Source organism: Triturus cristatus, chromosome 2_1 (assembly GCF_964204655.1).
Source record: "Triturus cristatus chromosome 2_1, aTriCri1.1, whole genome shotgun sequence".
In the NCBI taxonomy this organism is placed as follows: domain Eukaryota; kingdom Metazoa; phylum Chordata; class Amphibia; order Caudata; family Salamandridae; genus Triturus; species Triturus cristatus.
The window spans coordinates 947,402,670-947,546,848 of NC_140581.1; positions in this window are offsets into that span (position 1 = coordinate 947,402,670).

Genomic DNA, 144,179 nt, shown 5'->3' on the forward strand with positions numbered 1-144,179 from the left:
ACTGTGTTTAAAGAGGGAATGGTATATGTTGCATTATCTTGAGTTAGAACGTTGTCTTGTTTGTATTTAATTGATTTTGATGAGAACAAGGTTAGTACTGATGTTAATTGTGTAAGAGAATATAATCGTTTGAGAAGGCTTTATGCTTCCCATTTAGATGAATATCCTATTTATGAGAAAAGTGTTGTGTGTTCAAAATGCAAATATGTTGAAGAGTTAACTATGGTGGAAAAGCAGAAAGAAAATCAACAGAAAAGAAAAGATGTAAAGAAGCAGAAAATACAAACAAGTGATGATGTTGTTGGATACCAATTAGAAAATGCTTCTGGTGTCAACTGCTATGGTAATGTCATTCTAAATGTTATATTTTATCTTGAAGATGTTTGTGGTGAAATTATGGAAAGTCAGGAAAAAACTTTATGTTTCTGCACTCTACACTTTATTTCAAGAATTGAGAACTGATAGAAGTAAGATTCATTCTGTTTCTGGTTTTCGCCAACTGTTGAATACATGTACTGGATCTTTAACGTTCAGTGCTAATATACAGCAAGATGCACAAGAATTTCTGATGGTTATGCTTGGAGTACTAGAAGATGAAGGAATTCAGATTGAGAGTTTATTTGGACTCAGTTACAAATGGGAACATAAATGTGAAGAGTGTTTATTATCTTCAAGGACTATTGTTGACAGAGAACGATTTTTATATTTAACAATACCTGACTGCAAATCTATACCATTTTCCAAATTAGTAAAAGAAGCTGATCATGAGATGATGTGTTCTCGTTGTAAATCAAGAATGCTATCTGCATTATGCCTACAAAGATATGGAAAATATTTGATTATAATGCTGCAACGCTGTCGACCAAATGGAAGAAAAGTGGAAACCAAAATTAAAACTTTTGTTGCTAATCAAGTATCTATTTCTGGAAGAACTTTTGCAACAGTTCCTATTGTTTTCTGGAAGTACTACTACAAGTGGACTTTATACAGTTTATTTAAAGTGTAATAATGGTTGGAGTCACTGTAATGATACACACTTGGAAATGAAACCGAGATTGCCTTATGAATTATCCAACTCATACTTAATTTTTCTGAAACAAAGATTTTAGGTGCACTATTCGGCTTTAATGGGAAGGTATATAGGTCTTTAAGGAATTCATACTGGATGCTTTCAAAGCAAAATTTTTGATACATTATCTGGCGTATTGGGAAAATGTGCAGAGAAACTACGTAAGATCTTTAAGGAATTCATACTGAATGCTTTCAAAGTGAAATTTCTGATACATTATCTGGTGTATTGGGAAAATTGTGCAGATAAACTACATAAGATCTTTAAGGAATTCATACTGGATGCTTTTAAAGCGAAATTTTGATACATTATGTGGTGTATTGGAAACATTTTGCAGAGAAACTATGTAAGCTCTTTAAGGAATTCATACTGGATGCTTTCAATGCGCAAATTTTGATATATTATCTGGCGTATTGCGAAAATGTGCAGAGAAACTATGCAAGATCTTGAAGGAATTGATACTGGGTGCTTTCAAAGCGAAATTTGTGATACATTATCTGGCGTATTGGGTAAATTTGCAGACAATCTATGAAGTAAAGGTAATATTTGAACATTTGAAGTACTATTGGATGTGTTATTTGTGTTGATTTTGTATTATATTTGAGAGAATTCGTTTTTTTTTTCTTTTAACAATGTAGTTCATTGTTTCTTTTTTCCCTGCTGTTTATGATGAAACTATACTGGCATCACTGTGAATAGTGAAGTTAAGTAGTAGCTGATGACAGCAAAAAAGGGAGAAAAATTGTTATCTGAATGTTAAATTGTTTTATATTATTTAAAAACTCATTGTAATTTGTGAAATGTATTACGTTATATAGTACTTTTGCAATTTATTTTATGTAGTTGGAAAGTTAGAAAAAATAGTAGTAATGACATTCGTTATAGTTAGGAATTAGCATTTAAAAAGCCTTAGAAATTCACTGAAAAAACCATAGGTTTTACAGACGTTATAGTTAGGAATTAGCATTTAAAACACCTTAGAAATTCACCCAAAAAAACATAGGTTTCAGGGACGTTATAGTTAGTTGGACATTTGACTCATTTAAAACAAGGGTATGCTCTGATGTTTACAGTCCGGCAGAGCAGGCCGGATTAGAAACGCCTGGCTGTTAGTGCTGTCACAGACGCCCTGAGCTGCCCCGTTGTAAGTGCGATAGAGCCACCCACCGGGACACAGCGGGGTAGAGCCCGCGCAGCTCAGAGAGCTGATTTATCTCTGTGCCAAACAGGAGCTAGGATTCAACTGAGGCATGTCTGCTGGACGCTACGCTGCTGTGGGGCTCCAGGATCACCGGAACAAAACGGGACTGCGAGGACCGGCGAGCATTGCGCTCCGCTAACCAGGCTCACCTGCTCCTCTTCCCGTTGACCACCTTGCTCACGTCACGCCACGCCTCGCGGCCCCCGCTGCGCGGGAGCCGCTCGAAGGCTCCATCACCACTTAAAGACTCGGATTGTGCTACGGAGGTTGGGTTTCCTTTTTCCTCCCTGTCCAAGGACGCTACGCTGCTGTGGGGCTCCAGGATCACCGGAACAAAACGGGACTGCGAGGACCGGCGAGCATTGCGCTCCGCTAACCAGGCTCACCTGCTCCTCTTCCCGAAGACCCGCCCTCCTTACTATTTAACTATGTCCACGTGAATCCGCAGCGCGGATCGCAGCGCGGGCGAAGCCCGGGCCAAGGGCGGGCCCGTTGTAGCCCGTGAGAGACCGGACCGGGCTACCCCTCTTTCACCTACGGCTCTAGCGCGTATGTGTTCTTCACTTGTCATTTCCATTGCATGTGGCTGTATTGTCCGTATTGTCTTGTGGAGGCCACACCGCTGCTATACTAGATTAATCGTGCACTGTGTTGTACTCTAATTGAGCATGGCAGCTAAAGAGGGTAGGAACCATGCGACTAAAGGAAATCTCACTGGTACACTAGATCAATTCATAGTTAGAGCCAACTCGGTGATTGACCAGGGTATTGTCCTCATGGAGCGCAGAGTGTCGCAGGATCTGGCCCAAGCAAGAAGATCTTCTTTGGGCCTCCTCGCATCTGCACGCACCCCAAATGGCACTGTTAGTAATGCCCTCCCTCTCACCCAATTTATTGATGAGACTTCTAGCAGTGAAGCTTATAGTGACAACGACCCTGTGGTCAACCTTAGAACTATATCCCCTCCAGTGACTAGGTCGGGACCGATTCTACGGGGAAAAAGGGCCACTAAGGTAGGGTTGTCCGCAAATTCCAAGCCAAAAGCCACCAGGCAAGTTCGCTCTAAGCCAGGGGGAGCTAAATCTGCACATCATGGTGTAGCTTTAGTGGCAGACTTGGTGGCTAGAGATGGTCAGGGTAGCTGCACCCTCCCTCCAGTTTCGTCTTCCTCTAAGCCTTCTGGGGATCACCCTGTCCAGGCCTCAGCCCTGTCTGAATTGATGACACAGTCAGAAGGGGACGCAATAGTTCCGCAACAATTAGATCTAATGCTGCGCGCGCTACTGGCACCCCTGGAATCCAGGTTGGAGGGAATAGTCACCCTTCTGACTAAGCTTGAACAAGGAATTAAGGATCACACTGAGGGTGCTAACAACAATAAAGTATTCCCCGCATGCTTTTGCAATTGCCACTGTACCACTATAGCCGGGGCCCTACCAGTCCCGTCGGCCCATTGCATAGCTCCACGGCTACCACCTGTCCCGAAAGCTATATCACTGACAACTCCAGCTACACCAAACACTCCATCACTAGAACATCATGAAGCTAGGCCTTTTACGGACCATCACACAGATAGTAACATCTTGGGAGAGGCCCCCTTGGGTAATAATAGCGATAACATGAGGACAGTGAGAAAGCGAACCCAGGATAAGGCTACTAGGATGATTTCTAGAATAGACTTGCCCCCGGAAGCTAGTCCATACTTGGTAGTCCTAACAGGGGTTCCTGAAATTAATGATCATAACACTGAGGAGTTCCTGAACCTAAAAAACAAGGTAATCCACTGGCTCTCAAACCATAGGCCCCTGCCACCGCAGGTTAGTTGTGAGATTATTATGGTTAGAAGGGTGGGGTGGGTAGGGCACACTCCTAAAAACTTAACTGGCGATTGTGTCATAGTTAACTTTCGGGATGCCAGGACAGCAGATTATATCTGCAACTGGAAAAAACCCCGCTTAGACACGAACATTGGGGTGCGCCCCCTCTCTTACTTCTACCCAAATGATCATCTGAGGATAGAAGAGAGCGGCTGGACATACATTCCGCATAGACAAAGGGGAGGTGCTGGGAAATCAAGGCATCTGCCCTCCGACGCAGAATGGGCTTACCCTATTTGTACAAATAGGTTTAGCTGCCTCGACCAGGTCGATTGACTGGCCAAGTCAACTCAGGTAGCTCAGGGTTCTACGGGGGACAGTATTCTAGGTTTAGAGCCCCTTGGGCTGCATGAGGAAGGGAATTTGACTCCTGACACTATGGGCTGCACCACTAGCATAGGGGAGACCAGATACAGTAGCATCAATGGCAATCCCCAAGCGCACCCCCTGCAGTTTTTTGCTTCCCTTCCAATGTCAGCCCCCTCCCATAGCGCTAGTTCCATCTTTGGAGGGAGAATTGATCCCCAGCAGAGAAGTAGCATCTCGTCTGTACCAGATCCCCCATCCCAGCACATACTTCGCCCCCAATGTATGAATTTACTATCATGGAATGTGGCAGGCCTAACAAATAAGCTAGCATGTCCCGAATGGGGCTCTTTTGTGGACACTGCTGACGTGATTCTATTGCAGGAGACCTGGGCCAGGGAGGTGGTTCATAGAGCCGGGTTCGCTTCCTTTAACATCGCAGCTCGGTGGGGAGGCAAGGGCCGCCCTTCTGGTGGCCTGACAACATGGATAGGTGTACACCTGGGCTGTAGTGTGGATTTGGTCCAGACCAATTCGGACGACATTCTTTGTGTCCAACTGTCCTGGCCCAACTCATATAAATTGGCAGTTGTGAATGTATATTCACGCCCTACTGCTATGGCTAAAGAATCAAACACCGTAGGGGAACTATCATCTTTCCTGGAATCCTTGGACCATGATATTAACTGTGTGATTGCAGGAGATTTTAATTGCCACTTTGAGCCCCTTCCAGGGCTGGGTGAGGGGGCATTGCAGGAAGAAGATGAGTTTTGGGGTATCCCACAGTGCAGGTCCACCTATGCAAAGGCATGGACCCCATTGGCCATCCAGGTCATGACTCTAACCTTGCAGTTTTCAGTTAGGGCGGTTAATGGCCGAATGCCTTCGGACATTCCATCCAAATGCACTTACAACAAAAAAGACCACGAATCTCATCTGGACTACTTTTTGGTCCAGACTAGGTTATGGTCTAAAATTATGGATTTGGAGGTCGTGAATAGATCGGATAGCGATCATAACGCCCTACTGCTGAGAATGGAAATGCCATACTCTGCTAAAGCCCATTTGGAACCAACTGTTGAACTAGGACTGGTTCTCACCAACAACAGGAGGAGGGTTAAGTGGGAAACCCTATGCGAAAGGCGGGATGCATTGCCAAGCTTATATTCATCTATTGTCCCCTTGCTTAAGCTGGCAAGTGACATCTGGGACAAAGGGCAGTCCGAGGATAACTCTGCACGCTTCCTCAATGTTCACAGGGAATTAGTTGATACCCTTGCAGGCTTTTTAAACCCTATAGTTCCTGCTAGGCAACCAAGGACTAACCCGCCATCCTGGTATAATGCCGAATGCAGGAGAGCTAAAACAGCTTTGATTAATGCCATCAAAACCGGCAGTGACAAGCTTACAATCTGCTCACTTAGGGATGCCCACAAACAAGTTTTAAAACAGGCTAAAATAGATTGGGATTGGGAGAGTTGGGAAAGTCTATCATCGGCCCTCGCAAATAAGGAATTGAGTAGATTCTGGGCCATTGTGAATTCTGGGTGTGCGGAACCCCGTAATGCCATTGAAGCTAATCTTGACCCGGGGGTGTGGGAATCCCATTTTAAATCTCTTTACGCTGCCACTTCTGATCTAGATCTCTTGCCCTTCCGGCTCTCGTCTGTGGGGGATGCCGAAGCCCTGGAATTCACCGTAGATGATGTTATGACTGCCATAGGGAAACTGGCAATGGGTAAAGCACCGGGCATAGATAAGATACCCGGCGATTTGCTCAAAGATCAGCCTAAGATATGGGCACCGTACCTTTGTGCACTCTTCAACTCAATTTTGCACGGTACGGAGGTCCCGGACTCTTGGTTGGGAGCGGAAATCGTACCGATATATAAGAAGGGTTCTCCCCTGCTCCCCGCTAATTATAGGCCTATCAGCCTCATTGACGTCCCCCAAAAAATAATGGCAAGACTTATTTTAGATCGCTTGCAGGACTGGATCAATGAGAATGATATCCTTTCTCCCTATCAGGCTGGTTTCAGAAGTAAAACATCTACCATGGACCAGATCTTCCGCCTAGTAATGCTATACTGGAAGACTGTGTCGTTGGAGGGTGGCAGTCTCCACATGGTTTTTGTTGATTTACGCTCTGCGTTTGACACTGTTCCTAGGGGCAAACTTTGGGCTGTTTTACGTGATCTGGGTGTACCCATCTCCCTACTGGGTATATTGGTGAGGCTACACACTGAGAATTTTGCCCAGGTCAGGTGTGCAAGAGGAGGTGTATTGTCTGACAGGTTTGCTGTAAACAAGGGAGTTAGGCAAGGGTGTGTCCTGGCCCCTACTCTGTTCTGTATTTTTGTGAACGGATTGATTGCCAGCCTGGATGCAGTCCCTAACAACGATGCACCCAGGTTGGCAGGCAGGAAAGTAGCAGCCATAATGTTTGCGGATGACACCCTGCTCCTTTCCAAGACACCAATGGGCATCCAGCGTATATTGGAGGGATTTAGCAACTTCTGTAGGGAGCACGGACTACAGATCAATGTAGATAAGACCAAATACATGATTTTTAATCCCCCAATACACACTAGGCCACCACCTACCCTTGATTCAGTTGCACTCGAGAGAGTTCACACCTTCCAATACCTTGGTGTTACCCTAGGTGAAAAACTTTCCTGGGGCCCACATCTTGCAAAATCCCAACTTAAACTGACCCAAATAGCTGGGGGAATTCTAAAGATGACAAATGCCTCTACTTTTAAACCCATCAGCCCTAGTCTCGAAATCTATAAGGTGAGGGCCAGAGCGGCTGCACTATACGGAGGGGAACTATGGGGGCACGCTACTAGACCAGGACTAACTAAGGTTGAGAACAACTTCCTGAGACAACTGCTCGCGCTCCCCCAAAGTACACCCCTACTACCGCTGAGGCTTGACTTAGGTTTACTCCCCATCCAGGAGGAACTAGCCATCAAACCTCTCAGGTTTTGGAGGAGGATCTGGCTGACACCCGAGCTGGAGCAGTACAAAACAGAGCTCCAAGAAATACTGAGATTAGGCAGGGCAGCACATATCCCCTGGCTCTCATACATCAAAGATGAATTTACGAATCTGGGTCTTGCAGATATGTGGGTGAATCCAGCAATAGCTTGCAGAGAGATGCCTGGGAAAACATTCACCGAGTTATACCGATCTCGATGCTCTAATGCGTGGCTCCATGATTCAAAGAATGGTACCATGGTGAAAGCATTTATAGAGATCAAATCAGTCTATTCATTTGAAGATTTTATGGATGTAATTTTCCCTGTTATGGCTAGGAAGCTATACATACAATGGAGGTTTGGTGCACTCCCCTTAGCGTGTTTAACAAGCAAATGGTACCCGACTAGGTCCTCACACTGTATTGGTTGTGACATGATTAAAGAGGATGAAAGCCACATCCTTTTCTTCTGTCCACTCTATAGCAGAGCAAGGCAGAATTGGATTGTACCTATCTGTAGGAACCTTGGTTTTAGGAAATGCTCGGACGCACTAAGGGTTTTTAAGACTGAAACTGCAGGTCACATTGTATTTGCCTTAGCCAAATATTTGCATGCTTTCTGGATTAAAAGGAGTTTTATATTATCTAATACTGCCTAGTAGCCGGGCATGTTCTCTACTTGTGCAACGTCAGTTACAGATCCAATGTGTGCCCCAAAAAGCAACATTAACATTGACACTGTTTTTCATCCCTGATTTGCATTTGCCTATGTCATTTTTAGATGCTCTTTTACCAGTGTAATTTTAATGTGCATAATATGTTGTGTACTCTTTTATGGCTGAAATATTGCCGAAATAAAGATTTAAAGAAGAAGAACAAGAGAAATTCGCCTGTTATAGTTAGTTGAGCTAACTATAACTCGCGCGCTCGCAATTCACTGCTGATGATGTCACATATTACATCACTCATGACATCGTCAGTGACATCACTCATGACATCACTCATGACATCTCAAATGACATCACTGATGACATCACTCATGACATCATCCGCGTGACAATCTGATGCACATACTGATGCTCTAATATAAACTTTGATACAACCATTGTAAAATGCTGACTACTATTTTTGAAACCATACACAGAAGAATGCCATATACTACATAGCACTCACTATTTCCTAGGTCTACACACACATCCAGCCACTTAAACATGTAGTTACTCATCAATAGAGGACTATAATATGCACTCATACATCTATACATGCAGTCACATGCTGCCACTCATCCATAGAGTTACTCACACGCCTAGTTAGTAATGCAAAGAATGAATGACATACCCATTTAATCATGTATACAGTTATACACACCAACTTCGTTATTTTTAGACATACCACATCACTTATTTATACAGATACTAACACATATGTACTGTCTTATACAATCACTGATAGAAGCAGACACTTATTTATACACCCACTCTTGAAATAACTTAGTCTCACGTATACTCATTTATATACTCCAACACTCATATATAGTGACTTAAAACTAACCCTGGGCGTAGTTCGCGAATTAGCACTACGCAAATCTACGTAAAGTGCACTTCGCACTACGTGAGCTACGCGTAGCACTTCGCAAACTTCGTAGTACCCTGTTCGCACTGTGCAAGATACCGTTTTCAATGATTGCACAGTGTGGACAAGCATCCGACACTGTGCAATCATTGAAAACGGCATCTTGCACAGTGCGAGCTGTAGTTTTCTGCAGCTCGAGTAGATTTTTACTCGAGCGGCAGCTTTCTCAACGCGGACTGGTAGTTTCTCATCATAAGCGGTCGCGAGCATACGCGACCACTCACAATGAGAAACCTGACCTCCTCGTGTTGAGAATCTCGCCAGGATGTTTATTTTCCACGCTCGCGATGAGCAACTTGATGTTGCTGATCGCGAACAATGAAAAAGTCTCGCCGGGATATCATTTTGCTTGCTCGCGGTCGCCAACTTGATGTTGAGGACCGCGAGCAAGCTAAAAAGGAACGCTGCACTATGCAACGCTACGCTATGCATGTTTGCACTGTGCTATGTGCAATTCGCGTAGTGCGAAGTAGCGCAGACTTCGCAAACTACGCGAGCGTAGCGTAGTGCTTTGCCCAGGCTTACTTAAAACATTTGTAGTTAGTCATAGATATACCACTGAGACATTTATTCACTCACCAACACACCCATAGACACACTAACTCACCCATACAGCCCTTCCCAGATGCTCTTTTTAATCCATACAACCACTGAATCACCCACTCAGACATCTATGCACAGAGACATATACCCACCCAGACACTCAGGGACCCATACAGATACTCAGACAACAAATCAATAACGTATATTGACACTCATGTAGGTATTCAGCAACCCATGCAGTTGCCTACACATCAATGGAGAGACTAATACAGACTTTTACACAGTTTAGTCACTAACCCATGCATTCAGTAAGACACATTCAATTACTCACTTATACAGTCAGTCAAACACATACGAAATAATTCCTTTAGGCACTTGTAAATGCATTCATTCTTCATTACACCTTGGCATATATATATAAACCATATTTACATTTGAATTTACACTGAATGATGTCATGAGTGATGTCATGAGTGATGTCATTTGAGATGTCACTGACCATGTCATGAGGGATGTAATAAGTGACGTCATCAGCAGTGCATTGCGGGTGCGCGAGTTATAGTTAGCTGAACTAACTATAACGGGGGAATTTTACTGGTTTTGTACGTGTGAAATGTCCAACTAACTATATCGCCCCTGAAACCTATGGTATTTTCAGTGAATTTCTAGGGTTTTTTAAATGCTAATTTCTAACTATAACGTGCCTGAAACCTATGGTTTTTTCAGTGAATTTCAAAGGTTTTTTTAAATGCTAATTTCTAACTATAACGTGCCTGAAACCAATGTTTTTTTCAGTGAATTTCAAAGGGTTTTTTAAAGGCTAGTTCCTAACTATACCTACAGAGGTAGGACATGTGATGAAAGAAGAAACAACGTACAGAAAGAAAAAAAAGAATTGCAGAAAGAAGCAACATAAGTCCACAAAGACGAAGAAAAGTGCAGGAAGAAGAAGAGATGTACAGAAAGAACCAACAGAGGAGCAGAAAGTCCTCCTGTGCCCACAACTTTTCCAGACAGGTACTGGTGGTAGCTGAATCTGACTAACCAGGCCTAGAGCTAGTGCCATGCTAAAAGACACTTAGAATACAGTGAAAACACTTACATGCACTAGGGAACACTATGCGTTGGGGTACCCCTGTGATTACCATGACCATCTTGTAAGACCCTAGTATATAATGGGGCAGGGGAATTAAAATTACCTCTTAAAACGCACCGCAGGGCGCATTTGCACACTTGTGAAGGGAGGAGGGGTGCCTGAGGTGACATGTGTGCAAACACGCCCTGTGGCCATTTTAATTTGGGGGATAAAGTCCCCATGACTCCGGAGAGTCCCTTGGGTCCAACTAGCCCACCAGGTATCTCCAGTAAGCACCACAGAGCTGTGTTGCAGAGAGTTGTGAAAAGGGGCACGGCCTGGACCACCTCTCTGCAACGCAGCGCAGTGGTGCTTACTGGAAGCACCTGGTGGGCTAGTTGGCGCCAGGGGCCCTCAGGATTGAAGGGGAATTATTTCCCCAACTTAAAACGTGCCACAGGGCATGTTTGCACACGTTACCTCAGGCCCCGTCCCCTCCCTTCCCCACTGTGTAAATGCGCCCTGTGGCCGTTTTAAGTTGGGATATTAAGTCCCCTTGAATCCTGAGGGTCCCTAGCCCACTACATTCCTCCAGTAAGCACCACAGAGCTGCGTTGCAGAGAGGTGTAAAAAGGGGCATGGCCTGGACCACCTCTCTGCAACACAGCGCAGTGGCGCTTGCTGGAAGCACCTGATGGACTAGTTGGCCCCCAGGGGCTCTCAGGATTGAAGGGGAATTATTTCCCCAACTCAAAACGCTCCACAGGGCGTGTTTGCACATGTCACCTCAGGCCCCGTCCCCTCCCTTCCCCACTGTGTAAACGCGCCCTGTGTCCGTTTTAAGTTGGGAGATTAAGTCCCCTTGAATCCTGAGGGTCCCTAGGGTCCAACTAGCCCACTACGTACCTCCAGTAAGCGCCACAGAGCTGCGTTGCAGAGGGGTGTAAAAAGCGGCACAGCCTGGACCACCTCTCTGCAACGCAGCGCAGTGGCGCTTACTGGAAGCACCTGGTGGGCTAGTTGACCCCCAGGGGCCCTCAGGATTGAAGGGGAATTATTTTCCCAACATAAAACACGCCACAGGGCGTGGTTGCACACGTCACCTCAGGCCCCGTCCCCTCCCTTCCCCACTGTGTAAACGCGCCCTGTGGCCGTTTTAAGTTGGGAGATTAAGTCCCCATGAATCCTGAGGGTCCCTAGGGTCTAACGAGCCCACTATGTACCTCCAGTAAACGCCACAGATCTGCATTACAGAGAGGTGTAAAAAGGGGCACGGCCTGGACCACCTCCTGGACCACCTCTCTGCAACGCAGCGCAGTGGCCCTTACTGGAAGCACCTGGTGGGCTAGTTGGCCCCCAGGGTTCTCAGGATTGAAGGGGAATTATTTCCCCAACTTAAAACGCGCCACAGGGCGTATTTGCACACGTCACCTCAGGCCCCGTCCCCTCCCTTCCCTACTGTGTAAACGCGCCCTGTTGCCGTTTTAAGTTGGGAGATTAAGTCCCCTTGAATCCTGAGGGTCCCTAGGGTCCAACTAGCCCACTAGGTACCTCCAGTAAGCACCACAGAGGTGCGTTGCAGAGAGGGGGGCCTATTTGACATTTACCTTGGCAAGCGAGAGGTTCGAGAGGCTTGTGAGGGTCCTGTCCTGCAGCGCCCGGTGTGGCCGTGTTTTGTGGTCCATTTCGCCGACGTGACTGTATCGGACTACATTACCCAGAGTCCTAAGCGGGGCACTTCCGCCAGACATCGCGCCCGGAGGCGCAGAAATACCGAGAGGCTCCCTCTGTGGAGCGGGGGCTTATTTGACATTTACCTTGGCAAGCGAGAGGTTCGAGAGGCTTGTGAGGGTCCTGTCCTGCAGCGCCCGGTGTGGCCGTGTTTTGTGGTCCATTTCGCCGACGTGACTGTACCGGACTACATTACCCAGAGTCCTAAGCGGGGCACTTCCGCCCGACATCGCGCCCGGAGGCGCAGAAATACCGAGAGGCTCCCCCCGTGTCGCGGGACACGCGCGGGCGGCGCCGGGCTGAGCCCGGGCAGAGGGCGGGCCGTCTGTGGCCGTCCGGGGCCAGAGGAGGCCAGGCCGGGACACCCCCCGTGGATCTTCACGTGTGGTCGACGGAAAAGCCAGGTGACACTGTCTAACATTGTCGCGCAACGGACTTTATTGTAATATATGCGCGCTAGCGGAGTGAGGGGGCATCATATTTGTACATCATGAGCAGACGCAAGGGAGCGGTAGGGACATTGGACGCTTTTATGATCAGGGCTGAGAGTTTATTGACTCATGAGATTGAGCTAACTGAGCGGCGTCTATCCCTAGACCTTATGACGGCCCAGCGACGCTCATCTCTTGAAGCCGTGACACAGGGCGACATTACACGCCACCGCCTTTCTGTGTCACTAACCCTGCCACCAATGCCTGCGACCCCTACCCACCAACTGTCTCCATTAGTCGCCTCAGCTACACCCTCTGAGTTTCGTCCTAGTGGCCAAAAAACCCGCACCAGATCTAACACTTCTAATTTAATTGGAGTGACTAAATCTAGTGGTCCACCGGCCAAACGGAAAAGGGGCGCTAATAACAAATCTAATACCCTCTGTCGCCCCGTCAATTGTAATAAAACGGCATTACAAACAATTGTTGTATCTAATATTGAGTCGGTGGGCACCCAAACTGACGAGCCCACTCCTACCTCTCATAGTAAGGATGATATTATGTCAGCCCTGGAGTTGGGTTTAAAAGCCATTGTTAGCCACTCTAAGGCTTTATTTGATGCACACTTTGCCCCTTTAAACGAGAGACTCTTACGCATGGAACAATTGTTAACCCGGGAGCCAGCCCCTGTTTCACCGGCTGCCGATTGCACTTCCCTACCTACCTCGATGCGCTTACCGGGGGGCCCCGACAACCTAGGTACTGGGACAGCCAATGTTAACAACAGTACTCAGCACTTGCACTCACACAACAGCTCATTACAACATCTCCCGGCGATTGTTCTGCCTTTTCCACCGGACATTGATGCCAGACCACGGCCCATCGCACCAGCTTTATTGAAGACTTTGCCCAGTACCGTGACCTTGAACCTCCCCCCCGCATCATACCCTTATGTTATAATTTTAGCCGGAGTCCCCTGTTTGCCTGACACAAAGAAGGAATCATGGGTGGACCTTCGTAACAAATGTGTGGACTGGTTAAGGAAACATAAGGGCTTTGAACCGGCCAGATTGCATGAAATTATAATGATGCGGAGAGTGGGATGGGTGGGCAATTCGGCCAAAAATATCAATGGGGATTGCATTGTCATAAATTTTTCAAGACCCCATATTGTTCAGTCTTTAATGCGCTCCCCTGAGTTATTGCCAGGGCTTACGACGAATATATGTATGTTTTCCCTTGGCCATTTCTATAAACCCATCTCCAATAATCGTGTGACTATGCCTATGGCCCTCCCTCTGGCTAATCGCTTCTTGGCTCTGTCCGACTTAGATGTCTCTGATTGACAACCAAGACCGAGTAATGAATCTTCTCCCCTGTCGCTGATTGAGGACCCTATTCTGCTGTTAGTATCTGCACCTGTCCCCTCTGATGATTTTGTTAAATCATCAGAGTGTACAGTACTAAGGACTGTTACCTCAAATTCCTTAAATATTATAAGTTGGAATATAGCAGGCCTCCAGCAAAGGCTCCTCGACCCTGGGTGGGTCAACTTTATCCAGAGCCAGGATATAATTATGTTACAGGAGACGTGGGCTACTGTTAACTTACATGTTAATGGGTTTCAGTGTTACAATATTCTTGCCACTAAACCTAGAATGGGCCGCCCTTCGGGAGGTTTATCCATTTGGATCAACATCTCTGTTGGAGGTTCTTCCAGGGCCTTGCAGACGAATAATCAGAATTTCCAGGCCATTTTATTCAAACAGAAAACTAGTCTTTTTCTGGTTAATTTTTATAACAATGATTTTAGTTTATCATCTAATTTACATTTTAAGAACCTTTTTAATTTTATTACCACTTTGGAGTCTAGGGCTGATTTTAACGATACTTCTGGCCTTGTACTGGGTGGTGATTTTAACGCTAAACTAATTGATTATTGCCCAACTATTAAGGACTGTAACTTGGGCTTGGGGTGCCAAAGGGGTGCGGAATTAACTACCTTTTTGAGCACATATAACTTGGAGAATGTTATGGACCGTTTTCCCACTGTCCCACTAGTGCCCACATTTAGAGGTAGAGACTGTTCCTCAACAATTGATTACATTTTTACTTCCCCTGGGCTGGCAGATTGTATTAGTAAGGCTATGGTTATCCCAATGACCCAAGGGGATCATAATCCTATTAAGATCAGCCTGAAGATTATCCATCGACCAGTCTACAATAAGGAATGTGGCGCTAGGGACCTCTCCACTGGTTCAAACAAATTTAGATTAAAATGGAGGGGCATTAATGTCATGACAACTGTCCAGACTTTGGTCAAAGATAACCTCCCTCTTTTCCTCTCATGTTTGTCTGATTTAAGTCCTAACCCTGGGGCAGTTGACGATTTTGTTAAGATCTGCTTAGCTCTTCGAGCACAGCTTACGATCCTGCTGTGCGCCACTACAGACGACCAGGGATGGTTTGATCACAAGTGTTCTCTGGCCAATCGTGACTTGCGACTAGTCTTATCTGCTAGCCCGAGGAACCTGTTTGATGTAAAAAACGCGCGGACTCGATACAAACTGGCCATAAGTAAAAGGAAGGAGGAGATCCTCGTGGAGCGTTGGGAGGTGCTAGTGCAAACAGCCGCCCGGGGAAGGGGGGGATATTTTTTGGGGCGCGGTTAAAGACTGCGTTGCTCGGGCCAGCTTGCGACTCCAATGGATTGCACTATCCCTGGAGCCGCATGGGTGGACCATTTCTCTAAGATCTACGCGGCCCCTCCCTCAGGGGCGGCCACCCCAATATTTAATAGCCCCCCACGGGTTGATATATTATTACCTGAGGTGGAAGAGGCCATCGCACAGAGCGCGGGGAATAAAGCCCCTGGCCCAGATGGCCTCCCAATTGATATTATTAAGGCTCACCCTGATTTATGGGCCCCACTTTTGCTGAATGTTTTTAAGAACTTAATTTTTACTTCTCCACCACCATCAACCTGGTCATCTAGTATAATAGTGCCTATCTTTAAGAAGGGCGACCGTTCCCAACCGGCATGTTACAGGCCTATCTCCCTTATTGATAACACTTTAAAGATTTTAGGGAGAGTATTGTACAATAAAATCTTATTATGGGCCAAGGATAACCAAATTTTAGAGAGCTGCCAGTTGGGTTTCCGCAACAAAGTCGGAACCGCGGAGCAGTGCCTTAATTTGAACCTTATTTTGGGCAAATACACCGTAGCACGTAATTGCCCAATTTACTTGGCCTTTATGGACCTATCCACTGCTTTTGACCTTGTTAATAGGTCATTACTATGGAAGGCTTTATTGGATTACGGTCTGGACGAATCCTTGGTACATTTCCTGGCCTATTTGCACAGAGACTTGAAGGCCTGTGTCAGGATTGGTATTGGGGGTGAGGTCTCTGAGCTAGTTAGAGTTAATAGAGGGGTTAGACAGGGCTGCGTCCTTGCTCCCCTCCTATTTATAATATATATCAACGGCCTTCATAAACACCTGGTTTCTCTAACCGTCGATGTCCCGACCATAAAAGGCAATCATCTCCCCGCTCTGCTTTATGCAGATGATGCGGTCCTTATGGGGTGCACCCCAAACGCTTTACGTATTTTAGTGAATGGCTTTGTTGCACATATGGATTCCCTAGACTTGAAGACTAATTTTAAAAAGTCTTTTGTAATGTCTTGTGGCCCGAAGAGGCCTCATATCGACAGTATAGTTGTGGGGGCTGAAAGATTGGGCTCTACTAGCAGTTTCCCGTATTTGGGTGTGGTCTTTGCTGCGAACAACTCCTGGAGTGGGCATATAGCCCACGCCAGGAGTAAGTTCTCAAAGACCATTAACTCCATTTTGAGCCTCCCCGCCCAAAATTAACCGGGGCATTGCCTGCTATCCTAAAAATATACAAAACTCAATGCGTCCCGGATTCTACTTATGGTGCTGAGGTTTGGGGAACTGCTAGTTGTTCTGACTTAACTGCCGAGGAACATAGATTTTGTAGGAAACTTCTCTGTGTTCCCATCACTTCCCCACATTTTATATGTCATAGGGAATTGGGGTTGCATTTTATAGGGGATTTTATTCGTGCACGTCCAGCCCTTTTTTGGCTGGCGATTTGGAAAAACCCTGCCGCCATTCTGACTAGGGATATCATCGAGGATTGTCTACGCTGCGACAGGGGCTCGGCCATTCCCTGGTTATCAGGGGTGTCTAGCGTATTCCGCAGCGTGAACCTTGAAAATACCATCCTAAAACCAACTACCACTGTGCTCCCCACTAAACGTGAACTTAAAAAAGTACTCTATATGTCATTTGACGCTGAAAGGGTAGTAAGGGAGTCTTTGAAACCTAGTGTCCGTGGATACCTGGCCCGTAATCTCACAATCTATCCGACACCCAGTTATTTAACCCTCCCGTTGAGCCATTGGGAGCGTGGCCTTATATTTCGCCTTAGGGCAGGCACTATTAAATATGCACTTAGTTTTCCTTTATGGAATTTTAACGACCAAGGTGTTGAGCCATGCCCTTGTGACTCTCAGAGTAGGCAAACAATTCTACATTTTTTATTTTTTTGTAAATTTTACATGAAGTACATTAAATGGTTTTTATCCCCGTATTTTAAAAAACTAAAACCTCTTAGCCTGGAACTTGCATTTTCAATGATTTTGTCCCTGGATGACAATGAACTTGTCTTTCGCGTGAGCTCTTTTCTAAAAACTGTGATTCGTGCCCGGTTAACAATGTCCTAAAGTAATATGGTTTACTCCTCATGTGCAAAACAGCATTTTTATTGTTTAATTGTATGATTTTATAAATGTTTTGTTTTTCTTCTGTACTTTTATGGATTGTAATGATCCGAATAAAGTTTTCATTGATTGATTGATTGAGAGGTGTAATAAGGGGCTTGGCCTCTGAACACCTCTGCAACTCAGCTCCCTGGTGCATACTGGAGGTACCTGGTAGGCTAGTTGGCCTCCAGGGACCCTCAGTATTCAAGGGGAATTAATTCCCCAACTTATAACTCGCCAGGGGGGGCGTTTGCACAGTGGTGAAGGAAGGAGGCGGGCCTGAGGTGACATGTGTGCAAACACACCCTGTGGCGCGTTTTAAGTTGGTGAATTAATTCCTCTTCAATTCTGAGGGTCCCTGGGGGCCAACTAGCCCACCAGGTACCTCCAGCAAGTGCCAGGGAGCTGTGTTGCAGAGAGGTGTTCAGAGGCCACGCCCCTTTTTACACCACTCTGCAACGCAGCTCTGTGGTGCTTACTGGAAGTAACTTGGTCCAGTCAGTTTGCTGCTGCTCACCCCTCATCGACAGCCTTCCAGCGCTTCCAGCTTTTTTAAACGGTGTCCTGGACCAAGTTAAACAACTGACTGGAGGCAGCGACAGTAAGTGCAAGGAACAGGCTCAACTAAAGCGTGCAGAACCAAGCTCTGCCAAAATAAACCCAAAAACTCTGGCACCAGTGGCCCACGGGGTGACAGGGAGTGAAAAGGTAATTCCCTGCTTAGCATCAAATCCGTTCTACAACGATCAAGCCCCAACGCTGCCGGACAAGATCTAATCACCTCTGCTGCAGATTCCTCAAACTGGGAGTGACCAATCCCTCCAGTTGTCCAAGCCCACACAGAGTCGGCCCCTACACCACTAACATTGGCCTTACAACAGCCTAAGTCCAATACTCAACCATTTTATCCCATTAGTAAGAGAGAAAGTAAAGGGCAACATAGACAGAGAAATAAGTTAATGACAAAAACTACAGCCGAGTCTTTTAAGCTGTACCCATTGTTTAAATTACCGGACAATAAACAAGTTTCAAGTTCTAGCTCACATAAATATGAACAACAAATTATCCCTGTGAACCCAACATTAAATGCTCAACAGTCCACTCATGTACACTATCAGGCTCATCATTCTTCCCCTCCTTGCTTAAGAAGACCCCTATCAAACCCCCACGATGAGGCAGTTATTGAAGAAACAAACAAGCTCTCATCTGGCATGGAAAAAGTAAACGGTCAACCACAAGTAGAGAAAAGAAATTTGCCAACTGAATTGACCACTCCAAGTCAATATTCCCTTCAGCCTCGACCTCAGACCGTTCAATCTATTGCTGGAGATAATCACCTAAAAGTAACCACCAAGCATGCACCAAAGTCACTTGGGGATCCCCGACTAGTCAATTAGACACTCGAAAAAACTGTGTGCACAACCTAGGAACAGCCTCTGGCTAACCATTGCAAAACCACAACCCACTTGATTGTGATCCTTGCCAACAGGGAGTTGCCAGTGACCCAATAACATCAAAATTCTCTTTGTACCTGAATACAAATCAAAAGGACATAATGATGTCCTTAACAGAGCTAACATCATTAAATTATTAAAAGGTGTACTGGGATTTGACACACTGGCATCTGAAGACATCGAGTATATCGAATTTCTCCCTCCTGGAGGGCTACAACCCTCAGAAGTAACATTGGTAACATTCAATTCCTTTATCTGGGCCCAAGCCCTCTTAGCTAGCAAAGACATCTTCCGGTCATGGGGAATAAAAATCTACCCACACCATAAACCAGACTATCCTACAGTGCTAGCCAGGTTACCAGTTACTCAGCCAAGTTCTTGCCGGACCCTGAACGGTGACATATTCACGCCATACTCAATCCTAACAAATGCTGTAGGTTACGCAGCCACAAAAGATAGTTTTACTGACCACATCCCCTAATCTCAACAAAGCTAAAGATTGGGGATGTTTGCCAGCAGTTCTGTCCCATAAAAGTTCAGCTTGACCAGTCTGGCAATGCTCACAAAAATCAAAACAAAAGGATGTTGTCAAACTCAGTGAACACTACCCTCAACCTGTAATCCTTACCAACTCGCAATATCAATGGCCTACAACACAAAATTTCCTCATTAGAGACTCAAAACGGTATCATTAGATATGACCTACTTGCCTTCCAGGAAACATGGGCTACTTAAAACTGCCCCCTAGTAGGATACATAGAATACTGGAAACCATCTCTAAGGCATTGCAATTACAGACGACCCATGTTGGACTTGTCCATTTATTATTTTTTGCAGCTTAAAAGGCCCAATTGAGTTACTAGACCTCGACGAGGACTGGCTGCTTGGAGTTAAAATCAATTCATGGAGACAACAGGGCCCTTTTCTGCTTCTCAATGTTTATATTAATCCGAGGGCACGAACACAAAGGTCCCATCTAAACCGCTTGATCACAGTTTTGTGTGACCAGCTGGGGACTTCCCTCACACAGACTGTTGGCTTACTGGGGACTTTAACACCAACCTTTTTCAGGGAAACCCGGCGGATTTGGGAAGTCTACAATTTTCTCCACCGGTATTGAAGGATCAGACTAAACCCACACCCCAAACAAATTGTGGCTGAGGGGAACACTGTGTGTTGCAACTTTACAGTGCCGGTTTTATCGTAATGAATGGCAGATTTTCACAGGACATTCCACCGAATTGGACATGGACAATTGGTCGAAAGCACTCCTACTTTGATTATACCATCTGCAATCTGGGCCTGTTTCCAAACTTAGAAAATTACAGCATCATAGCACGATCTGAGAGTGATCACCGCACACAAGTTGTTACTGTTACCCTAAACTCAGTCCATCATGATCCTGCTACAATTACCCACAGGGGAGTTCATTCTGGAAACCTAAAACGTTTAAGATGGAATGACGAGATCAGTGCAAACCTCATGAAGGAATGCCTGCTACTCATCGCAGGCTGTTTCTTGTTGAAAGCCTCTCCCATCGCTGATTGGACACATTTTTGTTTTCAACTTTTAAGTCAATTACCATCGTCACCGCATTTTTACACCGACCCTCGTAGTACTCAGACCCCCACTTCAAATCAAACCACGGCATTAAAGAAGAACAGAAACACAGCCCTAAGGGCAGCCAAGAAGCATTCTGATTCTGAGGAACTACTAAACAAGTAGAAAATTGCACAAAAAAATTAAAGATGGGCATACCAAAAAGGTAAATAACACCACATTGAACAATTTTGATGCTCGCTCCTCTGGGAAAGTAAAAACCTGAACTCAAGAAAATTCTGGGTACTAGTGAACAGGCAATCTAACGGAAACATAAGCCAGGGGAGTGCAAATATTGCAGAGACAGAATGGGTTACATTTCTGATGGGTCATTTCCGGGCAAATGGAGGAGTAGAACGTACAACAATCAATAATACCACATTGAACAAAGACACCCCTAAGGAGTACCAGGATTGCTCACAAGAGTGGTGGCAACATCCAAGCGAAAAAATCTCTATCAACCAAACAAAGCGAGCTAAAATGCTATCCAAAGCAAGATCAGATGGACTGCCAGGTCCAAGTGGCCTACCACAGGCCCTGTTCAAATCGAACATCTCTCTCTGGTCAAAGCAGCTAGCAACCATCTTCGATTAATCACTAAGGACCTCAATTATACCTGACTCTTGGCGGGGGCAATAATCCATCCAATCTACAAGTCTGGCTCTCACTCTTCACCAAACAACTACAGGCTGATAGCCCTACTGAACAATGAGGCGAAGCACTTCGGGAGCATTCTACTCGAAGAACTGAGCTCTTGGGCTGACCTGAAAGGACTGATCCCAAAAAATCAAACAGGCTTCATAGCAAACTCTGGCCCCATGTCTAACTTACTGGCCCTATCAATACTTATCGATGATGCAATAGCCTCATCCAAGGTGGTTTATTGATGTTTTGTTGATTTCAAAGCTGTCTTTCACCGGGTCCCAAGGGAAGTGCTTTCGGCCAAGCTAACGAAATGGGGAATCCCGGTCAAACTCTTGGAGGCAATAGTCCAATTACATACCAACACCTGGATACAAGTCAAGCTTGGTACCGGCTCACACTTGTCTCGAAAAATCACAACAACAAGGGGAATCAAACAGGGATGCGTGCTAGCTCCACTGCTCTTCAATCTCTTCATTGCCGACCTCTCTGCGGAGCCTGACGCAATAAACAGCCATCCCCCTCCAAGATTGGTGGTGTTCAGTAAAGCAATCTCCTGTATGCTGACGACCTTGTCCCTTAGCCTTACACGAGTTGGGCTGCAACGACTGGTAAACAAGTTATATAGGTATACCACCTTGAACAACCTGGAGGTATACTTAAAGAAAACTCAGGTGGTCATATTCGGCAGGAAGCTTCATAGAGGTGGTGGCTGGTCATATAACAACTTCGGACTCACGCTAGGAAAATCATATAAATACCTGGGGATCAACATCGACTCAAGGGGCACGTTTGTCAAGCATCGTAGCAACATCGCTATGAAAGCCACGGCCCTTCAAGGGAACCTTTCAAAACTTTTTAAAAAATTGACAGGTCCGAGCCTATCCCCAATGCTGAAATTCATGAAAGTTAAAATAGGCCCCGCGTTGTCGTACGGCTTCGAAATCTCCTTGGGCAAACTCAGTACTACATTAAACCAACCTGCGACCAAGATTTACAAATGGGTCCTTCAGTTGCCAAAATCTGCGTCTGCTGCACAGATTCGATTAGAACTAGGCCTTCTAAACTATGAAATGCTAAGCGCAGGTGCTTTTCTAAAAATATGCCACAAGCTAAGGGGGCTGGAGCTGGTTCTCTTGAGTCACTGTTATGGTTCGATATCAGCCCTAGCAATCTTGGCTGGTCATACATTCAGTTCTTCCATGAATGCGTACAGCAATTATCAGCAAGTGACCTCTGGAATCTCACCCCAAGCAACACAGCTTTTAAAACAAGTATTTAGAAGTGCATCCAAATGTGTTCCTATTTTTCTGATCCTCGCCAAACGCAAACACGCATGGGCAGTAATCAACTATTATCAGTTGGCTTCTCCTCTATTGTATCTGTCTTGCACATACCCCCTATATCTAAATGTATGGTTTATGGCACTTAGACAGGGGGAGTGGCCCTTCTTGAAACATTTACCCCTTTGGTGTCGCCCCGCAGATGACCTTCTGTGCAGGCGCTGTGGGGAATCGGTGGAGTCCTTGGAGCACGTCTATGCCTCTGTCCAGCATTGCTGTCCTTGCACAGATCAAAATTGAGGCCAGAGTGGAACAGATTGGGAGTCCGGTCTCGTAGCCAGGGTATCGTTGCGGCATTAAATCCGGAGAACACAGCTCTAAATATCAGCTTTACACTCTTTATCCATCTTGCGAATCACAAGCTTAATCAGTAAAACACAGGCCCCGTGTTAAAACCAGAGAACAAGCACAGGTGGCTACCTTAAAGATACATCTTTGAAGCTGCTCCCCAGTAAAACCAGTGTATTCAGCCCCAGCCTTACAACACGGAACCCGAACTTAATGACTTGCCACTGACTATTGATTGTTGTCACTTTGATCTGCACATTAACTTTTTGATGCCCTTTTATAAGTTGTTTTTTTACCTGCTGCTTTTAGAAGCAACCTCTATTTTTTATTAATTGTATTTATTGATATTATGCCGCTATGTTGTTTCACTTAAGTGAAGGTTACCCTGTTTTAGAAGAAATCTCACATTGACAATTTTATTGCCTTACCTTTATTTGAGAACGATGGGTGGAGCTCAGTGAAAAATATTTTCTAAATGTCTTTTAAGCTCGATTTTTATATGTGTATTGTAATGATTTAATTAATCAAACAGTAAAGTGTATTAAGGAGTGATTCAGCATGCGTACGGATTCAGCAATCCATTTAGGAAGGTGTGCGCCTGTTCCCAGCTCATGTAGGTATTGAATGATTGGGTCACAGGTTCTTGAGTTACGTCACCCCACAAAGTTTGCAGCACCTGTGTCAGTGTGGCAGATAAGAGGAATTGACCTTGTGGCAAGCCACAGTCCACGATCAGTGTGTGGAATGGCATTAGTTGCTGGTCCCTATAAAGGTCACCCAGGGTCAGCAGACCTGCTGCTTCGCAGGGGTCTAGTTCTGCTGTTGAGTGTATGCGGCGGTGAGCTGGTGTACCCAATATGGGCAGGGAAGGCGCTGATGGTGCAACTTCCTTCGTGATTTTTGGGGTCTGGCAAAAACATCTATAGGCAACCAAAGCCAGTCACTGTGTTGGGGCTGCGCCACTTCAACCAGGGTGGAACAAGGAGATAATTTTGGACTTTGCATATCCAGGCTGTAGCGTGGCAGTGTCTGCCAACTGCCGGCCACCAATCCAGCAAGCCATTCACTGTAGCTGTGATGCCAGATAATAGTGCTTCATGTTGGGGACTGCCAATCCGCTGCGGTCAACAGGTAGATAAAGTTTCGCTAATGCTACCCTATTGTGCGTCCCATGCCATATAAATTGCCTCAGGTCCTGTGCTAGTGTATGGAAAAAGGAGGGTCTGACGTAGACTGGCAAATTTGTAAAGTGATAAAGCAGCCGGGGTAGCGCCACCATTTTCAGAAGTGCTATACGGCCCATGGTGGCTAAAGAGAGAGTGCGGCAGAAGGACTTCTGAGACCTCACTGCTGTTGCGGCCCATATGAGGTTACCTTAAGTAGGTCCTGCCACTGGTAGAAGATACGGATCCCCAGATAATGGAAGGTTGAGTTCTACACCGGCGTGCTCCCCAGCACCAGCTCTGGGTCCGGGGTAGTTTCGGTGAAGGGATACAGGCACGAATTCTCCCAGTTTTGACATAGCCCTGACAATGAGGTGAACTCTGATAGCGCTCGGAGATAAATCAGGAGGTCGTCGCATACAGCCAAACTGTGTGCATATCATTGCCCAGAGGGATACCCCACTCTGCACCGGTCTGGCAAAGAGAAATGGCCAGAGGCTCAATGGCGAGCATGAATAGCAGCAGGGAGAGCGGGCATCCCTGCCTGCCTGGTGCCGCGCTCGCAATACATACGGGCTTGTTTTGATTTTGGCTGTGGGATGTGTGCATAGTAATTTGATTATAATCAACAAGGAGGGAGAAAGAAGGATTTGTGTTCCACTCAGCTTCTTTACTTGAACGTCAGAATATCAAATGGGGAATGGATCACTTGACCTGAGTAACCAGGGTTTTGCGATATTCGTATAGTTTACCGATATAAAACCCTCATTCACGTTCACAGGTTGGAAAAGCGGTATATCTTGATTCTCCGCTCTGTTAATGGTAGCGTGACAGCATCATCATAGGGTTATATTTATGCTTCCTCCACCAGGAGGTTGAACCACTGGTTTTTGCAGTAGTAATCAAGAGATAGGTGATTGTGTTGGAGTGAAGTGAAGTGTTATTAAAATCTCGTACAGCCAGAACATACTTTTTAATCAAACTGGATTTGAGATAATAAAAAATCTTGGTGTGCACAGGAAGACTAGTTATGGTCTAGTGCACTTTTAGGTGTCCATAAAAAGGTGCATAGCAATTTGACCAGTCCCAGGAAATTTTCCACCAGCCCATACCTGTCATGGGCTACGAATAAAAAGTCCCATTCCAGGGTGTCGAACGCTTTCTCCAGATCGAGTACTAGGCAACCCAAACGCGCCCACCTCTCACCAGAGTAGTGTGCCAGCCTGAAGAATCGGTGTATATTCAATGACGTGCAGCGAACAGGCACAAACTCGCTCTGATCCACGTGCACCAACTGCAGGACCAGGAGAGCTAGCCTGCACGCTAATATTTTGACCAACACCGTGTAGTCTGTATTCAGCAATTCCAGGGGCCGGCAGGAACCCAGCAACTCCGGGTCTCTGCCCGGTTTGGGAGCAAGACCAGCAGCGATTCACGGAGCGACTCCGGCATGATATATGACTCCTGCGCCCAATGGTACATGGTGAGCAGGCACAGGGCCAGGACTGATTGGAACGCTATGTAGTATTCGGTGAGGAAGCCGTCAGGGGTGAGGGCCTTACTAGTCGCCAGCACCTGTATAGCCGTCTGCTCCTCCTGTAGCATGATCAGCTCTTCTAGTTCTACGCGCTGCTCCACCGACACCGTGGGCAGCGGGGACAGATACGAGTCCAGCTCTGGGAGCGCCACCTGAAAGGCCGATTTGTATACTCTAGTATAGTGGGCTGGGAACTCCTTATGAATACTATGCTTGCCAGTTATTAAATGACCCAACACTGATCTCAGTGCAAGGGCCTGAGGGTGCCTCTGATCTGGCCTAATCAGCCTCGCCAGCAGCCTACCCGCTCGGTCTGCCGCTGCATGGCTACACGCTGCATATGCAGCATAATTTATGCATCGTAGCCATTCCATGACCTGTGTGTGTTCGTGCGTCTGCTTATCTAAGGCGCTCTGGGTGTTGGGCACTCTCGCTACGTCTGACTCCAGCTGGATAAGGGGAATTTTGAATAGGCTTGGCATCCTGGTCTAGTTGCCGACGTAAACACCAGCTTAGCCTCATACATTGTTCCCTTGACTACAACTTGCATGCTTCCCAAACCATACCTGGTCTTTATTGGCTTCATTGAAATATCCTCATAAGTGTTGACACTGTAATGTCCCCTATTGAAATTTGACCTCATATTTGCATTTCCCGATGCAAAAATATTCATCGAGAATAACTTCATTGCATTGAGAAATGAGGCAGAACTTCCCAAATGTGATTCAACTTTATTTCATTTTCAACACTCCAAATATAAAACGTTTTAGCCAGACCTGTGTTCAAAAAGAAAAACAAGTTGAAATTTGTCTCCAATGTATTGGGTAAAACTACCACAGAAGAATTATAACAAAGCTGTGTATTCCTATCTTTACTTAAAGTATTTAACAACAACTACATCAACTAATTTAATTTTAGATATTTCCCCATAGGAGTCACGCAGTTATCTTTAGCAATATAGCTAATGAAGGCAAGTTTTAAGTTCCAGTATATGGCAATGGCACGATTAGGGTAACATCTAATGATACAAGTTTCATGTTAGGGAAACAAAGGCAGAACAAAGTACAAAGGCAAAACAGATATTCAGCACTCGGTCTCAACTTGACACCTTTAAATCGTCAGTAGGGAAAAACTGACAGGTTTAGGTGTGCTTGTCATTTTTCAATGGATGGATAACCCCATGTTAATGATGTGGATGCTGCACAGTCAGGATGCTTATCATACGTTCACAGGTAAAACTTGCTATGAGCAAATTAAACATTTTAAAATGTCAGTCTAACCCATGACAATCAATTTGAAGAGTAGTTTGTGAAACTTCAGAGACCGAATGTAAAGTTTTCTCTTGCTGTTTTCCCCAAATCACTGATCATAACCAACAGTATCCCTGGTAGAAACACAGCAACACTTTCCAAAAAAGCTTTAAATATATATGGTGGATTCCCATTGACCTATAAGAATGACATTGGTTTCCAGAACCTAAGAAAATATAGATTGAGAATTAGATACCATCAACTATTTACACATAGATTCTGCAAACTCAAGTTCATATTTTACCTAAATATAATATGAATATAAATCCTACTGAGTAGTTGAAAACAAGTAGTTGGCCTCCTAATAGGGCTGGTGAGGAAACTACTCAAGGCAGGACAAAATGCATGTGTGTCATCTTTGAGTCAAAGACAGCAAACTGCTCCTTGGTTCAACCTTTCATTCTAACTTTACATATGGAAATTACTTAAAGGACTGCGGGGAACATGGTGGGCATGAAACATGCCACTTAGCACATTAATAACAGATATAACTTGACACCGCATGAATCATTTAAGTAACATATATATTGCCAAACTATGCATAGTGAATGGGAAGTCAGCGTGGCTCTAATTGAAAACATTTAACTGCCCACCAGATTCATCATTGATGCATGTGTAACTTGGCACTGTAATCCTCATTGAATGCCAACACAGCTTGGCAACAAATTACTAAGTGATTTCACATTCAATTAGCCAGCAGTTCATTCACTGACGGTGCCTGTAATTTGGCACTAGTCGCCTCTTCCTTGCATACATGCCACCACATGTCTAACTGAATTAATATGCGGTTGGGCACTTAAACTCTGATTGCAAATTTTCCTTTGCACAGTTATCTGTTCCTATTTAGCTGGGCTAACATTTGATATGGATCATATTGACATGACATATGAAGTGAATGCATGTTTTCTAAAGCAGAGATCCAGGGACTAAACTGGTTATGCTATACACTTTGGGCCCAATTAAATATGTCATAAATCTATGCCTGTAGAAGTACTCCTACGAGGGGGTGAAGATATATTACTTTTATAATTCACAGACATTCCCAATAGTATGCCTGGCAAAGCAGCATTAGTCGCAGGTTTCCAGATACACTACTGGCAAGGTCACGTAATTTGTGGAGGTTGCTGTTTCCCCAAGTGGAATTGTGCACATTTTACAGTTTTAGAATCATTAAAGGCAATTGTTCTGGTTAGTATTACCTTATAGAGAGCATAGGGTAATGGTGAGTTGCAATGGAAGACTGTTCAGTTATTTTACCGCTTATTTAATAAGGCACAGTGCACACAGGTAGGTAAATGTTATGCTAATAATATTGAGACCGGCAATAGACCAAGGGGAGGCAAGTTTGGTGAGACATTCATGCAGAGGATGGTGGAGTATCTATGTGTAGAGAGCAGAGGAGGCATTGTATGCTTGATTATTATGTGAGAGAGGCTAAAATGCTTTCATTGCGGCTTGATGAGCTGTGAGCAAAGTTATGAGGTAATGAAGAAATTGTCACTTTCATCATACCAGAATTGGTTAGATTGGTAATGGGCTACACAGCTGGACTCAGCACTTGGACTTGTGTGCTTTCAACCTCCTTCCAGTTAGTAGTACAAATGGGTGCGAAATCAATAATGGATCCTGGAAATCTATACATTTCTGAAAAGTAGACAGAATTCTAAATTCAGCAAGGGGTCATTTGTGTGGATCCTTCAAGGTTTTTTATAACTAACAGTTGAAAATAAAAAATATTGAAATTGAGTTGAAAAAAACAGCCATTTGTCCCAACGTTTTCACCTTTATCTTCTAAGTATGACAGATTTTTAAAGCTATATACCGTTACATCTGCTGGACCCTTCTGGTTGCGGGGCTATATAGCACTTATAGGTTCACCAAGAGCACGAGAAACCCAAAGCCAATAACTGAGCTGCATCTCGCAATGCTTTTTCATTGTGTACTGGGTATTTAGCAATTCATTTGGTAAAATATAAGGAGTGAAAAAATAGGTACCAAGGAAACCTATATATTTCTGAAATGGGAAGCAAACTATTGAGTTTATAAGCAGTGGTTATTTGTACAACTCCAAAATTGTGGTCACCCATACAAGCTTGTGAACTAGAGGTCATTTTTCAAAATGACTTATTTTGTTTTTTACAAATTGTCTTACATTTGGAAGGCAGAAATGCAATGAAAGTCAATTGGTAATATCAGTTGTTCTACTATTCTGTGTTCCCCTAAGTCCCCCCAAAAAATGCTAGCTCACTTGTGTGGGTAGGACTAGTGCCTGTGACAGGAAACGGCCCAACATGCAACATGGACACATCACATTTTCCAGTGAAAACTGAACCTTTTTTTGCAATGTGCCTAGCTGTGGATTTTGGACCCTAGCTCAGCCAGCACCTTCGGAAACCTAGCAAACCTACACGTTTCTGAAAACTAGACACCCAGGGGATTACAGCATTGAATGACGTGTGGTTTTCGCCAGGTTCTGTTACCCAGAATCCCTTGTACACCTCAAACTTTGTAAAAAAAAAAAAGAAATCCTCAAAGTTCTGTGAAGGAAAGTGCTAGAATCTGCAGGCAGCCACAAACTTCCAGCCTCCCAACATTTTCCAATGTATTCCAATAAAAAAGTTACCTCACTTATGTGGGTAGGCCTAGTACCCGCCACAGGAAATGGCCCAAAACACAACGTGGACACATCAAATTTTTCCAGTGAAAACTGAGCATTTTTTAGCAATGTGCTTAGTTGTGGAATTTGGACCCTAGCTCTGCTGACACCTAAGGAAACCTGGCAAACACACACTTTTTTTAAAACGAGTCATCCAGCGGAATCCAGGATGAGGAGAATTTTTTGCAATGGAGTGTTCTGAAATCTGCAGGGAGCCACAAACTTCCAGCCACTCAGCATTCCCCAAAGTCTCCCGATAAAAATGATACCTCACTTGTGGGTAGGACTAGTACCCACGATAGTAAACACCCAAAACGCAACATGGACACATCACATTTTTCCAGTGAAAACTGACTCTTTTTTCGCAATGTGCCTAACTGTGAATTTTGAACACTGCCTCTGCCAGCACCTAAGGAAAGCTAGCAAAACCCTATACATTTTTTAAAACTAGACATCAAGAGGAATCTAGGGTGAGGTGACTTGTGTGGTTCTCACCATGTTCTGTTACCCAGAATCCCTGTAAAACCTCAAACTTTGTCAAAAAACACATTTTCCACACATTTCTGTGATGGAAAGTTCTGGAGTCTGTGGGGAGCCAAAACATTCTGCCCACACAGCATCCCCCAAAGTCTCCAGATATAAATGGTACCTCACTTGTGTATGTGGGCCAAGTACTCACGACAGGTAACAGCCCAAAACACAACGCGGACACATCACATTTTTCCAGAGGAAAATGTCCCTTTTTTCGCAATATGCCTAGCTGTGGATTTTGGACCCAAACTCTTCCGGCACCTAAGGAGACCTAGAAAACCTATACATTTTTTTAAACTACACATCCGGATGAAACCAGGATAAGGTGGCTTGTGTGTCTCTCACCAGGCTCTGTTACCCAGAATCCCTTGCAAACCTCAAACTTAAAACAAAAGACATTTCCCTCATTTCTGTGATGGAAAGTTCTGAAATCTGTGTGAATCCAGAAACTTCTACCATCCCAGCATTCCCCATAGTCTCCCAATAAAAATGGTACCTCACTTGTGTTGGTAAGCCTAGTGCCCGCAACAGGGAATGGTCCAAAACATACTGTGGAGACTTAAAAATTATTGATTACAAAAATACCTTGTTTTGCGAGCGAGTCACCTGCATTTTTGATCCCGGCTCGGTGGCCATCTAGAGAAACCTACCCCATGCAGGGATCATCTTTATTGGGAGACCAAGGGGAACGCTGTGTGGCAGGACATTTTTGCTAGTCCTGTGACCCCACACAGAAATAAGGAAAATATTAATTTTGTAGCTAAATTTGAGGGGCCCGATTCACAGAACTAACTTAAGACAAAATCCTAAACTTACTACCATTTTGGTATTCACAGAAGGCACTTACTCATTTTGGTATTCACAGAAGGCACTTACTCATTTCGGTATTCACAGAAGTTAGGAGTCCTAACTTTAGGACTCCTAAATGCCTTCTGTGAATACCAAAAGTCTTAAAATTAGGATTTTTCTCAGTTTAGTAGTAGTATAGTTAGGACTCCTAACTTTAGGACTCCTAAATGCCTTCTGTGAATACCGAAAGTCTTAAAATTAGGATTTTTCTCAGTTTAGTAGTAGTATAGTTAGGACTCCTAACTTTAGGACTCCTAAATGCCTTCTGTGAATACCGAAAGTCTTAAAATTAGGATTTTTCTCAATTTAGTAGTCCTAAGTCTAAACTTAAAGTTAGGACTCCTAACTTCTGTGAATACCGAAATGAGTAAGTGCCTTCTGTGAATACCACAATGAGTAAGTGCCTTCTGTGAATACCAAAATGGTAGTAAGTTTAGGATTTTGTCTTAAGTTAGTTCTGTGAATCGGGCCCACCGTGTGCAGGGGATTCTAGGTAGGAATATTTTGGGAATCCACACAAGCTACACATCCCTGGACTTCCCTGCATGTCTAGTTTTCAGAAATGTCTGGGTTTGGTAGGTTTCCCTAGATGGCCGTCGAGCTCAGGACCAAAAACCCATGTGCCCCCCTTGCAAAATCAGATTGTTTTGCGAGAGATAATTTTGATGGCTCTACAATATGTTTTAGGCTCTTGCCTGTCGCAGGTACTTGGCCTACCCACACAAGTGAGGTACAATTATTATCAGGAGACCTGAGAGAAGGCAGGGTGGTAGGAAATTTGGTCAGCCCGGTCATCCCACAACTTTCCCACCCAGAAATGTTGGAAAAATGTAACTTTCTTTCAGCTAATTATCCACACAAGTAACACCTCCCCTTCTCCCGGTGTCTAGTTTTCTGAAATGTTTGGGATTGGTAAATTTCCCTAGATGGCCACCGAGCACGAGATCAAAAAATGCAGTCTTTTTATAATCAATAATTTTTAAGTCTCCACAGTACTTTTTGGGCCATTTCTTTTCACAGGCACCAGGCCTGCCCACACAAGTGAGGTACCATTTTTATTGGGAGACTTGGAGGAATGGTGGGTTGGTGGAAGTTTGTTGCTCTCGTTAGATTCCAGAACTTTCCATCACAGAAATGTGAGGAAAATGTTTTTGTTTTTTTAACTAAGTTTGAGGTTTGCAAGGGATTCCGGTTAACAGGGCCTGGTGAGAGGCACACCAGTCACCACATCCTGGATTCCTCCGGTTGTCTAGTTTTTAAAAATGTACAGGTTTGCTAGGCTTCCCTAGTTGCTGGCTGCGCTTGGGCCCAAAATCTACAGCTAGGCACATTGCAAAAAAAGGTCCATACTGGTGAGAAAATAGGGGTTTATGATGCACACCAAAGTTTTGACAACAGTTTTTACATAGTAATTCTAAATTTCAAAATACTAAACAATGGAGGTGTACTACGCAGTGGCCTGTGAGCTGCCCATCCCACATAAAAGTGTATATGAAAAAAGTCAAGCACAGAGATTGCTTGAAACGCTGCGTGCACTACTGATGAAATGTATACAAAATTAAAGATCACTGTATCACACTCTTTTCAAACTGAAACCAGTGATATTCAAAAATTACTCATGCCACTGAGAGTTCAAACAAATGATATCTTTGTTCAAAATATGCAGTAATCAAAACACATTACAATGGTGATCAATTATTTATCTTAAATCAATTAATCTATATTCCATGTTCTTCAATGCAAATACAAATATGTAGAAGTGCAGATCAAAGATGTGCAGCCCAATGCATTTCGGGACCGGTTGTCCCTTCTTCGGGGGTCACTGAGTTGAACAAAAAAAGATTAAAAACCATATGTTATAATGCTACTATGTACAATGTGAATCACCAAGATGCTAAAGTCAAACAACACCTACGGCTATATGGGTAAAGAACAGTCATGCTATGCGGAATGAAAGGAAAACACACTTGCCTCAAAGTGCGTCATGTGTATACAGCGACCAACCTGACCATTTACCATCACCTGTGCTGTAAAAAAACGACAGAAAACCTGAATCCCAAAGAATCTGAAAACATAACACCAAGGTGCACAATAATCTATGTGAAAAGTAGTGTGTACCGAATACTGGGAAGAACCTCTTACTTAATTGCACAGCTTGGACCTTGCTGTGTGTGACACTGAAAGAACGGATGAATTTCTGTAGAAAGAAAGCCGAGAATAAACGTTCCATGTAAACTGCCGAAACATTAAAGAGACCCGTACCATACACCCTAAGAGTGAAAAAAATACCTGAAGTAGTCTGAAACTAAAGCACCAAAGTGGTTAGATTTGACTGGATAGAAGGGGCCAGTGCTCAGCACACAGTGCTGAGGATATGTGGGTATGTGACTACAGGCAGTGGCTGAATGAAACCTGAGGGGCCCCTCTGCAAAGTACATGGAGAGGCCTTCCTCAGGGCTTACTCAGGAGTGTCAGGCCAGGGTACTGGTCTGAGGGGCCCGAGGTCCAGCGGGCCCCTCAGCACTGCTGGGGCCATGGTTGCCTTTGTTATGCTACTGACTACAGGTAAACAAGCAGTTAAGCCACAATGCTTTCTGCTGACTGTCTCTGCCAGGCTGCTAGAATGCCAGAATGGCTTGGTTGGCTTAAATTGACAGATTGGCTTGATTTTAAGAATATCAGTTTTGCTGTGGGTGCTGGTGAGACTTGAATTGTTACTCTGCATTACTTTGGATCCTAGACATTTGAACAATAAAATGGAAGTTGCCACTGGCACTCACTAACTCCCATTTGGATCACACTGTCCCTTTTGCACTTCTTCTTTGCTCCATTCTCTTACTTGGAAGTGCTCTTGATGCTTCTCACTGACGTTGCTGTATTTCTGCAGATGGCTGCTATGTGCCAGTCAGCCCTGTGCACCTGATACACTAACTATTTAATATTGAAACAAACGACTGCAACCAAGCTAGACCTTAAGGGAATTAGAGCAGGAAGCAAGATTAAAGTGAGTTCCACAATGATGGCTGTATGTTGGAATATGAATAAAAAATATTGTCTGGCATAAATGTACAAAACTATCAATCCATTGTGTGTAGATGTTATATTATTAACTCTAATGGGATGATATTTTTGCAAACAATATTTAGGACATTATTATTTGGTATGATGCTATTTAGACCACAATATTCTAGTACCATACCGCAAGTAGATCTGTGGCTCTTGTACCACATAGTACAAACCATGTGTGAAAGCACCTATCTGTTTTGTAGTGGTCTGCAAAGCATGTCCATTAGATGGTCTAGTTATCCTTCACCAATGTATCTCCTGGCAATCCTGAAGCAGATTGGTTACCACATCAAATACTGAAGAAGTGAAGGCACAAGATGAGTTTTCAATTAATGAGATTAGAACTCCTTTTTCCTAAAAATGTAGGTATTATGCTCTAAAATAAATAGTGTGCTAACATTCGTTATCTGAAGATTCTGTACAATATCCACTGCACCACAGAGTGCTGAATGCCCTGACCCTGTACTGCTGAGTTCTAGTTTTTACCTTGAATAAACCCCATTATAGAGAAATTCCCTTGATAATTGACTGCATAACTGTATCCCTAAAGTCTGTGATCTCTGTTTCCCTATAACTTTTGCTTGATGGGGATGGCCCAAATTATTGTATACTCCTCAATGCAAAACTCATCCAAATATTACTAAGTGTTGGAGATCCTTGTTGGATTGCTTGTATAGAAGAACTGTGGGGTATTTTTCCTTGAGCAGTTGGATATCTGGGATGGGATGGGACAGTGTACAAGTGTGCATCCTCAAATACATTTGAAATGGTGCAATTGGCTATTTTTCAGCCGTGTCTCCTACAACTCCTCCAATCTGGGGAATCTTCCTTCCTTTTTCTACCCTGGAAAATAATTTACTCCTATCCTTTACAGGTGAATATATCTGGTTGTTTCAAAAGTGGGACGAGGTAATTAAGAAATTTGTTAGTACCCACAAATGGTCAAATTTTTATCTATTTGATAACTTGTTGGAGTATTTCTGGCCAGGAATGCTCATTCATTGCCCCATATTGGAATGTTTAACCAATAGTATGCTATAGTGAGCTAACATGATGCGTGGGTACACGAATTACAAATGTAGGCTCACCTATTGCAGATTCCTTGCATTCATAAATCATGCCATTTGTCAATGAAAGCTAAACTTACAGGAGCAAATGGCTTTCTGAATTGGGCAAAAAGTACAGAAGTAGCAAAAATTAACAGTTAGGTGCCGATTCTGATCCGGCAAAATAAGTTTGCGTACGACAAGTCTCCGTATATTTTCACGTACGAATCGTACAAGTACCGTACAAACTGCGAAGTACGATTCGTACGTGAAAAATACATACGAATTGCGTCGGGAAAAGTGTACGAGAGGTAGCCGGAAATTTTTACGTCCGAATAGCGTCGGGAAAAGTGTACGATAGGGAGCCGGACATTTTCACGTGCAAATCGTAAAACAGAAGTCCGAGCGCGCAAGTACGATCCGTACCGCCCGTCCGAATACACAACCGCATGTAAAAGGCCCCATATGGAGCGAACGCTGTAGCACACATTTACACGGGTAAACTTGTGTCCGTATACGAGTCATACAGCCCCCTCTCCCCCCGCATATGTCAGCACCGTACCACCGTATGTCAGCACCGTACCCCCCCTCCAAACCGTACCCCAGGACCGTACCCCAGCCCCCGCACCTGTACGCGCCGCACCCCAGGCCCGTCTCCCAGCCCCGTACCTGTATGCACCTTACCCCAACACCATAGCCCAGCCCTCACCTGTACGCACTATACCCCAACACCGTACCCCAGCCCCGTATCTGTACGCACCGTACCCCAACACCGTAGCCCATCCCCACACCTGTACGCAGTGTACCCCAACACCGTAGCTCAGCCCAACACCTGTACGCACCGTACCCCAACACCGTAGCCCAGCCCGCACCTGTACGCACCGTACCCCAACACCGTACCCAAGCCCCGTACCTGTACGCATCATACCCCAACACCGTAGCCCAGCCCCCCCACCTGTACGCGCCGCACCCCAAGCCCATCTCCCAGCGCCGCACCTGTACGCACCGTACCCCAGGCCCATACCCCAGCCCCCCACCTGTACGCGCCGCACCCCAGGCGCGTACCCCAGCCCTGCACCTGTACGCACCGTACCCCAGGACCGTACCCCAGCCCTGCACCTGTATGCACCGTACACCAACACCGTACTCCAGCCCCCCACATGTATGCGCCGCACCCCAGGCTCGTACCCCAGCCCCGCACCTGTACGCACTGTACCCCAACACCATACCCCAGCCCCCCACCTGTACGCACCGTACCCCAGGACCGTACCCCAGCCCTGCACCTGTACGCACCGTACACCAACACCGTACTCCAGCCCCCCACATGTACGTGCTGCACCCCAGGCCTGTACCCCAGCCCCGCACCTGTACGCACCGTACCCCAACACCGTTCCCCAGCCCCCCACCTGTACGTGCCGCAACCCAGGCCCGTACTCCAGCCCCGTACCTGTACGCACCGTACCCCAACACCGTAGCCCAGCCCCGCACCTGTACGCGCCGTACCCCAACACCGTACCCCAGCCCCCACCTGTACGTGCTGCACCCCAGGCCCGTACCCCAGCCCCGTACCTGTACGCACCGTACCCCAACACCGTACCCCAGCACCCTCACCCAGCATCGCGTATGTATGGACCTTACCTGCGCAAAAAAGACTCGTACAGAACCAGGACACTGTAAAACAACACAAGGAGGGTCAATTCGACTCGCACAACACCACAAAACACGTCTACATGACAAAATACATCTCAATGACTGACCTGGCACATCAAAACAGGCAAACAGAGGCTCTAAATCACAACCACCTCTTATATCACACCACCAAAATTTCAAACACAGCCACACCCGCAAATGGACCAATAAAAAGGGCCCACACACACAACCCATGAGCCTTTGCAACAGACCCACTGCTGACAGACCCCACAGACAAACAACTGCACCTTACTTACACCTTAACTACACCTTAACTTACACACCTTCACACAACTTCCTTCACAAACACCCCCTCTTCACATTCACACACACACACCGTCACATTCACACCCACACACCCACAACCATCCACACCCACACCCCACACCATGCCCACAGACAAGAATCCAAAGTTCACAAGGGCGGAGCTGGACCTCCTTGTCAAAAAAGTCATCAGAGTCGAGCCACAGCTGTTTGGAACATTGGTCAGACAGACCAACATAGCCCAAAAAACTAGCCTGTGGCAGAGGATCGTCGATAAGGTGAATGCTGTTGCGCCCATCCGAAGGACCAGGCATGAATGCCAAGCCAGGTGGTACGATCTGCGCAGGGCAGTCAAGAGGAAAATGAACGAGGAATACGCCCAGAGTAACATCACTGGAGGTGGGCTGCCCCGCAGACCCGTACATTACCATCCCTGGGAGGAGAAGGTGATGGCCATGCTTCTGCCGGTGGGAATACACGGAGTCGAAGGAGTCGCAGAGCCTGGTGAGTACACAAACAACTCACGTAACATGGGGGGAATGGCATCCACACCACAAATACACCAAATGCATGCAACTTCCCCCAAGCCCTCACCGCACACAACCACACTCAAAAACCACGCTCATGCCACTAACGTCTCCATGCCCCATTCACAAATAACGGCAATGCCATGTCCCAGGCCACACCAACCACAAACCCAAGACTGGATGTCTGGGATGCTGGGAGGGTGGGGCTCACACAACACATTGTGCAACTGTAGAAGCCACGTTCTGTGGTGATACCAAATGCAGCAAATTTGTAGGCCCTGTTAAGTTAGCATGGCAAACTCTGCGCACTAGCATTATTCTGCTACAAAGAAATAGCTTCAGTAACGCAAGGCTTGCTCATAAACAAATACGTGGCAGGACAAAATGCTCGCTTCAGCACGTACACTCGCATATCACATTTCTCAACCATGTCTTTGGACATCTCTATTTCTGTTGCAATCATTAACTGGAAAAGCACCAGACTGATATCTTGCATTATAGTGGAAAGTCCCAGAAGCAGATTTGGGTCACGCAGCCAGCAACAGTACTTCTCGGTCCTTAAATGGTATGCAACCCTTTAGGACCTCGCTAATTGGTCAGGCGAACTATGCTTAATTTGTACAACGTATAGTATGATGCTACATCCTTTGTGGTTTGGGCCTATAAAACCTGTCAAGCACGTCACCTCAGTGGGCACTCAGTATCTAGGCTGGTACCCCCGTGCTGCACGTTATCCTGTTGTTGGTTTTACCAATAAACGCTCTTGTTTCACCCTTGACTGAGAACTGTTTGTGCGGATTCATTTCTTGCATTTATTTCAGATTCCACATTTGGTGGAGAATGCAGCTTCCAGAACATTGACGATTTCGCTGACTGGTGGCCTGGACTCCAGCTTCCTTCAGGGTTCGGAGACCTGAGGTTCAAGGACCTTTTTTTACTTTGTCTTCCTCTCTCCTCCGCCTCCCTTGGAACGCTGGGGGCCTGCCTGCCAGTAAGTTGACTTCGCCTTGCCTCTGCCCTCCTCTGCTCTCTCTTCTTTCCCTGTCTTGTTCTCATGTCAAGGGTTGTTTGCTTATGCCCTGGCGGCATCTATCGGGCCTGTGTTACTGACTGGTCGGACACGCAAATGGCCATCATTGCGCCTATACTTATCACCTTCTTCTGTGTTCTTTTTGTGGCCCTCGTGATTTATGTTTCAGTTTGTCACCATTCACGTGAGGACTGCGCTCCTGTTTAGTGTTTTGCTCACCGTTATTACAAATTGATAGTCTCTCTCTCTCTCCCTCTTCTCCTGCCGGGCGTGGCTTTGATCTCTGACACTGCTGCTGCCCTCTGCCAGAATACTTTACATATGCATCTTTGCCCTCTGACACAGTTTCTGGTCCGGACACCCTCCCCACCTGGCCGGTGACAGCGCCCTTCTGCAAGTTCCCAGCCCGCGGTGACTCCCCGGTGCCCAGCAGCTCCCGCCTTACGGTGCATCACGGAGGGCGACCTACTGCATCCCCTGTCTTGCTGGCAGAGAGTCTTCGGCCGATGGGGGTGGTGGACGACCAAGGATTTTTTCCTTTGACTGCAACAGAGGTCGGTACGCTTTGCCAGACTCAACAGACGCCGGTAAGTCTTCTTTGGGAGTTACATACTCCAGTTTGGGTGGTAGCGGGTAGCTCCTCGTTTTAGAGTTGTAGCAGTTAAGCTCCCCAGGTTTTGGGTGGTAGCAGGTAGTCCCTCGTTTTAGAGTTGTGACAGTTGGCTCCCCAGGTTCAGGTGATGGCGGTTTTGCGCCCCTGACAGCGCGCTTCCTGTTGGTACAGATACGATATCGTGGAGGCTGCGGTCCAGGTACTGCCCCTCTTGTGGTTGCAACGGTCTCTCTCTTTGGCGCCCGTTCCCAAGGTCCCGGTACACCGGTATAAGTCCCATTGACCAGCCCCAGCACCCCTGGACCCGGGTACCCAGTGCGGTGCTGCCCCTTTCTGGACACCTGAGGCGGTCTCCAGCTGTGCCTAGGGGATTCCCTAGGCACAGAGGGGGGGGAGTATCGCATGACCTGTTTGTTGTCCTTAATATCTTTTGATGTTGTTTATATTTGTGGGTGCTGCCCTAGGGGTTGTTTTAGGTCAATTTGCAGGCTGCTGTAAATTACATAGATCTGTTATATATATTATAACGCTCTCTTTAGGGTTCGAGACCACCGCTGGTCCCTGTCAGAGATAATTCCTCCTTTGGGTATAACGACGCTGACATAACTGACACCTTGATGCTGCTAATATTTCTGACTGCCCCATATCATCAGTCCGGTACGCCAACGCCCAACATATAACATAGAACACCAAATCACTCCTCTGGGCTTCATGTAAACTACGTACACATATACTCAGCACACCACATCTTTCACAGCGCGGCGCGTTTGTTTTTATGTTTGCCTGCGTTGTATGTAGAGTTCACCACTTGCACTATCTAGCACATTGCCTGGAGGACTCCAATTCCGCCTAGCCGCCCCTTCCGCCAGCTTATGGGATAACGGAAGATTGCAAGGAGGCGGAATTACTATCTTTCTTCCTCAACACTTTCTGTCACCTTCCCCTTCGTTCATGGGACGCCAGTAACAAGCACCCAGAACTTGCTTCCTAAACACTTTCTGTCATCTTCCCCTTCGTTCATGGGACACCAGTAATAAGCACCCAGAACTATTTTTCTTCCTTACTCGTGCTGGCTTGGGTGAACTTGAAGTGAATGTTCTGTCCGGCTGCCTGACGAATGGCTCCCTTGCTATCTCACCAGCTGGAGAGTGGCTGCACTGTGTATGTTTATGTGCGTTAATAAAATTTTGGGGGCACTTGTTCTGTGTCCAGCGCGAAGCCCCCACCCATCTGTCTGGTGTGTCTGCTTTGTCCCTGTTTAACGTCTACACTTGACGCATTCCACACTGACCTTGCACCATGGGGACATCACTAGGAAAAAGTAAACTGGATACCGCCCAGCCAGCACCCCCGAAAGATTCCCCGGCGTACCATGTGGCCTTAAGCCAAGGACTTCACTCTATACTATATGTACACAAATGGCATGACCTGACTGCTAGGAGACAAGACTTACAATTCCCACGCCACGGAACGTACGACATAAAAAAATTACTATATTTGAGGCAAATGTTGAAACTTAAGGGCAAAAAGATACGCCCAGTGGAATGGGAATGCTACCATAGCTGGGACCTCGTAGTACGTGACAGACGTGCGACAAATGACGTAAAGTCCAAGGTTCACAAAGAACTGATAGAAGTGAAAAATAGGGTGTTGAATGAAATAAGCAAAACAAAAATAAAGGAGGATTGGAGGAAGACACAATTAGATATTGTAGGGGTATACCCATGTATACCATTAGCAACGGATAATCAAACAGCAAAAGAAGGCCAGGGGAAAGAAGACACAATACTAGAAGACTTATTGTTGGGGCGGATGCGACCAACGTCAGCATCACACTCAACTCCCACAGACGAACCTCCTGAGCTATCAAAGGAGCAGCAGGCAGGCGCCATAGACTTAACGCATAAGCTTATCAATGAGGAAGTTACCAAAATACACTTGGACGCCGTCCAAAACATTGCGGTTTTGCAGCTGATGAGGACGGAAGCAGTTCTCGCAGCCAGAAAATGCAGTAAACAGAAAAAACAGTTGCTGTCTCAATGTACAAGGGAAGGCATAACACAACCGAAACTGATAGACCATAAATGGCAGCAACAATTTGAGGACGAATCAGGAGACTACGCTAGACCCCTACCCAGGTGGCAGGCCCTGGTGTGGGACCTGTGCACCTACATATTACAAACAAAGCATGACATAAAATTGCTCGAACAGGCGGCCGAAGGCCCTTCACAGGCACAGCAGGCCGTACCCTCGGGCAGACGTCACAGTCTAGGAGACATACACTCACCACAAACACATAGAAGAGTACTGAAATCAGACACAAAGAAATGTCAGGACTTATTACAGAAAATGGTGGAGGACAAATTAACGGTAGCTGCCCTCATACCACAGTATAACAGACAATATCTAACAGAAGTACTGTCACTAGCGCGCGCTCAATTACTGGACAAAGGCGCACACGTTCACAACCTATACATACAGAAGGGAAAGGCAGCATACACAGGTACTACAGGAATAGTCCCCCAACTACCTCCACAATATGAGTGGGACACGGCACAGTTCGGTTTCACGGACTCAGACTTGCAGACATATACAGAGGACGAACTGAAAGACAAACTACAGTATGCAGTGCACAAGCTGCAACAGTGGAAACAGCTGATACAGACGTTTGCCGTGTTAGAAGTTGCACAGTCCCTCTCCCCTCAGATAGAGACCCCAGCGCAATCCACAGCTGCTACACACACACTGGTGATGCCCCTCAGGGAAATACCCGGTGGCTCACAGGACGAATTAGCGTATGTCCATGTCCCCTGGTCCAGACAAGATATTATGTGTTTTACCAAGGACTTCCCGAAGCTTAGAGACGAACCAAGGAAATGGTACACTGAACTAGATAGGATGGCGGGCTTGGGAGGACTCTTATGGCGAGATTTTGATGTCCTGTTCAATATAATAGTTCCGAAGGACCTGTGGGAGGACTGTAAAAAGCATGTGGACTGGCCCACGGGGGAACCAGCAAGAGGGAAGGGAGGGGCACCAGGAGGTGAAGTAAATGACAAGTATAAAGAAGTAGTAAAATATTTACAAGATAAAATACCAGAAGACAAGGTGGACTGGAACAAGATCACACACACCAAGCAAGACAAGGATGAGAGTGTGAACGCGTATTATGACCGCTTGCTACAGGTCTATCAGCAGAATAGTGGGTTGAAAAACCCAATGGGGGAAGCAATGCCAGCTTTCGTCACCACTTTTGTCCAAGGTCTGAGGCCACCCATTAAAACACACCTACAAACTTCTTTTGTTTGCTGGCAGCAAGAGCCGATAGAAAAGGTGCTAGCAGCAGCACGATACTGCTCTGACTAACAGTTAAACGAACAGTCCATGGAGGCAGAAAAGATAAAAAAGGAAAAAGTAAGACTAATGGTGGCGCAGGAAAGATTCTACTCAAACAGGCCAGGAAGAGAGAGGGGCAAGGGTAGGGGTAGGGGCATAGGTAGGCAACAGAATAACAGATCCACCTCCCTACCACCCCCAGGTACAGCTTGCTTCAACTGCAAGGACCCGAGCCACTGGAAAGCAGATTGCCCCCTACTAAAAAAGAAATACCAAGAAGAACGGCCAAGGCAGAATAGGAGACAAAATGAACAACAATACCAGCACAATGCCCCGCACACAGACTATAGGAACAATGAACAACAGGGATACCAGTCGATAGATACGCCCCCACCACCACAGGACTGGGCCGGGAGGGATGGGTGGGGACAGCAAGACAATTCTTTCCCACCGCCACCACAGAATTTATTTTAGGGGTGCCCGAAAGTGAAAGACTGCATAATTGCTCCAGTAATAGCAGTGGACCAATCAGGTCCATACATACAAGGGACGGTCCAGGGCAAGACTGTGACCTTCTTGATAGATACAGGAGCGCAAAGATCAATGCTAATGGCATCAGTGATGCCGGAGGCACCACTTTCGGGAACAAAGATTACTGCAGTCGGAATGTCAGGACAACCAATAGATGAATTCCTCACACAACCATTACAGCTACTGGTGGGCACAATAACTGTCAACCACCAGTTCATCCTCAGCAGATTCTGCCCAGTAAACTTACTAGGGAGGGATTTACTTTGTAAAATGCAATGCACCATACACTGCTCACCAACGGGGGTATTCCTGGAGAGTAGACCACACGGCCTAATGTTGCAGGCCTTCATGACCTGCACTGACTTCGTCATCCCATCAGAATTGCGGGACAGTGTGCCACCCCAGGTTTGGGCCACCAGCGCAAATGACGTGGGGCAAGTGCTAAATTACCCCCCAGTGCAGGTCACCTTGAAGCCTGGAGCACCCCTCCCGAGAGTACCACAGTACAAAATATCAAAGGAAGGGGAGGAAGGCATAGCACCAGTGATCAAGGACCTCCTAAGGCAGGGAATAATTAGAGAAATACGCTCTAGCCCGTGCAACACGCCCATACTCCCTGTAAAGAAAGCATCCAAGGGCCCAGGTGGAGCCCCTGTATACCGTTTTACACAAGATTTGAGAGAATTGAACAAGATAGTGGTTCCCTCTTTCCCAGTGGTTCCAAACCCAGCAACGATATTGTCTAATATCCCAGTGACAGCAACACACTTCACAGTACTGGATTTGAGTTCAGCCTTCTTCACCATTCCACTGCACCCTAACAGCCAGCCATATTTCTCGTTCTGTTATAGGTCAAAACGATACACATGGTCTCGCCTTCCACAAGGTTTTACAGAATCCCCCTCTATCTTCACAAATGCCCTGAAGACAGATCTAGACACCCTAGTGCTAGGAGGCGGCTCAACTCTTGTCCAGTACATAGATGATTTGCTACTGGCTTCCCCTTCAAGAGAGGCTTGCATACAGGACACCATCGCTGTCCTACGCCATCTAGCGATGAAAGGATACAAGGTTTCCCCGAAGAAATTACAGTTCTGCCTCACCGCTGTGAAGTATCTAGGCCATGAACTATCGGAAGGGACAAGGAAACTATTACCGGACAGGATCTCAGCTATTACTCATTTTCCCCGACCACGTACACAAAAGGATGTTAGGGCATTTTTGGGAGTGGCAGGATATTGCCGCCACTGGATCCCAAATTTCTCCCTCATCGCGAAACCATTGCAAGCACTGACACACAAAGAGGTCCCAGACACAGTACCTTGGCCCCCGGATTGTGAGACAGCATTTAACAAGCTAAAGAGCGAACTGAGTGGGGCACCAGCGTTAGGGCTCCCAGACTACAGCAAAGATTTCCACCTGTTTTGTCACGAAAAGGGAGGATGCTCACTGGGGGTACTGAGTCAGAAGCATGGATCTTACTACCGCCCAGTGGCATACTACTCAGCCACATTAGACCCCGTGGCTTCTGCCCTCCCGCCTTGCCTCCGGGCGGTGGCGGCAGCAGCACTAGCAGTAGAACAGTCAGAGAACATAGTGCTGGCACACACCATGATGTTGCACGTCCCCCATGCAGTAGACACCCTACTGACGTCCACAAAGACCCAGCACCTAACAAATGCACGTCTCACTAGGTATGAACTAATTCTATTAGCACCACACATAATGATCAGGAGATGTACCACTTTGAATCCAGCATGCCTTTTGCCAATAGAGCATGAGCTGGACGACCTACAATCAGATGATGCCTTTCATGATTGCACCTTAGCAATTGATAGACATACCAAGGTGCGCCCAGACCTACGGGACACGCCACTTCCCGATGCACAAAGAGACCTGTTTGTAGATGGGTCATGTCTTAGGGACGGTCAGGGAATATTGCAGGCCTCCTATGCCGTAGGCACAGCCCATAAAAGGCTGGAGGGTGGTAGACTAGTAAAAGCTAAAAGCGCACAGGCAGCCGAACTCGTGGCACTCACGAGGGCATGCACATTGGCCAAGGGAATAAGAGCAAACATATACACCGACAGCCAATATGCCTTCGGGGTGGTCCATGACTTTGGCCAGCTCTGGTCAATGAGGGGATTCCTCACATCAGCAGGCCAACAAATACAACATGCACAATTGATAAGCGACCTCCTCCACGCCCTGCTACTACCTTCAAAGGTGGCTGTCATAAAATGCGCGGCACATACTTCAGCAAAAGACTATGTGTCAAAGGGGAACGCATTCATTGATGGGGAAGCACGAAGAATAGCACTGACCGGCTGTCAACTAGCCATGCTACAAATGACAAGCCCAAGCAACAACACAGAGGCCACAAATGATACTTTACATTTTGACCCCATACATATTCAGAGCAGAGTAGAGAAAGAAGAAAAAGATGAGTGGGCAAAGGGTGGGTGTGTGCAAAACAGGGAGGGACTGTGGACAGGGCCCAATGGGAAAATATGCCTACCTTCATCAATGCTCCCCTCCATGGCACGCCTCTTTCACGGTCCCACACACATTGGCAGGGACGGCATGATCAGACTATTTGCCCAATGTTGGTACAACTGCAAATTCCGCCAGACAGCAGAGAGACTTTGCAGACAGTGCACTGTTTGCGCACAGTACAATACTGGGAAAGGCACGCAAACTGCACCTGGTCATTTCCCCCCTCCCCACGGACCATTTGAAAGCCTCCAAATGGACTTCATTGAAATGCCCCCCACCCACAAGTACAAATACGTGTTAGTGATCGTATGCATGTTCAGTAAATGGACAGAAGCATACCCGACAAAGAACTGTGATGCACATACGGTTGCTAAATGCCTCCTCCAAGAATTAACCCCACGCTTCGGAATACCTGCCCTTTTGAGCTCCGACAATGGGCCAGCATTCATCTCCCATGTCATAGGGGGAATATGCAAAGGACTTGGGGTAAAACAAAAATTACACTGCGCCTATCACCCCCCTGCTGCGGGCGCAGTGGAAAGGAAGAATGGGGTGTTGAAAAATAAAATTGGGAAAATATGTGCATCAACTGAACTTTCATGGGTAGATGCATTACCACTAGCTCTGCTGGCAATGAGAAGCACACCGGACAGACTAACGAAGCTCAGCCCCCATGAGATACTGTTTGGCCGTCCCATGAACATTGCAGGCCATATGTCAACAGCTCCACTAGCAGTCACAGATGATTTACTTTTATGTTATTGCAAGAAACTAACTGAGACTTTACGTTATCTTCACCGTCAGGTACTGCAGGCTCTTCCAGAGGCAATAACACCACAGCCGCATGACCTGCAGCCTGGCGACTGGATCTGGATAAAGGCCCACACCCGACGGCACTGCCTCCAGCCAAGGTGGAAAGGCCCACACCAGGTCATCCTCAGCACAGCAACAGCAGTGAAGTGCAAAGGCCTGACGTCTTGGATCCACAGCTCCCACACCAAGAAGGCGGACGGACCAGACAACGAGAAGCAAGCGCCGCCCGCACCATCTGCGGCATCTGAGGCACCCCGCAGGTACAACCTCCGATCAACGACGCAAGACAAAGACAACGGAAGATAAGAGGCAGACACCTGCTCGGGGCAGGCCAGGCCTCCAACGAACAACAGAAGACACCAGAAAGAAGCTGCATTTCAAGGGAGTGCCTACTGTCATGTGCTAGTAACCTCTGACAGTACCACATCCAGGCATCAACGTTTTCTTCTAATGGTTGACTGGTGCCTGCACCAATGAAAACTTAGGAGGTGCAGCGCCCGCTAGTTAGAATTGAAGGTGGTGCTCCAGAACTGAACCATATGCAGAGGCCTACAACAGACGCAAGCCGCGATCAATGACAACAAACAGGTCGGGACGGCTTCGGTCTGTAAAGGTAGGAGTTGAAGAGTCACGATTAACAATTCACATCGGGTTGTTGTGTCCTGGACTAGGCGTTGGTGTGCTAGAACTAACGGTGCCAAACCCTCCCCTGTTGAGTGGGCTGAGGGATCTGATTCTGCAGGACATTTCATTCCCCACCTTTGGGCTACAAGCCACAACGCAAGACATTGCCAACACACGCCTTGATATCTTGGACTGCATAACTGAGGAAATCAGAAACATCGGATTGAGCATCACCAAAGACTGTATCTGAACTGATGGGAGACAGAGCAGCAATGCAGAAAAGAAAGAAAAACGAAAGGATATGGCCTTCAGTGCTAGTAGCGGTATTAACACCAGTACCCGCAATAATAGTGACTGCATTAATAATAATATTTGCAAATGAACTTGAAATACCGTTCCTTAACGGCAGGCAAGGAGAGGAGGGGGGCAACAATGTGACTAAGGATGTCGAACTATTTGAGTTTGAAAATGACATGATTCTCGGCAAGGGTGGCAATAAAGATGAAGGGGACGGGGTACTGTGGGATGAGTACAATGGAAACCAATATGTGGAAATTGTGAAAATGTACGTACACATAATGAATATATCAGGATGTTACGTCTGTACGCACTTACCAACTAACACAGAAAGCGGATGAGCTACAATGTGTTACCAGTTTCCAAATATGTGGGGTGTATTCTAATGAGAGATCTGCTCCTCAAACAACACAATATGTCAGTGTCAGTTGCCCCACCACCAGACAGCAGAAAGACAACAAAGCAGGGTAGGAAAGCACCTGAGGGAAAGAAAGGGCCCTGCACGAAGATAACACACACCACAAGGGACACAGAAATGTTAGCAACAATAGAGGAGGTTGAAAAAACGGAAGGGTGGAAGAGAAGGATAGGGTGGAACAACCTGGGGGTCATGAAGGAGGGAAAAATGAAGGTACCACGGTTCCAGATAGAACAGCTACGACATGCCCCTTCATGTATTCTAAACAACAAAGTAATGCAGATAACAAGACGACCCAAATTGCCCCCGGAGGGAAAGAGCTGCACAATACAAACACTACTGCAGAAAGACGCATGGAAAGACTGCATCGCATTCGGATGCACGATAGTAGAAATGGCACAAGGGAGCAAGGGTCTGCTAGACTGCGAAGATAGGATAAACAAAATTAAGGGAATAGAAGCAATGGGCACAGAAGAGGAGGCGGCGGGACAAATATTTGTGGGCAGGAGTAACTGCACGCACACAACACGGCTGTCAAGAATAAGGAATAAGAAAGAGGGTTTATCACCAGGTTTAGTGGGGTATAAAGGGTTGTTCTTCGTGTGTGGCCAGTGGGCTTACTTCTATCTACCACCAGGATGGTACGGTAGCTGCTATCTCGCCTCCATCATACCAAAGATGACCCATTTCTCCGACATAGGCCAGATCGCACTCCAAGGTGCATTGCCCAAGAGGGTCAGAAGAACACCAGCATGGTTGGACCACGTAATGACAGCCGTAGGGGCACTGGTTCCCCCAGCAGGGCTTATCTACACCACTGAAAGAATACATCAGCTAGCACGCATGATTGAGGATTTAGCTGAAAGCACGGCTGTAGGAATGGGAAACATTACGGAAGAACTCACAGCCATGAGGGCCGTAGTGATGCAGAATAGAGTTGCATTAGACATCATTCTGGCAAAAGAGGGTGGCGTCTGCCACGTCCTCCAACAAAAATGCTGTTCATATATACCTGACAACAGCCACAATATTGATGATGCTATACACCACATCATAGACATTAGAGATGAGGCACACGGCATACACACCGGGAGCATGTGGGAAAAGGTGATGGTGTGGCTCGCAGGCTGGGGCTCATGGATACTGGAAGTAGGCATAGTTATAATAGCAGCACTAATTACCCTGTGTGTAATGTGCCACGTTTGCCCAACATGCTGCACTGCCTTGATGTCCCGTTTTGCGCATCGTGGACACCACGGCAAGTGGCGTGCACAACATAGACCCGACTCAAAGTATGACACAGGAACAGATGAAGAAGGAGAGGAGCTGGGGGTAATAGCATAGGGGATGGTGATTTGGTATCAGATGGGGCAATGTAGAAGCCACGTTCTGTGGTGATACCAAATGCAGCAAATTTGTAGGCCCTGTTAAGTTAGCATGGCAAACTCTGCGCACTAGCATTATTCTGCTACAAAGAAATAGCTTCAGTAACGCAAGGCTTGCTCATAAACAAATACGTGGCAGGACAAGATGCTCGCTTCAGCACGTACACTCGCATATCACATTTCTCAACCATGTCTTTGGACATCTCTATTTCTGTTGCAATCATTAACTGGAAAAGCACCAGACTGATATCTTGCATTATAGTGGAAAGTCCCAGAAGCAGATTTGGGTCACGCAGCCAGCAACAGTACTTCTCGGTCCTTAAATGGTATGCAACCCTTTAGCACCTCGCTAATTGGTCAGGCGAACTATGCTTAATTTGTACAACGTATAGTATGATGCTACATCCTTTGTGGTTTGGGCCTATAAAACCTGTCAAGCACGTCACCTCAGTGGGCACTCAGTATCTAGGCTGGTACCCCCGTGCTGCACGTTATCCTGTTGTTGGTTTTACCAATAAACGCTCTTGTTTCACCCTTGACTGAGAACTGTTTGTGCGGATTCATTTCTTGCATTTATTTCAGATTCCACACAACTCAGAAGCAGACACCAATGCCCTCAGCCCATATGGCCTAGGTACATACCCATGCCCAATGCACAGGGACTGGCAAAGTACTGACAAGGTAGCTGACACTTGGCTCTGCTGTAGGCAGCACAAGGCCCTCCTGTGACCACTGACACTCAAACACCAACTCCACAAGCTCAGATATCTAGCACAGAAACTCACATTCACTGTCATGCCAGCATGCACCATGAGGGGACAGACACATCACCTGGGAGACCCAATGACAAATCACACTACACCCAACAGCAGGCCCAGTCACGCACACCCCCTCACACAAGCACATACCCCCGGGGCAGGCAACGGATTTACCCACACTCACAATGGATATGTGACACAACAAGACCAATCCATAGCCAAATAAGCATCCTAGCCAAAATTATACTGGTCAAACACTCAGGAGAACATATCAATCTGTCCCCCGCAACATACCCATCCCCAAGTGTACATTAAGAGGCATGCTAGGCACATCCAAATACCTGGAGGAACTGTGACAACTAGAATATGCATGAAACAGCATTAACATTGTCTCTCTCTCACACACAGGGCAACGTCATCGACCTCCCCCCAACAATGGGGGGGACCAATCACAGTCCCAGGCTCAGCGTAAAGATGATCCCACCGGCAGCGACGACTCTCACCACTCCGTGGATGACCCCGACCAACCTGGCCCCTCTGGTGCCCAAGCCCCTGCAGCACCTGCGTCAGGTACATCTGTGCCAACCCCCACCCCCATTCCTGCCACATCCCAGGAGACACCCAGGAGCCCTGCTCGCACCGAACAACAGAGCCAGTCTGACCAGGAGGGACAAGGTTCTCCAGGCACCCAGGAGGAGACAGACAACCCCGCAAATGCCATCCCTCAGGGGTCCCATAGACCCGATGTGCCCACAACGGCAGGCCAGGCTCGTGTGGGCAGGGGTGGTGGGAGTGGAGGCAGGCGGAGGCGAGAACCTGACCAGCCAGCTGAGGGAACCGGTATGTCACACATACACCACATCCTGGACACATACCGGCGTGACACCAGGGGCATCAGCCAGGTAGTGTCGAGCTTCACAGAGATGAAGGGGACCCTCGACGAGATGAAGAACCTGCAGGCCGAGCAACATGCCAGTCAACAACAACACCAAGGACGGATGGAGGCAAGACTGGCTGAGCTCCTGGCGGTGCAAACGGTTCACTCCGTCGGATCGGCAACAACATGGGCAACCCTCCCTGTGCCACCAGGCGAAGACCACCACCAGCCACAGGGAAGGAGGAGGAGGAGGATAAGTCCGACGGAGCATCACAGACATCATCAAGGCCTGCATCTGAGGGTCCCCCCAAGAAGATGGGTCGTCCACGGAAAAGACCGTGAGAGTCAGCGGACCATCCACAGCTCCCAGGTCACCTGGCCTGGCACCTGGCCCTCTGGCGCAACAGCAGCACCTCATCCAATGACATTCTATGCCACATGGACTTGCTGGTCACAGTCTGACCAATGATGACCAACACTGTGGTCTGGACTCTGATGACTTCCAAAGCAAAGGATACCATCTACCCCTGTGAACTTTGGATTCTGTGCACCCGGTAGAGCACCTTAGTTCATCTACCCAAAGACTTACCCCACCATAAATAAAAACTTAATTTTGTCATGAGATGTTGCTGTCATTTTGCATTAGTCCACAACATATGTGTGCGTAAATGTCAAACTATGCCTGAGTGTTGAACTAACTCCACCCATCTATACCCTGGGATCTGAGTCTGGTACACACATGGGTCACAATGTATCATTCAATGCAGACATGGAGCACAATACTCACCTGTGATGGCCTCAAGCTGCTGAGGGAGGGCTTGCAATACTGTGCGGACAGACCTATTTGTAAGAGTATCATTAAGGCGTAGAGGTCATGCCTCATTCTGAGGTTCCCGGGGAGGGAGTCCCAGGTATGCGTTCCCAGGTGGGAGAACTATGTCCTGCATGCTGGAGTATGGTGGATCTGAAGAATGGTGGCCAGGTCAAGGTTGGATGCACGGAGATGGCACTACGGGGTCTCGGATGACAGTGGTACAAGGTTGGTTTTGGGTCGGGGTAGTGGCCTACCTCCTGAGTGTGGGTGGGGAGTCTGAAGGTCATCCTGCAGCACACAGTGATCCATTGCAGCTATCTCAGGTGGACGGTGATGTGGCTGGGGTGCGGGATGTTGCAGCTGAGGTGTGCAGATGCAGCCTGGATGTGGACAAGTTTCCTGGGAGTTAGGATGTGGCTGCTCCGTAGAGGGCAGGGCAGTATTTGACACGGATGTTGTGGTGGACCTGGGGGATGGCCCGTCTTTCCTTGGAGTGGATCTATCTGGGGATCATGTGCATAATTTAGAGGGTGTTGCAGTCTGAGGCACAGATGCTGGTGATTACCATGGCAATTCTGAGCAAGCAATCCATGATGCACACCATCTTGTGTGCGTGGACACTGGGTGCTTGTGCAGGGCTTTTGCGGGTGGGACACAAGCAGTTGACCCAGCTGTAAGGGGACAATCCTCAGATGTTGACCTCAGTCCTGTACAAGTCCTGCCTCAGGTGGCTGATGTTCTGCCATTCATCAATGGATCTCATGCAATCTTGAATATTGGAACTGGCAATGTCTGCGTCCTTGGTGAGGGTGAGGAGCACCTGGCTGTCAATGGCATACGAGTTGATGATGAGGTTGTGTACGCATGTGATGGTGGAGAGGGGGGTCCTGGACACATTGTAGATTGACACGCTGAGAGATGATACCTGTGCCATGTGCCTGACGACGACACCATACTACATGCAGAAGCATTGAGTCCCACTCCCATGGCCTTGCTGGGGTACAGAGCCAGTGGGGAGCAGGAGGGACATGACCGGGTTGGTGTGACAGGGCCTGGAAGGCGTGGCAGCGCTGTGTAGGCAGTCAGAGTTGCACACTCATCATGCAAAGGTGTTGTGTGTGCGCTTAGTGTATGCCTGAGAGCAGGCGGGAGATTTGTGGATGGACATTGCTTGGAGGGTGTCTGCAACATCAGACTGTAGTGTGATGTGGGTCATGCAAGGACCTGAGGGTTGTGCAATGTGCATGTTGCATGTTCAGACGGTCCAGCCTTTGGCACCGCGTGGCCACAACTGTGGCACAGACAAGCTGATGACAGACAAAACAATGGGTTGAGGGAGGAAGGGAGGAGCATCTTTGATGTGTGTGTGTTGCCAAATCCGGAAACTTCGTGTGCCTTTGCTGCAGGGTCAGCAACAGCAGGCGGCATGTCCTGGAAACTATGCCACAAGTTCCACACAAAGACTAGGATGTCAGAAAGGACCACTGCAACAGGTGTATGGAAAGGAAGGAGTGTCCGGTTTTCCATGGCACACCCAGAGACAAAGGATGCACAATCACCAAAGATGACTGACACCGGATCATGAAACTGAAGGGCGAGCTGCAGGTGTTGACGGCCCGTTGTGGGGACCAACATGCCAAAACACATACACAGACATGGACTCCATGCACAATAGAGAATCAAATACATGAAGAACAGCATGCAGGTAGCTAATCTACACATAGACTCATATGCACAATCTTTGACAACTCTGCCAGAGATGGCGCATGCACAGTGGCAAGAGACCTGCATTGACAGAGATGAGGCACCTTGGAGGGTGAGAAACACCTTTATTTACTCAGTCTCACACCTATGGAAATGCATCAATATGAACAGACACACAGGTGTTTTGGATGAACATGTGGGACCTACACTGGACACCCCCTTCGCACCACAGATGCAGTAATTCCATTGGACTGGCACACAAGTGAAGGGGGTGAGCCAAACATCCCCTGCTGCACACGGAGAGGCAGCTATTCCCCATTGAGCCTCTTATGGGGATGTCCCACACTATGTCCACCCGTAGCATCCCGTATGTTTCATAGGGAATTTTTACACACATTGATGCCTTCATCACAATCCACACTCCCATCACAGATGACTGTCCCCATGGTGAGTCGACAAGTATGCATAGTGACAAAACCTGCACAGGAGCAGTGCCCACACATTCAAAACAACTACCACACCCAAAATGGCTTGCTGCAATCCTTACCCAAAGGAGACATCTCACCATGTCCGTGCATGTAACGCTGATTCAGCACACGTTGCAATACTCATGAGGAATAACAGGAGCACAACGATGCCACGAGCAGACAGCATGCACAACTACCTGGGGATGACAGACACACAATAAGTCATGAAAAAGATAGTCATCCGCATGCATGGTCATGTACTCTACATGAATAAGGTTGACACCATGCTAGTTGAAAACTGAGTCTGTCAGCCTAAATGTGTGGAATGACATCATCACTCGAGTGACACATCAGAACACACCTCTAAGTCACTTAGCATACAGTCAGCTGGACACACACATTGCAACACATGCCACACAAGGCTCCAAGCGTGCACACTCAGACCCAGGGACTCACCATTATGAGAAGAAGTTGCGTATGAGCTGACTCCGGATGTCCTCCTCCTCCTCCTCCTCATCCTCCTCACTTGCCTTGTGACCAAGGCCTTCATCCTCCACGGGTGGATGTTCCTGTTCATCGGGATCCAGGATGAGTGGCACAACTTTCTCCACTGCCATGTTGTGCAGCATGCAGCACACAAGGAAGATTTTGCAGACCTTCACCGGTGCATATGGGAGGGACCCGCCTGTCTTGTGGAGGCACCGGAATCGGCTCTTCAGGAGGCCAAACGTCCTCTCAATCACTCGCCTGGTCTGCCCATGGGCGTTGTTGTAACGGTGATCTGCAGCTGTTCTGGGGTTGCGGAGAGGCGTGACCAGCCATGGCATTTTGGGATAGCCAGAGTCCCCTACATGGAAACATCATGTAAAGAAGTGGGTCAGGAGATGCCGTAACATACAAAGATACCACTAAATACAGGACAGAGTATACCCACCAACAAGACATGCTCGTTCGTTGTGCAGCTGCAGCACTTTTTCTGGCACCCTGCTACGCCTCATGATGTAGGCATCGTGTGCTGACCCTGGAAAACGTGCACAGACATGGGAAATCAGCATGTTAGCAAGACACACCACAAGGGCATTGATGGAGTGATAATGTTTTCGGTTTCGATAGGCTACCTCCTGTGCCGGTACCAAAGCCACATGTGTCCCATCAATGGTCCCAATTACATGGGGCATCCCTCCCAGGGCATAGAACTCACCCTTGATACCTGTCAACTGCTCAGGATTTGGAAAATGGATGAAATTATCCAGGTGCTCCAACATGGCTTCTAAAACATCATGCAGGACACGGCTGAACATGGTCTGGGACATGCCACCCACATCAGCTATGGTGAATTGAAAGGTACCGGTGGCAAAAAAATATAGGGCTGCCATCACCTTCATCTTGGGTGTCAGCGCAGTAGGATACCTGTGTCGCGGTTGGAGGTGTTGTTCAAGCTTTGCGGTCAAGTCTGCAATCAACTGTTGCAAAAAGCGGTAATGTCTTAGGCAGTCACGTTCCCTCATGGCAGCCAAGTCTGGCATTGGTCGGGGGAGAGGCGTTGCCTGCAGATAATTGGAAGGAAGAACGAAGAGTGAGTACCTAACGACATCAATGTCAATGAACTGAGCACATGCTCAACTGCTAATACACATCAGCGAAATACAGACTCAGGTCTGTGCTACACATCCAGGACACGTATGGCAGCCAGGTGATACTCCTACGACAAGCCAGCTACACCCGTTGATAGTCATGTTCTACATGACATGGCCCGGAACTAGCTGTGGGCCAGTGTGAGTGAACAGCCAGAGACATCACAGGAGTGACATACATCCACAAATTGGCATTGGAAGAATGTGATCTCATACAGACTGCTGGCTGCAAGCTAGACGCGCAGGTCACATGTCATTGGAAATGTACAGATCACACACATGTCAATGAAGGGGTACACGTGAAACTTGAAAACACAGACATGGATATGGCGCAGATATGTCCTCATGTCATAAAATCATCTTTGAAGCATCCAGACACACGTAACGTGTGAATCCACATGTGGCATGGTGTGCGTATATGTGTGCCATGCCCATCTACACACAGACAGATGTTGGATGCAGCAACAGCAGATGCATTTAACGGAACAACACCAGCAAGCTCATGGGAACACATGACACACACAGGACATAGTCACATCGGGGCTCGCTGTTACTTAGATGTCAGGTGTTAGTGTCCCTGTCCCTGGCATCAGGGGACATTTGCGGGTGTTGGTGACTGTGCGATACCAGTGATGCAGTGCCTGACATGTTTGTACTACATTCACACATGTGCATTGTGGGAAGGGGAAGTGTGCCACATCCTGCCCCATCACACATGACATGTGTCCACAGGTCATCACACATCTATTGAGCTAAAACATGAGGAGACATGTGCCACATCACTGCCTGACACACCTAGGCCCTGCACATGTAGGACTGGAATGAATATGACTTGATGTACAGCCGTGCATGAGTCTGACACCTCCATTCCATTTGTGTGTGCCTCCTATCACCTGTGTAAGCTGTGAAGCGCACCGTACACAGGCTCTGAGGGGGTGTGAACGGTCCGTATCATCACACTGTTGTTCCTGCCGGAGTACAGGTGTGTGTATGGACCGTACACACGTACGTGTACGACCAGTGTGCACACGTACGTTTACGCCCTGGTATTCCACGTACGTGTACACACTGGTCGTACACGTACGTGTACGCCCTGGTAGTCCACGTACGTGTTCACACTGGTAGTACACGTACGTGTACACACTGGTCGTACATGTACGTGGACTACCAGGGCGTCCACGTACGTGAACGCCCTGGTAGTCCACGTACGTGTACACACTGGTCGTACACGTATGTGGACTACCAGGGCGTCCATGTATGTGTACGCCCTAGTAGTCCACGTACGTATACACACTGGTCGTACACGTACATGGACTACCAGGGCGTCCATGTATGTGTACACACTGGTAGTCCACGTAAGTGTTCACACTGGTCGTACACGTACGTGTACACACTGGTTGTTCACGTACGTGGACTACCAGGGCGTCCACGTATGTGTACGCCCTGGTAGTCCACGTACGTGTTCACACTGGTAGTCCACGTACGTGTACACACTGGTCGTACACGTACGTGGACTACCAGGCCGTCCACGTACGTGAATGCCCTGGTAGTCCACGTACGTGTTCACACTGGTCGTACAGGTACGTGTTCACACTGGTCATACACATACGTGTACACATTAGTCATCCACGTACGTGGACTACCAGGGCGTCCACGTACGTGCATGCCCTGGTAGTCCACGTACGTGTACACACTGGTCGTACATGTACATGGACTACCAGGGCATCCACGTACGTGTACACACTGGTAGTCCATGTACGTGTTCACACTGGTCGTACACGTACGTGTACACACTGGTCGTACACGTACGTGGACTACCAGGGCATCCATGTACGTGGAAGCCCTGGTAGTCCACGTACGTGTACGACCAGTGTGTACACGTACATGGACTACCAGTGTTTACACGTACATGGACGCCCTAGTAGCCCACATACGTGTACGACCAGTGTGTACATGTACGTGGACTACCAGGGCGTACACGTACGTGGAAGCCCTGGTAGTCCACGTACGTGTATGACCAGTGTGTACACGTATGTGTACGACCAGTGTGAACACGTACGTGGACTACCAGTGTGTACACGTACGTGGACGCCCTGGTAGTCCACGTACGTGAACGACCAGTGTGTACACATACGTGGACTACCAGGGCGTCCACGTACGTGGATGCCCTGGTAGTCCACGTACGTGAACGACCAGTGTGTACACGTACGTGTACTACCAGTGTGAACACGTACGTGGACAACCAGGGCGTCCACATATGTGAACGCCCTGGTAGTCCACGTACGTGTTCACACTGGTCATACACGTACGTGTACACACTGGTCGTACACGTACGTGGCTAACGTTATGTGCGACTGGTGTGGTAGGAGTACGTGTGAAACGCACCGTACCTGTGTGTGGATAGCTAAATTACGTAGGGACACATGAGGGACAAGTATTGGGGCCTAAATGCATGCTGGCTGTCATGGATACCGATTTTCAAGTTCAAATTTTCGATCATGTGGCCTGGAATAGGCAGTTGGCAACTAAATACCATGTTGCAAAGTGGTTGTTGACTTCACATCATGCTCAAATTTTGAACCATGCAAAGGCCCTCACTGGGGTATGTTTAAAGGGAGTGGAGGAAACATAGGATGCAAATGAGACTGACCAATCACTCTGTACTCCTGTAAATGAAACAGCCCAGCAAGGCAGATATAAGTCAGCCAGAACCCATGAGAGGGCACTTGCCTGCACTACCTTACACTCGACACCACTGCTGCTGCTTGTGATTCCTCTGGGACCATGTCAGGGACTGTGGAGAGGGCTCAGCCTTTCAGCCATGAGGAGAATGAGGCATTGCTGGTTGTCATCCTCCCACAGTACACCAGCCTGTATGGGAGACCAGGGGAGCAGGTGAGTGCTGACTCTACTAGCTTTGACAGTGCCCCTTTTTTGTGACTGCCACTTCTGGCATTGTGTCCAGGTGTGACATACATGCAATGGTTCTTAGCGTGGGTCCCAGGGGGGAAATGGCTAATGTCTCCCATGCAGAGCATGATGTAGTTCCTGTGTGCGCTCCTCACTTGCATTGTGCTTACTGTGACATTCTCTGCATAGTGCATGGCACATTCAGCCTACCCAATCATGATGCCGAATTTTGTCCTATTGTCCTGAGCTGATTCCCTGGCCCCCCCGGTGTGACAGGTGACTGTACCCACAGATGTGTGTGAGTTGAGTGGAGCTGTGCTGAGTGTCCAAATGATGTGTACGTCCCCTGGACATTGATGTGTGTAAATGTTCCTTGTCATGTGGGTGAGTGTCTATGTGGAGTGTTGCACCCCAGCTGCATGGAGGAGGCAACAGCTCCACCCATCTGAGGGGTTTAAGTATGCCGTGCAGAGTGTCTGACTTGCTGAGCTAGCACCACACCAGTGACACCCCACAGGCAAGTGGCACATGTGCAGAGTGAGGTTTGTATCCGCTCTTGCCAACGGCAGGTGATTGATCTGTGCCTGTGTGTGTCTGTGTACTCTGCTGAGGTTGCGTCAGTGGCCTGCGGCATGTGACTGCTTGGAGGTACTGTCCATCAGCCTGGTGTTGCATGTGATGCACAGCGTGTGCCATGATCATGGAGTGTGTTGCACCCCGCATGCCACCTGTGTACTTTCAATGCCATGTCCTGCTTTGGGGCTTCCACATAGGCTAATATCCCTATGAGAAAGGTGCAATTGGTTGGCAGCATAATATGCCCTGTTCTAAAGATCAAAGATGTTCAAATGTGTGTCTCTGTGACATGGAGCAGGTGTAGTGATGTTGTCTCACTTTGTCATCCTCACAGGTAACTGCTTACGCGAAGGGGGAGATCTGGAAGCAGGCCGTCAGGGCCGTGAGATCTGTGGAGGGTCGCAGTCGGCGCCTCGCCCAGGTGAGGAAACGCTGGCAGGACATCCGGTGCTGGACCCGGAGGATCGCCCGCTGGCAGCTCAAGGACTCACCTCCACACAAGCACGGTTGGGGCCGACAACTGACCCAACAGATGAAGCGTGTCCTGGCGGTGGTCTTCCCTGAGTTGGATAGGCGGTTACAGGAGTTGCAGCAGCAGGAAGGGGGTAGGTACATGTGTGTTTGTTGTGTGTCACCAGTTTTTGGAAGTGCTCAGTTGCCTGGATACCCAGCGAGGGTTAATTTGTGCAGTGCATATCCTGTTCCCCATAGTCAAACGGTGCTGTTCCTCCTCCCTTTCCCTATATGACATATGTTCCCTGGTCTGTGTGTAATCACTATTGTACATGGTCATCTAGGCTGCCAGTTAATCCAAGTGCACATTGCTTTCTGCATCATGTGGGGGGGGTCTGAGACATGTGTTGTTACCTTGCCTGTGCCCTGTCCTGTACAGTCATTTGGGTGTCCATGTTAGTTGGCACTGATGCTGAGTCTCAACATAGGAGTGTGAGTTTTCAAATGAACAGACTTGCAGCATGCATTAACAATGTTGTGGCCTCAGACATGATGTGCATGAGTGGGAGATATGCATAGTGCAGGGACGGTAGCGCAGGTTACAGTCAGATAATTCCAGGACAATGGAGCTGTGTTCCCACTACAGTCCCCTAAGACACCCTTGCCTCAGAATCATGTGTGTCATCCAACACTGTGCCCATTCTCTGTGTGTTCAGCATAGTTTGGCCTCTGTGGCATAGTTCCCTGCCCTCATTTGTATTTCTCTGAAGTGTGCTAAATGTGCCCATTGTACATGCTGACCCCATTTAGCTTGTGCATCCTCACACTGGGCAGTGCCTGTGTGTCTATGTACAACTATCTGTTGATGGTTGTTGGTCACAAATATGTGTTGGCAGCCTCACGAGGTGATGTGGAGTACATTTAGGAATTCGTGATGCACATTGGAGTAAACCCAGATTAAGAGGTGTCACTTCTTGATCTGTCTCAATCACATTGTCTCAGGTATGGGGGGTTTGTGCGGGCAAGGCATACATGTCCAAACCTTATGTCTCCTTGCCGTGTCTGACCTGTGTGTGATAATTGTCTGGACAGACACTCAACATGCAGTGACCCAGTCAGGTTTTGCTGGGTTTAATGTTTGTGATTTGCAGCATGTGTCAAAAATGGAAATACATGGCTCATGCTCATCCATTTTTGCCACCAGTGTGTGGTTGAGATGCAATGCAGTTTGGTCTGTGTGTGCTGACATCTGTGTGGACATTCTTGCTTGTCATGAGGGTGTCTCCTCAGTGCAGGTGCTCCTTATCCAGACACATTGCAGGTTCATTAGCTCATGCATTGTCCTGTGTTTGGACATGTGTGCAACTCCACATGACAGGCAGTGGGTCAGATGTGTTGCCAACTGTATCATCATGGTACGGATGGCCATGTGACAGGTGGCATGATTCAAGTGTTCAGTCAATAAGTATAGTACCTTGGCACTGACTACACTTGTCAGCATGTCTGCTTTTTTCCTATACTTCTTTTTGCTAGTTGGTTGTGAGGGACAATATTGTGCCTGCATGACAGATGTCTCCCAGGGAAGTGCAAAAGAAAGTACTTTTACACTTTCCGTGTACACGCAGGCACATTTCACTGGAAGGCACAGTTTGATTACCAGTTGTCTTCGGAATATACATATCCATGTTCACACAGTGTGTTTGCATGTGTGTAAGTCCTTGGTTGTTGCTGATACGAACTTACGAGTGTCAAGGCATCCAGATCACCGTGGGGCCATGGATATGTACTTACTTCTACACCATTTATTATTTACTATGGCTTTTTAGAAATCGGCAGCCAGCTCATACAATTACTGTGTAAAAGTATTTTTGTGTGCACATCTTTGTGTGACTTCGGTCATGCAGGCAGATGTGTCTTCTGTTCACAAAGTGGCACATTCACACATTCTAAACATGTACATTGTGTAAAGTGTTGTGAGTCCCAAGGGTTTGCAATGTTTTTGGCTATGGTTTCCTAAGTACTCGCAGGTCTCAGAGTGTGGGGACACCTTTAGTATTGAGGTGTGTTATTTGGCCTTGGGTGCACCAATACTGTTTCGTTCACAGTGAACAAGAGCTGGCATGGATTAATATTCTTGCTGTGCTCAACTGTCCCCAGACACTAGCTTCTCAGTATAATTCTATATCAAGTTATTTGCTGTTGTGTCATGATCTCCATTGTTTCCAAGTGTCATGGTGGGTCAACCAACTGGGGAGTGCAGGGTTACATATGTGCGGACTATTCTAGATGTTACTCATGATGCATTTCCTGATATGCACTGTGACATTTTAATTGTGACTCATGTGTCTGTTATATACAGGTGACTGATTATGTTCAGTCTCTTCACCTTGCCCACAGCATCAACGGAGGACACCGAGGGAGACACCTGCACAGACGTGGAGGAGGGATCCAGCACCGCTGCCACCACTGCTGCGGAGTCTGCGGGAGCAAGTGGCACGAGGGCGAGGGGAGTCAGGCGGAGGACCTGTCTAGTGACTACACTGACTACGACGCAGACGGGTCCAAGGCTGAACTCCTCGAGGGGGCGGAGGCTGCTACGACTCCTGGCAGCAGCACTACATCTGTCACCTCCCCCTCCATTCCCATCACTGCCCTGCCAGTTGCTCCGGTCCCTTCTGTCTGTGCTAGGCAACACCGTGTCTCCTTCGTGCCAGGCACCGCACCCCCTGCCCCTGTCCCCCCTGCTGCCCTCACTGCAGAGTCTGTGGACATTCTGCGACAGTTGCAGGTTGGACAGACATCGCTGCTGAATGTCCTCCATGGCCAGAGCCGAATGATGACGCAGATGGTGTCGTACATGGAGGGCATGTCATCAGCGATGTCTGACCAACGGATGTTGCTGAGGTCCATGGACTCTTCACTGACGGCAGCAGTGAGTCTCCTGCAGCGCTTCGTCCCCCCCCACCCCTACCCCTGCACCATCCACACTTCCCACCCCATACCGGTCCCAAGCACACACAGACATTCACAAGCACGCACCCCACCAGACACAGGCAGCACACCACTACGTAAGGGCAAGCGCACTCCTCCTGGCACACACACTCAGAGGGATGAGGGCACACCCACTGGGTCTGGGGCACACAGGCATACACGCAGCCACAGTCTGAGGCCGCATGTCGCACTAACCAGTCCCTCCAAAGGCACTCCCCTCGGCTCCCCTACCACACCTCCAGAGAAAGAGGCCTACTTGGCTGTGCTGGGCCTCAGCCCCTCTGTCTCTCCAGCCCGCAAACGGGAACGGCACTCCACGGGTAAGGGAGTTGAGCCCCCCACCCTGTCCCCCCCTCCCCCAGTAGCACTGCACCCCATCACTCCGACCCCCCCTCCTTTGAGGCTGTGTTGTCTTCGGGTGAAGGGGAGATGCTTGATGACCTGGCAGCAGTGTGCAGCGCCGAGCTGACCTCCACCTTTGACGCTGCCTCACCCCCTGTGGTGGAGGCGTCCGTCCCTGCACCCACCACACCTACCCTTCCACCTCCTGTCCCTGCGGTGCCTGGTTCTTCCCCACATTATGCCCCCCCCCCAGTCGAGGAACCTGTGGGTTCTAATGTGCAGGCAAGGTAGGGGAGACGCGTGGCCATGTGTCCCCCCCAAGGACTTCATATCTGGACTGGCCATGTGCCTTTGTTAATAGTGTCATTAACTACTTTTTATTTCATTGCTGAATAAAGCATTTTATTTTCCGTTTGAACACATTTGCCTTTCAGGTATTGATGTGGGTGCTGATGGTCCCGGAGTTGGGGTGGTGGTATTGTGTTATGTGTCTGCCATCACAATGTCTCTGCAAGGTATATTTGGTCGTGTGTGCTATTTGTGTTTGGAGACATTGTCCCAAGGACTGTTCCTTCCTCTGTGGCACCTGACATCTACCCTGCAGGGAGTAGCACTTTTGTAGTGCTGACCTGTGTCTAAATTTCCTTTGTTGGTGACGGATCCCTTCAACTATGGCCATGCCTGCTCAGCAATGTCTCTGGCTGCATCCTCTGTGCCATCCTTGCTAGTCACTGTACTTGTGTATTGAGTATGTTGTCATGCCTTAATGGCGACAATCAGCATTTTCAACACTATGCATGTCTGTTAACCCAGCTTAGCACACATTTGGTACTTGTTCTGCAGGCTATTTGAGCACCTGCCTGACAATTGTGGGCATTGTATCTGTGGAAAGTCCACCCTATTCCTTCCATGAGAGGCAACATCTTGGTGGCTGTCCGAGCACCTGTACATTCCTATCAGTCCTGGGATGTGCGTGACAGTGTGTGTTCCCTTTGGCTCTCTTAGTGTAGTGGGCATTGACATGAGTATAAAGTCTTGTGGCATGATCTCTGTGTGTGTATTGTGCTGCATCCGCCAGGGGTGGGTATGCATGTGTCATTTGTCCTCACACCCACATGTGTGGTGTCATGCAGTGGGGGATGGACATCCATCCTCATGGTAGTAGGACACTGTTGTCAGTGATGTGTTGTTATGAAACTATCAACATATTTGAACATTAGGGATGCGTATATACACCCATGGAGTTGTGCTCATCTGATCATGATGTACACACACCCATGAGTCTGTCCACTGCTGGGAGTGATATGCACCCACCCCTCATATGTCTGTCCACTGCTGGGAGTCCCCTGCACCCACCCTTTATATGTCTGTCCACTGCTGGGAGTCCTCTGCACCCACCCCTCATATATCTGGGCACTGCTGGGAGTCCTCTGCACCCACCCCTCATGTCTCTGTCCACTGCTGGGAGTCCTCTGCACCCACCCCTCACATGTCTCTGTCCACTGCTGGGAGTGATATACACCCACCCCTCACATGTCTATGTCCACTGCTGGGACTCCTTGGCAGACACCCACCCACCCACCCACACCCTTGGTGCTGTACACTGCTGTCCTGGCCATGTACACACCCCAATATGCTGGTTATATTCTGCACCAGGCCATAAGCCAACATTTGTGGCGTGTGTACGCCTTGTATCACTAATGTACTGGTGCCCTAGAGGTACGGGTGATGCGGTCCATACCCACGCCCTCAGAGCGTGGGTACGGCCCGTACCACCATTGGAGTGGCGATGTAGGGGTACGCATGGTACGGGCCGTACCCACGCCCTCAGAGCGTGGGTACGGCCCATACCACCATTGGAGTGGTGATGTAGGGGTGCACGTGGTACGCGCCGTACGCACGCCCTCAGAGCGTGGGCATGGCCCGTACCACCATTGGAGTGGTGATGTAGGGGTGCGCGTGGTACGCGCCGTACCCATGCCCTAAGAGCGTGGGTACGGCCCGTACCACCATTGGAGTAGTGATGTAGGGGTATGCGCTGTACCCACGCCCTCAGGGCGTGGGTACGGCCCGTACCACCATTGGAGTGGCGATGTTCTGGTATGCGTGGTACGGGCCTTACCCACGCCCTTAGAGCATGGGTACGGCCCGTACCACCATTGGAGTGGTGATGGAGGGGTACGCGTGGTACGGGCCGTACCCACACCCTCAGATTGTGGGTACAGCCCATACCACCATTGGAGTGGTGATGTAGGGGTATGCGTGGTACGCGCCATACCAACGCCCTCAGAGCGTGGGTACGGCCCGTACCACGCGTACACCTACTTCACCACTCCAATGGTGGTACGGGCCGTACCCACGCTCTGAGGGCGTGGGTACGGAGCGTACCCCTACATCTCCACTTCAATGGTGGTACGGGCCGTACCCATGCTCTGAGGGCGTGGGTATGGCGCGTACCCCTACATCACCACTCCAATGGTGGTACGGGCCGTACCCACGCTCTGAGGGCGTGGGTATGTCCTGTACCACGCGTACCCCTACATCGCCACTCCAATGGTGGTACGGGCCGTACCCACGCTCTGAGGGCGTGGGTACGACGCATACCACGCATACCCCTACATCACCACTCCAGTGGTGGTACGGGCCGTACCCACGCTCTGAAGGTCGTGGGTACGGCCCATAACACGAGTACCACTACATCGCCACTCCAATGGTGGTACGGGCAATACCCACGTTCTGAGGGCGTGGGTACGACACGTAACACGCCTACAACTACATCACCACTCCAATGATGGTACGGGCCGTACCCACGCTCTGAGGGCGTGGTTACGGCCCGTACCACCATTGTAGTGGTGACGGGTACGCGTACGCGGGGATTGGTGGACACGCCCCCCGAAGTGACCAGACCCTGGAGGTAATGTTAGGTCAGTATATGGTATTTTAAGAATTTGGTGGAGGTTATGTTTCCTGCCCCTCGCCCCCCCTTTGCCCCTGGGTGTTGTGCTGACCGTCTGCGGTGTCTGCGTCAGTTTCTGTGCACCAGGTCGTAGGCTAGGAGGGCCGGGATGACACGTAGGATGGGGTCCAAGGCTGTCCGTCGCGTCCCGCAGCTCCTTCTTCGCTTCGTCCTCACTTTCCCGGGAGTTTTTAGCTACCGTTAAAAATGATCCGTGCGGAGTGACGTAGGCACGAATCGTACTTGCTGGTCCGTAGAACGCTGCCTGACTCCGTCCGGACGTCACATACACGATGTCCCAGATCGGAATTGTGGGTATTTTTTAGCCGGTCGGAGTTTTGTACGACTCGTACGGAAATGGTATTTCTGTACGAATCGTACTTGCGGGCTTGTAAGGTGGTTTTCCCGGGTACGAGTCGGACGGAGAATTCGCTCCGTACGACCATTCGTACCCGGGTTTTACAGGATCGGAATCGGCACCTTACTGTGCAAAGCAGTTAAATTATGCTATTGCTATTAGGTGAGCTTCTTTCAACAAGGAGCTCTTTACTGCTCTAAGGCTATCATTATGAGTTGACAGGAGTGGTGTTCTTTGGTGGAGGTGGGGTGTGTGACAAGTTTTGCTATTTCACCAAGCTCAGAATTACTGGGCCTGCAAATTCCAGACCTAATTTTTCTGGGCCCATAGACACCGGACCTGACTTTTCTGATGCAATGGTGGGGGCTGTGCATTACACCTGCCTGGTACCAGCAGCTGTATGGGAGAAAGGAACACACCTCTCCTGGGCAGATAGAAGCTTGCCCAGACCCTCCAGCCAACCACCCAACCTGAAACTGCAAACAGCCCCTCCTGCTGACAGTTCCTGCCTGCTCGGATCAGTTTGAAAATTACAGCATTTTTCAATGGATTTAGACCTTAGTGTGGCTCCAGAAGTATGTGTTAGCCATGATTTACTGTAATGTTATACAAGACACAACAGCACCTCTACTACAGTCATGACATCTCAATCGTGACTTTAGGAGACCAAAAGTGTGCTTTAAGAAGGCAAGTCTACTTATGTGTGCCCTATTGTGCCGACACTGAGGTACAGTGGTTGCCCATCTGTATGGTGTGAGGAGATGGGGGAGTGCGTATGCAGCATCTTCTGAGGAGGAAAATAAAGAAATATTTGGCCATGTTCCTGTTGCACCTGTAAAGTTCATAATGTATGAAATGGTATATGCCGTGTCTGTTGGGGTCAAGTATGTGTCATACAGATTATTGATTTATAATGGTTAAGTATTTTAAAACAGAAATTATACATATCAGACTTGTCTGGTGCTTGAGTTCTTTCCCAGAAGCCACATTTTGCAAAATTCTCCTGCTGCCAGCTGTCAGGCTAGAGGTGAGGTGCGGAATATGTAGCCATCATATGTAGTGTCTGGAAACACAACATGCACACCTGTAAAAGAGCCACTGGCATCACACACACCCTGCATATTGATGGCATGCCAGCAGTGTCTGTTGCGGAAGATGTGCAGTGAGGTGGATGAAGAGCCACATGGGTGCAATCAATTGCACCTACCACACATGGGAAGCGGGAAAAGTGATAGAAATCTCTCGCAAACCTTTGCCTTCCTGCCAGTGTGTGAGGCATACTTATGTGGAGATGCACTCTCCTTTTGATGCAGCTCAGTACCTGAGGCAAGCATCTAAACTGGTTTGCCTGACAGATTGAGAGATGCCCACAATGTCACTGGACACCCTCTTAAAAGACCCAGTCTCAAAGAAATAGGGAGCTGCTAGGATCTTGACATAAGCTGGGATGGCGTAGGAGCGGCATGTCTCATAGTCAAGATCCTGCTCCCACTCAGAAACCATCTCCAAGATGACAGAGGAAAATGGTATCTCGACCTGACAACCCAGCAGGACTTCCCAAAGAGGTTGATCCTTTGTCTAAAGATCCTCTCGGCTCTCCTCTTTCTCTTCAAATCATTCTGTTGCACAACAAGGGGCAAACCGACAAACACAATCAGCAACATGTTGAAAAGTCTGAAAGGGTTTGTGTGTGACAGTTCTGAGTTTATGTATGCAACCAGGCTGTGATTGGCTGTTGGGCTACTGACCTTCAGCTGGAGCTAGGTGGGGGGATGGTAGGCACTGACACAGGAGTGTTAGGATGAAAGTGAGCTTTCTCTGCCCAGAAGGTGGAGTTTCTGTCCCGAGTGCGGTACCTCCACAGTCGTAAAGCTATTACTAGTAAGTCCCTTTGTAAACATATAGAAAGTCGTAAAGTTAGACTTTTGGTCTAAGTTTACCTTTGTGACTCGGGCACTACTGTTTACACTCAAATAAGTTGTTATTTTAAATCCTTTTTATTGGTAAACTCGGATTTTGGGTCCCAATTCTTAAAATGTCACTTTTAGAAAGGTTGTATTTTCATGTCCTAAACATTTGTGCCTTCTGTCAGTGTGCTGGGTCATATGTTTCTAAATGGCTCTGCTGTTGATGTACGTGTATTCCTTCCAGACATCGACACAAAGAGGACTAGATGAGAGCAGGATGACCCATTGGGTCAGGATGGCTGGAGCAGAGCTGCGCCCTGCCCCACTTTCACTTTAAAGGACTTGCCTTTAACTCACACTTTTAGACCTGGCATCTTTTGGATGTGGTTTCCCCTGACTTTTTGATTCTGACCTCCTATTTTTGACTATGTGCTGCTTTTCTTCTTTGCTGGGGTAAGGACTCTGGGCACTTTACCACTGCTGACAAGTGCTAAAGTGCAAGTGTTCCCTGTCTAAAATGTAATGGTATTTGGTTTCTCCATGATTGGCATATTTGATTTACTTGTAAGTCCCTAGTACAGTGCACCATGGGTGTCAAGGGCCTGTAAATCAAATACTATTGATGGGCCTGCAGCACTGATTTTGCCACCTCCATGAGTAGCCCTGCAAACCTGTCTCAGATCTGCCCCTATGGTGTCTCTGAGTTCAGTTTTAAACTGCTAATTCCACCTGGCAAGTGCACCCACTTGCCAGGCCCAAACCTTCCCTTTTATTGCATGTAAAGCATCCCTAATCTAGGTCCTTTGTAGCCCCATGGGCAGGGTGCAGCGTGTTGAAAAGGTAGGACATGTACTCTTTTCTATTACATTCATTTTTGTTTAGCACGGGGAGATTAAGGGATTTGACCAGAATCACAGGATGCTCAGCGTCATTGCCGAGACTTGAACCTAGTTCCCCGGATTCTGTGTCGACACCTTAACCGTTAGGCCAACTCCTTTCCCTTCTCTTAAATACTGCTATTTTCATTTTTCACTACAGCAATGCCTAAATCTCCCATAGGTTAGCATTGGAGTGGCTTTGTAACATCTTACAAGTGTATCTGCCAATTGGGAGCTGATAGAAATTGAAGTTTGGTGTCAAAATCTAAAGACACATCTTTTAGTGAAGATGGTTTTTAAATTGCAGGTCAGAAAATGCCACTTTTAGGAAGTTAAGTACAAATTATGAGAATGAACCCCTTCCCTTTTATTGCTATTTTCATTTCTTTTCAATCTTTACTTGCGATGCGTGCGAACAGCTGCTGAGACATCCCTAATCTCAGCCTTTGTCGAAGACTAGCAAAATGAGCGCTTCACTAACACTCCTTTCTGTCGCACTGCTGAATGGGGAATGACCCCTCAACGTGAACAACTTCCTCCAGACGTTGAGGGGTCATTCCCTATTCAGCAGTGTGACAGAAAGGAGCGTTAGTGAAGCGCTCATTTTGCTAGACTTTTAGAAAGTTGGCATTTTCTTACTTTAACCATTCTGTGCCTCTGTCTACCGCTGAATACATGGGTTAGGATAAGAGTTGGGCTGTTTGTGCATTCACTCTAGACAATTACACAAAGGGAGTTGAGGTGTGCCCTGCATATCCTGATGGCCCATCACCAGGCTAGTGAGTCTTCCTTAGCTACAGTGGTGGGAGGAGCTGATACAGACACCTGAATAGGGATGTGCCTGTTCGCACACAAAGAGGTCTCCACACCCTGTAGTGTGTCTGGAGCCAGGGAAGGGAAAGGCAGGGTCTTGTGCATTAAAAATACTTTCCTTTGAAGTTCATCTACTTCAAAGGCTGAACTGGGGATAAGTACTGGACCTCTGACACCAAATACTCAGAACATGTCTGGGTTGACGACATTCTGCCAAGAAGAAGAGCTGAATTGCTGTCAGGATGGACTGCCAATTTTCTGTTTGCTTTGCTGTGTTGGCCTTCTGCTTGCTGCTTCTGTCCTGGGTGTGAAAGGACTGGACTTTGCTTTCTACATCCTACTTCCAAGGTTCTACAAGGGCTTGATTTGACCTTGTATACTGTTAAGAAGTCCAAGGGCCATCAAAGACTTCAACTACCAGTACCTGGGTTTCTGGTGAGAGTCCTGTCTTGCCAAGTGGAGCCATATCCAATTCCTGAGTCCATGGAAGTGAGTTCTGATCATCCCAAGAAGAAAATCCATGCATCAACTACAATCACAGCTTGGAATCAGTGCAGCACCACCAAAACTCAATGCAACGCCGCTGCCTGCACCGAAGCATGGCCCCCGTTTGAGGCAATGACTGCGGCTTACAACGCAGGCCTCAGATTTTCATCGCAGGACCTCCGAAGAACTGCTGCTACATGAGTCTCAAGCACTGCATCCTCAAAGTCCATGACGCATCGCCCGACTCCGATGCAGCGCCTACTTCAACGCTGTGGAATCGATGCAGCATGACTGGACTTTTGACGCATCGTCCCTGTGCACCAATTTCTTCACCAACACCACACCACAGTAAGGAGCCGAGGCCACATGCCCAAAAACGAAGCATAACCTCCCCTGCAACAGTAAGGACCCAATGCATCACCTTCACTGCCTTTTAGTAAAGAACCAATGCATTAACTCCTCTGTAGCCATAAGGGACCAACTCATCACCTGCTTTTTCGGTGCCTCACCTCCCCTGTGCATCGCATCATCTTTGAAAAACGTATCTAAAGTACTTTGTCCTGATCAAGCGCAGCCATTGAGTTTTTAAGAACTGCAACATTTTTAATCTTTGAAAATTCATATCTTGACTTGTGTATTGTGGATTTTTGTCATTTTGTTCTTATTTTATTCAGACAAATATTGGTCATTTTTCTAAACTGGAGTGGAGTTCTTTTGTAGTGCTTTTACTATGTGTGTGTGTGTGTGTGTCTGTGTGCGTGCATGCGTGCGTGTGTATGTGTGTGTATACAAATACTTTACACATTGGCTCTGGGGCGAGCCTGACTGCTCTTTCCAAGCTACCAAAAGGGTGAGCACGAGGTATTCTGAGGATGTAACTAGAGCAAGAGTCTGTACTTGGACAGGGTGGAAACCACTGTTAACTAAAGACCCATTTCTAACACTCGTCCTATGTTGCAAATATACAGAGTTACATGTTTAGTCTTTGGTATGTTCCTCTTCCCACCCCATCTCCCTTGCCCTTTTCCATGGTATGTTCAACCATTAGTAGCAGTTTGTTTTTTATCTCAGGCTGATTAAACAGGCAGATTAAATATTATTCTCTACATCCACATCTCATGGTGTTTCTAATGTCTTTTCTTCTAGGCTACTGATAATCAATAGCTTGGTCATGTCATCCAGCAAGTTGTGTCTCTACTGCAGTTTGCTCTTTCATTGGTGACTCTAGGTAGACAATGGTTTGTTTCCTTTTATTACTGCTTGTTTCAGTAAATTACCCACCTGAATCCGTTTGTTACCAGATTTTGTTAATGTTTTCTGTCCAGGCGATTTTCCTCCTAGTCTCCATGTTTTCTTGTGGAGTACTGCAACATATGCAGTCCTTTTTTCACACGAAAATTCTTTATTCAGCTCATAAAAGCCATAAATAAAAACAAAAACAAAATAGTAAAATACTATATGTATACACTGAGAACAGTTTACATACATAGATTTCCCTAAAACCATGTTAATAAGATAAAATAGATATAAAACTTGAGAAAATTCGGCTCATAATATTTAACAATAAAAGAAGATTCTACTGCATTTCTTCAAGGATGGAACAAGTGAATTTAACAGAAGGCATTTTTCTTCTAGTTCTTACAGCACTGGAGAAATAGCTGGCCACCCCAAGCAAACCATTGGTGAGGAGAGCTTCTGCAAATATAGTAGTGCTGGCCTTGCCTGGACAAGATGACATGGGCTCAAAAGCGGAAGAATATATTTTTTACGCAAAGGGACATAAAATTCGCAAAACAGAGTAAAGTGCAAAGTGTACTATTCAGAAAAATTGTCACATGGCAATGGCCTTGAGTCCCCAGGCTTCCGGAAACCCTTTGGAAAAGCTAGTAGCCGATGGATGAGATTCAGTTTAAATCTGGTTAACAGGTAACAATGATAGACGTTATTAACAAGTGACAGGTAAGGGTGCACATTTGGACAGGGACTGCATGTGATGGAAGTTCTCACCGTAGGTATATTAATTTCCACACCCTCCCCATACTCCTGTTGCCTAGTCAAACTTAGATTTAACCCTCCTGAAGTCAATAGAGGGTGTGTACTGGTGAGGACCAAATTCTCGTCCTTCCTACTAAAGGTGCAACTGCAGTATGATCAGAAATGTATCCCATACCAAGCTCCTCATGCAACATGAATCTATGGATACAGTGCGGGACAGCGAGGAGCCTACACAAAAATCTGTTTTCCCCCACCTTCAGATCTTTTACTTCCTTATATGCCCAAACGTCGCAGCCATAGGAGGCCATTGGGACACATTTTTCCCTATAGACTTTTAACAGTGCAAGGATGGGCTTTGTTCCAAACTTTTTGCAAAGTCCATGGTTTCCCCCAATGCCCTTGCCAGAATGTTTGTTTAGTGTGCTCTCTGTGCAACCCAAGACCCGTTGTCATCAAACAACACACCCAGGTAGGGGAAATGTTGTACTTTAGTGAGTTTAACCCCCCTGCAGAAGAACTTGCACCTCAGGGCCTTTTTTGTGCCAATTGTCATGGTACGTGATTTGGTAAAATGAGTTGCTAAATCAAGTGTGTTCATAAAATCTTTAAAAGCATCTAAAAGTTTTTGTAGTCCTACACCTGTCCTACCAACCAACACCGCATCATCTGAATACAGAAGTGATGGTATTAATTTGGTACCCGCTTTCGGTTTGTCTCTTCTAGTAGCCAAAAGGATGGCCCCTAAATTGCTAATATAGAGTGTAAACAATAGGGGTGCCAGGATACGCCCATGCTTGATCTCTCTCTTAAAATCCCATTAAGCTGACACACAGCCATCCTCATTGTATCTCACTGCTGCCCTTGTATTATTATGGGCAGAGTGTAAAAAGGTCACTCAATCCAGCTCCAGAAGAACTGACCATAATCTGGATTTATTGACACTGTCAAAGGCTGACGCTAGGTCCAAACAGGCCATGTGCAAAGATCCCTTTTTAGGTCTCGCTGAGACAGTGAAAGCTGTCTCTTTGAGACATTTTGTAAGTGGGTTTTTAAAGTGCTTCCCCTGGCATAGAGCTACAGTGCACGAGGCGTGCACGCGCGCAAAGAAGCCATATGGCTTTACGTCGCTCTCCCTCGTAGCCCCTCTCCACCCCCTTCCCTGCTGCTATTTCACACCAGTTTTATCAGAACTCCCGCTTCTCTCCCCCACCCCCCACCATCGCGTCTCGGGCTTTGTTCATTCTCCCCGCCCCATCGCGTTTTGCGCGGCCAATGCTTGTTTTTCATTGTCATCGCGGGCAGCTTAAATTGCACAAGCGCGGTCCGCTTCTGCCGCGATTGTAACATTGTGACTTCTTTAAAGAGCTTGTTTAAATATGCTCCGTCCTCGCTTCACGGCTGGCGGCGTCGCTTTCCATTACAGTGGTAACGGTTTGTTGTATTTACTGTAAAGTATTTTAACACGGTAGGCGTTATGTAGACTGTGAGCACTACTTTCGTTATTCCGTTTCTCTTACTGCAGGAACGACTGCTTTGGTGCCTTCTTTTACCCCCCTCCCTCTTCCCTACCTTCCCCGCTCCCGTTGTCTGTGCTTTGTTAATCACCCCACCCTCCCGCTTGTATCTCCGTGTTGGGCAACTCTCCTACCCGCACTTCCATGTTGTTTGGCTGGGATGTGCGATCTTGTGAGAGGTGCGTTCAGAACCCAGCCATCACGGGCCTCTCCATGCCCCCTCGCTGACTCACTGCTGAGGATCACAACTCCAGAGCAGCGCCGGCATCTCCCCAGCCATCATGGGCCCCTCCATGCCTGCTCGCTGACTCACTGCTGAGGATCACAACTCCAGAGCAGCGCCGGCATCTCCCCAGCCATCATGGGCCACTCCATGCCCGCTCGCACACTCACTACTGAGGATCACACCTCTGGAGCAGCGCCGGCGTCTCCCCCAGCCCTGTCAGCATGTCAGCGCCCAGCAGATCAAGGGCCGCAGTGGTCTGTGGTGCCGAATACACCGGGAAATAAAGGAATGGACACATGGGTTACATTTCTCCTCAGGCTCCAGGTCCTGTGAACGTAGAGTGACTTCACTGCTCTGTGAATTATGTCTTGTTTCACTTCGCCCCCCCCAAAAAAGTTTAAAACTTTTTAAAAGTGTTGTATGCTGGCAATGTTGAGAGCTTGCGGCGTGTGTAATTTTGATGAGAAACGATGCAACATTCATTTTTATGCTTGAGAATAGCTGATTTCATAAGCATAAACTTTCAACTAAACGTGCACAGCAACACTACATGAGGTAATTACCGTCTTTTGAGAACTTAGACAACTATTTAGAGAATTTGAAAACGGGACTAATGCAATCGGTCTCGCATTTCATTAAGTTAAAGCCATTTGCTTTGCTATACAATACCATTAGCAAAGCAAATGGCTTTAACTTAATCAAAGGCGCGACCTATTGCATTTTTAACACTTGAAACCAAGCATGCTGCTTCTCTTGGCCGGAGACTGGCACCCCGCCTGAGATCACTTATGGCCCCCCAGGGGGGCTCTCCCCCCAGTTTGAAGGCCTCTGCTCTACACACTCTTGCTCTAGATAATGAGTTCTTTCCTTAGGCTTCAAAGATCTTTTTGCAAGGGCGGACTTGGCATGTCCTGAAGACATGTTTCAGTTTCCCAATGCCATGTGTTAGGGGCAGGGATTACTTTGTAAAAAATAGATAAAAAAATAGGCAGGTGTTCAATTTTTTTCTTAGGCGGCCTTTCGCTCACGTCTCCTCGACACCCATCACCTTCTTACTTCACAGCCCGCATAGGGCATGCCAAAACAAAAGCGAACAAGCCAGTTTCCCACAAGGGGAGTGATGTCTACCACCAAAATGTTTTCCCCAGGTGCTTTCCATATTTCGAAACATTTGTAATTCCTTCACACACTTTCTCAGAGAATCGTAATCACAGTTGGCACATATGTGACCATCACTCTATGCACTCTGAAGAGAGGCCAAGGATTGGATGCCCATCCAGCAAAAACACCTTTATAACAAGCATTTGCAATGCAATAGGTCTCGCATTAACGCGAGTTTGAGCTATTGACATTGCAAATAACAATGCCTTTTATTTTTGTTTTCTTTTTAAAAACATAAATAAAAGGCATTGCTATTTACAATGTCAATAGCTCAAACGCGCGTTAATGCGAGACCTATTGCATTGCAAATGCTTGTTTGCTATTGTGTACTTTCCCACAAGCAGATGTAAGTTGAGACTGATCTAACGTACTTTTCCCCTGACTAAAGCCATACTGTAAGTCTGAGAGAATATTTGACTTATCTAACCTGGTGGTTATCCGATCCAGAACCACTTTCCCCATGATTTTTACAGCTGAGTCCAAAAGGGAGACTGGTCGACAGCATGCTGGGTCGCCCTTTTTTCATCTATCACCCTAAAAATTCCTGTTAGCCAATTCAGGATTTTGAGTTGGTGGAAGGAAACAGCAGGCCATATGTTCATAAGAAAATGACTTGGATCACCTTCCTAAGACAATCCCTTGACTTCTGCTGCTTGCAGGTATTATCAAGTCGATCCTTCGATTCTCCTCCTTTGACCAATTTCCAACCTCTGTTACCCCTGGCGGCATCTATGACCCTGAAATTTCTCTGAGGAGAATCTCTAGTCAATAATATTTTTAAGAATTATAAAGTTTAAGTACGAGTATACAGCCTGCAGGTAGTGGGTCACTCATAAACTAAAATGCTGTTATGATCAGCTCACCTTTTAAGAGATACAGCATTAGCTCATATCTTATAAGTCTGGGAAGAGAACAACTGCAAGAAATAAACACGTTTGTTGCCTATATTATTTTCCTGTGGTCCGACCAGGCAGTAGTTTTCTTGGATTATGCCAGCTCACATCTTTCGCCAATCAAGGAAATCCTGCAGTGCTGGTTAACCGTCTTCAGGGCCAGCTCTAGGGCAGTGTGACCTGTGCCACCGCACCGGGTGCTGGCTTCCAGGGGGCGCCGTGTTTGCAAGAATATTATTAATTTTAAAGCACCTGCTGCAGCGTTCGTTCCCTCCAGCAATTTCCAGGCAACAAAAAATGTCAGGATAAATCCTTTGATGTATGTTCTTTCTGAAGAGCGACGGGGTTTTGTTTTATTGGGGTTGACTCACTATAAAGTAGCTCAGAGGGTTAATGCGCCTGTTGCAGAAAACTAATGCCGAGCAGATTACACAGTGCATAGAATGTATATAGGTCAGTGGGTTACTGCTTTTAAAAGAGAGGTCCCTTTGTTACTTGCAATTTATAAGTTAAAATCCTAATCTAGTATTTCAATTTATAATTTGCAAGTAACAAAATGAGGTCTCTTTTAAAAGCAGTAACCCACTGACCTATTTACATTCTATGCACTTTGTTGCTGTACTGAACTATTAACTTTTTTCAAAGAACTGCATGCACACTGCAAAGTATAGATTTGAGCAAAGATTAATGTTGCACAAAGGATTAATTTGGGCAGAAATCTATTCTTATTATTAAAGGGAAACCTCAACTATGGTGTTCCTTTTTAAATACTGAGGGGCAGATTTACAAGAAAGTGACGCATCTATAGAGATGCGTCACTTTCCTTGCGCCACCCTGAAAAATGCTTGCGCCACCATGGATGCGCCATATTTACAATACGGCGCACCATGGCGGAAGGATTGACAGATGCGTCAGAAATTCTGACGCATCTGTTGGGGCAAAAGTCACGCACGACGCAACTCCAGCAATGTATTTTGTGGCCTATTCCCACTGCACTGCGTCAATCCTTATGCCTGCTTGAAGCAGGCGTAAGGTTTTGACGCAGTGGAGTCCTAAAAGTGACGCAGTGAAATCTTGTAGATTTCACTGCATCACTTTTACGAGGCTTTTCTGCGTGGGAACGCTCCCCTGCATACATTATACCTGACGCAGGTATAATGTGACGCAGAGCTTTACAACGTGACGCATCTCCCTAGATGCGTCACGTTGTAAATAGGACGCATTGTTTGGGCCGCTGTTGCGTCAAAAAAAGTGACACAATGGCGGCGCACGGAGACGCAAGGGGCTTGTAAATCTGCCCCTGAGTTTGTACTTCTCTAGACCAAGCACGATTAAATTACTCTGCCTACCAATATGGATGACATGTGACTCCTACACCTTGTAGTCCTCTGGCTTTTGTAACATTTCATATACACTGAGTTACACACGTATGATTGTCTCTGTGTAATGTGTGTGTGAGGCAAAGTGCTCCGACACCCTACACTGGTATGAGTGATGCAATAAATGCATTTGAGAGGGATTGGTTATGGAGACTTGGGCACTGTTAAAGGGTGGTGGTTAGGGAATCCTTGGCGGAGGTGGTCATTGGAGCGCGCCAACAAGCATTGTCGCACTGGGCGCCAACAGCTCTAGAGCCAGCCCTGACTGTCTTGCTTAGGTACAGAGGATATCGCCAGCTCATGGGGCTGGACTGTTCTCACCGTAGTAGGCCCAAGGCCAAACTACATATGATGGGACCACTTCTTGATGAATTGGAACGTGCCCCAGAGTATTTTTCAGTGGCTGATATTGATGTAAAGTTCCACCCATCAGTTTGTTTTTTCAGTGTCTGTCAGTACCTGGTCTATGGAGACATACTGGGGCAGATTTATAATAACTGGCGCATCCCTGCATATCAGCAGGGATGCGCCAGTTATTTTGCGCCTCAGCTCCGCCATCATGAATGCGCCGCATTTATAATGCGGCGCACCATGTGGCAAAAACGGCACAGATGCGTCACGCATCTGTGCCGTAAAAGTGGCGCATTGCTGGAGTTGCGTCGCAAGCGCAACGCAGCTCCAGCAAGGCTCTGGGGGGCCCTATCTGCACAATGCTGCGTCAATCCTTACGCCTGCTTCAAGCAGGCGCAGAGTTTTGACGCAGCATGGGCTCAAAAGTGACTGAGTGAAATCTTGTAGATTTCACTCAGCCACTTTTAGGAGGCGTTCCTGCGCCGGAACGCCCCCACCTGCCCTGGAACGCCTACATGTGGCGCAGGGCTTTACAACATGACGCATCTCCCAGATGCGTCACGTTGTAAATACCCCGCACCATGGCGCAGGATTTGCGCCGCTGCTGCGGCACAAAAATGACGCAACGGCGGCGCAAAAGTGGCGCAAGTGCAACATAAATCTGCCCCTTAATTTCCAAAGCTTCTCCCTTTAAAAAAACATTACAATAATCCACTCATAAAACATTGTGTATAAAGAACACATTGTAAAAGGTATTATAGTGCATTCTCTCTAACAGTAAAATGTTTGATTTTTCACGTTCCGGTGAGCCATAATTTTAAAGAGGTCTGCACAAACGTTTCACAACTCGACTGGACTGCCAGAGGTTACATTTCCAAAACGTGTCACTTCCACACTTCAAAATATTTGGAAAGCTGTTCTTCTGGTATTAAATGGGAACGTTGATGAGGAGATGGGTGGAAACAATGCAGACTGCGAACATTCACGAAGCCGGCCCGGGTTCCACCGAGGAGGCACGCCGCACGGAGAGACGCCGTTCACAGACGCCCACTGTTCTGCTGTTTTGTTTTTCATTATTTCCTAATAATGGTGGAATTATTCTGCTGATGTGAGGCAGATCCTTGAAATGTGTTCCCACACCAAGGGATTTTGCAGAAAATCAAGGTAATCTGCATTACCATTCATTGTTCCCCACAGTGTGGATCCCACAGCGCTTCCTTATGCGCAGATGGCATAGCTTGGTTCCAAGCCAGCTGAATTCATGCGGCACCGCAACTGCTAGCTGGCTGGAAGTCTCACATATCAGGACCTGGCTGAGAGGAGGCAGAAATAATTTAAATAGTAATACAAAACTGCACCCTCGTACAAACTCAAAACAAGTTTTCAAGATATTGTGACGCCGTGTGAACCACTTTGTGAACATTTCTTTTCTTGGATGGTTAATCCAGCCTTAACATATTACAGTATCTGAAAAAAAGTGACTAAGAAAAATAAAACACACAAAAAAATCATTGATCATGCTATGAACCAGAAAGGGTGAAAAAGAGACAAGTATTTCAGTACATTTTCAGCACCTGCTAGCAGGCCAGTTGAAGTTAACATCAGCCATGAATTTTCACTTTATCCCTCATTGTTTTAAATGTAAATAATATAAAATGTAACCTATATTTACAGGTACTAAGTGTTTGTTACATTATCTATCTATCTATCTATCTATCTATCTATCTATCTATCTATCTATCTATCTATCTATCTATCTATCTATCTATCTATCTATCTATCTATCTATCTATCTATCTATCTATCTATCCATCCATCCATCCATCCATCCATCCATCCATCCATCCATCCAGCTAGCTAGCTAGCTAGTTATAGTTAGAACCTAGTTTCCTTAGGAAATGTTTTTATTGTTTTGCCAATAAATTTGGCGCAGTTTGACGAACCCTCACAAAACTTTCAAAACTAGTTTGCCACTCACTTCAGCTCCTGTCTTGAAAGGTTTGGAGCGATCTGTCAAAGAATTAAGGTTGGTCCCAAACACGTTTTCTCCATGCAGTTTCCCGGACGGATTTTAGACACAGCAACAGCCCAAATCGCTGAACAGAATTACACCACATTTGGCATAAAGGTAGGTATTGGTCCAGGGAAGTGTCTTTTTCTGATTCAGTGTAAATCCATTGAGTAGTTTTGGAAATCCAGATTTGTGTGTATATATGGATATATATATTCACTGAAAAAACCATAGGTTTCAGGGGCGTTATAGTTAGCTGGACTTTTCACTCGTACAAAACCATTGAAATTCCCCCGTTATAGTTAGTTCAGCTAACTATAACTCGCGCGCCCGCAATGCACTGCTGATGATGTCACGTATTACATCACTCATGACATGGTCAGTGACATCACTCATGACATCATTGATGACATCTCAAATTACATCACTGATGACATCACTGATGACATCATCCAGTGAATGTGTGTTTTTCTGAAAATTACATATGTTTTATATATGTATATTTCAAGATCGGTGGAAGAATAAATGGGTATATAAGTGTCTAAATGGATGATTTGTTTTTGAAAAATTGATTGTATAACTGACTGATTAAGTGTATCTTAGTGAATGCATGGCTTAGTGAGTAATGTTTAAATATGTAAATATCTGTATCAGTCTCTCACGTTGTGTATAAGTGGCTGCAGGGGTTGGTGAGTAGCTACATGAGTGTCTATTTAGGTTATTAGTTGGTTTTTTGAGTATGAGTATGAGTGTCTGAGTGTCTGTATGGTTCGGTGGGGTGTATTACGTAGTGCATAGGTGCATGAATGAGTGACTCATTGTTTGTATGTGTTGAAGACAGCATGTGTGCAGGACTGTATGGGTGGAATAGTGTGTGCATGGGTGTGTTAGTGAGTGAATGACTGTCTCAATAGTGTCTTTATGAGTAACTACATATGTTTTTAACTAGTATATGGGACTATTGGTGTATTTAAGTGAGTATATGTGAGTGTGAGAGATTGAAAGAGTTCCTGTATGAATAAGTATGTGTTTCTATAAGTGATTGTTTAAAAGACTAAGGGCCTCATGTAGGTAGCCAAATACCGGTCGGTAACGGCCGATTTTCGGTAATTATACCGTTACCGACCGGTATTTTGGCTTTTGGTATGTAGGGGGATCATTTTTGTATTCGGTAATTTACCGAATCGGTAAAATTACCGAATCGGTAATTTTACCGATTCGGTAAATTCCGAATACAAAAATGAGATGTAGGGGGAGTGTGTGGGTGTTTTTAGGAGTCGGCATTTACCACCAACTAATAGTTGGTGGTAAATAATGAATGTATGTGTTTACTTATTTCAAAGCGCTTAGACGTGTGCAATGTGGCATACATACATGCCCTTAGGGCATGTATGTGTGCCACATGTGCACACATGGCCGAATCAGGGGTGCAACAGGGTGTCAATGTGACACCCTGCCACCCTTGCAAGTGTTCCCCCCATTACCGAATCGGTATTTACCGATTCGGTAATGAGGCATACCTTCCCATCAATGGGAAGGTATGCCTCATTACCGAATCGGTAAATACCGATTCGGTAATTACCGAATTGTAACGAATCGGTAAAAATTACCGACTCATTACCTACATACGAGTTACCACTTCTTAAATACCGATTCGGTAACGTTCGGTATTTAAGAAGTGGTAACTGGTATGCTACCTACATGAGGCCCTAAGTATGTGTAAGTTTCTGTAGAAGTAAGTGTGGTGTGTGTGTATAACTGTATATGCAAGTAAATGGATGTTTGATTCTTTATTAGCATGAGTGACTATGTGTGTGAGTAACTCTATGGATGAGTGGCGTTGTGTAACAGGATGTATAGGTGTATGAGTACATATGATGAGTGAGTACATGTATGAGTGACTGTATAGGACTGTTGGTGAATGAGTGGATGTGTCTGTGGATCTTAGAATTACTGAATAGGTTGTTGTAACTGGTATTGGTATGTCCATTGTTTTGAAAAATTTAGTTTCTATTTTTGAATGTGTGTATCAAAGGTCATATTAGGGGGAGAGGAGGTCTGCCACTCTATCACAAGGATGATGTCATCAGTGATGTCATTTGAGATGTCATCAGTGATGTCATGAGTGATGTCACTGACCATGTCATGAGTGATGTAATATGTGATGTCATCAGCAGTGCATTGCGGGCGCGCGAGTTATAGTTAGCTGAACTAACTATAACGGGGGAATTTCAATGGTTTTGTACGAGTGAAAAGTCCAGCTAGCTATACTGCCCCTGAAATCTATGGTATTTTCAGTGAATTTCTAAGGTTTTTTAAATGCTAATTCCTAACTATAACGTGCCTGAAACCTATGTTTTTTTCAGTGAATTTCAAAGGTTTTTTAAATGCAAATTTCTAACTATGCCTACAGAGATAGGACGTGTGAAGAAAGAAGAAAAAATGCACAGAAAGAGAAAAAGAAATGCAGAAAGAAGCAACAGAAGTCCTCAAAGATGAAGAAAAGTGCAGGAAGAAGGATAACGTGCAGAAAGAACAAACAGAAGAGCAGAAAGAAGCCTTGTTGCAAAATCATCCTGTACCCTCAACTTTTTCAGACGGATACTGGTGGTAACTGAGTCTGACTAACCAGTCCTAGACCCAGTGCTATGTTAAAAGAAACTCAGAATACAGTGAAAACACCTACATACACTAGGGAACACTATGCGTTGGGGTCCCCCTGTGATTAGCATGACCTCCTATGTAAGCCCCTAGTGTATAATAGGGCAGGGGATTAAAACTACCTCTTAAAATGTGCCACAAGGCGTGTTTGCACACGTCACCTCAGGCCCCGTCCCCTCCCTCCCCCACTGTGTAAACACGTCCTGTGGCCATTTTAAGTTGGGAGATTAAGTCCCCTTGAATCCTGAGGGTCCCTAGGGTCCAACTAGACCACTAGGTACCTCCAGTAAGCGCCACAGAGCTGTGTTGCAGAGAGATGTAAAAAGGGGCATGGCCTAGACCACCTCTCGGCAACGCAGCGCAGTGGCACTTACTGGAGGCACCTGGTGGGCTAGTTGGCCCCCAGGGTCCCTCAGGATTGAAGGGGAATTATTTCCCCAACTTAAAATGCGCCACAGGGCTTGTTTGCACACGTTAACTCAGGCCCCGTCCCCTCCCTTCACCACTGTGTAAACACGCCCTGTGGCCGTTTTTAGTTGGGAGATTAAGTTCATTTGAATCCTGAGGGTCCCTAGGGTCCAACTAGCCCACTAGGGACCTCCAGTAAGCGCCACCGAGCGGCATTGCAGAGAGGTGTAAAAAGTGGCACGGCCTGGGCCACCTCTCTGCAACGCAGCTCAGTGGCGCTTACTGGAAGCACCTGGTGGGCTAGTTAGCCCCCAGGGGCCCTCAGGATTGAAGGGGAATTATTTCCCCAACTTAAAACGCGCCATAGGGCGTGTTTGCACATGTCACCTCAGGCCCCGTCCCCTCCCTTCCCCACTGTGTAAACATGCCCTGTGGCCGTTTTTTAAGTTGGGAGATTAAGTCCCCTTGAATCCTGAGGGTCTCTAGGGGCAAAATAGCCCACTAGGTACGTCCAGTAAGCGCCATTGCAGAGAGGTGTAAAAAGGGACACGGCCTGCACCACTTCTCTGCAACGCAGAGCAGTGGCGCCTACTGGAAGCACCTGGTGGGCTAGTTGGCCGCCAGGGCCCCTCAGGATTGAAAGGGAATTATTTCCCCAACTTAAAACGCGCCACAGGGCGTGTTTGCACATGTCACCTCAGGCCCCGTCCCCTCCCTTCACCATTGTGTAAACACGCCCTGTGGCCGTTTTTAGTTGGGAGATTAAGTTCATTTGAATCCTGAGGGTCCCTAGGGTCCAACTAGCCCACTAGGTACCTCCAGTAAGCGCCACAGAGCTGCATTGCAGAGAGGTGTAAAAAGTGGCACGGCCTGGACCACCTCTCTGCAACGCAGCTCAGTGGCGCTTACTGGAAGCACCTGGTGGGCTAGTTAGCCCCCAGGGGCCCTCAGGATTGAAGGGGAATTATTTCCCCAACTTAAAACGCGCCACAGGGCGTGTTTGCACATGTCACCTCAGGCCCCGTCCCCTCCCTTCACCATTGTGTAAACGCGCCCTGTGGCCATTCTAAGTTGAGAGATTAAGTCCCCTTGACTCAAAAGGGTCCCTGGGGTCAAACTAGCCCACTAGGTACCTCCAGTAAGTTGCACAGAGCTGCGTTGCATAGAGGAGTTAAAAGAGGCGTGGCCTCAAACACCTGTCTGCAACGCAACTCCCTGGCGCATACTGGAGATACCTGTTGGGCTAGTTGGCCCTCAGGGACCCTCAGTATTGAAGGGGAATTCATTCCCCAATTTACAACTGGCCAGGAGGCGCATTTGCAGAGTGCTGCAAGGAGGAGGTGTGGCCTCCGGCGCGATGCCGTTCTTTTATTTATTTACATTTTTTTAAGAAGGAGGGCTGTGTGGCCCACCTTCTTTTTTCTAATTTATTGGCCCTGGGGACCCCAACCCCCAGGGCCTGCACCCTAATATTTTTTGTTGAAAGAAATGAATTTGGCCCTCCCAAGGCCTTAATCGGCCCCGAGGACCCAACCCCCGGGTCATGGACTTTTAAAAAAAAAAAATCTTTAGGAGGGGGCTGCGTTGCCCCCCTCGTCAGGCCACTTATGGCCCCGGGGACCCCATCCCCCGGGGCCTGCCTTTGTTTTTTATTATTTAAAAAAAATATATATTTATAGAAACACCTAGGACATGCTGGACAAAATGTATGTACCTATCACCATGGCGATTTGTGTGATATTCATTAAAAGGCGACTATGCATACAATGAATCCACGTGGAATGTATTTACACCGCTAGTGAAGCTCTGACGTGTCTGACGCCCTACCGTGCCTAATCCCGGCATCCCCGCTGGTGGGTACTCTCCAAGTAGACACCCTTGCCATTTATTTATACAAACATGGGTAGCTATTGACGGGCACATTTAATACACACGCACACCAAGCCATTCAAAGGGTATTCGACAAAAATTTGACCAAACTATGCAAGAAACCCCCCTCACGGTTAATAAAACACACATCCACCACCGGATGTGTAATACTTTTTATTTTACTCTCTGGAAAGGAGACGAACCTCACTTGAGAGTCACAGCGTGCTCCTGGCTGAGCCCAATGCTGTGTTACACCCACCAGTGCCCGCCGAGTGCCACACACCTCTGTGTTGTATTCCACCAGCTAGTGCGTATGCTATGACACTCTCTAGCCCATGTGCACTGTAACACCACCCCGTGAATATGTCATGCCACACTTGCCTTCGCACAGGTTATATTGCCCCATCTAACGTGCCTTCCTCGATGCCTATGTTATAACGCACAGCGCTATGCCATACATATTACAATCTGGGATCCATATCTTTGTTTTATATTACAACTTTAGAGACTAGTTAGGTTACACAGCACTGCCCTGTGCATATTACACTCCAAGGCGCATATCGCATAGCACGCGCTAGTGCCTGTGCTATCTCACGCTCTCCAATGAATCTGTCATTGCACACAATGTATTGCATATTATATTTCACGCCCCGGTTCATTTTATATCACACTTTTTGGTGCATAGTTTATACCATATACTCTATCTAGATTTCATTTTCAATCGTGCTCTCAGGACTATGTTCTATATAACACTGCGTCCACCTACCCTTTTCACAGGCATTACAATTTGCGATGGGGGGTGGAGGGTCAGGGGGCTTTTCTGCCAAGTGAGCCCAGAGCCACAGTCACTAACGTCCTCTTCTTCCTAAATAAAAGTGAGATTATGCTGAATACTTGTTCATATTTTAAGTAGTTCGCACAGACACACATTTTAAAAACAATAAAGTTCCTAATACCCACCTTCTCTGAACAGTTAGCTTGCTGCCCCATCCACCTCCTCCCTATCCTCTGTTGTCTGAATCCATGGACTAGCCTCCCCCTCCTGCCATGCATGGTCTGATGTGCTGCCACTGCCCTCCATTTAGCATGATGTACCAGTCCACTCCTCCTGCCCTCCATTGCCCAATTTTATGGCCCATCATTGACCTCCTGCTTAGCCTCTGTGCTTAGCTTGCTGCCCCTATTCTCCTTCCCCCTGCCCTCCGATGTCTTTGTGCAAGCCCCTCGCTCCATCCTCTTTGCCCACCATGTTCCATGGACCTGCCACTCCTATCTACTCTGAGTGTTCTGTTGAGCTGCCACTCCCCTCCCACCTGCCTAGCATTGTCTGATGACTGTAACCTGTCCCTGCCACCTCCACCCTGCCTGTCCACATGCCATGCCCCTATCCCCTTCCTCCTGTCCTCCATGGTCCATTTTACTGCCACACCCTTCTGCCCTCCCTGGTCTGTTGTGCTGCAACTGCTCCCCCTGCCTGCCCTGCGCGGTCTGTTATGAGGCCCCTTCCCCTGAACTCTCTTGTCTGTGCCCAGGTCCTGACCCTCCCTTCTAGCCTCCATGGTCCTTTGTGCATGCCCCTGCACTCTCCTTCTTGCCCATCATAGCCATTGTGCTGCCACTAACCCTCCTGCTTGCCATGTATGGTCTTCTGTGCTGCCATGGCCCCTCCCACCTTCCCTGTGTGGTCAGCTAGCTGCCCCTGACCCGCTCCCACCTTCCCTCCATGGTCTGTGTGTATGCCATCATAGTCTCATTGTTGCTCCCCATGGTGTGTCTTGTTTCTAGTGCCCATCCTGCCTGACCTCCATGGTCATCCTGCTGCTCCTGCCCTGCCCCCTTGCCCCCAGCCCTCTGTTTCCATGTGCAGACCCCTATTCCCTCCCTCCTGGCGTGTCTGTTCCATTGTAATGCCCCTGATCCGTCCCTCCTGCCCTTTATGGTCTGTTATGCAGGAGCTTTCTCTCCTGTCTGTCCATTATGGTCAGCTAGCTACCATTGCCTCTTTCCCCTCTGTTCTCTGTTGTCCATGTGCATGGTCCTGTCCCCTCCCTATTGCTTTCTATGGATTGTTGTGCTGCACTCCCGTCCCGCATGCCCTGTGTGGTGTATTGTGCTGCTGCAAACCCTGATGCCTGCCCTGTAGGGTCAGTTTGGTAACCTCTCCATGTCCCTCCTGTCCTCTTTTATCCGAGTCCATGTCCCTACCCCAATTCCACCTGCCTACCATGATCCAATGTACCATACTTGTGAACATTTTGAACTTGGTAAGAGGGAGATTTGGAAAAAAAACTGGGGTATTGATTTTCCCCTTTGAGTTACATTGAAAAAGAGGAGATTGTAGACAGGAGATAGATCAAATAAAGCCCATTTGAGCTTAAAAACATTGGACGTTTCCTGGCTGAAACGGGTCTGTTGGCATCTATGGTTGTACTACCACTGCCTCTTCCTTCTGCCCTCAATGGTCTATTATATTGCCACAGCCTCTCTTGCCAGTCCTGTATTGTTGGTTTGTTGCCCCTACCCCCCTTTCCACTGCCCTCCATAGTCTGTTGTGCTGCCTCTGCACTCTCCTACCTGCCTTCAATTTTCAGAGTCCGTGCCCCTGGCCTCTGCCCCTCAACAGTATCCCAATGAACAACTAGATTGCTAACATTCTATATTTATTACAAAAGTGTGGAACGCCTGACATCATCTTGATGTAATCAAAACTGTAATACCTAGAGCATTTCCTTTAGAAATTACATATGTGAGAGGGTCTTATTTGCATCAAAATTATGGTTAGTGCTCTAAAAAACTAAAATGAGGAGGGATTTTCTGAGTTTTCAAATAGCGACAAAGAACTTTTAAATTATTTGTAATCTTTACGTTTTTTATATCCAGTTGACCACTTGATTAAATGTTGCACCTAGGGGAGAGGATGTGGTGTTACTTCCAGAGCTGCAGACTTTGCAACTGGGGAACCAGGTTGAAGTTTCTGCTTCAGATCAACATTCTGTGATTCTGGTCTAATCACTTAATCTCCCCATGTCTACAACCAAAATGAATTTGATCTTATGGGCTACATCTGGGTGATATTTGTGCTGCATTTGGGCCCTTTTGTCTCTGGTGGCCATCTTGGGAGATTTATTTGTTATGAAGTTTCCTAATTTCCTCATTTACTGCAGTCTCCTCAGTAGGAAATGCTTTCAGTTTTTTACTTTGATTCCATCAAGAAGGTATTCAGTTATGTCACACATTTGCCATAAATTCTGAATGTTAGCACTCTAGTTGCTCATTAGATCACTGTAGTAAAGCTACTGCTCACCACGGAAGTTTGCTGCTGGTATTAAAAGTGCATGTTTCAGTCTGCATATCAGAATGTTTTAATGAAATAGAAGAGGATTTGAGAAGTCACTCAAAATGTGCCCTAATTTTTCTTTCTTCAGCACTAATCATAATTTTTATGGCAAAATGAACCCCCTCATTGTGTTCCTTTTTAAATTAAATGTTTTAAGTGTTACCAATTTATTCAAATCAAGATGGCTTCAGGTGTGCCATACTTTTGTCAAAAGTAAGACAGTAAGCGCTCTAGTTGTTCTTAAGAACACTCTGGGACATTCTGTCATTGGGCTATACTTGGGCTACATCTGGGTGACATTTGGGCCACATTTGGGCTCTTTTGTCTCTGGTGGACATCTTGGGAGATTTATTTGTTATGAAGCTTCCTAATTTCCTCATTTACTGCAGTCTCCTCAGTAGGAAATACTTTCAGTTTTTTATTTTGGTTCCATTAAGAAGGCATTCAGATGTGTCACACATTTGCCATAAATTCTGAATGTTGGCACTCTAGTTGCTCATTAGATCACTGTAGTAAAGCTACTGCTCACCAGGGAAGACTGCTGCCTGTATTCAAAGTGCATGTTTCAGTCTGCATGTCAGAATTGTTTTATGCAATAGAAGAGGATTTGAGAAGTCAAAATGTGCCCTAATTTTTCTTTCTGCAGCACTAATCATACTTTCTGTGGCAAAATGAACCCCCTCATGTTGTTCCTTTTTAAATTAAATGTTTTAAGAGTTACCACTTTATTCCAATCAAGATGGCTTCAGGTGTGCAATACGTTTGTCATAAGTAGGACTGTTAGCGCTCTAGTTGTTCTTTAGAACACTCCGGGAAGCTGCAGTAGAACACAAGAATCAACTGACAGTCTCTGCCCTTGTTGGATGTACATGTTTTACTGAGAATGTCAGACTTTATTCTCACATGACTGAGAAAGATAATGTGAATTTACAGAAAATATGCTCTCATTTTAGCTTATAGATCACCTTCCAAACCTCTGTGGGAAAAGCATGAGAAAATAGTTTTCTCTCAAACAAAATTCATGATATCACAGCAGAAGGCTTTTTCACATGGTAAAATCACCTGAGAACACACCACAATTCCTAAAATGAGTATGGTACCATCAACAATTGATTTATAATGTAACTAAAGTCTTAAAACCTTCTATTAACTGCAATGCTTTTTAATGAGGTGCTATCATGTATATTTGTCCCAAGATGGCTGCCAACACTTCTTGGATGAAGTACTGACAGCCAATCAGATCTCATGATGAGATTTGTCGTTAGGCTCCACCCAGATATATCTATCTTTTTAACTCTAGTTTTCTCAGGAACTACTGAACGGATTTACACCATTTAAGCAAAAGGGACCAGTCTGAACTGAGGACTACCTCTTTGCCAAATTTGGTGTAATTCTGTTCTGCAGTTCGGGCTGTAGCTGCGTCAACATGTCCTATGGGAAAATGTATGGGGAAATCGTTTTGGGACCCCCCTTTTTTCTCGGCCTCCGCTTTACGAATCACCGTGAAATTTTCAGGATAGGAGCAGACCGGAGCTGGCCAAAAGTTTGGAAAATTTCCCGAAGATTTGTCAATCGGCGCCAACGTTATTCCAAATAGAATGTTGCGGATTTATATATATTACCTACTGGCGGTCTCCAGTAGGTAGTTATAGTTAGGACCTATTATCCATAGGAAATTCGTAACATTCTTTTCCCAATAACTTTCGCGCCGGTTGATGAATCTTCGCAAAATTCTCAAAACTGGTGTGGCGCTCTGGTCAGCTCCTATCCTGAAAAGTTTGGGGGTGATTCTTTAAGCGGGGGCCGAGAAAAAAGGGGGGTCGCAAAACGTGTTTTCTTTATGTTATTTCCCATAGGAAATTTTGGAACAGGCTACAGCCCGAACTGCTGAACGGAATTACACCAAATTTTGCTACAAGGTAGCCCTTGGCTCAGAAAGAGACCTTTTTTTTTAAATGGTGTAAATCCGTTCAGTAGTTCCTGAGAAAGTAAAAAAAAAGAGGTCAAAAAATCGATTTCCCATAGGAAAGTTTAGACATGGTTATAGCAAAAACTGCTGAACGGAATTACACCAAATTTGGCAAACAGGTACTGCTTGGCTCAGAAAGCGACCTTGTTAAAAATGGTGTAAATCCGTTCAGTAGTTTTTGTGAAATTAAGAAATAAAGATAGCGATATCTATGGCCGCGGTGGATCCGTGCACCCTCCCGATCATGAGCTTCATGGTAATTGGCTGTCAACATTCCAAACCAGGAATTGTTGGCAGCCATCTTGTGCCTCGGTAGAACCAAGGCACAAGAAAACAGAAAAACAAATGCGCAAGACAGGAAAAGGGGGCAGGGTAGAAACACCCTGACCCCCTAGGCCTGCTCAGGGGGTCCCACAAGGACCCCGAGGGCCCCAAAAAATGTTGTTTTTTTTTCAAATCGTAGGATGCGCGGAGGATCCGCGAATCAGGCTGAACATTTTTTAAAAACGAAGCGCTTCGTTATTAATTAGCCCCCGGGTGGGCCATGCCCCGGGGGTACTGCAAAAAAAAGAATTGCGGGGGTCATGAGGAACCCCTGCAGCCCTGGGGACCGCCACCCCCGGGGCTTCTTTTTTTATTGTATGGGGTACCTCAAAGGCCCCCCCAAGCCCCAGGGACCACCACCCCCCTGGGGCTTTGATTAATTATTTGTGGGGGTACACTGCCTCCACGGAGCCCCAGGGACCCCCACCCCGGGCTTCTTCTTTAAAAAAAAATACATGTGTGGGGGGCTCGAGCCCCCCACACACCCCGGGGACCGCCACCTCCCCGGGGCACTAATATGTAAACTAGGGGGTCTGTTAAGGCCCCCAGAGCCCCAGGGACCACCACCTCCCCGGGGCTGTGAACAGGTTGGGAGGGGGCCACATGGCCCCCCTCCTGGAGCCTGTGATGGCCCTGGGGACCACCACCCCTGAGGGCCGGCTCCTGCAGTGTCCCGGGGTGCCCACCAGTGGCTAATTCACTAGGTATATGTGTTCAAGTCTGTATCTGTGAAGGTCTGTATGGCTGAGTGAGTGTCTTGGTGAGTGAATGGATGCCTCAGTGGTACATGTGAGTAACTCCATATGTGAAAGGCAGTATATATGAGTGTTGGACTATATAAATGACTATATGTGAGAATGAGTGATTGTGAGAGTGGCTGTATGGATCAGTGTGTCCTTGTATTAGTTATTGTATTAGAGTATATATGTTAGTATATGTTTAAATAAGTGACGTGGTATGTGTATAACTGTACAGGTGAGTAAATGAAAGTCTTATAGATTATTTCCATTACTGACTAGGTGTGTGAGAGGCAGTGTCTGAGTGTCTGTATAGATATGTGACTGGATATGATAATGCTGTATTGATGGCTGACTGTATGTATGAGTGAGTGCATAGGTCAATGAATGTATGTGTGTAGACCTATAAATTATAGAGTGGATATGCACTAACTGGTACTGGTGTGTTCACAGTTTCGAAAATTATAGTCTGTATTTTAGACTGGGTGTATCAAGTGTTATATTAGGGTCTGATCAGGTGCATCTGATTTTCACGTGAATGATGTCACCAGTGATGTCATCAGTGATGTCATTTGAGATGTCATCAGTGATGTCATCAATGATGGCACTGACCATGTCATGAGTGATGTAATATTGACGTCATCAGCAGTGCATTCGCGGGCGCGAGTCATAGTTAGCTCAACTAACTATAACGGGCAAATTTCTCTGGGTATATATGAGTCAAATGTCCAACTAACTATAACGTCCCTGAAACCTATAGTTTTTTCAGTGAATTTCTAAGGTTTTTTTAAATGCTAATTCCTAACTATAACGTCCCTGAAACCTATGGTTTTTTCAGTGAATTTATAAGGTTTTTTAAATGCTCATTTCTAACTATAACATGCCTGAAACCTATTTTTTTTTCCAGTGAATTTCAAAGGTTTTTTAAATGCTAATTTCTAACTATAACGTGCCTGAAACCTATGGTTTTTTCAGTGAATTTCAAAGGTTATTTAAATGCTAATTTCTATTTGTAACGTTCATTAAACCTATCTTTTTTTCTGTGTTTTTTAATTATCATCCCATTCTCAACTTGGTGAAAACTGCAAATCTCACCACTCTTCCATCAATACTTTACACCAACAAAATCGCCACAAACAAGAGCCACATCTAACGCTAATGAAATGCACAGTAGGCATTCCCGTGCAAAAAAAACACGAAAACACCACTTCTCCATATTTTCAAAAACCAGCCAAATCTGCAATGCTATCCAAAAAGCAGGCGATAAGCCGAGTTAGCAGTAACAAATTAACATCAACCTTTAACTGGTGTAAGGAGGTCGAGTATCAACTCTGTTACTTCAACCCAACTCACAGCCACATCTAAAGACCAACACATGATACAGCTACTGATCATGCCGCTCCGACAACCCAACAACGCCACAACACCCAGCCCCACCACCACCAGAACCTCCCCCCAAGGACTACCCCACCTACTACCACCGAGGCAGCACAAAACAGAACAATGGACCTTCCCAAAATGCCATGCCGCTCAGCCACACAATAGCTGAATGTTGGGAGATGAGCAACCAACTATATATGAAGGAGGCCAGTCACCCATCACTGATAAAGCACATAATGCCAAGTGTAAAGCTCATGTGCTGCACAAACCTCACTATGCAAAGCACAAACCTCTCCATGTGGAGATATACTATTGATACTTGTTCTGTGGTGCATAGTGGACGCAACCATGTTACCTCAGGCAGGGGGGAAGATCTCGATCATGTAGCTGTGTTGTCCCCCCCGGAAGCAGAGTGGGCTGCTCCAACATACGCCACTCCAGCATAGGAGTATGAATAAATAGACCAGGCCCTATGCGTGGTTCACTTGTGGGAAGACCAACGAGTCTGTCAGAACGGCAGCCCTCACCTTGGCACGTGGCAGCCGCCATAAACGCGGGCCTCCTTGACACAGGGCCCCTGTGAACCCAGCGGCACAGCACTGCAGACTTACTTCTGTACCGATACTGCCTTCGAACTACACTACGGACAGCACGGCTCACAATTCAGATGTAGGGGCGATTACAGACATCGCAGTCCAGTTCGCAAGACACGTTGCTCCCAGTGCGGCCCACCCAGACCACGCATCATCGCAGGGTGTGCACACACTGTGTGCTTCAGGTGCTACTAACTCACTGCACCATAAGTCATCGCCACGTGGCCTTATCAACGCAGAATTCTTTAGACAAAACACATTGCTCCCAGTGCGGCCCGCCGGGACCACGTCTCATCGCAGGGTGCACACACGCTGAGTACTCCAGGTGCCACTAACTGTGCAGCTCAACTCAACGCCACATGCCTGTGCGCCCATCCTGACTGCTGCCTCCACCCTACACTGGAGTTACATGCTTCAATTCAACATTAGTAGCGACGCAAATTGTGTAAGAGACTATAATGAGTTAAGAAGACCAAATGTTCCCAATCTGTGCAGCTCAAGTCAACGTCACCTGCCCGTGGGCCTTTGCTGACCGCTGCCTCCGGCTTACACTGTGGAAGACTGGCAACACGTGGTGCCAACTAACCCTGTTCAACATACGCCAATCCAACATGTATAACTGTGTCCTGAGTCCTGAATGGCAGCGACCACAGCACCAGACTCCCTGTAATCAGTGAGTGGTATTTCCTTATGGAAGGCTGGCGACACGTGGTGCCACTGAACCTACACTACGCAGGCCGGTGGGGCCACCAATGTATGCACGTGGCTGTGTACCCTAGCTCACCGCTACCTCTGCCCTACTGGCGACAAATGGTACCACTAACCGTCTTCAACACAAGCCGATCCCACATGTGTAACTGTGTCCTGAGTCCTCAATATCAGCGACCAGAGCACCAGACTCCCTTCGATCACCGAGGGGTATTTCCACATGGAAGACCGGCGACACGTGGTGCCACAGAACCTGTAAAACGCAAGGTTTGTTTGGGTCACAAATGCATGCACATGGCTGTGGACCCTTGCTCACCGCTACCTCTGCCCTACACTGTGGGCGACCGGCAACAAATGGTACCACTAACCATCTTCAACACAAGTGTAACTGTGTCCTGAGTAGGGGTGGGCGGAATTTGCGAAATTAACTTTCGCAAATTATTGCGAAAATGCTAAAAATCTCCGCAAACACGCCGGAAATATCGCAAAGACGCGGATGATTTTTTCCCACCTGTTCGTGGTAATTTTTGCGTGATCGCGGGTTGCCAACTTACCCATGCGGTTGCTCACGGGCGCGGCCATCTTGTTTTCACTTGTCCCGCCCTCTCGCGATGCTTACTTCCTGTTCCGGGTCGCGCAATGCATGTTCGCACCCGTTCGCGGTAGATATTTCCTGTTCGCGACCGCTTTTACTTGATCGCGTTGCTTTTTGCTTGCTCAGGGAGAAAATATTGCGCAAACTTGCGCACGTGGTCCCAATGGGCGCGACCATCTTGTTTTTCACTCTATTGCATGGTTCTGGGGCCTGATTTTTGAATCCTCCCTACATCTTTTCAATCCTTTGCTTAAACCCACTTTTTTTTTATCTTTCTTATTTATTATTTCTCTAACTATTTTCCTGCTTCTATATTTTTGGTTTTTGTCTCCTTTTTTTTGTTTTTTAGCTACTTTTTCTCTTTCTATTGCTGCTATTATTTATTTCTTTTACTTCTTTAATTTTATTACCTTTTCTTACCCCAGAACCATGTCTACGGGTAGGGCTGGTCGCCGTCGCAGCCAGAGACGCGACCACCTTCCTTGCGGAAGGCGGCGCCCACAAGGGGTGCAGGCACGGGCCTTATTTGGGGAGGTGGAGTTGGCTCAACCCTGGCAGCAGGTGGCAGGCCTGGGTCCGGGTACGGCCTCCGGGAGCGTCGGCAGCGGTGGGGGAAGGTGCGCCGGGCAGTGTCGCGCTTCTCTGGGGTCCGGCGCACTCAGGCGCAGCTGACGCACCAGTGGTCTGACATCCTGGACCGTGAGCAGGACCTGCTGGACCTGCTAGGAGTGGAGGTCCCGGGGCTTGGTGAGTAACTATTTAATTATTACTACTTTGTGTCTGTTCTTCTGCTCTGTGTTATATATTGCGAATATCTTTTTTTTCTTCCAACCAGCTAGAATGTTGCTGCTTACCTTCCAGGTTAATTACGTTTAAAAGTCTTCTGTGATTATGACACAGGTGCTCTTCTGCGCTACTACCAATCTTACTTGTTTGCAACTTTGCGTTTGCGCTCGCTTAGCGTGATTCTGTACGAGTTTATTTTAGAGAAATTAAGTTACGTAATGCTACAGTGACTCTAGTCCACTCCTTACTTTGTCCTGTCACTAATAGATAGGGGCGGATTGATACTTAGGTTTAGGTACTTTGTATGAGTTTCTAATTTGTTAGTGGTATGCGTGATGCCCCCTCAGTTACGTGACGTGCTGCTAGTACGGCAGTCTTTATGAGAACCTTTTCTAGTTTGTTCAATGAGTGGTGGTAATTGGCTTAGCACTAGCAGAACATCAGCATCAATCAATCAACCCAAAATTTGGTGTATACAAAAAATGTAGTCATGTGTCCTCCATTTGACCATATGCATTGTTGAGGAATAAAAGAAGTGGAAATGCATACTTAATGTACAATTGGCATGCCTGAAATAGGTTGGCTAGGTCGGGTGGTACGTCGTACTTAAGCTTAGTTGTAACTTAGTATTCTGGAATCAGAATGGAAGACTGGATTACTGTTGATAAATAGTAACTTAAGTAGTCAATCCGCGAATCCCCCTATACTACTTGTTGACCAGATGAGATCGGTCAATTTAGTTATTGCAATTGTTGTTTACATAAGTGTTTTTTGACCGTTCTTTAAAAATATTGTATTTGTTTGACACCATCCATCAATGTTTGTCTCTTTCTTATATCTTTCCTGTTCATCAGCACCCAGGGGCAGACAGACAGGGAGTGGGCAGTCGGCGGGACAACAGTCCGAACACCACCACCAGGAGGACACCAATGAGGGCTCCTCTGCTGGCCCTAGTAAGTCTTCTTGTTTTTAATAATATTTCTTATTCCATAACTTTTACTGCACCATATTTTTCACGAACTATTGTTTCAGGTTCCCAATGCTATTTTTTACCAACAATTATTCGATCTGTACGGTTTCAAAAATCTTATCCCTGCCTCTGCTATGATGACTCTCAGTACTACTACTACTACTATCAGTCTGTTGGTACTGTAGTAGCTAAGCTTGCCCAGTTGGCCAGTGCCACTCTGTATGTGAAAGGTTGTAATATAAAACTCATATTCACCAGTAGCTCTAGCCATTGAGTTCAATCCTTTGGGTCGTCCTCTTGTACTACTTCTAGTCTTATTAATCTTGAGTCTTTGTTAATCTTGAGGCTTTGAAAATTCACAGCAACAAAAGCCCAACCAGATTTATTACTATTTTGATAGGATAGCCTATAGGACATGCTACTACTGTTGTAGGGAACTTGCACATTATCAGACCTTTGCACAAGAAAATAGGATGTTGGTGATGGTAGGTGGACCTTCCTCACACACCTCAATCAGAAATTCAGAACCCACCACAATCCCCTGCTCGACTATAGTACTGTCTTGTCATAACTATTAGGTCTCTGAACCCTCCCCCCAAGATACCCAACAAGTACACAACCCAGAACATAACACACCCAACCTCTCAGTCATGGAAGCAATGCACATGCACACCCTTACTTTAATTTGCTCACTCGTGTAAGTTAGTCCACACCAAATACCACCAAGTCTATGTACGTTCAAAATGTTTACTTTGAATTGAGAAGCTCTGTACATTGTTCTATTATAGAATGCAGCACCAACCGGAAAATCAATAACATTAAAACAATAAACATTGTTTCACTTACTTACAGTTGGGAATTAAATCATGATAACTGAACAGTGGTGGAAGGCAGCACCACCATCCCCTAGGAATTTAGTTTATAAAAATTTATAAATGAAGATGTGAGTGAAGGGACCCCTCACCTTAGAAGAACCTAGTACTGGTAGTTGTTGCATCATTCAGAAGCTCTCCAAAACTCTGGTTCGTAGAAGGGAATCTTCTGTCTGTAATGCGAAAAATGAAATGGTGCGCATTAGTATATTGCAACTTGCAAGCATTTCTCAGCCGTGCCAAAAAGTGTAGCATTTGTTGATAAGCAATATGGACTAACAGTACACCAGTACTTCCTAAAAAAGTGGCTTGTTAATGTTTTTGTTGACCGCTTGTATGCAGTGAGTAGACTAGACAGTAGCAGTGTGAGGCAGGTCATGTGGGCTCAAAGGTGTCTTATACAAAAAGCTGCAAGGTAACGTCACATGTGCAAAAATAAAAGAGACAAAGGTAAATGGTTGCATGGCTCGGGCTAACTAAGCAAAGGCTAGAATGACCATATATAACTATTAGTGTCTACTCTACTACGACCTGATTTGTACTAGTGATGTATGTTAGTATTAACTCATTTTTCAACCTTGCTACTGATCAAAAGCGGGTAGGTGTATATGACGCCTAATAAATGTGTAATGTTTTCTAGGCGCACTACCGACCACCCTTGCCGGGGCCAGCGAAGGTGACGCGGAGGGAGAAGATGCGGCAGTTGCTGCAGATACCAACGGAGCGGTAGGGGGAATGGCAGCACCAGTGGCGGGCGGTGGTAAGTTAGATTCATAATCCTTAACTATTGTTGAACTTGACAGTACACTCACTGCAAGGGTGTACTGTATGGATATGTATACTGTACTGTTGAGACTTAGGGCCCCGCCGACACCGCAGGGGCAAACCTCCCGCCATCCCTGTAGAAAAGAGTCAGACCCCCACATGTCGACCAGGCGGAAAAGGGTTCAATATGGCGGTGGTGTCTCTCTGAACACACCTCAAAATCAACAAAGCCAGTGTACAGTAAATCAGAACAAAGGGCACTGTTAGTCAGAAGAGCACAAGTCCACAGTTTCCATACAAACCGGTATGTTCAGGAAAGGAAAGTAGAACTCTATGAAACAATACCCAGTTGGTATTAAAAGCCCTCACTCGCCAACCTGGTTGGTGACATGCTTCATCATCGGGCTTCCACTGGGACGACCGAATGTCATCCCAGTGTGCTGCAACGCCAGGTTACTGCGGAGCGGGGTTCTTGTGTGGGGGTAGTGAATTTAAAATCTCCAATTGAGTCAAAAAATAAAACTTTAATAATTTTGCTAATTGGAGAGGAATAAAAGGGAGTGAGGGTCAAAAAAATAAAAGACCTGGTTCACTCCGCGGCGGTCAACATGTTTCTGCCACTATGAGTGTTAATCGGGCATTCTTCAGGACCAGAGTGGAGGTGCGGAACCCCGGTGGTGTGAACACTCTAAGGTTCACCCTCCCGTGGGCTACTTGTGTGAAAATCAAAAACTTAATAGTGAAAACTCCGCCAGAAAATGTTACTTATTAAGGGGAGAGGAACGAGTTTATTCTGACATTACAAATGACAAACAAACAGGAAGACAAAACATAAAAAGAATTATCAGTGTTTGTCGTAAGATCGTGCTCTACAACTCAGGAGTTAAAGAACAGTCGTGCTCAGAGGACAGATGAGTGCCACTAGATCTACCTCAGGTGCAAAAAGGTGAAGAAATGTGCACCTAGGTATATTCAAGTATCGGTGTTGGATAACTGCTCGTTATCATATCGATTGTGACTATTAGTCAAATCTCGGATCGCACGTGAGAAGTATTGGCGTGCCACTCAAAATACGGAGAAACGGGAGGGCTAGGGACTGATTCAACTGCCCACGATGCTAAATATGCACGTATTAGGGTAAAATCTTACAGAGAGGCTAATCCGTTAAATGCCTCATGGATCCCGGGAGGGGGGTGGGAGCAAATTGGCACACCCTGCATCAGGGAAATAAAAAGAGAAAGGGGAGTCCGGGTCATTAACTCGAACGGAGGAGAAAGCCAGAACTCGCTTACCTTCTCAAATGGGGAGCGGTGTGTGTTACTTACGCCCTTGCTGCTCTGCACCCGTGGTCAACCTACACAGCCTGATGCTGCCGGGTCCGGATGGTAGAGATCCGGGACCGGAGATGCGAATAAAAGACAGGCGGAGAGTCCCCGGTTGGGCTCACTGAGAGAGCTTCTACCTGATTGGGTAGAATGATCAAGCTCCGTTACTGATTGGATAAGAGATATCCAATAGGAGTGACGAAAAGAAAAAAGAGTCGTTCTTCGTGCTGAACGACGTCTAGGAAAAAGAAAGAAGGGAGGCACGAAACTTTAATGGAAGGTACCTAGAGGGACACAAACCACGACAGACCACACGTGAAGTGTGGAAAGGAGCCTGATGTGTGGGCCCAACCCCAAATAGGTGGAGAAAGAGTGTTATGCGTACGCTGAGATTAGCTCTGCTCGAAGTGACCAATCGGCAGACTCGCGTATTCAAAAAGTGCCTAGATTTGCATACGGAGTATGGGGCAGGTGATTAATCCCCAACTGTCTCAAATAAAACATATATACAAAGGATGTGTCATGTAATGGCTGGGAAAATAGATAACGCCAACTGACATAATTAGGTCATAGTAGCTGGGGTCTCTTAGTCACAGGAGTACCTAATGTATAAAGAGTTAGAAAATACTCATCTTGTGGATTGAGAGTATATTACAGAATATTAGTCCAGGGTACATTATCATTTAACCCATGAAGGTTAGTCCCCAGGCGATAGACCCATCTCTGCTCCCTTTCAAAGAGTACTTTAGGGATGTTTCTACCTTTTGAAATCTCTTCGATCACAGTCCACTTTAAATCATTGGTGGTATGGTTGACGGATAGAAAGTGTTCACTCATTTTTGTAGTAGCACGTTTACACCTGATATTACTCCGGTGTTCGCATATCCGGAGTTTGACCTTCCTCGTCGTCATCCCCACGTATCGTAGACCGCAGGGGCATGTAATGAGGTAGACCACATTTGAAGTGTTACAGTTTGTATGACCTCTTTGGGTCCAGACCTTGTTAGGCTCAAGGTTGAGGGTTTTAGTGTGTGAGGTCAGATGACATATGCTACAGTCAGAGCACGGAAAGTGTCCAGTGATCTTGGGGAGGCCCCAAGCTTCAGTTATGGTTCTTTGTGGGGTCTCAGGGAACATCAAAGGGCGTGTATGTACAAGATTATTGCGGAGGCTCTGAGCGCGTTTAAACGAAAAGAGCGTTTTTTCCCAGTTACGATTAATGCTGTTGATTATACCCCAATGTTTGTTGATGGTTTTTTTCAGTTGGTTGGAAAGGGTGCTGTAGGTGGTAACACACGTTAGTGGGATTGGAGCAGTGTCTTTTGCATAGTCAGTTAGGAGTACATCCCTAGGTTGGTTTCTCGCACGTTTGTAGCTTCTGGAAAGGAGAGGGGAAGGGTACCCTCTAGCTCTCAATTTGGTTGTTAGATCGTGAGATTGGGCCTTGAAATCGCTCAGGGTGGTGCAATTTCGTCGTAGGCGGAGAAATTGTCCATAGGGTAAATTCTCCCTCAAGGTGCGTGGATGGAAACTAGTGAACTCGAGGAGATTGTTCCTCGAAGTAGGCTTGTAATAGGTCCTGGTTTGGAAGGACCCTTGTGTCTTAGTGATCACTACATCAAGGAATACCACTTCAGATTCGTCATATGTGTGTGTAAAATTCAGGTTCGGATTCAGAGTGTTAATCCATGTGAGGAAGGACTGGAGGGTGTTGCTGTTACCTTGCCAGATCAATAGCACATCGTCTATATATCGCTTCCATAAGCCTATGGAAGAGCGATAAGGGTTTGAAGTAGGGAGGATGAACTCTTGTTCAAAAGCATACACGTACAGTCCAGCTACACTGGGAGCGAAGGTACTCCCCATGGAAGTACCTGTGGATTGGAGATACAGATGTCCCTGGTATTCAAAGAAATTCTTCTTCAAGGCCAAAGAAGCACATTGAATTATGAACTCCTTTGTGGTTCTATACTCCCAGGGAGTGGAGTCAAGTGACTCTTCCAGGACCCTGATGGTTTCGTCCTGGGGAATGCTCGTATAAAGGCTTTCTATGTCTAGTGTCACCAGTATGGTGTGTTCTGAGCACGTGGTGTTATTGAGTAGTTTCAGAAGGTCCTTAGTATCCTTAAGGTAAGTTGAGGATTTTTGGACCAAGGGTTTCAGGAAGTGGTCACAAAAACGTGATAGGGGTTCCAGAAGAGAGCCGATCCCCGAGACTATGGGACGTCCTGGGGGAGGGACTCTCTCTTTATGGATTTTAGGAAGTGTATAGAAATACGGGATATTCCCCGGGCCTTCAGTGAGGAATCGTGCTTCAGCCCTGGTGATGATACCTTGTGTCTGTGCGTCTTCAACAATACTCAGGATCTCAACCTTAAGCTCATCAGAGGGATCAATGAGGAGTGGTGTGTAATTCCGATGGTCGTTTAACAATCGGAGACACTCTTGGTCGTAGTCAGTAGTATTCAGCAGTACGACTGCGCCCCCCTTGTCTGCAGGTTTTATGGTGAGGTCGGGGTCCGCACGGAGAGAGGTGATGGCTCTGTATTCATCTGCCCTCAAGTTCTTAAAAGTAGTGGGGATGGCTATATGTTCAATTTCGGCAAACACTGCTCGTTCAAAGGTTGTGATTTCCACAGGGATGGTATGTGGAGGGGGGTTAAAAGTGGATGGTGGGCGAAGGGGGGTGTCCCCTACGTCCATGTCAGCTTCATCTGTGATACGACCTTCAAAGAAAGCTTTCAGTTTCAACTTCCTGAAGAATGCTGCAAGCTCGCAGTGAAGGCGGAATTTGTCGGGACGGGCTGATGGAACAAAACCCAATCCCTTTTCCAAAATGGATCTCTCTTGGTCTGTCAGTGTTTTGTTCGACAGAACACACCGCCAGCCATATAATCTGCATTTTGGAATGTCTTTGCGTGGCGGCATTGCCGTCCGCCACGGAAAGGCATGCAGACATTGCAGAGTATGCTTGGGGGCCCCCATGACGGGTACCTACCTATGCTATGGTACCCCCCCCTGCCTTTCAAAGCAAAACGTGACAGGCTCCGTGCGGGGCCCGTCATGTTGTGCTTAGAAAAGCAGCACAACATGTATTTTTAGCATTGCTTTCGGCACTGCCAACCAGAATGTAAAAAAAACAGGCTGCGCCCGCCACTGTGCCGAGCGCATCATCCTAATTAATTGTCCCCACGGGACCCCCACCCTTTTTAGCGTGAGGATGGCGGGTGGACAAAGTCCGCCCGCCATCCAATGTCAACATGTCCTATGGGAAAATGTATGGGGAAATCGTTTTGGGACCCCCCTTTTTTCTCGGCCTCCGCTTTACGAATCACCGTGAAATTTTCAGGATAGGAGCAGACCGGAGCTGGCCAAAAGTTTGGAAAATTTCCCGAAGATTTGTCAATCGGCGCCAACGTTATTCCAAATAGAATGTTGCGGATTTATATATATTACCTACTGGCGGTCTCCAGTAGGTAGTTATAGTTAGGACCTATTATCCATAGGAAATTCGTAACATTCTTTTCCCAATAACTTTCGCGCCGGATGATGAATCTTCGCAAAATTCTCAAAACTGGTGTGGCGCTCTGGTCAGCTCCTATCCTGAAAAGTTTGGGGGTGATTCTTTAAGCGGGGGCCGAGAAAAAAGGGGGGTCCCAAAACGTGTTTTCTTTATGTTATTTCCCATAGGAAATTTTGGAACAGGCTACAGCCCGAACTGCTGAACGGAATTACACCAAATTTTGCTACAAGGTAGCCCTTGGCTCAGAAAGAGACCTTTTTTTAAATGGTGTAAATCCGTTCAGTAGTTCCTGAGAAAGTAAAAAAAAGAGGTCAAAAAATCGATTTCCCATAGGAAAGTTTAGACATGGTTATAGCAAAAACTGCTGAACGGAATTACACCAAATTTGGCAAACAGGTACTGCTTGGCTCAGAAAGCGACCTTGTTAAAAATGGTGTAAATCCGTTCAGTAGTTTTTGTGAAATTAAGAAATAAAGATAGCGATATCTATGGCCGCGGTGGATCCGTGCACCCTCCCGATCATGAGCTTCATGGTAATTGGCTGTCAACATTCCAAACCAGGAATTGTTGGCAGCCATCTTGTGCCTCGGTAGAACCAAGGCACAAGAAAACAGAAAAACAAATGCGCAAGACAGGAAAAGGGGGCAGGGTAGAAACACCCTGACCCCCTAGGCCTGCTCAGGGGGTCCCACAAGGACCCCGAGGGCCCCAAAAAATGTTGGTTTTTTTTCAAATCGTAGGATGCGCGGAGGATCCGCGAATCAGGCTGAACATTTTTTAAAAACGAAGCGCTTTGTTATTAATTAGCCCCCGGGTGGGCCAAGCCCCGGGGGTACTGCAAAAAAAAGAATTGCGGGGGTCATGAGGAACCCCTGCAGCCCCGGTGACTGCCAGCCCCCAGGGCTTTCTATAAATATTTGCGGAGGGCACACAGTCCCCCTGCAGCCCTGGGGACCGCCACCCCCGGGGCTTCTTTTTTTATTGTATGGGGTACCTCAAAGGCCCCCCCAAGCCCCAGGGACCACCACCCCCCTGGGGCTTTGATTAATTATTTGTGGGGGTACACTGCCTCCACGGAGCCCCAGGGACCCCCACCCCGGGCTTCTTCTTTAAAAAAAAATACATGTGTGGGGGGCTCGAGCCCCCCACACACCCCAGGGACCACCACCTCCCCGGGGCTGTGAACAGGTTGGGAGGGGGCCACATGGCCCCCCTCCTGGAGCCTGTGATGGCCCTGGGGACCACCACCCCTGAGGGCCGGCTCCTGCAGTGTCCCGGGGTGCCCACCAGTGGCTAATTCACTAGGTATATGTGTTCAAGTCTGTATCTGTGAAGGTCTGTATGGCTGAGTGAGTGTCTTGGTGAGTGAATGGATGCCTCAGTGGTACATGTGAGTAACTCCATATGTGAAAGGCAGTATATATGAGTGTTGGACTATATAAATGACTATATGTGAGAATGAGTGATTGTGAGAGTGGCTGTATGGATCAGTGTGTCCTTGTATTAGTTATTGTATTAGAGTATATATGTTAGTATATGTTTAAATAAGTGACGTGGTATGTGTATAACTGTACAGGTGAGTAAATGAAAGTCTTATAGATTATTTCCATTACTGACTAGGTGTGTGAGAGGCAGTGTCTGAGTGTCTGTATAGATATGTGACTGGATATGATAATGCTGTATTGATGGCTGACTGTATGTATGAGTGAGTGCATAGGTGAATGAATGTATGTGTGTAGACCTATAAATTATAGAGTGGATATGCACTAACTGGTACTGGTGTGTTCACAGTTTCAAAAATTATAGTCTGTATTTTAGACTGGGTGTATCAAGTGTTATATTAGGGTCTGATCAGGTGCATCTGATTTTCACGTGAATGATGTCATCAGTGATGTCATCAGTGATGTCATTTGAGATGTCATCAGTGATGTCATCAATGATGGCACTGACCATGTCATGAGTGATGTAATATTGACGTCATCAGCAGTGCATTCGGGGGCGCGAGTCATAGTTAGCTCAACTAACTATAACAGGCGAATTTCTCTGGGTATATATGAGTCAAATGTCCAACTAACTATAACGTCCCTGAAACCTATAGTTTTTTCAGTGAATTTCTAAGGTTTTTTAAATGTTCATTTCTAACTATAACATGCCTGAAACCTATTTTTTTTTCCAGTGAATTTCAAAGGTTTTTTAAATGCTAATTTCTAACTATAATGTGCCTGAAACCTATGGTTTTTTCAGTGAATTTCAAAGGTTTTTTAAATGCTAATTTCTATTTGTAACGTTCATTAAACCTATCTTTTTTTCTGTGTTTTTTAATTATCATCCCATTCTCAACTTGGTGAAAACTGCAAATCTCACCACTCTTCCATCAATACCTTACACCAACAAAATCGCCACAAACAAGAGCCATATCTAACGCTAATGAAATGCACAGTAGGCATTCCCATGCAAAAAAAACACGAAAACACCACTTCTCCATATTTTCAAAAACCAGCCAAATCTGCAATGCTATCCAAAAAGCAGGCGATAAGCCGAGTTAGCAGTAACAAATTAACATCAACCTTTAACTGGTGTAAGGAGGTCGAGTATCAACTCTGTTACTTCAACCCAACTCACAGCCACATCTAAAGACCAACACATGATACAGCTACTGATCATGCCGCTCCGACAACCCAACAACGCCACAACACCCAGCCCCACCACCACCAGAACCTCCCCCCAAGGACTACCCCACCTACTACCACCGAGGCAGCACAAAACAGAACAATGGACCTTCCCAAAATGCCATGCCGCTCAGCCACACAATAGCTGAATGTTGGGAGATGAGCAACCAACTATATATGAAGGAGGCCAGTCACCCATCACTGATAAAGCACATAATGCCAAGTGTAAAGCTCATGTGCTGCACAAACCTCACTATGCAAAGCACAAACCTCTCCATGTGGAGATATACTATTGATACTTGTTCTGTAGTGCATAGTGGACGCAACCATGTTACCTCAGGCAGTGGGGAAGATCTCGGTCATGTAGCTGTGTTGTCCCCCCCGGAAGCAGAGTGGGCTGCTCCAACATACGCCACTCCAGCATAGGAGTATGAATAAATAGACCAGGCCCTATGCGTGGTTCACTTGTGGGAAGACCAACGAGTCTGTCAGAACGGCAGCCCTCACCTTGGCACGTGGCAGCCGCCATAAACGCGGGCCTCCTTGACACAGGGCCCCTGTGAACCCAGCGGCACAGCACTGCAGACTTACTTCTGTACCGATACTGCCTTCGAACTACACTACGGACAGCACGGCTCACAATTCAGATGTAGGGGCGATTGCAGACATCGCAGTCCAGTTCGCAAGACACGTTGCTCCCAGTGCGGCCCACCCAGACCACGCATCATCGCAGGGTGTGCACACACTGTGTGCTTCAGGTGCTACTAACTCACTGCACCATAAGTCATCGCCACGTGGCCTTATCAACGCAGAATTCTTTAGACAAAACACATTGCTCCCAGTGCGGCCCGCCGGGACCACGTCTCATCGCAGGGTGCACACACGCTGAGTACTCCAGGTGCCACTAACTGTGCAGCTCAACTCAATGCCACATGCCTGTGCGCCCATCCTGACTGCTGCCTCCACCCTACACTGGAGTTACATGCTTCAATTCAACATTAGTAGCGACGCAAATTGTGTAAGAGACTATAATGAGTTAAGAAGACCAAATGTTCCCAATCTGTGCAGCTCAAGTCAACGTCACCTGCCCGTGGGCCTTTGCTGACCACTGCCTCCGGCTTACACTGTGGAAGACCGGCAACACGTGGTGCCAACTAACCCTGTTCAACATACGCCAATCCAACATGTATAACTGTGTCCTGAGTCCTGAATGGCAGCGACCACAGCACCAGACTCCCTGTAATCAGTGAGTGGTATTTCCTTATGGAAGGCTGGCGACACGTGGTGCCACTGAACCTACACTACGCAGGCCGGTGGGGCCACCAATGTATGCACGTGGCTGTGTACCCTAGCTCACCGCTACCTCTGCCCTACTGGCGACAAATGGTACCACTAACCGTCTTCAACACAAGCCGATTCCACATGTGTAACTGTGTCCTGAGTCCTCAATATCAGCGACCAGAGCACCAGACTCCCTTCGATCACCGAGGGGTATTTCCACATGGAAGACCGGCGACACGTGGTGCCACAGAACCTGTAAAACGCAAGGTTTGGTTGGGTCACAAATGCATGCACATGGCTGTGGACCCTTGCTCACCGCTACCTCTGCCCTACACTGTGGGCGACCGGCAACAAATGGTACCACTAACCATCTTCAACACAAGTGTAACTGTGTCCTGAGTAGGGGTGGGCGGAATTTGCGAAATTAACTTTCGCAAATTATTGCGAAAATGCTAAAAATCTCCGCAAACACGCCGGAAATATCGCGAAGACGCGGATGTTTTTTTCCCACCTGTTCGCGGTAATTTTTGCGTGATCGCGGGTTGCCAACTTACCCATGCGGTTGCTCACGGGCGCGGCCATCTTGTTTTCACTTGTCCCGCCCTCTCGCGATGCTTACTTCCTGTTCCGGGTCGCGCAATGCATGTTCGCACCCGTTCGCGGTAGATATTTCCTGTTCGTGACCGCTTTTACTTGATCGCGTTGCTTTTTGCTTGCTCAGGGAGAAAATATTGCGCGAACTTGCGCACGTGGTCGCAATGGGCGCGACCATCTTGTTTTTCACTCTATTGCATGGTTCTGGGGCCTGATTTTTGAATCCTCCCTATATCTTTTCAATCCTTTGCTTAAACCCACTTTTTTTTTATCTTTCTTATTTATTATTTCTCTAACTATTTTCCTGCTTCTATATTTTTGGTTTTTGTCTCCTTTTTTTTGTTTTTTAGCTACTTTTTCTCTTTCTATTGCCTGCTATTATTTATTTCCTTTACTTCTTTAATTTTATTATCTTTTCTTACCCCAGAACCATGTCTACGGGTAGGGCTGGTCGCCGTCGCAGCCAGAGCCGCGACCACCTTCCTTGCGGAAGGCGGCGCCCACAAGGGGTGCAGGCACGGGCCTTATTTGGGGAGGTGGAGTTGGCTCAACCCTGGCAGCAGGTGGCAGGCCTGGGTCCGGGTACGGCCTCCGGGAGCGTCGGCAGCGGTGGGGGAAGGTGCGCCGGGCAGTTTCGCGCTTCTCTGGGGACCGGCGCACTCAGGCGCAGCTGATACACCAGTGGTCTGACATCCTGGACCATGAGCAGGACCTGCTGGACCTGCTAGGAGTGGAGGTCCCGGGTCTTGGTGAGTAACTATTTAATTATTACTACTTTGTGTCTGTTCTTCTGCTCTGTGTTATATATTGCGAATATCTTTTTTTTCTTCCAACCAGCTAGAATGTTGCTGCTTACCTTCCAGGTTAATTACGTTTAAAAGTCTTCTGTGATTATGACACAGGTGCTCTTCTGCGCTACTACCAATCTTACATGTTTGCAACTTTGCGTTTGCGCTCGCTTAGCGTGATTCTGTACGAGTTTATTTTAGAGAAATTAAGTTACGTAATGCTACAGTGACTCTAGTCCACTCCTTACTTTGTCCTGTCACTAATAGATAGGGGCGGATTGATACTTAGGTTTAGGTACTTTGTATGAGTTTCTAATTTGTTAGTGGTATGCGTGATGCCCCCTCAGTTACGTGACGTGCTGCTAGTACGGCAGTCTTTATGAGAACCTTTTCTAGTTTGTTCAATGAGTGGTGGTAATTGGCTTAGCACTAGCAGAACATCAGCATCAATCAATCAACCCAAAATTTGGTGTATACAAAAAATGTAGTCATGTGTCCTCAATTTGACCATATGCATTGTTGAGGAATAAAAGAAGTGGAAATGCATACTTAATGTACAATTGGCATGCCTGAAATAGGTCGGCTAGGTCGGGTGGTACATCGTACTTAAGCTTAGTTGTAACTTAGTATTCTGGAATCAGAATGGAAGACTGGATTACTGTTGATAAATAGTAACTTAAGTAGTCAATCCGCGAATCCCCCTATACTACTTGTTGACCAGATGAGATCGGTCAATTTAGTTATTGCAATTGTTGTTTACATAAGTGTTTTTTGACCGTTCTTTAAAAATATTGTATTTGTTTGACACCATCCATCAATGTTTGTCTCTTTCTTATATCTTTCCTGTTCATCAGCACCCAGGGGCAGACAGACAGGGAGTGGGCAGTCGGCGGGACAACAGTCCGAACACCACCACCAGGAGGACACCAATGAGGGCTCCTCTGCTGGCCCTAGTAAGTCTTCTTGTTTTTAATAATATTTCTTATTCCATAACTTTTACTGCACCATATTTTTCACGAACTATTGTTTCAGGTTCCCAATGCTATTTTTTACCAACAATTATTCGATCTGTACGGTTTCAAAAATCTTATCCCTGCCTCTGCTATGATGGCTCTCAGTACTACTACTACTACTATCAGTCTGTTGGTACTGTAGTAGCTAAGCTTGCCCAGTTGGCCAGTGCCACTCTTTATGTGAAAGGTTGTAATATAAAACTCATATTCACCAGTAGCTCTAGCCATTGAGTTCAATCCTTTGGGTCGTCCTCTTGTACTACTTCTAGTCTTATTGATCTTGAGTCTTTGTTAATCTTGAGGCTTTGAAAATTCACAGCAACAAAAGCCCAAACAGATTTATTACTATTTTGATAGGATAGCCTATAGGACATGCTACTACTGTTGTAGGGAACTTGCACATTATCAGACCTTTGCACAAGAAAATAGGATGTTGGTGATGGTAGGTGGACCTTCCTCACACACCTCAATCAGAAATTCAGAACCCACCACAATCCCCTGCTCGACTATAGTACTGTCTTGTCATAACTATTAGGTCTCTGAACCCTCCCCCCAAGATACCCAACAAGTACACAACCCAGAACATAACACACCCAACCTCTCAGTCATGGAAGCAATGCACATGCACACCCTTACTTTAATTTGCTCACTCGTGTAAGTTAGTCCACACCAAATACCACCAAGTCTATGTACGTTCAAAATGTTTACTTTGAATTGAGAAGCTCTGTACATTGTTCTATTATAGAATGCAGCACCAACCGGAAAATCAATAACATTAAAACAATAAACATTGTTTCACTTACTTACAGTTGGGAATTAAATCATGATAACTGAACAGTGGTGGAAGGCAGCACCACCATCCCCTAGGAATTTAGTTTATAAAAATTTATAAATGAAGATGTGAGTAAAGGGACCCCTCACCTTAGAAGAACCTAGTACTGGTAGTTGTTGCATCATTCAGAAGCTCTCCAAAACTCTGGTTCGTAGAAGGGAATCTTCTGTCTGTAATGCGAAAAATGAAATGGTGCGCATTAGTATATTGCAACTTGCAAGCATTTCTCAGCCGTGCCAAAAAGTGTAGCATTTGTTGATAAGCAATATGGACTAACAGTACACCAGTACTTCCTAAAAAAGTGGCTTGTTAATGTTTTTGTTGACCGCTTGTATGCAGTGAGTAGACTAGACAGTAGCAGTGTGAGGCAGGTCATGTGGGCTCAAAGGTGTCTTATACAAAGAGCTGCAAGGTAACGTCACATGTGCAAAAATAAAAAAAAACAAAGGTAAATGGTTGCATGGCTCGGGCTAACTAAGCAAAGGCTAGAATGACCATATATAACTATTAGTGTCTACTCTACTACGACCTGATTTGTACTAGTGATGTATGTTAGTATTAACTCATTTTTCAACCTTGCTACTGATCAAAAGCGGGTAGGTGTATATGACGCCTAATAAATGTGTAATGTTTTCTAGGCGCACTACCGTCCACCCTTGCCGGGGCCAGCGAAGGTGACGCGGAGGGAGAAGATGCGGCAGTTGCTGCAGATACCAACGGAGCGGTAGGGGGAATGGCAGCACCATTGGCGGGCGGTGGTAAGTTAGATTCATAATCCTTAACTATTGTTGAACTTGACAGTACACTCACTGCAAGGGTGTACTGTATGGATATGTATACTGTACTGTTGAGACTTAGGGCCCCGCCGACACCGCAGGGGCAAACCTCCCGCCATCCCTGTAGAAAAGAGTCAGACCCCCACATGTCGACCAGGCGGAAAAGGGTTCAATATGGTGGTGGTGTCTCTCTGAACACACCGCCAGCCATATAATCTGCATTTTGGAATGTCTTTGCGTGGCGGCATTGCCGTCCGCCATGGAAAGGCATGCAGACATTGCAGAGTATGCTTGGGGGCCCCCATGACGGGTACCTACCTATGCTATGGTACCCCCCCCTGCCTTTCAAAGCAAAACGTGACAGGCTCCGTGGGGGGCCCGTCATGTTGTGCTTAGAAAAGCAGCGCAACATGTATTTTTAGCATTGCTTTCGGCACCGCCAACCAGAATGTAAAAAAAACAGGCTGCGCCCGCCACTGTGCCGAGCGCATCATCCTAATTAATTGTCCCCACGGGACCCCCACCCTTTTTAGCGTGAGGATGGCGGGTGGACAAAGTCCGCCCGCCATCCAATGTCATAAGTAAGTATGAGTTGTGAACGTTTGAAGAGTGAACTAGAAGACTAGAATCCCTTTAATTGGCATAGGAGCGGGAGTATTGAGTAACCAATGGCCTCATCTATCTGATTTCAACTCCGCTTTGAAAGTTTTATGGAGAAGAGCACCTGGTGCACTGTTCAACTAAAAAGTGAAAGACGGGTGGAAGGAAGAAGGACGGGCGAGATTTAAAATATTATGTACTACTGTGCTTTATAGTGCTACTCTACCATGCCACTATGTGTATAAATAATTAACTTGTCTTACTGTTTTTCTAAGAGTATATTTTACAATTGTCTTGTTTTTTTCTTTTTGATACACAGCTACTCCTAAACTCAACCGAAAGGAGTTGGCCGCCAAGGCACGGAGCCGGAAGCTGGAGGCAATCCAGCGGGAATAACGGCGGCTGGTGGTTTTAGCAGAGGAGGAGGAGGAGACTGCGGCAGCAATTGAAGCCTCCTCCAGTGCCACAGGCCCCAGCCACCGCCCTCCAGCGGTACGGCGCCACCATCTGGCGCCTGCCCACCGCCACCGTAGTGCCATCTCTCGGGCCCCCCCACTGTGGCTGCAACTGCCGCGCCCTCAGACGCCGCGTCGCCCGTTTAGAGGAGCAGATGCGTGTCCTCCTTGAGTCCCGCCCCACACCTTAGTCCCTGTCATCAAGTTCTGCCCCTTTTTTAATTCTTGTTTGGGTGGGTGGGAACTGGTTTGGGCATTGGGTTTGGGTTTTTGCTTTACGGACTTTTTCTCCTGGACTTTCCTATGGACATTGGTTGGGGTTAGGGAGGGGGGTGGGTCAGCTTTTGTGGGTTTAGTTTATTTTTGGTAGGGTAAATTAAATATATTTTCCTATGTTACATGCAATGTTGTTAATGTTTTGTAGGTGGGGTAACTGTTTTACATCACACTGTTTCCTTGCTGGTGCAGGGCCGCCCATAGCCTGTGTTTGATTAAAATAATTGGCTGACTGTGTAAGACACAAACAGATATATGCGACACACCTCACTGATTGACTTGTCCTTCTAGTACTTTCAGTCTGTCCTCTAGTCTATGCATTCTTTATCTGGACTGGTGTGTGAAATTGAAATCATTGACAACATGCCATTATTAATTCTGCCTCCCCCAAACTTCTCTCTTACCTGTGCTTGATGTTTATGTTTAACTGTGGCACAGCAATGGCTGCATGGTGAAGATGGTTTCCTTTTTCTACCATGCCATGATTGGGGTGGTGGTGGTGGTAGTATAGTAGTAGTAGTAGACACTGGCAGGGCGGCAGCATTTGCAAAAAAAGAAAAGGAGACAGTCAATCGCCTTTGAGAGACTGTTAGAGGAGTAGTAGAATGAAGTACAGTACAGAACTTACCGAGTAACAATAATAGGCTAAAATATTTTACAACAAAACATAATGGTGGTTGGGATAGCCTACTAGACAGAGTTACAAACTATAGTTGTGTCGAGTCACTTGACTAGGCCTACAGCCTAACAGTTAGTGCTGTATATGAGGAATGACAACAAACAAATCCAATCAATGCCGGCAATTAATCCTGAGGTATATGTTCCTTTGTTAAATAAAATAACCTCTAAAATATCCTACTCATGGGTGGGCAAGCAGAAGAACATCATCGCTCTGCCTTGAAATTGAAGTACTGTTGCTTTCGCCACATCCGCCCAGCAAGTGTGTGATTAAGTATTGGTGTACATTTAATTTAGTCACACCTCGACAATAAGTCACACAGCCCGGGGGAAGAGGGTTAGGGTTTGTTGAATGGATGGGAAGGGGATTTTTGGGAAAGGTTTGACATAGAAAAACAGTATGCATGGACAAACAAACGATAATCATTGAAGACTACCATATCCATATGTTAAGGGAGAAAAAGGAAATGCATGCATGATGATGGGAGACCCGGATTACATACACTTCTAGTTCTTGTTCTGTTGTTCCGGCCTTAACCTCTTCAGTGCCCATGACGAGATAGTCTCGTCATGGAGCACGGTCGCGCTGTGCCCATGACGAGACTATCTCGTCATGAACCCCACCCACTAATGTAACGCCCGGCACAGGAGGGGGAAAGGGCGTGGCACAGAAGGGGTTAATACTTTTACAGATAGCAAATAGAAATTTTAAATATTGGTAGGGAAGAATCGTAAACAGAGAGCAAACCTAATGATGATAATAACAACTCCAAGAACACACTGTTGTAAAGATTGTATACAAAATATTAATCAAATTATTTAAAAGAAGATAAAAGTGGATACCGTTACTGTGTTATCCTGGTAAAAAATGTGGACTGGATTTGCATCTCGGCATTCATCTTGGTCCTCTCGTCCATCAATCTTGGGTGTGTTGCCTCGCCACTCGCCACTGCCCGGCTGGAAAAAAAATGTTGATTTATTGGTAAGGTAAGTGTGCATTGTAATGTTTTCCAAAGTATAGGGCAAGACCCGGCCTGTAATTGTAGATGGAAAACCAAAGGGGATATTGAGAAACAAAGTTGAAACAAATGCACAAGTTATGGTGTAGTGCAACAAGAACACTGTCCGAGGTGGCATGTATGCATCATCTCTACTCTAGTCTGTTTCCAGCATTGACCTCCAACAATAACAGTAGAGAGCAGGCCCACAGTGCTTAGCAGTAGCACATCCTACGTTAAGACTTTAGAGTACATTTTTCTTTTTTTCTTTTTAAAGAGTTGCACAAAGGCAAAGCACATTATCCATTCCAAACATAGCATTTTACAGTTAAAGTTAGTTAATCAATGCACCGCAGTCATCCCACCACTACACTCTATTCCACTTCCACACAGACATTTGGGTCTGCTGTGGTTGTTGTTGACGTGTTTACCTTTAGGCTTTTAAGTTTATGCCACTCATGAAACGTCCTCCTGACTTCATCATCATCTCCGATACTTTTACTGATTGACTGTGAAGATCGGCCTGCAGTAGAAATAAAATTGTTATTACACAACAAGAGTAGAAATATTATTGACTTGAGTCAGTCTGTAGTGTGTACAGAAAGATAGATTACTAGTACACTTTGACTTCACTTTGTGCACAACAAACAAACAACGAAAACACAAAGACCAATCGCTCAGAGTCAGGTGTCCAATGCATGCCATTAATTGTCTATTTCGCCAACATCATGATGGACGGTGCTGTTGTGTCAATCATACTCATTGCGCTGATTGAGTGAGTCTCCTTCCTGTGTTGAATTAAAAGCAATGTATCACCAAGCTGCAGGAGAAGTACACATTTCTTATTTGCAAGAAGGGGAAAATCGAATTCACCTTGAGTTAAGTTTAGTGTGTTCTGTAGAAAGTTGATTAGTGGCTGTGCACAATTACATAAATTCATGCACAACAAACACAACAAAATCATTCAGTCCGTGACTCTGCGTCCAATGCATGGCATCAATCATTACCTGTTCCATCTTATTTTCAGTTAATGGCCAGTCTCTCTCGGCTCTGAAAGGAGGATAGCTATAGTAGTCATCTGATTCATGCTCCACTTCTTTTGGCAGGACTAGGAAAGTTTGAATTTGTTCTTATACCATCATCCAATCATCATTCATGAGGGCAATGGATTTGGGTGGGAGATTCAGTATGATGGTGCGGAGGAGCTGGATTTGGAGGACTGTACTGTCAAATTGCAGACACCTGAAAATTGTATATTAAATAAGAAGAGTAGAAGACGGTGGTAATGGATTTGTTGTGTTCAAAAGTTTGTAACTGGAACGACAAACACACAAATAAAGGTGGGAAAAAAGGGAGGAAGACAGTAAGTGCAAGCCTTGTCAGGGATGTGTAGCTCGTCCTCAAACTCTGGGGAGTCAGCCAGTAGTAGTTAATAATCATCATGTGACACACTACTTCCGTCACCTGAGACGCTGTCCTCATCTTCCTCCATTGCTTCATGTATTGTGTAATTCGGTGGAATGAAGTGCTGATTCATTTTGATCATTGTTAACCTCTCCACGTTTTTGGGCGAGAGACTGGTCATTCTCAATGTTACAATGGAACCAGCAGCACTGAAAACACGTTCAGAAGAGACACTTGCGACAGGGCAAGCCAGATAGCTTATCGCCAGCCTGCTGAGCTGTGGCCATTCAGACCATTTCCTATACCAATACTGCAATGGGTTTTGATCAATGTACACCTCTGTTGGGTCGTCCAGATAGGCCTGGACCATCCGCTCAATGTTCAGGGTTGCTGCTGGTAAGCTTTCGTGCTCTTTTCTCTGTGCATCAGCACTGTGCTTATTAATGCCTAACTTTACATACCAATTGTGTTATGATTGTACTTGGCCTAATGATCCAGTTATTGTTTCTGTGGTCGATAGTGATGGTGAGTGTTGTGATCCAAACGCACTGCCCTCAGCCGACGAAGTTGCACTTGATCCTGCATGGCCTGCTGCAGCCCTTCTTGTGGGTTGATCTTGCGGGCTTTTAATTAGCAGCCGTTCGTTTTCCAACTTACTGGCTGCTTCAGCTATACAAGTTTTGTAGCGGGCAACATCAATCTCGGAAAAAGAAAAGAATGTCTTCAGTCCAAATTTTGCACGTGGATCCAGAATTGTGGCACAAATGTAATGGTCTTGTGACAAAATTTTATTTTGTATCCTTACATTTTCAGCTAAGCGCCGGGAAAAGCTCTCCACCAAGTCATGGGCTTGCCTTTTGTCCTCTACACCTTTGTATGATTTAGACACATTATTCAGCTGATGCTCTAGCATTTTCAATAATGGGATAGCTTGGCCCATTGTACAGTCCTCCTTGCTGACTTCACGTGTGAAGACCTCAAAAGGGCAAAGCATCTCAGTCAGGCATTTAATTAGGCTCCATTGCTCCATCTCAAGGTTCATGCCTTTAACAGTAGCATCACCTCTTCTTTTCCAGACGTATTCATGGAGTGACCTGTACTGCTCACACAGACGATCAAGCATGTAATATGTTGAGTTCCAACGTGTTGCCACCTCCTGGATGAGTGCCTTGACTGGCATCCTATGTTCACGTTGGATGATCCTCAGCTGCTTCCGAGCTTTAAAAGAATGGCTGAAATGAGTGCATATTCTTCGGCAGATGGCCAGTGAATTGCTGACTATGGGTTCTTTTTTCAGAAAGTCTTGAACTATAATGGGTATGCAGTGCGCCAAACATGGAACCCTGAAATAGGAACCAAATTCCATGGCCTTAAGTACATTACTGCCATTGTCTGTGGCAACAAAACCAATACCAAGCCCTCTTGGCCACAGCCATTCCAAAACCTTGCTGCGAAACTCGTGTAAAATGTTTTCAGCCGTATGAGATTTCTCCATGGCGAACATGGCTACAGTTGCATGTTTCTGAGTACCTTCAAAAACCGCAGCTGGGTCAACAGCACCTCGTGCAGATAGCTTATCTCTAACCCCCACAAAAGAGATCAAGTGTGCAGTGATGCACATGTAATCTGTGGCTTGGCAACTGGTCCACATGTCTGTTGTCAGGTGGATATTGTGAACAGCACTCTGCTGCAAAGCTTGTCCAACCAATTCCAGCACATCATGATGTAGTGCCGGAAAAGCAATTCTTGCGAAATAGGACCGGCAGGGAACCTTCCATTTAGGGCAGATGGCAGACACAAATTCAAGGAAACCCACCCCTTCCACAAATGAAAAAGGAAGAAGGTCCAGCGCTAACATTTTAGCCAGCTTCTCATTGTACAACTGTGCCGTTGGGTGGTTGTGTTGGAACTGCCCCTCCAACCTAAACATGCTCTCAATGGTAGGCTGGATTACTTTCCTTTGTGGTGCTGTTTTCATTAACCCACTAAGGCTCAACGACACAGATTGTCTCATTGCGGTACTCGGTCGCCTTGGTGTCTCAGCCTGACTCAGAGTATGGCTCTTACTGCGGTGCCACTCTGATGTTACTGATGAGGATGTTGGCGTTACCACTGCACTACTGGGGACAGGGCTGGAAATGCCTCCCTCTTCTTCACCTTCCACCGCAATAATATCTCTCCCTGATTCTTCCTCACCAACTTCAATGGGTTGAGTTTTTCTACTTTCTTTTAACTGAAGTAGGTGATCCTCCCACACGATAGTGTGGTGTATTCTGAGATGACTTGTTTGTCCTCCGTTACCATAGTTTGTACCAAGCTTACCACGCCGAACACCTTGCCGACAAATTGAGCATATAGCAACGTTCTCCTCCTTGGCGCTAACAGAAAAGAAGTCCCAAACTGGGGAGGAGAACTTTCTGGCACTGCTGGATGTGCCACTTTCAATACCAGATGAACTGGAGAGTGTGCTTGAAATGTGACCCTGTGCACCTAGACTGTGACTTTTACTACCACTACCTACTGAGATCGTTGAGCTGGATGTAGGTCCCTGACGGGCCTTGGAAAATATGGCAGCTGGAGGTAGTGGTGGTGTAACCTGTGTTGGTGATATCCGTGCTACATCCCGCTCAGTAGGAGCCTTTCTGGATAGGGTGAGAATGTTGGTCTCCAATCCCTTTGGGGCGGGAGTAATGTACGTGATGACTGGCTCATCTTCATCAACATCATCACCCCCCTCTTCTACATCTACCTCCATAACTCTAAGTTTTTCTGGGACCTTTTTTTTCAGAAGCATTGTCGTGTGGCATATATCACTCTCAGACTGAGCTGGTGGGAGCCAAGTGGCCTCACGATCATCAGAAGCAGGGTTTGAAGAAGAAGATGATGGACTAAACCTCCTTTTCCTTGCTGGTGGTCTGGAAGACAATAGATCTTCTGAAAAAGTGGTTTGACTTTGCTCCACTTTGTCTGCAGGAAGCTCGATTTCCTGAAATGCCCCTACGTCAGGAGCAACAACTACTATGGTGGGCTGTTGCGGCTGCTGCTGTTCTTGTTGCGGCTGCTGCTTTTCTTGTTGCGGCTGCTGCTGTTCTTGTTCCGGCTGCTGCTGTTCTTGTTGCGGCTGCTGCTGTTCTTGTTGCGGCTGCACACTTATCTGCTGAGTTTGCGCCTGCGTTGAACTTGATTGTGTACTACTTTGCGGTAATGACATTTCTTCAACATCGCTGCTCGTTTGTAGACTGGCTACCTCTGCGACAGTAAAGCCCTTGGGCCTAGGTTGGTGGGGTTGGACCGCTGTGCTGCTCCCAGCTTGGTTCCCGGACAACGCTGCTGCAGGCATAACTTTTTTGATGACAAAAAAAACATTGCCCGGCACACCACCAGTCGTGGTTAATGGCACTTCCTTTTTCTGTTCCTTCTTCTCACCGGCAACTTTCTTGGTACTGGACCTGGTACCTTTCTTTGGGGCCATCTTCTTTAGATCTCAGGCAGGATGCAGGTGCACAACAAGTTCTGGTCACACGTGGACGTGATGCGCAGCAGGACTTCTGTCTGGCTGACAGTACAACGGGTAGCCGGGTGATGCTGATGACACCTCCTCCTCTGCTTTTTGTGCACCTAAAAGCAAATAAGCCAGGAGAAGAATATCAGTGAAATGTTGCATTTGTTGTTGTGGTTCAGTTACTTAGTACTGTACTAGTGCAAACAAAAGATATAGTCTAGCCATTTATGACTTTTTTAACAAGGGCTATGTTATACTACTGTGTACAGTCACACACTACACTCTCAGGAAGGATAGGAAAGTTAATAATAACCACCAAAATAAAAATGTAATGGAAGTGGGGTGGACCCTATTTGCCATTAAATTATTTGAGAATCTCAGCATCCATGGAGCTGCTGCTGGCAAAGGGGGTGGATGGATGGAAGCAGTAAGCCAAATAGCCAATAGGAAAACCATGCAGGCCTATGGCAAAAGCAGGACACTAATAACTCCCAGTCCAAACACGAAAAAAGGCCACCAGCCACATGGACACTCACAAATCACAAACAAGCAGGGGGCCTGGGAAACACCAGGAGCTGACAAAAGGCATCTAAAAGCCAGGTAAAGGATGCATGCTAAAGCACACTACTCTGCCTTTTTAATGCAACAAAATGGAAATATGAACATTCACAGGCCCCAAAAAGGTCTGCAGGGTGCATGCATTGCACTCCAACACACCAGACACATACAACAAAAGCATGTCTTTAAGACAACCAACATCAGAAAGCCCACCCCAAAAAAACACACTTCCCCAACTCAATCCAATGCCATCCATGCCCTAAATGATGTCTAAATGCAACAGACCACACAGAAAACACTTGATTAATAAAGCTGTGGCTACCTGCTCTGATCCTAGTGGATGAAAGCAGGCCTGTTGGAAGACAAGGCCAGGCAACCTTGCAGGCCTAGGCTTCAAAATGGCCACCAGCCACATGGCCAGGCCCAACAACATCAGAAAGCCCACCCCAAAAAAACACACTTCCCCAACTCAATCCAATGCCATCCATGCCCTAAATGATGTCTAAATTCAACAGACCACACAGAAAACACTTGATTAATAAAGCTGTGGCTACCTGCTCTGATCCTAGTGGATGAAAAAGGAGGCCTGTTGGCAGACAAGGCCAGGCAAGGTTGCAGGCCTAGGCTTCAAAATGGCCACCAGCCACCTGGCCAGGCCCAACAACATCAGAAAGCCCACCCCCCCTAAAAATCACACTTCCCCAACTCAATCCAATGCCATCCATGCCTTAAATGATGTCCAAATTCAACAGACCACACAGAAAACCCTTGATTAATAAAGCTGTGGCTACCTACTCTGATCTTAGTGGATGAAAGCAGGGCTGTTGGCAGACAAGGCCAGGCAAGTTGCAGGCCTAGGCTTCAAAATGGCCACCAGCCACATGGCCAGGCCCAGCAACATCAGAAAGGCCACCCCAAAAAAACACACTTCCCCAACTCAATCTAATGCCATCCATGCCCTAAATGATGTCTAAATTCAACCAACCACACAGAAAACACTTGATTAATAAAGCTGTGGCTACCTGCTCTGATTCTAGTGGATGAAAGCAGGCCTGTTGGCAGACAAGGCCAGGCAAGCTTGCAGGCCTAGGCTTCAAAATGGCCACCAGCCACATGGCCAGGCCCGACAACATCAGAAAGCCCACCCTAAAAAAACACACTTCCCCAACTCAATCCAATGCCATCCATGCCCTAAATGATGTCCAAATTCAACAGACCACACAGAAAACACTTGATTAATAAAGCTGTGGCTACCTGCTCTGATCCTAGTGGATGAAAGCAGGGCTGTTGGCAGACAACGCCAGGCAAGCTTGCAGGCCTAGGCTTCAAAATGGCCACCAGCCACATGGCCAGGCCCAACAACATCAGAAAGGCCACCCCAAAAAAACACACTTCCCCAACTCAATCCAATGCCATCCATGCCCTAAATGATGTCTAAATTCAACAGACCACACAGAAAACACTTGATTAATAAAGCTGTGGCTACCTGCTCTGATCCTAGTGGATGAAAAAGCAGGCCTGTTGGCAGACAAGGCCAGGCAAGCTTTCAGGCCTAGGCTTCAAAATGGCCACCAGCCACATGGTCAGGCCCAACAACATCAGAAAGCCCACCCCAAAAAAACACACTTCCCCAACTCAATCCAATGCCATCCATGCCCTAAATGATGCTTGAAAATGAAATACATTCAAAAAACACCAAAGGAACAGTTGCCTCATCATGCACACACCCATGAGGCCATGTCCATGACTAGCTCGGGCCTACTACTGACTACTATTACCCACAACATTTAAAAAAAAGGAATAATGATAGTTACCAAAAATAAATTGTAGTCACAACAACTGCGATGCCCAAAATCAAACAGACACAACAACCACTTACTTGTAAAATATCAGAATCAAAAAATCCTCAAATCCAATTGCAATGATGCAGCAGACAAAAAGAGTGATCTTTCCAGCTCAAAATCCAAAGGCAGAATGAGCCGGAGATGGACAAAGCACTGGGAGGAGCCTGCTGGACAGGAACAGGAAGTTGGAGATTCTGTGTCACTTCCTCCCTCTCCCCACCTTTTTAAAAAAGGACTCCTTGCACAAAAAAGGACAGCCAAATGTCAATCTGAGGAGTTGTTTTCATCCAAAATCATAATTTGCAGAAGGTTTCATGCTGCTAGAGCTGATATTCTTCTCCAAATTGAAAATTTTACATGTTCGAGTTCTTGAGCTTCACATTACTTCCGCCGGATGACGATGGCGTGTCCAAAATGACCTGATCGCGTTCTCTCGCTCCCTGTCGCGTTGGATATGTCGTGTTCGGGGTCTCTTTTTCCTTTTCGCGTTCGATTAGACGTGCCCGCGTCCTCACTCTCTCGCTCACGGTGGAGAATGACGTGTTAGAGATCTCAATCTTCTCATACTCGCGCGGTGCATGATCGCGAGAAGAATGACGTGATCGCTCGACAAATGACGTGATCGCACGACAAGTGTCAATAATGCGAGCGCGAACTGTTGCGAGACAGCGCAAAATGGCTCCCAACAATCCAATATCTCATGGAGAACGCGACCGGGTCGGGAAAACTTGTCAGCGAGCGCGGGGATTCAGGTAAGGCGATCGCGCGCACGCAAGAATGTATTTTTTCACAGCGTAAGCAAGAAACAAATTATTGCTAAGCTGCGGATTGCTGAAATTTTGACATTTTCGCGCTTTCCGCAGAACGCAAAAATGGCAAATTATTGCAATTTCCGCGAACGGAACGGAATTTTGGCCCAGGCCTAGTCCTGAGTCCTGAATGGCAGCGACCACAGCACCAGACTCCCTTTGATCAGTGAGGGGTAGTTCCATATGGAAGGCCGGCGACACGTGATGCCACTGAACCTGCACTACCCAGGCCGGTGGGACCACCAACCTATGCACGTGGCTGTGGACCCTAGCTCACCGCTACCTCTGCCCTACACTGTGGGCGACCGGCGACAAATGGTACCAATAACCGTCTTCAACACAAGCCGATCCCACATGTGTAACTGTGTCCTGAGTCCTCAATGGCAGCGACCAAAGCACCAGACTCCCTTCGATCACCGAGGGGTATTTCAACATGGAAGACCAGCGACACGTGGTGCCACTGAACCGGTACTACGCAAGGTTTGTTTGGGTCACCAACCTATGCACGTGGCTGTGGACCCTACCTCACTGCTACCTCTGCTCTACACTGTGGGCGACCGGCGACAAATGGTACCACTAACCGTCTTCAACACAAGCCGATCCCACATGTGTAACTGTGTCCTGAGTTCCGAATGGCAGTGCCCCAACTTGCCAGCGACCACAGCACCAGACTCCCTTCGATTAGTGTGGCGTATTTGCATATCGAAGTCATCAATGTGGAAAGTATTGCAGACAAAAACATAACACAAAAGATACATTTTACATAAACTGTCAATTTCCCTTTCCACGTCCAGTAATTTCCAAAGGAAGAGTGAACAGTTTTATGTCAGCAATGAGACATACCATCACTCGAAAATCACCCAAAAATACTTATAATTTAAAAAGTACAGAAGCATCGAAGTACAATAATGATTACAATACGGAGATTTTGAAGATGTGAAATGCAAATATGAACACACAATATGATGCACAAAACTCAATTGCTGTTTCTCACTATGTCACGTCATATATTACCAACTCTGAGAAGACAGAATTGAAAGAAATGTGGGAAGAAATTTCACAGGAGAAGACACTTCAAAAAAATGCACAGCTTCAGTTTGAAGATACTATCACATCGAGAAATTAGATCCTACCAATGTTCGGAATGAAAGACATCTGCAAGTTTATATTCAAAGTCAACACGAACCATCTGGATAAGTCTAGGTTTTCCTGCGGCACGAAATCGAGTTTTAATATAAATGTTATAAAACTAATTTGTGATGATATAGACTTACGTTTCTTTGCTAGTCAAGAGAACTGTACAGAAAATATCAGTTGAATATGTCTAGGTGTTGTTCAACAAATGGAATATAATACTGTTGTGAAGTTTGACAAAGAAATAACATATTTTAAAGTAGTTTCTAGTGAAAATCCCAACTTTATTTATATTTATTGCTGACGTACTTATTATAAACATCAAACTAGGAATGTAGATGTACTACCACTAACCCTCTTTAACACAAGTCGATCCCACATGTGTAACTGTTTCCTGAATGGCAGTGACCCCAAGTCCGTGGCAGCAACCACAGCAGCATACTCTCTTTGATCAGTTAGACATATTTCCATATGCAACGGCGGCGACATGTGGTGCCAATAACTCTGTTCAACACAAGCCAATCCCACATGTGTAACTGTGTCCTGAGTCCTGAATAGCAGTCACCCCAACTCCGTACCATCACACTCCCTTTCATCAGTGAGGTGTATTTCCATATGCAACTACAGACTCCAGAAGGCAAGTAAGTATCACAGTCCTATACACTACATATTATCCTTTTAGTATCCTTGCTTCAAGAACTTTTTTTTATATCAGTTATAGCTTTACTACAATGACCAAATTAATCTTCAAATGAAAAGTAAAATAGAATAGCAGTCTACACTGCAGTCAGTACAGCTCGCCATTCCATTTTTAAGTGCTAATTTTTAACAACAAGATTGTACTCAGAAAATATAACACTTCGTCTGTGTATGCTATACTTATTTCATCTTTTCATCATACGCCTACACTGCACTCACTAGGGCTCCCAATGCAAATTAATTCTTCATTCATTAACTACAGAGTCACTAGGCAAGTAACTATTACAGGCCTCAAATCTACATAAGATCCTTTTAGTATCCTTTCTTCTTGAATTTTTTTTATATCAGTTATACCTTTAGTACAATCACCAAATTCATTTTCAAGTACAAACAAACACTCAGCAGTCTACACTGTGGGCAGCAAACCTCGCAATTTGAATTTTGGACATGTGGTGCCAACTAACACTGTCCAACACAAGCCGATCCCACATGTGTAACTGTGTCCTGAGTCCTGAATGGCAATGACCCTAAGTACATGGCACCCACCACAGCAGCAAGCTCTCGCTGATCAGTTAGACATATTTATATATGCAGTGACCCAAAACTTCATGACAGCGACCACACCACCACACTCCCTTTGATTAGTGAGGAGTATTTTCATTTGATGACTGGCGACAAGTGGTGCCACTGAACCTGCACTACGCAGGCCGGTGACGCCACCAACGTATTCACGTGGCTGTGGGCCCTTGCTCACTGCTACCTCTGGCCTACACTACGATCAGCAGGTCTTCCAATTCAGATACAGTCGTGATTCCACATGACGCAGTCCTATAGCCAAGACACATTGCTCCCAGTGCGGCCCGTCCACACCAAGCATCATCACAGGCTCATACACTCTCAATACTTCTGGTGCCACTAACCCTCTTTAACAAAAGCCGGTCCCACATGTGTAACTGTGTCCTGAGTCCTGAATGGCAGTGAGCCCAAGTCCGAGGCAGCAACCACACAACATACTCCCTTCGATTTGTGAGGCATATTTCGATATGCAAGGCCGGCGACATCTAGTCTCACTAACCCTCTTTAACACAAGCCGATCCCACGTGTGTAACTGTGTCCTGAGTCCTGAATGGCAGTCACCCCAAGTCCGTGGCAGCGACCACAGGACCAGACTCTCTCTGATCAGTGAGGCATATTTCCATATGCAAGGCCAACAGCATGTCGTGCCACTAACTCTCTTTAACACAAACCAATCCCACATGTGTAACTGTGTCCTGAATCCTGAATGGCAATCACCCCAACTTCGTGCCAGCGACCACAGCACCAGACTACTTTCAGTCTTATTTGTTGTTCATTTCTTTAAATAATTTTTTTAATATGTAAATCTATACATGTCTAAGACTCTTCTTTGTCCAACCGCACAGGGACACTTCCGGGCCCAAGAAGGTTGTTGGAGGTATGAAGGTAATCTGGGAAGAGGGTGCGATACCTGCTGATGTGGGGAGAGGCAAAGGGGTATCTATCACAGAAAGAACTCCGATATGTTTTCACAAATACCTCGGACAAATGCCAGCTGACGGACTGAATAACAAAATGATTTTTCAATACTTATGTAGTGTGAGTTATGAACAGTTCGAACCCAGGCTTGCAGAGGGACAACTCGGCCCGTCCACTCCACTCACAGATGCAGTACTACAAGCCGTCCATGCCATTGTAGCTATCCCTGCCCTGTTCCGTCGTACACCATGCCACGCCTCTCAGATTATGTTCTGACTATGGCCCCACATAGCTACCTGTCGCAGGCGTACTCGCTGTTGGTGTGCAGGTCAGTGGTCTAGTTCTCCACATCTCCCGCCCTCTCCCTCTGGGCATATTTGCACACACATCACACCTGTCCGGCACATGCGTCACAGGCCATGTGACCACGCAAATATAATAGATCGACAACGTCACATGCTTTATTGCCAGTGCTGACTAGATGCCGGACGCTCCACGTGTCTCAACCATAAAGAATCTTTCAAAACTTCTGCAGAAGGTTACTCGCACCCTAATCTGTATAGCCCTCAGGGGCCTACCACGCCCTTGGCGCGGACTTCAGATGTACAGGTTTAGTACCACCCAAATCTCATATGGCCATCAGGGGCCTACCACCACATGGCACTAACTTAACTTCCACAGGCTTAGCAGCCCCAAAAGCTGATGTGGTCTCCGCCATTGATGACTCAGGACTCAGCGACATGCGTGAGATCTGCTGGGCCATAGAGAAGATGATGTGGTCTCCGCCATTCAAGACTCAGGACTCAGCAACATCTGTGCGATCCGCCAAGCACCTGATGTGGTCTCTGCCATTCAGGACTCAGGACTCAGGACTCAGCGACATATCTGGGATGCGCGGAGTTTTGACGGGGACGTTGAGTGCCCACTGCTGCACACTCCAGTGGCACCAGGTAATTATTTGCTCATGGATACGCAGGGGCGGCAGTGTCTCTCTCTCTCTCTCTCTCTCTATTTCTATCTCACTCTCTATCTCTCTCTCTCTCTTTCTCTCTCTCGCCCCCTCTCTCTCTCTCTCCCCCTCTCTCTCTCTCTCTCTCTTCCTTTCTTCCTTCTTTTCCTTCTATCTCTCTAACACTCTCTTCCTTTTCCCTTTCTCATTCCTTTCTTTCCTTCCCTCTCTGGCTTTTTTTTCCTTCTCATTTTCTCTATGTCTCCATCCTTTGATATGCGCATAACACACGTCCTTATCTTGTGCTTTATTTTCCAGGCTCTGTCGTCCACATCCATGGTCCCCACAGCAGTGTTCCACCTTGTTATTTTGTATTTTTTTTGATACATTTTGTTTATGACTTTATCGTTCATATATGTTACTAAAAAAATAAAGTTTGAAAAAAAAATTATAACGTTTCTGGTTGTTTTCTTAACTGCTGTGTAACTCTTTCTTATTACTGTTATTTGATGAAGTCCACCATGGTCTTATATTTTGTAGGACTTATCGCGGGAATACTGGTGATGTCTGCAGTTTCCACCAACTTCTGAATAGTGTGTTAGATTTATCTCAACTTTACTTCCATTAAAGTGCTGATATTGAAATGCAGACTAGCCGTTCCCGTGCAAAAAGACATGAGGTGCACCTTTGCGTTTTATTCAAAATACTAAAATCCTATATTGAATTGCACTGACGTAGTGGCTGCACTCACAGTGTACACACAAAAACATTTACGAAATCTCATTGTATTTATATTGATTGGGAATCGGGCCTCAGGTGCTGGATGTTGACGAGATAAATTGTCCTGCACATGCAAAAAATCACATCACAACTTTCACACCAACTGCAATGCGAAACAAATTCCGGCGATAAGCCACGTTAGCACCAGGGATTTTACACCTGCTTTCTGTTGGTGTTAAGCAGGACCACTACCTGCACTATGAAAGAGAACACAGCCAAGAGCCACACCAGAACACCCACAGGTGCCATAGAGCATGATACAGGTATACCCATGAGGGCCACAAGACTCTTCGGAACAACTCCGGGACCACCAACGCGGTCGCCAGTAGGTAGTTATAGTTAGGACCAAGTTTCCATAGGAAGAGCATTTTTCGTTTTGCTTATAACTTTGGCGTTGTTTGTTGAATCTTCATGAAAGCTTCCAAACTAATTCTTTGTTCATTTCAGCTCCTATGTTGAAAGTTTGGGGTGGTTCGTCAAGGGGGGCCGAGAAAAAAGGGGGTCCCAAAACGTGTTTTCTCCATGCAATTTCAATAGGAAACTTTAGACAAGGCTACAGGTCGAACGGCTGAACGGAATTACCCCAAATTTGGCAGGGAGAAGGGTCTTGGTCTAGAAAGCACGCTTTTGTTTATTTGGTATAAATCTGTTCAGTAGTTTTGGAGAACTATCGAAATTTACAGATATCTATATTTGGGAATTCTCTCATCTGATTGGCTGAGGCATTACGAGCACAAGCTTGCTGCTTATTGGCTGCGAGCGGTGTGAGCGGTTGCAACTAGGAATTGTTGGCAGCCATTTTGTGATTCTGTTGAAGCGAGTAAGGGGAAAAAAGGGTGAAAAAAGTAGGAAAGAGGAGGGTAGGAGCACTGTAACCTCTGTGGGGTGTTTAGGGTGTGCTATACAGGGGTGCTAAGCGAACTACTCATCCCTACCAGTCTGAAAGTGCTGGGCTACAGAAATCAAGTGAGGTATAGCCTAGAGTCTGATGCTAGTAAGTTGAGCTGCTGCAGGACTCGGGGATTAAGGCGTGAGCCCAAACTGTGTGTCTTATGCTGTGAAGTCATGTGCCCTCTCCGTTGCACCACACCTGTGGAAGTAGTGTTAGCATTGTGTTTATACCTACTAGGATGAACTACTGACCTCTACTGGTCTGAAAGTCCTGGGATACGGGAAATCTGTGTGGTATTGTGTACAGTCTCATGCTGCAAAGCTGAGCTCCTGTCAGACTCAGGGATGAAAGCGTGAGTCCAAACAGTGTGTCATATGCTGTAAAGTCATGTGCTCTGGCTGCTGTGCCACATCTGTCCAAGTAGTGTCAGCATGTAGTTATACCTACTCGGAGGAACTTTTGTTTCGAACATTGTAACTTGTGGATGGTTCTTAGGGGGTGTTATACAGGGAGTGCAAAGGTAAATTCGCGCTTATCAAATCAATTCGGTATTTGTAAAGTGCAAACTTCTCACTCGTACGGGTCTGATGGCGCTGGGGGCGTAAGCTGAGCTGCTGCCAGACTCGGGGATAAAGCCGCTGAACTACTGACCCCTACCGGTCTGAAAGTGAGGGGTATGGAAATTAAGGGAGGTATTGCCTAGAGTGTCATGCTGCTAAATTGAGCTGCTGCTGGACTCGGGGACGAAACCGTGAGCCCAAACTGTGTGCCCTATGCTGTGAAGTCATGTGCTCTGGGCGCTGTGCCACACCTGTCCAAGTAGTGTAAGCAATATTTTATATGTAGTAGGAGGACGTTTTATTTGGAACACAGTAACATGTATATGGTGCTTAGGTGGTGTTATACAGGGAGTGCGACGGTAAATCAATACGGTATTTGTAAAGCGCAAACTACTCACCCCTATGGGTCTGAAGGCCCTGGAGGCCGGCGTGGTAATTATGTGAGCTATTAAGTGAGCTATTGCCCAGAGTCACATGGTGCTGAGCTGAGCTGCTGCCGGAGCAGGGAATTAAACTGTGAGCCCTGTGCTCTAAACTCATGTTTTCTGGCCGCTGCGGCACACCTGTCCAAGTAGTGTCAGCAGGTGTGCATACGTACTAGGAGTAACTTTTGGTTTAAACAGTGTGAAGTCTGTAGGGTGATTGAGGGGGTGCTACAGAGGGAGTGTGAAGTTCATTTCTGCTGTTTCCAATCAATCCGGTATTTATAAAGTGCAAACTACTCACTCGTATGGGTCTGCAGGCGCTGGGGGCTGGCATGGAAATTAAGTGAGCTATTGCCCAGAGTCACATGGTGCTATCCTGAGCTGTCCCTACACCCGGTGATCAAAGCAAGAGCTCTGTGCTTCAAAGTCAGATGGTCTGGCCGCTGCGCACAGCTGTGTGGAGAATACATTTTGGCGAGGGTCCGGAAGTTGCCGGTACCTGGCCTTAAAATAGCGGGCCTAAGTTGTCAGTTATAAGGCGGCTCTAAAAAGAGCCCTTTTGTTTATTAGTTGGAGCTACATATAAGTGCGGATGCACAGCTTCAGGTTATTCAGAAAAACCCGATTTCCCTGATCTGTGAAGTGTACTCCATCACTTCTGTAGATATCAGCCATATCAAAATGTATGTTGTTGTTGTAGATCGACCCCATTCTATGGTCTCTGAGGTATGCAGACACAGCTTTGTTGACATTCTTCCTAGATTTTTCAATCTGAGGACAAAATTGGTTAGACCATTTCCACTTCTGTCTTTGGCATATATTGGAATATACAAAGACAGTTTGAGGCAAAAGCAACATCAATTGTCGAAAGGTGTCTTTCATTAGCATTTCCAAACCTACACCAGTCAATGTGCCTAGGTCAATTCCACCACAGTGCACAATCATGAGGTCAGGGTGTTGGAGATGCAAACAGGTTTTAACCAAAGGCAACAATTGGTGCCACTTCAATCCTCACTGTCCAAACCATTTAATGTCCACATTTTGTAAACCTAGGTCTAAGTCAATACGTCTCTGTTCTGCATACCTCTTGCACCAGAAAACATAGCTATGTCCTACGATCCACACTAGCATTTTGAAGGTATGGCTGGGAAGTATGGATAGATGTCTGTAGCTAATGCAGTCCGTTCGTAGAATAAGAGATATGTTTAAAGGTGGGCAACTACCTTTTTTTCTCATTCAAAACGATAACTGGTTGCGAGATGAAAAGCATTGTTTTTTAAAAGTAGGGTGCACATTCGTTTTGTGGAAAAGCTTCTTTGTGATTGGTTTAGAAAAAGCAGTTTAAACGTGGAGTACATATCATAGGATAAATTTTAGTCAACTCAACCTCACCTGCTACTTGCATTTGGAAGGCACTGTTCGAACTTAAAACAATTGTGAACTTTTAACCTGCACGTGCCGTTAATTGGTCGAGAAAACTTTGCAAAAAAATATCATTAGGTTTAAAAAAAATGGATGAACTTTTAACCTGCACGTGTTGTAGAATGTTCTAGAAAGTGTGTTGATAGAATACGTTGCACTTCTGACTTCTATGTGTCCTTGAATATTAAAAAAACTGTTTATATGGAAAATTCAAAAATAACCAATAGAGAGAAGTTTTGCAATCTAAGAGGATCAAGGAACTATTCTAATTTGTTCGTTACATGTATTTATGTGTGGAGTAACAAAATTACAAACACAACAGCACCAGGAAGAGGAACAAGCAGGGAGTGGGGAGACGAGGGGAGATGGGCACAATGGCACACATGCGCAATTAAGTTCAGCACAACTACAGACAAACCATGGCCAAAATGAAACACAACAACAAGGAGCACAAGTCACAACACCAGCCAACATCACACCACTGAACAAGCTCAGAAGAGAAAAACGCACTGTCTGAAAGGGGAAGGGTGAACAAAACCTCCTGACACACGAGGCACGAAACATGTCGATCTATAGAGTAGAGCTTCATGACTAGACACCTTCTCTAGTACACTAGCCACTCTACACCATTTTAATCGGGTAGTTTACCTTCCGAATAAACTATTGATAAGGACTAACTGACCCGTTTTAACCTCACTCCTCCACACATCTACACACATTAGGCCCCTCACCCCCATGCACCAACCGGCAGGAACAGAAGATCCCCGATAAAGAGCCCCGGTTCGGGTGCCCGTCAAGGATTGCAGCGCCGCCTTGACGAGGGGCAGAGCTCATATGATGAAGCATGACACCCAGCTTGCTGGGTGTGTGAGAGCTCTAGTTCAACCAAGGGAATTTCCCAAGTTACTACTAGGCCTTTCCGGTTCTGTATAATGGCATTGACGTCCTGAGCAACCTCTTCTATGCACCAGAGGAACTTTGTACCCAGTTTTGTTCTTGATTATTGGGGCCTGTACACTGGACCTCATTAAATAAGCCCGTCTATCTTGTCCCTCCTTTTGCATCATTGCAATGGGTGCAGGGCAGGGTTGTAGTGGGAGTATGTGTGAAGGCCATTTCATGCATGCTAACTACGATGAAGGACTTTTGAGTGTGGGATGTCCACTCATTGTTCTCAAATCGGGCAGTGCGTAGTGTGGGAGACGGATGCAAATATTATCGTATCTGTCAGGGGGGCTGGCCACTTGCAAGTTCCTTCTCGGAGCAGCAGATGTGCTAGCGCAAGATAGCTCAGACAAAGAACCTTTCATCCTTACAGTAACTTCTCCAGCTGCATTCATACATGATGTGTACAAAGACCAGTTGTGGGTGTTGTGGGATGTCTGCAACCCTGGTCATCATGGATGAGATGCCCAGCACGTGGCACATGGGCGGGTTCACTGTGTGTTACGTTTCCAAACAGCTGCTCCTCCCCACCCATGAGCCCCCACACTTTTGTGTGCTGCGCTGTTGTATCCCGTGCACTCCTATGGCACAACATTGTAATGCCTAATCGTGCATGTCCTATGGCATTCCAATCACACCGTGACACTGCCGTTTGGAGATGGTGCATGCCACTTTACAACATCGATTGCTGCGGCCCTTGTGGCGGCCACACTAGAACACAGAGACACACTTACCGTACTTCCTGCACACAGACATGTCCGAGACACCTCTTACCGGATAGGCTGACTTGTGTACGCCGGACAAGCACACACCGCTTGTGCATGCAGGAGGATGCGTGCGTAGCTACATCTTCAGGGTCACTGCCAATGCTGAGGTGACATTGTAACGTCAGCTGAAGACAGCACACTGTGATGTTGCAGGGCCCATGCCTATCATGCTAACACAATGACCACATGGACACACTTGCTCAAATGCGGTTTCAGGGGGCATTGGCGGTCCTGGGAGTGTTGCAATGAGTGTTATGGCCCTCATGGGTATCCATGTATCATGCTCATTGACTCTATGGCACCTGTGGGTGTTCAGGTGTGGCTATTGGCTGTGTTCGCTTTCATGCTGCAGGTAGTCGTCCTGCTTAACATCAGCAGAAAGCAGGTGTAAAATCTCTGGTGCTAACTCGGCTTATCGCCGGAATTTGTTTCGCATCGCAGTTTTTGCCTTTCATTGTGAAAGTGTGATGTGGTTTTTTTGTGCACATAAAAATAAATGAACTGGGCAGTGTATCACGTCAAGATCCAGCACATGACCCACTATTCCCAATCAATATAAATACTATGAAATTTCTCATTGATTTTGTGTGTACACTGTAAATGCACCCACTACCACAGTGCAATTAAATACAGGATTTTTGTATTTTGAATAAATCGCAAAGGTGCACCTCGTGTGTTTTTGCACGGGAACGGCTACTCTGCATCTCATTATTAGCACTTTAATGCAACTACAGTTGAGATAAATCTAACACACTATTCAGAAGCTGGTGCAAACTGCAGACATCACCAGTATTCCCACGATAACTTCCCCAAAATTTAACACCATGGTAGACACCACCAAATTATTGTAATAAGAACGAGAAAGAGTCACACAGCACTTAAGTAAAAACCAAAAACTTTATTTATTTTATTTTATTTTTTTCCAATTTTTATATTTTTGTAAACGTATATATAAAGGATAAACTAAATTTAACAAAATGAACACAAAACAACAAGGCGAAAGATTCCAGTCTGGATCATGAATGTCGACGACACAGCCTGGAAAATAAAGCACAAAATAAGGACGTTTGTAATGCGCATATCAAAGGAGTGAGACACAGAGAAGGAAAAAAAGCCAGAGACAAAAAGAGAGGGAAGGAAAGAAAGGGAGTGAGAAAGGGAGAAGGGAGATAGAGAAAGAGAAGGAAAGGAAGGAAGAGAGTGAGAGAGAGAGTCAAGAGAGGGAAGTGAGAGAGATAGAGAGAGAGAGAGAGATACTGCCACCCCTGCGCATCCATGAACAAATAATTACCTGATGCCACCGGGGTATCTACCAGTGAGCACTCCACGTGCCCGTCAAAGCTCCACGGCCCGGCAGATCTCACACATGTCGCTGAGTCCTGAGTCATCAATGGCAGAGACCACATCAGCTTTTGGTGCCGCTAACCCTGTGCAATGCAAGTCAGCGCCACGTGGTGGTAGGCCGCTGACAGCCATACAACTTAGGGTGCGACTAACCCTGTGCAACTCAAGTCCGCGGCACGTGTTGGTAGGCCCCTGACGGCCATATCAGCTTCAGGTGGCACTAACCCTCTGCAAGTCAAGTCCGCGCCACATGGTAGTAGGCCCCTGATGGCCCTACAGCTCAGGGTGCGACTAACCCTCTGCACAACTTTTCATGGACTCTTTATGATTGAGACCCGTGGAGCGTCCGCCATCTAGTCACCACCAGCAATAAAGGATGTGATGTTGTCGATGCATTATATTTGCGTGGTTACATGGCCTGTGAAGCATGTGCCGGATGGGTGTGGTGTGTGTGCAAACCTGCCCACAGGGAGTGGCCATGACATGTTGACAACTAGACCACTGGCGTGCACACCAACAGTGAGTACGCCTGCGACAGGTAGCTATGTGGGGGTTTGAAAACGTGTTTTCTCAATGGATTTTCCATAGGAAACTTTAGACAAGGCTACAGGTCAAACTACTAACGAAATGATGCCAAATTTGGTAGGGAGAAAGGTCATGGTCTAGAAAGCGATCTTTGTTGCAACGAGTGAAAATATAAAAGAAAGGTTCCAGGGTCAATTTGATATACCGGATCTCGGTCTGTGCGAGATAACCCTTTCATGCTCCCTCTTCCCAACATCACTACTTCACAGCTATAGTGTTAGAAACCAATCCGACGGCTCGTAGCTCTCTACCTTTGTGATGTAGTCTGCTACTGTGTCTGTACCTCTGCGAGCTACTACGCTGCTGTTCCTTTGGGAGCGGATGGCTCGTAGTACTGCGTCTGTGAGTCGACTGGGCGGGCCGCAGTTGTTCTTCTGCGAGCCTAGATGTGAACTGTTTTTAAGTCACACTACATAAGCATTGAAAAGCCATTTTGTGATTCAGTCCGTCAGCTGGCATCTGTCCGAGGCATTTCTGAAAACATACCGGAGTTCTTTCTGTGAGAGATACCCCTTTCACGCTGCCTCTCCCCACATCAGCAGGTAATGCACCCTCTTCCCACATTACCAACATACCCCCAACGACCTTCTTGGGCCCAGATTGTCCCAGTGCGGTTGGACAAACAAGAATCTTAGTCATGTATAGATTTGCATATAAAACATTTTATTTAAACAAAACAACAACAAATAAAACTGAAGAGAGTCTGGTGCTGTGGTCGCTGCCACGAAGTTCGGGTTACTGTCATTCAGGACTCAGGACACAGTTCAACATGTGGGATCAGCTTATATTGAACAGGGTTAGTGGCACCATGTGTCATGCCTTGTGTTGTACAGGGTTAGTGGCACCACGTGTCGCTGGCCTTGCATATGGAAATATGCCTGACTGATCAAAGCGAGTCTGGTGCTGTGGTCGCTGCCACGAAGTTGGGGTCACTGCCATTCAGGACTCAGGACACAGTTCCACATGTGGGATCGGCTTGTGTTGAACAGGGTTAGTGGCACCACGTGTCGCAGCTTGTGTTGAACAGGGTTAGTGGCACCACGTGTCAAAAATTCGAATTGCGAGCTCTGCTGCCCGCAGTGTAGACTGTTATTGAGTGTTTGTTTGCACTTGAAGATGAATTTGGTGACTGTACTAAAGCTATAACTGATAAAAAAAAGTTAATGAAGCAAGGATACTAAAAGGATATTATGTAGGTTTTAAGCCTGTGATAGTTACTTGCCGAGTAGACTCTGTAATTAATGAATGAAGATTTAATTTTAATTGTGAGCCCTACTGACCGCAGTGTAGGGGTATCATGAAAAGATGAAATATGTATAGAATACACTGTCGAAGTGTATGAGCCTGTGATGCTGCTTGGTGTGGACGGGCCGCACTGGGAGCAATGTCTCTTGGCTACTGTGTCATCTGCAAATGAGCCCTGCTGACCAGAGTGTAGGCCAGAGGTAGCGGTGAGCAAGGGCCCACAGCCACATGCATAGGTTGGTGGCCCCACCAGCCTGCGTAGTTTAGGTTCAGTGGCACCACGTGTCGCCGGCCTTCCATATGCAAATACACATCACTAATCGAAGGAAGTCTGGTGCTGTGGTCGCAGCCACGAAGTTGGGGTCACTGCCATTCAGGACTCATGACACAGTTCCACATGAGGGATCAACTTGTTTTGAACAGGGTTAGTGGTACCATGTGTCACGCCTTGTGTTGTACAGGGTTAGTGGCACCACGTGTCGTCGGCCTTGCATATGGAAATATGCCTAACTCATCAAAGGGAGTCTGGTGCTGTGGTTGCTGCCACGGACTTGGGGTCACTGCCATTCAGGACTCAGGACACAGTTTCACATGTGGGATCGGTTTGTGTTGAACAGGGTTAGTGGCACCACGTGTCGCGTCTTGTGTTGTACAGGGTTAGTGGCAGCACGTGTCACCGGCCTTGCATATGGAAATATTCCTAACTGATCAAAGGGAGTCTGATGCTGTGGTCACTGCCACGGACTTGGGGTCACTGCCATTCAGGACTCAGGACAAAGTTCCACATGTGGGATTGGCTTGTGTTGAACAGGGTTAGTGGCACCATGTGTCGCCGGCTCCTGTTGAACAGGGTTAGTGGCACCACGTGTCACGACTTGTGTTCAACAGGGTTAGTGGCACCACGTGTCACTGGCTTGTGTTGAACAGGGTTAGTGGCACTAAGTGTCGCGACTTGTGTTCAACAGTGTTAGTCGGCACCACGTGACGCCGGCTTGTGTTGAACAGGGTTAGTGGCACCATGTGTTGCGGCTTGCATTGAATTCTGCCTCAATAAGCCCATGTGGCGATGACTTGTGGTGCAGTGAGTTAGAAGTACCTTTGGCTCTGAGCGTGTACGTACCCTGCGATGATGCGTGGTCCAGGGGGTCCGCACTCAGACCAATGTCTTTTGTCTATTAAATTCTGCCTCAATAAAGCCATGTGGCATTGACTTGTGGTGCACTGAGTTAGTGGCACCTGAAGCACTCAGCGTGCACCCTGCGATGATGCGTCGTCCGAGCGGGCTGCACTGGGAGAAATGTCTTTTGCCTACTGAATTCTGCTTTAAAAAGTGCACGTGGCGATGACTTGTGGTGCAGTGAGTTAGTGGCACCTGAAGCACTCAGCGTGTGTGCACCCTGCGATGATGCGTGGTCCGGGTGGGCCTCACTGGTAGCATTGTCTTTACATGCTTTGAAAGAATCTTCATAGCAGTGAAAATCTCCAAGTAATTCCATTTCAGTCCTCCAAGGTTTGAAGAGTTGCAGAAGAGCTAAATGGAAAAATTCTCTCTTATCTGGAGTATCACAACTTAATTTCCTGTGATTAATCAAATTTCCTTTGGCATTCTTTAATAAACATCCATCAGATCCAATTACAGCATATTTCCCTTCATTTATTTTTTCTGTAATATTTTTTCTAAAACTATAATGTTGTAGTATTTCATATAGACATATGTTTTCCAGGTATGGACTTCTATTTGGATAGTATGCGAGGAACAGTAATTGAGTTATCTGTAACTTATTGTATGTCCATATTTGCATTCCACATCTTCAAAATTACTGGATTGTAATCATTAATGTACTTCGATTCTTCTGTTCTTTTTATATTATAAGTATTTTTGGGTGATTTTCGAGTGATAGTATGCCTCACTGCTGACATAAAACTGTTCACTCTTCCTTTCGATGACTTATGGTGCACTGAGTTACTAGAACCTTTGGCGCTCAGTGTGTACGTACCCTGCGATGATGCGTGGTCCGGGAGGGCCGAACTCAGATCAATGTCTTTTGTCTATTGAATTTTGCCTCAATAAGGTCATGTGGCGATGACTTATGGTGTACTGAGTTAGTAGTACCTTTGGTGCTCAGAGTCTACGTACCCTGCGATGATGCGTGGTCTGGGGGCTGCACCCGGAGCAATGTCTGCCTCAGTAAGACCACGTGTCGATGACTTGTGGTGCACTGAGTTAGTGGTACCTTTGGCACTCAGCGTGTGTGCACCCTGCCATGATGCGTGGTCCGAGAGGGCCACACTGGGAGCAATGTATCTTGCGTACCGGACTGCGTCATGTGCAATCGCTACTCCATGTGAATTGTGATGTTTGCTGTCCGCAGTGTAGATTGAAGGCAGTAGTCTGTACAGACATAAGTCTGCGGTGCTGTGCCGCCGGGTTCGCAGGGGGCCTGTGTCAAGGAGACCCGCAGTCATGGCGGCAGCCTCGTGGCAGAGTGAGGCCCGCCGCTCTGGCAGAGTCGTTGGTCTTCACAGTTCACAAGTGAACCACGCCCAGAGCCCCGGCCTATTTATTCACACTACTACGCTGAAGTGGCGTACGTCAGACCAGCCCACTCTGGTTACACTTATGCTTACAGGGGGGACGATACAGCTACATGACTGAGATCGTCCCTAGTGTTTGACGTAATATGGTTGGGTCCACTGTCCACAACACTACAAGCACCAGTAGTATTTGTGCACATGGAGAGGTGTGTGTTCTGCATACTGAGATGTGTCCAGCACATCACCGCAACACTTTGCATTGTGTGCATTGTTATTCATGGGTGAATTGGTTCCTTCACATATAGTTTGTTCACACCTGTCCCAATATTCAGCTATTGTGAGGCTGAGGGGCCATGCCATTTTCTGAAAGTTCGCTGTCTTTTTCTGCACTGCCTTGGTGGTAGAGGGGGGTTGTCCTGGGGTGGTGGTGGGTGTTGTGGAGTTCTTGGGTGTCGGAGCTACTTGATCAGTTGGTCTGTGACATGTGTTGGTCTTCAGATGTAGCTCTGGGCTGGGCTCCCTTTCATACTGTATGTAGTTGTTTAATATTTAAAAAACAAGAAGACATTAAATAATAAATAAAAAATACAAAACCAATTTTTAGGATATTTAAGTTACAAAATATCACATTTTTTTTCAAAAGTCCTGAGAAAAACATAGGTTTTACGAACATTACAATTAGAAAATAGTATTTGAATAACCTTTGAAATTCACAAAAAAACATAGGTCTCAGGAACATTAAAGTTAGAAATCAATTTTTAAAAAAAAATACATTTACTGAAAAAACGATTGCCACATTTCCCAACATTGAGCTATTATATGGCTAAGGGACCATGCCGTTTTTGGAGGGTTCGCTGTCCTCTTCTGCACTGCCTTGGTGGTAGTAGGGAGAGGGGTTGTATGGGGGGAGGTCTTGAGGGTTGTGGCAGTGGGTGTTGTGTCCTTCTTGGGTGTCCGAAAAAACTATAGGTTAAATGAACATTATAATTAGAAGTTAGCATTAAAAAAACATTGAAATTCACAGAAAAAAATAGGTTTCAGGCAGGTTATAGATAGACATTAGCATTTAAAAAACCTTTGAAATTCACTGAAAAAACCATAGGTTTCAGGCACGTTATAGTTAGAAATTAGCATTTAAAAAACTTTTGAAATTCGCTGAAAAAACCATAGGTTTCAGGCACGTTATAGTTAGAAATTAGCATTTAAAAAACCTTTGAAAATCACTGAAAAATCCATAGGTTTCAGGCACGTTATAGTTAGAAATTAGCATTTTAAAAACCTTACTTGGACATTTGACTCATATAAAACCAGAGAAATTTGCCCGTTATAGTTAGTTGAGCTAACTATACCTCACGCGCCCGCAATGCACTGGTGATGACGTCACATATTACATCACTCATGACATGGTCAGTGACATCACTCATGACATCACTGATGACATCTCAAATGACATCACTGATGACACCATCCACGTGATAGTCTGACACACTTCCTCACACTCTAATATAACCTTTGATACACGCACTCTAAAATACAGACTACCATTTTCGAAACCATAGACACATCAATACGAGATACTAGATACCCATCCACTGGTTCCTATCTATATATTGTGAGCTAGACATACACTCATACAGTCACTCATACATGCTGTCACTCATCATTACATCAGTATAATATCCACTCATACACCTATACATACATTCACACAGTGCTACTGATCCATAGAGTTACTCAAACATCTACTCAGTCATGCCAAAAATCAATCACACACCCATGTACTCACCTATGCAGATATATACACACACCCTGACTTATTTATACACACACCACCTCCCTTATTGATATAGATACTAACACATACTTACTCTTTTATACAGTCACTAATACAAGTACACATTCATGTATGTAGACACTCTTGCAATCACTCTCTCTCATGTATAGTCAATTATACACCCCAACACTCACATGTACTGTCTAAAAGCATACATAGTTACTCACATATATACAACTGAGACATCAACTCACTAATCAACACACCTGTACACACAGTCAGCTACCCATACAGCCCTTCCGAGATGCACTTTTGAATCTATACAACCAGTAAATCAGCCATTCAGACATCTATGCAGAGTCAGACACCCCCCACCCACCCACATAGACACTCAGACACCCATACAGATACTCATACGATCAATCAATAACCCATATAGACACTGATGTAGCTACTCACCAACCCATGCACCTGCTTACAAACCAACTGAGAGACTAATATAGATATTCACACAGTTTAGTCACTAACCCATGCATTTGGTAACATATGTTCAATCAGTGACTTATACAGTCAGCCATGCATCTACTAAATAATCCATTCAGGCACTTCTATATCCACTCATTCTTCAATAGACCGTGGCTTAGATATATATGAAAAATATTTAAACTTTACAGAAATACACATTCACTGGATGATGTCATCAGTGATGTCATTTGAGATATCATCAGTGATGTCATGAGTGATGTCACTGACCATGTCATGAGTGATGTAATATGTGACATCATCACCAGTGCATTGAGGGCGCGCAAGTTATAGTTAGCTCAACTAACTCAAACGGGCACATTTCTCGGGATTTATATGAGTCAAATGTCCAAGTAACTATAACGTCCCTGAAACCTATGTTTTTTTCAGTGAATATATATATAGGGATGTGGATCCTTTGAGGATCCAACAGTCCCCGTGCTGAAATGTGATTGGCTGCCAACACTTCAACTAGGAAGTGTTGGCAGTCATCTTGGTACTTGGCTTGAGCCAAACCACACAGAAAAAGTTAAGAAAAGGGGGATAGGTTGGACTACCCTGGCCCCCTAGGCCTCTATATATATATATATAAATGTCAATGTTGGGATCTGCTGCACATGAAGAAATACAGGGAATGCATGGTACCTGTTGTCCCCGCTTCTTTTAGCTTGATAAGTGTTGCTGTAAATGTCTCTCTCTCTCTCTCTCTCTCTCTCTCTCTCTCTCTCTCTCTCTCTCTCTCTCTCTCTCTCTCTCTATATATATATATATATATATATATATATATATATATATAATCTACTGGCGGTCGCCAGTAGATAGTTATAGTTAGGACCGTGACCGTATTTTGAATAACTTTGGCGCCGGTTGACGAATCTTCCCAAAATTTTCAAACCTAATGGGGCGCTCCGCTCAGCTCCTACCCTAAAAGTCTCGGGGTGATTCGTCAAGCGGGGGCCGAGAAAAAAGGGGGGTCCCAAAACGCGTTTTCCCCATGCATTTTTCCATAGGTCCTTTAGTCGAAGGTACAGCCCGAACGGCTGAACAGAATTACTTGAAATTTGGCAGAGAGGTAGTCCTCAGCTCAGGGAAGTGCCTTTTGCAGGTCTGGTGTCAATCTGTTCAGAATTTCCTGAGAAAATAGCATTTAAAGGCATATAAATATCTATACGCGCGCACCGTGCGCGCACGGTGCGCGCACGGTGCCGTGCGCGAGCGAAATTCTGATTGGTTGTTAGATGTCAGTCAACATTCGAATCGGTCGAAATCAGGAAGTGTCGCCGCCATTTTGTCTCTCGCACTGAAAAGGAATGGGGGATAAAAGGTGGAAAACGTGAAAAGGGGGTAGGGAAGAGAGTTCCTGACCCCCTAGCCTTTGTCAGGGGGTCACAGAAAGACCCCCATGGGTGAAATAAACTTTTTATAAAAATTGTGGGGTGCGCGCGCGGTGCGCGCATGGTGCACGGTGCACCCAACGCGCGCGCGCGGTACGCGCACGGTGAAAAACCTTAAAAAAAATGTATATATTAATAAATACATAACTTAGCATTTAAAAAACCGTACAAATTCACTTAAAAAACCATAGGTTTCACACACGTTATAGTTAGGAATTAGCATTTAAAAAACCTTGCAAATTCACTTAAAAAACCATAGGTTTCACACATGTTATAGTTAGCTGGACATTTCACTCGTAAAAAAACAATGAAATTCCCCCGTTATAGTTAGTTCAGATAACTATAACTAGCACGACCGCCACTCTATCACAAGGATGATGTCATCAGTATTGTCATGAGTGATGCCACTGACCATGTCATGAGTGATATAATATGTGACGTCATCAGCAGTGGATTGCGGGCGCGCGAGTTATAGTTATCTGAACTAACTATAACGGGAGAATTTCCTTGGTTTTTTACAAGTAAAATATCCACCTAACTATAACCTGTGTGAAACCTATGTTTTTTTAAGTGAATATATATATAGCGGAAATTTTACTGATAAAAAACCAATGAAATTCCCCCGTTATAGTTAGTGCAGGCAACTATAACTCACGCGACCGCAATCTTCTGCTGATGACATATGTGTCTTTATGAAAAAAAAAAATTTGTAATATATGTATAGCTAAAAATGTATGGAAGAAGACATGGGCAAATAAGTGTCTAAATACAGTATTAGCATCAGCAGAAGATTGCGGTCGCGTGAGTTATAGTTGCCTGCACTAACTATAACGGGGGAATTTCATTGGTTTTTTATCAGTAAAATTTCCGCTAACTATAACATGTGTGAAACCTATGGTTTTTTCAGTGAATTTGCAAGGTTTTTTAAATGCTAATTCCTAACTATAACGTGTGTGAAACCTATGGTTTTTTCAGTGAATATATATATAGATATATATATATTCACTGAAAAAAACACAGGTTTCAGACATGTTATAGTTAGGAATTAGCATTTAAAAAACCTTAGAAATTCACTGAAAGAAACATAGGTTTCAGGGATGTTATAGTTAGCTGGACATTTCACTTGTACAAAACCATTGAAATTCCCCCGTTATAGTTAGTTCAGCTAACTATAACTCGCGCGTCCGCAATGTACTGCTGATGACGTCACATATTACATCACTCATGACATGGTCAGTGACATCACTGATGACATCACTGATGACATCTCAAATGACATCACTGATGACATCATCCAGTGAATGTGGTTTGCTTCCATATTTAAATAAGTATTATATATATAGGAATCTGCATTGAAGACTGAGTTGATGTATAAGTGTCTGGATGGAGGATTTAGTAGTACTATGATTGACTAATTTAAAGTGTCTCACTAAATATATGGGATAGTGATTTAACTGTGTGAATATCTGTATCACTCTGTCTCTTGTTGTGTAAACTACTGCATAAGTTGGTTACTAGCTATGTGAAACTCTATATTAGTTTTTAATTAGTTAAGTGAGTATTTGTATGAGAGAGTGAATGTGTGTGTAGTTGGATGGGAGGTGTGTGACTGTCCAAAGATGTGTAAATAGTTGATTTAGTAGGTATATGAGGTTAAGACTGTATGTGAAAACAGTTGTTTGGGTGAGTGAATCTCTTTATGGGTGTGTTGATGAGTAAATATATTTCTCAATGATACATGTCCAACAAAGTAGAAATATAAAAGGCAGTGTATGTGACAGTTGTTGTATATAAATAAGTATACATAAGACTCAGTGATTGCCTGAGTGACTGTATGGAAAATTTTATACTCATAATAGTGATTTTATAACACACTAAGTATGAGTTACTATCTATATGAATGAATAAAGTGGTGTTTGTATACGTTTGTAACTGACTAAATGTAAGTATGATCAATTGTTTGCATAAGTGAGTAGAATGACTGCATAATTTAATAGGATGTGTGTTGGTGTGTAATGTCGATATAGGTGTATAAGTATATTAAATAGTGTTCTATTGATCGTTCTCAGCATGTATGAGTAAATCTATAGGTAAGTGTTTAGATGTGTGTGTCGATCTCCAAATCACTGAGTGGGTCTTTAGAAACTTGTATTGGTGTGTCAATGGTTTAAACATGGTACTCTATATTTTATAGTGAGTGATGAAAGGTTATACTAGTGTATGATGAGGTGTATCAGATTGTCACGTGGATGATGTCATCTGTGATGTCATTTGAGATGTCATCTGTGATGTCATCAGTGATGTCACTGACCATGTCATGAATGATGTAATTTGTGACATCATCAGCAGTGGATTCCGGGCGCGCGAGTTATAGTTAGTACAACTAAATATAACGGAGGAATTACAATGGTTTAGTGCGAGTGAAAAGTCCCGCTAACTATACCACCCCTGAAACCTATGGTTTTTTCAGTGAATTTCTAAGGTTTTTAAATGCTAATTCCTAACTATACCACCCCTGAAACCTGTGGTATTTTCAGTGAATTTCAAAGGTTTTTTAAATGATAATTTTAAAATGTAATATTAGTTATATGTATTTTTTATACTGATTTTCTATAGTTTTTTAACTGTTTATTTTTACATATTTTATTTTTTAAATTACATTATATATTTTTAACATAAATGGAAATAAAAATGTTTTTTAAAATATTGAAAGTGAAATCTTGTTTTTTTTGTTGAATGTATAAGTGCAGAGCTATAAGTGTGTTGTTTCGTTAGGGGACTGCATGCATAGTGGATAGGGGTTTGAAGCAGTCCATGTGCTAAGGCCTGGCACAGTGCATGAGTACTTGGGTACTAACTGAATGATTAGAGTACAGCAAGGAGAGTGCCTGGGTGAATTTATAAGTTTTACTTTTCAGGATCAGTACTGGGCTCAAAGATGCAGCACTGAGGTCTCTCCTGATAACAGGTGAGTAAATCGGAATTCGGAGTTTGGCTGATTTTAGAGGAATATTTGTAAGTTTCAAAAATCGACACAGAAACTTTTTCAGCAAAAAGCAGGCAATGATAACCTATGGAAGGAAATTCAAGTTACTGGTAAGTACGGTTACAATTACTTTTCAGGATCAGTACTGGGCTCAGAGATGCAGCACTGAGGTCTCTCCTGATAGCAGGTGAGTAAATTGGAATTAGTGCCTCCATTTGCGTTTCCATAGG